This window comes from Chiloscyllium plagiosum, unplaced genomic scaffold (genome assembly GCF_037043375.1).
Source record: "Chiloscyllium plagiosum isolate Xiang-an unplaced genomic scaffold, Cpla_swu_hap1 HiC_scaffold_4, whole genome shotgun sequence".
NCBI lineage: Eukaryota > Metazoa > Chordata > Chondrichthyes > Orectolobiformes > Hemiscylliidae > Chiloscyllium > Chiloscyllium plagiosum.
In genome coordinates this window covers 79,953,454-80,097,632 of record NW_028270142.1, presented here as the reverse complement: position 1 = coordinate 80,097,632, position 144,179 = coordinate 79,953,454, and the positions used below count along the sequence as shown (strand labels likewise).

Below are 144,179 nucleotides of genomic sequence, written 5' to 3'. Positions count from 1 at the left end.
TGCTGCCCCAAGTGACAGCAGTGTTCTTGTTAAACCTATTGCATTTGCAACAAGAAGTTGGCCAAGTCTCAATCACTTAGAGGAGTACACCTTTGTGAAGCTCGTGTGAACATCCATTAGTTAGGGTCGCCCATCAGTGTTAGTCAAGAACAATTTCCCAAACCAGTGCAGGGGTCCATGCCCCTGCATTCCAAGTATGAGTTACAGTCAGTCCATTGTACCCATAGCAGTTAGTCCAGGAAGGGGTGATGGTAGGAGGAGTTGGATGATTTGGTGTGGGGAGCACAGTGGAAGAACTGTCAAACTGGTGGACAGATGGTTAGCACCGACTAGTCAGGTCACTTGAGGAAGTGTACTATGGTGTCTATCCATCGAAAATAATGAGGAAGACGAGAGGAGGGGGGTTAGTTGTGGGGGGCATGGTAGAAGGGATTCTTGTATGTTGGTGGCTTGGGTGAGGTTTTGAGAGAGGAGTGTGAAACCTGCAAGGTTGAAGAGATGGGTACCTAAAGATGGGAATGTGATATTTGTTAGTTTACTGGCACAGTGAGGCTAAGGCTACCGGCCACTGGCAGATACCACTTGTTGTCACCTTCTATTATGAAGCAAGGGGCAGAAAATGGTGGAGCAAATTACAGCAGATGCTGGAATCTGTACTGAAAACAACAAATGCTGGCGATCACAGTGGATCAGGCAGCATCCATGGAAAGAGAAGCAAGCTAATGTTTCGAGTCTAAATGACACTTCATCAGAGCTGATGTGAAGTGTGGAGGAGGCAGCATTTGTGCTATATTTGGGGGAGCACTGCAGCATGCTTAGGACAGATAAGCAGACATGTGAGGTGGAAGGTTGAGTCCTGCTTGCATACAGACTGGAGGTGTTCTGCAAAGCAGTCACCCAGTCTATATTTGGTTTCTTCAATGTAGAATAAGGTACATTGGATACAGTGAATACAGCAAATCAGGTAGCATCCAAGGAGCAGGACAATCAACGTTTTGGGAATGAGCCCTTCATCAGTAATATTGTGGGGGGGGAAATGGACTGAGAGGGTGGGGGTGGTCGTGGGAGTGAGGTAGCTGGGAAGGCAATAGGTAGATACACATGGGGGTTAATGGCGATAGGTCGGAGAGGAGGGTGGAGCAGATAGATGGGAAGGAAGATGGACAGGTGGGACAGGTCAAGAGGGTAGTGCCGAGTTGGATCTGGGATGAGGTGAAGGGAGGGGAGATGAGGAAACTGCTGATGTCAATGTTGATGCCGCATGGTTGGAGGGTCCCAAGACGGAAGGTGAGATGTTCTTCCGCCAGGCATTGGGAGGCTTAGATTTGGCAATGGAGGAGGCCCAGTACTTGCATGTCCTTGACAGAGTGGGAGGGGAAGTTGAAGTGGTCGGCCACAGGGAAGTGGAGGTGTAGCATGTGTATGTCCCAGAGATTTCCCTGAAACTCCAGAGACAGTCTGCGCCCCCTACTTCAGCTTGACACCATATCCTAGCCCCCAGCCCTGCTGAGTTTTTACCACCCCACCCAGACCTCCCCATCACTGAGGAGGAACGATTAGTCCTCAGTAAAGATCTCACCTTCATCCCGCTATGCTCCCAGGTCAATGAATTCTATATGCATTGCAACATCGAACTTTTCTTCCACAGCCTCCAACTCTGCTCTTACCTTTTCAATCAGGACTCCCACCCACCCTCCGAGGACCCCTTCTCCTGCCTCCTGCATACTCCATCCTCTTGGACACCTCTTGATGGTCTGTTACCCACCCTGAACTTCTTCATCTCCTACTGCTGCTGTGACATTGACTGCCTCAACCCATCCATCCCTCTCACCCACTCCAACCTCTCACCCTCACAAAGCGCAGCCCTCCACTTCCTCCACTCCAACCCCAACCTCACCATTAAACCAGTGGACAAGGCAGGGTGGGGACGCAGTGGTAGTTTGGCGCACTGACCTCTAAACTGCTGAAGCCAGGTGCCAACTCACAGACACCTCCTCCTATTGCCTCCTCAACCATGACCTCACCTCCCATCACCAAACCATTATCTCCCAGACCATCCACAATCTCATCACCTCAGGGGATTCCAATCCACAGCCTCCAAACTCACAGTCCCGGAACCCCACACCACTTGGTTCTACTTCTTACTCAAGATTCACAAACCTGACTGCACGGATCAACAATTTGTCTCTACTTGATCCTGTCCCATCGAACTTATCTCCTCATATCTTGTTAATGTCCTGTCCCTCTTGGTTCAGGAACTCCCCATTTACATTCAGGATACCACCCACATCCTCCACCTCCTCCATGGCTTTTGTTTCTCTGGCTCCCAACGCCTCATCGTCACCATGGACATCCAGTCCCGGTACACATTGATCTGCCATCCCTCTGTTTCTTCCTCTTCCGCTGAACCAACCAGTTCAACAACTTCTTCTTCGAATCCTCCCACTTCCTTTAGACCAAGGGAGTAGCCATGTGCACATGCAAGAGCCCCAATATGCCTGCTTCCTTGTTGGATATGTGTGGAATAGGCCATCCTCCACAGTTACACGAGCAGCATCCCCCACCTTTTCCTCCACTACATTGATGACTATAACGGCACTACCTCGTGCTTCCACAAGGAGGTTGAACAGTTGATCAGCTTCACAAACACCTTCCCCCCTGATCTCAAGTTCACCTGGACTATCTCAGACACCTCTCTGTCTCCTTCCTGGACCTCTTCGTCTTCATCTCCGGCGACTGACTTAACACCGACATTTACTTCAAATCCACCGACTCCCACAGCTGCCTGGACTACATCTCCTCCCATTCCCCCCTCCTGTAAAAATGCTCTCCCTTACTCCCAATTCCTCCAACTCTGCCATATCTGCTCCCAGGAAAAGCAATTCAACTCCAGGACATCCCAGATGGCCTCCTATTTTAAGGACCACAATTACCCCTCCAGTGCATCTCCTCCACTTCCCACACCTCTGCCCTTGAACCGCACCCTTTCAACTGCAACAAAGATAGAACCCCGTGGTCCTCACCGTCCGCCTCTCTAATTTCAGATACAGTGCATTTTACTCTGCCATTTCCTACACCTACAATCAGACCCCACCACCAGAGATATATTTCCTTCCCCACCTCTATTGGCATTCCGCAGAGACCATTCCTTTCAAATCAAGGGAGGCAAAAATGTGCTTGCATTGGGTCAGTCCAAAACTTTAGGTACTCCCTGATCAACATTCTCGAGTGTTCAGCTGGCAGGAGATGTAAAACTTGCACCCACATCTCCCCCCTCATTTCTGTCCAAGACCCCAAAGGAACCTTCTTCATCTGGTAGAGATTTTCCTGCACATTCAAACACCTCAGCTACTGTGTCTGTTGTTCTTGATGTGGTCTCCTCTACATTGAGGAGACAGGACGCCTACTCATGGAACGCTTCAAGGAACATCTCTGGTACACGCGCACCGACTTATCCCACCACCCTATAGCTGACACTTGAAATCTCCCTCCCATTCTGCCAAGAACGTGCAAGTCCTGGGCCTCCTCCACTGCCAGATCCATGCCACCTGATGCCTCATCTTCGGCCTTGGGAATCCTCCAACCTCACAGCATCAACATTGACTTCACCAGTTTCCACACCTCCCCTCCCCCCACCACATCCCAGATTCAACCTCCCAACTTGGCACTGCCCTCTTGAACTGCCCTACCTGTCCGTCTTCCTTCCCACCTATCCGCTTCACCCTCCCCTCCAATTTATCACCACCAATCCCACCTGTATCTACCTATTGCCTTCCCAGCTACCTCACCCCCACCTTCCTATGTATCTCCCAGACTCCTCCTCCCCTCCCTCACCCACATTCCTGATGAAGGGCTTAGACATTTCTCCTGTTCCTTGGACGCTGCCTGACTGACTGTGTTTCTCTGAAAAGTGTCACACTTTTCAACTGTGATCGCCAGCATTTGCAGTCCTCCCTTTCTCCTACAGCAAATAAAGTACAAAAGATTGGAGGAAGTTCAGGTGAAATGCAGCTTCACCTGGAATGACAGTTTAGTGTCTTGGATGGTGAGCAGGGAGGAGGTGAAGGGTGTTGGAGAGAAAGGATTTTGATAGTTAAGATTAAATAATTGGAATGTGAGAATGGCAGAGCAATGGTGTGTCTAATGCCAGACTTGAAAGAATAGGAAGTCCCATTAAGGTGGGGAGAGGAAAGGGAAGAAATGGGAGTTAGTTCACAATCTGAAGGTGTTGAACTCAATATTAAGTCCAGAACATTGTAAAGTGCTAAGTCTGAAGATGAAATGTTTACCTTCAGTTTGCACTGTGATTCAACACCTTCAGATTGTGAACTAACTCCCATTTCTTCCTTTTCCTCTCCCCACCTTAATGGGACTTCCTATTCTTTCAAATCTGGCATTAGACACACCATTGCTCTGCCATTCTCACATTCCAATTATTTAATCTGAACTATCAACATCCTTTCTTCCCAGCACTCTACACTTCGCCACCCCAGTGCCCAACTATAGCATGAATGCTGATCCCTCCACAATTTACGTTAGCTCTGATGAAGAGTCATCTAGACTTAAATGTTACATTGTGTTCTCTCCCTGGATGCTGCCTGACTGGCTATGATGTCCAGCATTTGTTGTCTTCCGGGAAGAAAATGGCTGTGGCCAAACGAAAAAGGGCAGGGCTGTAAGTTGATGTGTCAGTGAGGAGGCTGCATTTGTTGCTGATGATTACGCTCATACAGGAAAGGAACATTGACCAGAACTCCATGCACTGGTCATGACACAGGCACAAAGGGTGCCTGCTCCCTGACCATCCTGCAACATGGATCGTCTCTGGGTGTGACACAGTCGGTGCTGGTGAGCCCATTAAGAGTTCTCCTGTGGACATGGCCAGCTGAACACTCAGGAATGTTGATCAGGGAGTACCTAAAGTGTTGGACTGACCCAATGCAAGCACATTTTTGCCTCCCTTGATTTGAAATGATGTATTAGGTGCACAGCATAGTCCCACATCCATTGCAGCTCACTAGTGCCCATGAAATGAGGGCAGAGTGTGTAATGAAGCATCTGGGCTCTATACAGACACACAGATATCACATTTTTCAGGTCCCTGTTGGTTCACCCCAATGCATTATTATTGTAGTAGTCTGGAAGTATCTCACAACATTTTGGGGGAGAACTACTGAACCAGCAAGTGACACTGAGGCCAGAGGAAATTAGTGAAAAGGATGTAATGGGGAACTGTGAGAGCAGAGATGGGGTGGAGGGAAATCTATGGGAATGGCCAGGTGAAGGAGCTGTCAGAGAGGCTGCATACACAGCAAAAGCTCAAGCTCACAACTTGACTTGGGATCTTGCCCCATCACCATCACCACCCCCTCCCCTACCCCCTCCACACCCTTTTCAACTCTGATTTAAAGAGACTCAGCAACACTAAATGCAAAATTTGCAGGCCTCATGGAAATGAATAAGTGAATTCCTACCTGGGTTGATAAAAGTACATGTGTAATCATACAAGCAGGGGTAATACAATATCAGTAAGACGATCAAATTATATATGGAAATGAACAATATTTCCAAACATAGAATCACCAGATTCAAATTTGTAATAATAATCTAGCTCATTAACAACAGAAACATTTTAGTAGAAAACAATTTCTATGCATTCCAGTTAATTTTCAATCATTTCATTCTTCTACATTTTTGCATCCTTTTTGAATTTGAAAAGCACTTGTGTGTGGTTTGGTTCCACGTCTAAATATTGCTTAGATGTCTTTGGGTAACTTCTAGCGTATTCCTGGGCTCGGCTTTTGCCTTCACCAGGTAATTTTACCTGGTATGACAATGGTTCTGTTCTCTTTCAGGATGTCCCTTGGTGCTACATGCTTTATAGACATTAGGAAATGCAGAGAAATCAGCTTCTGGATAGGTGGGACAAACTGTATGTGTTACAAAGTTTGTTGGTGGGTTTTGTTAATTGTACAGTAATGTTGGCTGTACATTAAGCTTTAAATGTTGTTGATCTGCTACTAAGATTTCATACTATGGTAGAGTTTTTTTTCTTGCTCAATATATACTTCTAAAGACTTTAACTAGTGTATCATATATTGGCCTGAGCTGCACTGTATCCTTCAGTTTTAGTTATAATTGTAACTTCAGCCTTTTATTTGGTTGGTCCTTGTGAAACAGGAAGAGTATTCTGACATTCAGCTATGCAGGAAGTGAAATGCAAAATACTCATTGCCAAAACCAGCTTCTCTTCTAAGGGCGCTGTATTGCATTTTTCATGGACTTTCTTTTCATGTATAAGAAGCAAATATCTTTTGGGAGCTCTGATAATTGTTGTCTTCAAATCTATTCTTCACTAGGGATACTGACAATGGGCAGTGCTGTTTGTTGGAGCCAAATTTGTAACCTGTCTAGTGTATGGTCACCTTCACATACTGTCGTCAAAATCGCCATTGCAGTTAATTTTTTTGCCATCTGTTAATTTACTTGTTGACAGTTGGCAGATCAGTGTCATATTAATATGCTTCTGGTTCAAAAATTAAACTGGACACTTATTTGTTGGGTTAAGACTTCAATCATGTTCTTTGTGAAACAACATGTAATAATCACAAAAATGTTCATTCAATCAAAATTCAGTTGCTCGCAAATGCAGATACTCCTTGATGCTTTAATGGTGTGTCTTGAGACAGTTCACAATGTCCAAAGTAATGGAGGATTAAACAAAAGGGATAGATAGCTTTTTGAGTACTAGATTACTTCTATCATTATCAGGATTGAGGTGGAACTCTGTTACTAGAATTAAAAAAAACCTCTCAGTCAAGTACAGAAGTGCAGGAATACAGTGGAAAGTTTACAACGTCGTCTCTCATGGCTCGACCTTAGGTATAAAGTACCTAGGTACAACTCTTAGATATCAAAAGAGGAATAAAAAGAAAAGTTGCATTACCTTACATTGATTCATATTATAAGTTAGAAATAAGACAGAGTTAAAAGGATGAACATTACAGTTAGATAAATAAATCACAGATGAAAATTATATTGCAGTAGCTCAGCATAGCAGCTTCCACGTATGGTCTGATAGGTCTTGCAAGCAGCTGACCACCCATGTCAGACCCCAACAACTGTCCCTGTTCCACTCCAGGCCACAAGCCCACTTTGTTCTGGCTCTCGCTCCTCCAATGTAAGTTTTTTTAAAATCAGAAAACAAAACCTTAAAGTCTTAGAAAAAGAAAGAGAGGAAGAAGAAGGGGGGAGAACAAAAGCTGATGGATCAGTTAACTCTGGGCTATGGAGCCAGAATGCTGCCTACTCCACCATCACCATCTTGAAAATGCAAGGGCAAAAGGGCACAGATACAGACTGTCTAAAACTTCTAGTAAATTCTAACAAAAATAAGAGAAAGTTAAATCAGCATCTTTGATGACTGGACAGATCTGTAGGAGTCTAATTTTTAGCCTTGAGAGGATATTGTAGTTTATCAGAATCTGACGAGCATTTTCAGGGATGGCTGTTGTAACAAAGGAATCTATTTAGCAAGAAGGCTAGAGAATTAAGCCTACAGCAATGGCTGCAGAGGGGAAGGAAGACATAGTCAATTCCGATGTGTAGCCAGGCAGACTGATACTTCAAACAATGACACTTAGGACTTTCGGTTCAAAGCAGAAGTTTGAACTTTCATGAACTGCACTTGAGCTCTCTCTACAGGTTCTTAGCAACATGATAGCCCAAATCCCATTCATACATATTTCTCCATAACACTACTTTCAGTTCATCATAGAAATTTGAACCTTTCATTAACTGCTTTAGTTTGGGAAACTTGGTTGGCATTGTTGAGTTGGTCCGAAGGGTCTGTTTCTGTGTTGTATAACTCTATGAGGCTATCTGTAAGATAAAAGTCTGTAAAGGGAAACCTTTACTGAACTAGTTGTACAAATCAAACCCAATAAATTACTACTCAATTAGTTTATCCTTCATCAGCAAATGTAATGGAAGATGTCATTGACATAGGAAATAAGTAACTAGAGTAGGCCATTGAATCCATCAAGACTGCACTGCCACTCAATATGATTATGGCTGATCAAATGCTTTTACCCCATTCCCATAACACTGTATACAATTGATAGTCAAAAATGTATTGATTTTTACATTAAATAAACTGAAAGACTGAGTTTCTACAGCTCTTGGTGGTACAGAATTCCAATAGTTTACAACTCTTTGAATAAAAAAAACTCTTTATCTGAGATCTAAGTGGCAACCCCTATTTTTGAAAAGTTGTTTCCTCTCGTTCTTTCCCAAGTAGGGGAAACATCTTACCTGCTTCCACCCTGTCTATTCTTTAACAATTTTGTAAGTTGTAATGATAATACTTCTCATTCTTTGAAACTCTAGAGAACATAGCCCAGTTTTCCCAATCTCTTTTCAGGGAGGAATTCCACCGTCACAGGAACAAATCTGGTGAAACTTTGTGGTATTAATTACTCTGAAAATACATTTACTCAGCAATAAACTGTCCATTGGTGATCATTTGGGATTCCATAATGTAACTCATCTCCTTATTACAGCCTTGATACAAACATGAAGGATTGGTGAGAGTGCCTATCATTGACATCAAAGTGGCATTTGACCAATTATGATAACAATGAATCCTAGTAAAAATGAACTCAATGGAAAAACCCTCCACCCCAGTCACAGGTAGAGTGAACATGATAATTTTAGATACTGGAGGCTTTTATTTGAACTGCAAGACATCACTGCAAGAATTTCTCAGTAATGTAACAAACCCAACCATCTTCAAATAACACATCAATGATCAGATAAGGTCTATCATAAGGTCAGAAGTAAAGATATTTGTTGTTGATTGCAATTTCAGTTCCTTTGGGATACTAAAGCAATCTTTACCTGTTTTTAACAAGACCTGGACAATATTCAGGTTTGGGAAATTAAGTGAGAAATAAGATTCAAGGTGAGGCATTGGGTCTGGGTGGGATGCTCTTTGGAAAGTCAGTGTAGACCTGGTCGGCCAAATGGCATCTTTCTGCACTGAGGGGATTCTATGATGATTAGTGGCTTTGCTGGTGAGTTTCACTGACTGGAATCTTGCATTCACTTTGTTTTGTACTTGGAGTCTGGAGGGCTATATAATTAGGTCAAATAATGGTATAGAGGAATCTCAATATCATAGAATTCCTACAGTGTGAAAGCAGGCCATTCAGCCCGTACAGACCCGCCAAAGAGCAGCGCAGCCCACTGGAACCCTGCATTCCCCATGGCTAATTCACATAAGCCTGCAATCTCTGGGGACTATGGGGCATTTTACCACAGCCATCTACCTAACCTGCACATCTCTGGACCATGGAATGAAACCTGCATGGGCAAAAAGGCAAATTTTCAAACCCCACACAGGTAGTCACCTGAGGCTGGAGTTGAACCTGGGTCTTTGGTACTGTGAGGCAGCAGTGCTAACCATTGAACCACCCATCTTTAGGTCAAGAGGGCCCATGCCTGATCTTCCAACCTACCAACAATCAAAGCCTTTAAATGGCCAATTATTGAGCACTTAAATACTTAGGGAACTATTTCGATTTGTCATCCAAGAATGAATAAGAACTTTAATAGTTTTCTGGTTTAACTTATATAATACTCTGAACAACAGGTTACAAAATTTAGGGCCTTAAATGATGATAAATTAATTTGTTAATGGGCTTGAGAAATTAGAATAGATTCTTCCTGAATGTAGAATTAAACATTCGAACAAATCCACATGTTTGTCAAGGTTTCATATTTTCTTTAGTTCTTAATTATAGGTCCTGCATCAACTTTAAATCAAGAGGCAACAGAATCATAGCCCCAGAAGTTTGACCTACTCAGCCTGTAATATTGTCAGCAAGTTGAATGTGTTAATTTCCAACATAATGGGAAAGTTAAAGTATAGTTCTGGTTTTGAGATTTGTGAGTGTTAGTGCAGTCATATCCTGGAAGCAAATGGAGAACGTGCCATCATACTCTTCATTACATTGAATTAGATAGAACATAAAGAGCAGAAACAAGTCAGTGGGCTTACTTAATGCATGCAAACAGCTCATTTGGCACCATCCCCCTTTCCTCATCTAATTTAAACAGTGTAGATCTCCAGTCCATCTGTTTTCTGTGCCATCTACCTTACTCTAAAATGCATCTATACTCTTTACCTTGCCAATTTAACCACCTGCTGGGTGGTGGAAAGGCTTTAGAAGCTAAGAAACAAGTTACTCATTGCAGAATTCTCAAGTTCTGCCTCGCTCTGATAGCCATATCATCATTTTGCCTTCAACACTATAATTCCAAGCAAATTCACCTCTACATTCTGATACCTCGGTCTTGGCACTTCCCTCCGTAACTAGATCCTTAAACTTCCTGATTCACAGACCATAATCAGTGAGAATAGGCGACAACACCTTATCCACCATAATCCTTGACATTGGTGCCCCACAAGATCACATACTCAATTCTCTACTAAGCTCCTTATACATTCACGAGCATGTGACTAAATTCCCCCCCACATTCCATTTACAGGTTTGCTGACAACACCACCATTGTCGAGCGGATCTCAAACTACACTGAGACAGAACACAGGAAAGAGATTGAATTCTCAGCATCATGGTATAAAGACAAAAATGTCTCCATCAAAGTCAGTGAACGAAGGAGCTGGTCATTGACTTCAGGAATTGGAGTGGAGGACAAGTCTGCATCAATGTGCTGTGGCAGAGATGGTTGAGAGCATCAAGTTCCTGGGAGTGATGATCACCAACAATGAGTCCTGGTCCAACCATGTCAGCACAACGGACAAGAAAGCACAACAACAGTTTCTATAAGTATAAAATGAAAAACAGTGGATAAGGTAAACATTTCTCCTTTAGAGGATGAGAAGAGAAATTTAATAATGAGAAATGAGGGATTTGAGGCATTGAACTGGTATTTTGTGTCAGTCTTCACAGTGGAACACACAAATAACATGCCAATAATTGAAGACAAGAACGCTGTGTCAGGTGAAAACTTAGAAACAATCATTATCATTCAAGAGGTAGTGTTGGGCAAGTTAATGGTTCTAAAGATAGACAAGTCTCCTGGTCATGACTGAATGCATCCCAGGATTCTGGGTTGGTTCTACAATTAAAAAACAGCAAATGGGATGCCACTGTTTCAAAAGAGAAGTGGACAAAAGGCAGGTAACATAGGCCTGTTAGTTTAGCTTCTGTAGTGGGAACGATGCTTGAATCTATCATAAAGGAAGAAAGAACTAGACATCTGAATGGAAATGTCTAGTAGATGTAGCATGTGTTCATGAAAAGCAGATCATTAGATTAGATTACTTACAGTGTGGAAACAGGCCCTTTGGTCCAACAAGTCCACACCGAGCCACTGAAGCGCAACCCACCCAGACCCATTCCCCTACATTTACCCCTTCACCTAACATTACGGGCAATTTAGCATGGCCAATTCACCTAACCTGCACATTTTGGACTGTGGGAGGAAACCAGAGCACCCGGAAGAAACCCATACAGGCACGGGAAGATTGTGCAAACTCCTCAGTCGCCTGAGGCAGGAATTGAACCTGGGTCTCTGGCGCTGTGAGGCAACAGTGCTAACCACTGTGCCACCGTGCCGCCCATCATGTTTAACTAATTTACAGAAGTTATTTGAGGACATTATGAACATGATGGACAATGGGGAACCAGTGGATGTGGTGTATCTGGATTTCAAGAGGTATTTGACAAGGTGCAGAATGTACAAAAGGCTGCTGCATAAGATAAAGTTACATGGTATTACGAGTAATATATTAGCATGGATAGAAGATTGGTTCACTAACAGAAAGCAAACATAATTGGGGATAAATAAGTGTTTTTCTGGTTAGCAATCAATGGCTACTAGTGTGCCTCAGGGATCGGTGTTGGGACCATAATTGTTTACAATTTATGTAGATGATATGGAGTTGGAGACCACGTGCAGTGTGTCAATATTCTCAGATGACATCAATATGAGTGGTAGAACAAAGTGTGCAGAGGACACTGAAAGTTTGCAGAAGGATATAGATAGGTTGAGTGAGTGGGCAAGGGTCCTACCTATGGTGTACAATATTGGTAAATGTGAGGTAATCCATTTTGGTAGGACAACAAAATCGACTATTATTTAAGTGATAAAAAATTGCAGCTTGCTGATGTACAGGGGGACCTGAGTGTCATTGTGTGTAAAACACAAGTTGGCCTGCAGGTGGAACAGCTAATTAAGAAGGCAAATTGAATATTGTCTTTGATTGCTAGAGGGATGGAGTTTAAAAATAGGGAGGTTTTGCTGCAGCTGTAAAGGGCCCAGGTGAGGCCACACCTGGGGTACTGTGGACAGTTTTGGTATCCTTACTCGAGAAAGGATATTTCAGCACTGGAGAAGTGCGGAGAAGGTTCATTAGGTTGATTCTGGAGATGAGAGGGATGGCTTGTGGGGAGACTGGGTAGAAGTGTGGCTATACTAATTCAAATTCAGAAGAATGAGGGGGCATCTTATAGAAACATATAAAATTATGCAGGGAATATGTAAGAAAGAAGCAAAGAGATTGTTTCCACAAGGGGGTGAAATTAGAACAAGGGGGCATAGCTTCAAAATAAAGGGGAACAGATTTAGGACTATGTTGAGAAGGAACTTCTTCACCCAAATGGTTATGAGTTTGTGGAAGTCCCTGTCCAGTAAAGAGTTGAGGCTACCTTGTTGAATATTTTCAAGGCAAAGATAGATTGATTTTTGAACAGTAAAGGAATTAAAAGTTATGATGAGTGGGTGGGAAAGTGGACCTGAGTCCATGAAAAGATCAGCCAGGATCATATTGAATGGCAGAGGAAGCTTCATGGACCAGATGACCTACTCCTGCTTCTAGTTGTTATGTAACAACATTGCTGCATCCTCAGGAGAGTAAGAAAATTCAGCATGTTCACAATGACATTTACCAATTTTTATAGCTGCACCATGGAAAACATTTTATCCGGATGCATCACTGTGTGATTTGGCAATTGCTCTTCCCAAGACTAGATGAAACTACAGAGAGTCAAGAACACAGCCTAGTCTATCTCGCAAACCAGCTTTCCATCCATTGACTCCAACCATATTTGCCATTACCTCGGGAAAGCAACCAACATAACCAAAGGCTCCTCCCACACCGGTTACACTCTTCCGTCAGGCAGAAGATATAAATTTTGTATACACGTCCAAATAGATTCAAAAATGGCTTCTTCCCCACTGTTATTAGACTTCCGAATAGACTTCTCAAATTTTAAATTTAATATTGATCATGGTCCTTATGGCACCTTCTCTGCAGCTATTATGTTGTATTCTCTGCTCTTTTCTACTAAAACAAAACTCTTCACATGGATAAATATGGATATGTACATGGATATGTACATGGATAATAAATAATAATAAATCAATAATAAATCAATAATTTATAATAAATCAAATAGCATCATCTGTTCTGATGTATTTGAGTTTGTTGTCAATAGTAAGCCTTGAAAACATCCCTTTTGTGCTACTTAAGATTTGTGTTCCAGAACTAGACACACACAAATTAAAGTGCTTCTGTACGTTCACAACATAGGCAACCATTCCCAAAAAAGTGAAAGATAGTATGTCCTATGCATACAAAAAAAATCTACCATGGACAGTTATCCCACCAGTAGACCCAGTTTAAGTTCCATCAGGACCATAAGCTTCTGAGATCATTAGAGCTTTGGTCAAAACATTGTCAAAGACCTAAACTCAAAAAAATGAGAGTGAATAGCTGTGTGATCAAAGAATTTGACCAAATGTGGTATCAAGGAACTTAGGTGAAACTGGCAAAACACTGTCCAAGAACCACGTGGGTAGGTTATTTAATAAAGTGTTTACTCCACTAATTAGGATCAGGCAAGCACAGAAGGAATGGTGAGTGTTCAGAAGTTTAAAGAGATTGGGCAGATAATGTAGGAAACCGCTGAGGCAATCTTGCTTACTAAGCAGTTTTGATTTTGGTTACTTGGGAAAGGATTAGTTCCTCTGCGGCATGTAGCAGGAATTTACTATGGGGAGGTTTGTTAGGGGTTATTTAAACTAGCTTTCCAGGAGCATGCAAACTGAAGACAGAATCCAGGAAGAATAAAAACAATTTGGTTATGGGAAGTAGAAAATCTGTAAATGAAAGAGGAATTCATTAGAAACAAATCTGAGAATGAATCATGTGATGCATGCAATCTGAATGAATGCAGCATTTGCAATAATGTAGGTGTATTGATGGTACTTGGAGATGTCAGAAGGAATGGCTTAATTGCCATTTTGGAGATAACGTTTAAGGATGACCAAAACATGAACTGAGTATTAGAAGTATTGGACAAACAGATAAAGGAGGTGAGGCAGTGCTGACATTAAAGTACAGGATCAATGTATTGGCAAGAAAGGCTCTTTGATCTGAAGTACAAAATGTTAGAATCTGAATGGATATATCTGAGAAACAGCAAAGGGCAGCAAATATTAGTGGAATTGGCTTTTAAGTGACCAAAGAGTGGTGGTAATGCAGAGCATGGTACATATCAGGAAATTGGAAATGTATGCTACAAGGAGAATGCAGCAACCATTGGTGGCTTTGATCTATTTATGGTCTAGGTAAATGCATTGAGTATAAGTGCTGTGAATGATGAGTCCCTGGAAAGTGATCAAGACAGTTTTCTGTAGAAATGTGGTGAAGAACCAACAAAGGCTATTTTGAATCTAGTGTTATGGCATAAGAAAGGGTTAATTATTAATCTTGTTCAATAGGAACTTGTATGGGATAATGCACATTGTATGACAGAATTTTCTATTAAGTTTGAAAAATGATGTAGGGTTCATGTTCACCTGAAACTGACATTTTAAATCTGAGCAGAATCACAGAATTGCTACAGCACAAATAAAAACCATTTAGCTCACAAGTGTTCCAATGAGCATTAATTCTTAATGTTATTCCCCTGCCTTTTCTCTGTACTCTCAAACATTGTTTCTATGAAAATTATCGTCAGACAGGGATGTTCCCTCCCAGTCAGGGAACACTTCAGTGGTCATGGACATTCAGCCTCAGATCTTCGGGTGAACATTCTCCAAATTGGACTTCGGGATACACAATAACACAGATTGGCTGAGCAGAGGCTATTAGGTAAGTTTGGTACCCATGAGGATGGCCTCAACTGGGATCTTTGTTATGAAGGTGTAGATGTGTACTGTACCTTTAAGAGAGCTGAAAAGCTAGCAAGGACTGACTGAAAGCAGAGACAGTCTTGAACAAAGGAAAAATGTAACACTTGTTTGAAACAAATAGCTGGAGTTGTGTTGGTATGGAACAAAAATAAATTCAAATTTGGCCAATCCATTTAAATTATACCCCAGAAATCAAAATCGATTCAAATTTGAATTTTACTGTTTTGGATGACATGAAACCAATGAAATGATCTGATGTTTTGGCATCAGACAATTAGACATTTTGAACAGTTAAAGGGAGAACTGCCAAAGAGATCCATACTTATAGACTGCGAGCTGAAGAGCTCTCTGAAAGGTACCTGTGTATAAGAAGTTTGTGCAGCAAAATATCAAAACTGACCTAGAGAAAAATCTACAGAGGAAAATCTACAAAGGAGAATCAACAAAGCTGACTGGTTTCAAAACATGATTTTTTTTTTGTAAATCTTATTTGGCATTGTTATTGTACCAGCATTGTAGAGTGGGTGGTAAAAGATAGGTTTAAGAGAAAGGTGTTGTAAACAGTTGTTAGTTTTCATGTTGTCTATTGGACTTAAAGAATAAAATTGTCAGTTTTTAGTTTAAGTAGTGACCTCTGGGATAATTCTTTGCCTCTCAAAATTTAACGAGGTGAGCTTCTCTCTGTGTCGGGTTTAAATTAGCAGAGGGATTTACAATGTGTCAGAACACCTTGGATTCATGTCACACTACAGATGACCCCACTACACTATACACTATCACACAAATACGAACATGCACACTCTTATATACTCACACACTCACGCAGACCCTCTCTATTACACATGCTCTCTGTCAGACACACAGATACACACCCCAAGGGACGCACACATGCAAACACACACTTTCACAAGCACTCGCTTTCTCTCGCTCACACATGCACATGCGCACATATAAGTCTATGTGGTAAATTTGCATTTGCAGAATTGTAATTACAGATACATTCTATTTTGTTCAAAAGCACAGAATTTGCAGGCAGTCAATGCATGTGACATTTTATAAACTCCTGTCTTGGAAATAGAACCAGTCTGACTCAAGATTGGGATACAGACAGATCCTAACCTCACACCTTTAATGCATTGTCCAAGCTGAGATGTCACTTTTTTAAATAAAACCTTGTTATCTCAAGAATGTTATTTGAAAGAGGCTCTGGGATTTATATATTAATGAAATCTAATGCAACCCACTCTAAAAAATGAAAGACTTGAAATATCGCATGCAATTCTGGTCTCCTTCCTATCAGAAAGATGTTGTGAAACTTGAAAGGGTTCAGATTTTCCTTTTAGAGATTCATGCTGACTCTTCAAAAACCACCTATTTTTTTCCATGCGACTACTATTTCTATCCCCCACAGTTCTTTCTAGAAGCTTTCACACCATTGAAGCTAAAATGACTAATCTGCAATCGGCTAGCTATTGTTACAGGCTTTTGTTTTAAAACAAGAACATAATGTCTGCACTTTTCTGACCTCTTGCATTTCACCCTTCCTACTTAAGTCTTTTGGCTGTCCACCATGCCCACGAAGAATGTCCTACAATAACTTCACGATCTCCTTGATATTGATACCAGGGAAGCAACATGCTATCCTGAAATCATGGCTGTGGATCCAGAAACATCTCACATCATCGTTGCTGTTCCTTCATACTTCCTCTCCTCAAATACATAAGCTATTCTTTGTGCCAGAATCTTGGTATGAGTACATTTCTATGAGGATCCAATACCCTCATCAACTTCTAAAATTCCTACATAACCTGCCTGCTTCTATTGAACTGTCGAGAGGAAATCCATTTCCTTTTTGCCTCCAGGCCTTTAAGTTGTGCAATAACCACTTCACTGAGTGTGTGATCCATTAACTCTCAACCTCATGTTTATACCACAGTGATGCCAACTACTGCCTGAGCTCTGAAATTTGGAGACCAAGTTTTTGCAGCTGGCAGCAGTTCTTGAACATGGGGTTTTCTAGGATTTTGCTAGGATCCATGACTTCTATTACACACATTAAAGGCCATACATTCTAACAAACAAGCAGAATTTCCATATCCTAAAATCATTTCTCTTACATTAACTTTCCTCAGCCTTAGATTACTTGTGTTACTGTTGGTTGCAGGTGTGCCCACTTGGACCAGTCTGCTTTTCCAGGGTATAGTATAAGTGCACTGAAGGTTGCCAGGATTGTGGTGATGCCTTCTTGAAAGTGCTGAAGTCTGACGTGTGAATGTGCGTGCAGTTATTACTCTGATCTCCACTTTGTCTGTGGTCAACATTGATCTCATGGAGAAAGTGATGAGTTGAACCCTCCAAGAGCGATTCTGCTTTCCCTGTCATTTTCCCAATGGCTAGTTTTTATGGCAGATTTTGGAAGCTCATAGCCCATAGTGAGTTGGGCTATTAACATGGTGTTCTAAGAAAAATAAACAGTGTCAGTTGGGAACTTGTTACTCCCTGGCAAGAATCTCACTTCAGAAAATGGGCAAAATGATCTCAATGTTCAGACTAAGATCTTATCTGGTCCTACCACTTACCTCACCATAGTTCTCGCTCTTCAGAAATGGTAAGATTTCACCCACCAAATTTTTCTGCTATAATTAAGGTCCTGCACTAATTAATTAAGGACTGATGAAAATATGGAACTGAAAAAAACATTAGTTTTAATTTTAAAAAATGAATGGAAAGAAGAATGGAACTGAAAATTGACAACTTACCCAACACGTAGAAAGAGATGGCGAGAGTTGCTGAATGAATTGATGATCAGTTTTAACAATTCTAGTAATGCTATAAAATCCATGCAGATTAGAAGGTGTAAACATGACCTGATTATTTAACAAAGGGGGAACAGAGACATCAGGGAACTACTGACTAGTTATTCTGATGTCACTAGCATGGAAATTATCAGAATTTTTGTAAAAGATGCGATTACTAGATATTTAGAAAATAATAGTCCAATTAGAAAGATACAAAATGGATATATGAAAGGGAAATCATGTTGATGAACCTGATAATTTTTTGTGAGTGTCATTAGCAGAATGATAGTGGGGAAGACAGTGAATATGGTGTATTTACCTTTTCAGAAGGTTTTTCATAATCTTCCACCCAAGAAGTTAGTAAATTAAATGAAAGATGCAGGATTGGGGATAATACACTAACATGGACTGATTATCTGTTGGCAGGCAAAAAAAAGAGGAAGCAGGAATAAATGGGTCATTCTCAGTTTGATAGGCTGTGACAAACACGTTGCTGAGGAGTGCTTCCACCTGAGATGTTCAAAGTCTGTATAAATGATTTAAATGTGGAAACCAATTCTTCATATTTCCAAGCTTGCAGAGGTCACTTGGTGAGAATTATGCAAAAATCATTCAGTGAAAGTTAGAAAGCTAAATTAATAGACAAAAACATAGTAGATGCAATACAATGTCAAAAAGTGAGACTTTGGTCAGAGAAATAAAGGCGTACAGTATTACTTAAATGTTGAAATGTTGGCCAACGGAGCTTAGCTGTCCTTATTCAGAAATCATTGAAAGCTAGCACTCAGATGTAGCAAACATCAAAAGGCAAATTGTCTGTCTACTCTTACAGGAAAAAGCATTTGAGTAAAGGAGCAAAGAAATCTGATTTGATTTGATTTGATTTATTTTTGTCATATGTATTTAAGTACAATAAAAGTTTTGTTTTGTGAGCAGTACAGCCAGATCATAACAATTAAGGACATACAGATCATAGGGTGCTCAGACAGAGGAAGGCATATAAGGTTAAGACTGCACAGAAGGTGAACAATAGCAAGGTTAGATTACATTTGAAATTAGAGAGGTCTATTCAGCAGCCTAATAACAGCAGAGAGGAACCTGTTGGTAAATGTATTCAAGATTCTATTCTTTTGCCTGGTGGAAATGGTTGGTAGAGAGCATTACCAGGTTGTAAGGGTCTTTGATGATGTTGGAAGCCTTTCTGTGGCTAAGGAGAAGTGTAAATTGAGTCCATGGATGGGGGTGGTGGGGTGGGGTTTGGCTTCCATGCTGGTCTGGGCTGTGCACACAACCTTCTGTAGTTTCTTATGGTGCTGGGCAGAGCAGTTGCTGTACCATGCCATTATGCATCCAAATATAACGTTTTCCAGGGTGCATCTGTAAAGTTGGTGAGGATTCTTATAAACATGCTGAATTTTCTCAGCCTCTTGAGGAATTATTGACGAATCAAGAAGGGACATTACTGTCCTTTTTGACCATTGCATCTATGTGGGACGTCCAGGGTAGATTGTTGGTTATCACCACTCCTAGAAACTTGGCACATCTGACCCTCTCCACCCATGCTCCATTTATGTAGACAGAGGCGTGTCCTCCTCCTTCCAGAAGTCAAGGATCAGTTCTTTTGATTTGCTGACATTAAGACAGAGATTGTTATCATTGCATCATGACACCCAGCACTCTATCTCCTTTATGTATTTTGACTCATCATTGTCTAATATCTGGAATACAATGGCAGTGCCGTCAGCAAACGTGTAGATGATGTTCGTATGGAATTTGGCCACACAGTTGCAAGTGTGCAGAGAGTACAGTAGGGGGCTGAGAATGCATCCTTGCAGGGCACCAGTGTTGAGGATTATCATGTAGGAGATCCTGTTGTCTATCTTAACTGATTGCAGTCTGTGGGTCATGACGCTAAGGATCCAGTTGCAGACCTAGAACCAGGACCTAGTTCTCGGAGTTTTGACATTAGTTTGGTGGGGATTATAGTGTTGAAGGTGGAGCTGTGGTTGCTAAGTAGGAGCCTGACATAAGTATCCATATTATCCAGATTTCCACAAATAAGTGGAGGGCTGAGGAAATGGCATCCGCTATGATTCGTTTTCGCTGATAAACAAATTGCACGTGATCAAGGCAGGCTGTGAGGCTAGAGTTAATGTGGGCCATGACTAACTCCTTGAAGCACTTCATGATCATAGAGGTCAGAGTCACTGGGCAGTAGTCATTGAGGCATGTTGTATGTGTTTTCTTTGGTGCTGGGATGATGGCAGTCTTCTTGAAGAGAGTGGGGACTTCAGATTGTAGCAAGCAGCGGGTGAAGATGTCAGGGAATACTTCCGCCAGCTGGTCCACACAGAATCTGTGTGCCCAGCTGGGGACTCCACATGGCCAGTCAGGTTTACTTCAAGAAGACCCAATCTGATATCTGCAGCTGTGACGGAGGGAACAGAGCTGTTGGGGCAGGTGACACTGGCATTGTGCTCGAACCAGGCTTAGAAGGTATTGAGCATATCAGGGAGGGAGGTATTTTTGTTCGGTATTTTGTTCTGCTTCATTTTATAACCTGTTACGTTGTGTAGGCTTTGCCACAGGCTGTGGGTGTCCATGTGGGTAATTTGGGTTTCCAACTTGGTTGGTACTGCCTCTTGGCATCTCTAATGCCCATGTGGTGGTCTTATCTGGATTTCCTGTAAAGGTCTGGGTCTTGTTTCATTTTGCTTCAGTTGGAAAGAGTACTGGTTAGATTATGTATTGTATAGATTATTCTCCTACAATGCACATTTGTCAACGCAGTTTGGCTGTAATGTGATTGGGGAATTGGGGAATGATTTTTTTAAAAAACATGGACTCCCATTGGCTATTGCGTGATTCCATCCCTGGTTACCTTATGTCCACTCTAGGTGTTTACTTTAGGTCAAGTAAAAGAGGTTGGATGATGGGAAAAAACTTACATTCAGGAAACAGATTGCAGCTACTGAGGGGGATATTGGAAGGCTTTAATATTAAAAATGCTATTGACATCACTGTGGAGGCCTAGGGTGCTGTCAGTAAGGACTGCTTCCTTGCAGTTTGGCGGAAGCTTAGCCCAGATTTTCTTCATAATTTTAAAGGCTTTGAATCATCAGAGGTGCTTCCAAAAATCAAAGAGTATTGTGTCACTCTTGCAAATCAAGTTGCATTTGAAGAAGTTGAGACTGATCTACAACAACTTGTTGCTTTGAAGGAATTGAAGCTCAAGTTGAAGACATTATGATGAGACAGTTGACGAACAGTGGAGGACTTTCAAAGTACTCAACAAAAGTATACCAGTGAAAAGAAAGGACTGTAGGAAAAGAGGTAATCTGCCATGGATGTCTAAGGCAATAAGGGAGGCTATCAAACTGAAAGAGAATGCATACGTAGTGGCCAAGATCAGTGGGAACGAAGTTTGGGAAAGCTATAAAGGTCAACAGATCCATGAGAAAAGCTGTAAAGAAAAGTAAGTTAGATAATGAGAATAAACTAGCTCAGAATATAAGGACAGATAGCAATAGTTTCTCGAAATATATAAAATGAAAAAGAGTGGCTGAAGTAAACATTGGTCCTTTAGAGGATGAGTAGGGGGATTTAGTAATGGGATATGAGGAAATGGGTGAGGCATTTTGTGTCAGTCTCTGCAGTGGAGGACACAAATAGCGTGCCAGTAATTGACAAAGAGATGAAGGTAGGTGAGGTCCTGGAATCAACCATTATTATGAAAGTGGTAGTGTTGGCAAGTAATAGAGCTAAGAGTAGACAAGTCTCTTGGTCCTGATGGAATGCATCCAGGCTACTAAAGGAGATGGCAGGAGAAATAGCAAATACACTCATGGTAATTTTCCAAAATTCATAGGACCATGAAACAGTTCCAGCAGATTGGAAAACAGCAAATGTAATGCCACTGTTTAAAACAGGTGGTAGACAAAAGATGGGTAGTTATAGACCAATTATAGTTTAACTTCTGTGGTGGGTAAAATGCTTGAGGTGATTATCAAAGAAGAAATAACATAGCATCGGGATAGAAATTGGCCTGTTGGGCAGATGCAGCATGGGTTCATGAAGGACAGATCATGCTCAACCAATCTACTGGAATTCTATGAAGACATTGCTAGCACGGTGGTAGCGGAGACCCAGTAAATGTAGCATACCTCGACTTCCAAAAGCATTCAACAAGGTGCCACACAAAAGGCTGCTGCTCACGATAAAGATGCAAGGTATTAAGGGCAATGTCTTAGCATGGATAGAGGATTGGTTAAGTAATAGGAAGCAAAGAGTGGGATAAATTAGTGCTTTTCTGCTTGGCAATCAGTGACTAGTGGTGTGCCTCAGGGACTGTAATTATTCACCATTTACAGAGATGATTTGGAGTGAGGAACGACGTGTAGTGTGTCAAGGTTTGTGGATGACACTAAGATAAGTGGCAGAGCAAAGTGTACAGAGGACTGTGAAACTTTGCAAAAGGACAAAGATAGTGTAAGTGAGTGGGCAAAGGTCTGGCAGATGAAGTACAATGTTAATAAATGTGAAGTTATCCATTTTGGTAGGAATAACAGTAAAAAGGACTATTACTTGAGGGTAAAAATTTACAGCATGCTGCTGTGCAGAGCGACCTGGGTATCTTTGCATGAATCATGGAAGGTTGGTCTGCAGATGCAACAGATAATTAAGAAGGCAAATGGAATTTTGTCCTTCATTGCTAAAGGGACTGAGTTTAAAAGCAGGGAGGTTATCTTGCAGCTGTACAGGGTCCTAGTGAGGCCACACCTGGAGTACTGCATGCAGTTTTGGTCTCCTTACTTGAGAAAGGATGTATTGGCACTGGAAGTGTGCAGAGGAAGTTCACTGGGTTGATTCCAGCGTTGAGGGGGGGGGTTGGTTTATGAGGAGAGACTGACTAGACTGGGATTATATTCATTGGAATTTAGAAAAATGAGGGGGGCATCTTACAGAAACATATAAAATATAAGATAGAACCACTGGCAGGTGAAACTAGAACAAGAGGGCACAGCCACAAAATTAGAGGGAGCAAATTTAGGACTGAATTGAGAAGGAACTTCTTCACCCAGAGGGTTGTGAATCTATGGAATTCCCTGCCCAGTGAAGTAGTTGAGGCTTCGTCAGTTAATGCTTTCAAAGTTAAGATTGATAATGTTTTGAACAATAAAATAATTAAGGTTTATAGTGAGAGGGCAGGTAAGTGGAGCTGAAGCCACAAAAAGATCAGCCACGGTCTTAATAAATGGTGGAGCAGGCTCAAAGGGCCAGATGGACTACACCTGCTCCGAGTTGTATGTTCTTATGATGAAGCACAGTTTAGCAGCACCACAAGAACATTCCACTTCTCTTTGGCCTTCTATCCTGAGGGAAGTTGAGAAGCAGTTGCAGTTTTTAGAAGACAATGACTGCAATGCAGAATGCAGCAAGACAGCAGTTTATGGTATAAAGTCTCATCTGGCACCTTGTGAGTAGCTTATTCATGAAAGAAGAAAGATGGCAAAGCAGCAAAAACTAAATGCCAATTTTAAGTCAACCCCCAATAAATAGTCTGAGGACAATGAACCACAGCCATTCACTTCTGGACTAGATATTTTCTTTTGTCATAACCCTGCACCCAGAATTGCACCTGAAAGTAACGCTGATGCTAATGATGACCCTCAGCCCCGGTCTTAATACAGTACTATAACTCAGCAAACTCAGAAACCCCTTAAAATGTTAAATATTTTGTATTGTTTCATTAAAATATATGATTTTAACATTTGCTTAGACTGTGCTATTGTTTGTGTTAAGTTGACTACTATTTTTGTTTTGATCATTGCTGATATCTTTGGTGGTTCGTCCCTAACCCTATTTTTCCCAAAGCTCCCATTATTTCTATTGCGCGATTTTCTATAACATAAGGTCGCATGAGAACACAACTACCGCGTTATAGCAGAATGGACTGTATGCAGTTTTTGACTCATTGCCTGAGGAAGAATATACTTGCAATAGAGGGAACGCAGCAGAAATTTTCTGTACAGGATTAGTCATTAGGTAAGTTCAAGGTGGAGATTCAAGACGGAGCAGACTCAAATGACTGAATGGTCTACTTCTGCTCCTATATTCCCATGAAGGCAATGTAAATCAGAGGAAATGTTGGAATCATACCTAGCACAAAGGAAGATGGTATTTTTGGAGGCTAATCATTTTAGATCCTCGACACTATTATAAGAATTCTTCAGAGTAGTGGAAACATCTCCAATTACTTCATCAATAACTTTCCTTTTGTCATAAAGCCAGAAGTGGGAATGTTCACTGATGATTGTACGGTATTCAGTATTGTTCACAATTCATTAGATGCAGAGGTGACCTAACCTATGTATTGCAAGAGGATTGTCCTGTTAAGTGTAAGACAATAGTTATGTTGTATGTATGCCAGGGGATGACAACTTCCTTTGATATTTAATGGCATTAGTGATGCTGGATCGACAAACACCATCAACATCCAAAAGAAGCTGAATAATCGGACAAAGCAGTTACTATCCACCATCTTCAACAGTCACTCCCTCCACCACTGGCAAGGACAATATGCATGGCACCAACTCATGAGGCCTCCTTCCATGACACCTTCGAAACCCATGGCCCTATGCAACCAAGAAGGACAAAAGTGTGGGGGCAGATGCTTGGCAATGCACCACCACCTGCAATTTCCCCTCCAAATCCCACATTATTCTGACTTGCAACTGTACTGCCATTCTTTGCACTTCTGCTGGGTGAAAATCCTGCCACACTCTTCCCATCAGCACTGTGGGTGTACCTACGCCATGCAGACTATAGCACCATCTTCTCTCAGACAATTGAATATGGACAATATATTTTGACCCTGTAATCAATAGTGATATATTTCAATATTCAGGGATAAATAATTACGCAGTTGTTGTTAGAGATAGCTACTTTTGGATATCTGTGTGACATGAATATTACTTGGCGTTTACCAGATTTAAGTTTGATGCTGCCCATGGATTGTGATATTTAAATTGTTGCACAGTGACAATGACTAATATCAAACTTTAAAATGTTTTAACTTACAAAACTTCTAGATTCAGTGGAGTCTTCTTACAGAAATTTGTTTTCCAATGCTGAATGTAGTAAGGTATTTTGTACTGGTTAATCAGAATCAATTGTATCCACTGTCATGTGAAAGTAGAAGATAAAAATATTGGATTAAGTTTTTTTTATAGCTTTAGCTGAATCATATTCCAAGAATCTGGATAGCATTAAGAATGCTGATTTTGAGGCTGAAAATCTTGAAAGAACTGGTCACAGAGAGAAATGCACTCGAGCACAAATTGTATTGTAGAGGCCAGACCATCTGTAAAAGATCTAAGGCAAACAGAATGCCAATACCCTGTCAAAGAAACATTCCAAATAACCTATTGTGTGACAAAGGATCACGGCATCTTGTCATGATTATGTTATATAATTTCTTTAGTTTGAAACTGCAGACACCATACTCCATTGTGATTTGATTAAGTTACTTCATGTGATAATTACTTTCCTTTATAACCGAGCAGCTCAGAAACATTTCCACTTACAAAAGCCATTTAGTTTGATGAGAAACTTACAGAAGCACATCAATACAATTGACAATCCAGTTTAGTTTTGAAAGTAATGCTTAAAGAAATAAAATCAAGAAGATTACATTGGGCAGAGTGTGCGGGAAGTCATCCTCACCATGATGCAGCCTAGGAGCAGTGTGCAACAATCTCCATTACTGTAATGCAGACTGGGAGAGCTGACTTGTATGGGAATGGCACTCATGATGGGAGATAAAAATCAACAACTGAGAGCTCCTTCAAACTGTTTCCATCTGTTAGAGACACAGTGTGAAGTCACAGGAAAGCACTTAGGTGATTGGATTAGATGGGTATTTCTCCAATACTGTTATGGAATACAAAGCCATTCAAATGGAAGGAGATAAGTGAAGTGTACAGGTAATAAGCGATGATATAATTAGATGGATACTGTTCTCTGCAGTAAAAATAGTCATGAAAACTGTGTTGTCTACCTAGCATTTTCTGTATCTCAGCTAAACTTTGAAATTGGCTAAAGGCTGCCACTTTCAGATCTGTAAAGTGCTCAATGTACCTCTTGGAAAGTCTTAGAAACACTAAGTATCTTCATAATTTTAACAGATTAAACAAACATGCAATGACTACAAGATTATTGTCACCAACAAGATAATATCATCAAGCCATAAGATTCCTATCTGCTACATAAATGTACAACTTTGCGCATGAACTTCAGTGCCAAGTATGTAGGTTGTCTTTTCCATTATTGGCTGATTGAATTAAATAACATATAGCTCTGATTATTCATAACAGTAAGAGAACAGGCCATATTCAACCGGACTGAACTTGCAAAGACAAGATGCCAACTGTTGGTTATGAATCTGCAATTGAGCAACATGTTAAAATACATTGATAGTTACACTAACAATTGATGTAAGATAATCAGTTGCGCTCATTTGGAGACTCATTTGTACTCACTAGAAGCAATGTAATTACATGGATGCTCAACTCTGCAGACAAAAAGAATATTATCAAAACTTGCACAAGTTTTGAATTATCCAGAAGCATAGTGAACCTTTTTGCTCATTGCTTTCTCTGTGATCAACATCTTGATCAATCAGAGTTGATTGGCAACAAATCAGCACCATCCTTCTGTAATATGAATTGGTATGACTGTTTGAAATTTGGTATTCATATTATAATATTGATGAGTGGAGATGAAAGTTATCAGCAATCAATCTCTCTCTCCACAGAAATCTTACAAATATTTATCTTTTTAGGGTGGCACGGTGGCTCAGTGGTTAGCACTGCCACCTCATAGCGCCAGGGACCTGGGCTAAATTCCAGCTTTGGGCGACTGTCTGTGTGGAGTTTGCACATTCTCCCCGTGTCTACGTGGGTTTCCTCCAGATGCTCCGGTTTCCTCCCACAGTCTAAAGATGTGCAGGTCAGGTGGATTGGTTGTGCTAAATTGCCCATCATGTTAGGTGCATTAGTCAGAGGGAAATGGGTCTGGGTGGGTTACTCTTCAAAGGGTCGGTATGCACTTGTTGGGCCAAATGTTTCCACACTGTAGAGAATCTAATCTAATCTAATCACAAGCACACTTTCAGCTTTATTAATAAAACTGCACTATTTAAATTCATTAATATTTTTGACTAAATTAAAAAATATATAAACCATTATGTAATGTCAAATAAATAAGATTTTTTGAAAAAGGAGTACAACAGGAATATGATTACCCTATATAATCTACTCCTGTAAGGTACATTTTATCAAGCATGAACATTAAACACCCTAAGGACCCATGTTAGCAGTAATGACTGGGCAGGAACCCTGAACACTTTAAAGCCTGTATCAGCCTCAGGAGCAGACTAGAGATTATAAACAGATTATTATGCACAGAATAAAAGAAAGACCTAAGGGGAAAGATTTATGTTTATTGTACAAGAATGAAATGGAAGCAATATATGTGTAAGTGATCATGGATGGTTCAAAGTTGTTGGGTGTCTGAATGTATCATATAAAAAGACAGCAGTGTTGATCAGCAACAGACAGACTATCAGATAGACTTCTGTTTAGCCAGCCTTTGACACACTGTCTCTCTCTGAGATTATTTGGATAACACAAAGTTAATTTGTATCATTGTGTCCTCTTGTGTTCTGTGTAAGAGATTAGCCAGAACAGATATGAGTTGTTTGCAGCCCGACATCCACTGGTTTATGCAAGATTTTGCATTTATGAGTGGACAAATGCCTTTGAACAGAAAGTTGGTTCATACCTTTGCATCAGAAAACCAATGCAGCTTCAAGAACAAGTTACATTGCTCAAGAACAAGTTACAACCACACTGCTCATTGTGGTTAAAGTGCAAAATTGACTGCAATACTTACAGCTTATTAACTGATCTGTGTAAACATACACTATTTGCATAATATAAATTAGACTTTGTGAACTTAAAAAAAAATTATGTTTACCTTATCTCTCAAAGACTATTTTGAAAGATAGCTTTCTGAATGTTTTTCCTAGCATTTCTTCCACTTTTCAGTTTTAACTTTTAACTTTAACTTGTCTCTCTGATAAAGCCTCAGCTTAATAATGATCACTTTATTTTTAAAACTTGGTTATTACTAACTGGAACTTTCCATATTGGCTGCCCTGGCAATATAGGAGATAAGGAAATTGAATTTCCTTGAATCCTGTTCTATCATCAAAACATGGTGCAATGTTTGATGCTAGCTCTGGTTGTGCACAGAAACTGGTTTTCCACAAAATGACCGTTGAATTTATGGTGGTGAATCAGGAGCAAGCTGTAAGACAATACCTGATCAAGTTTTGTATTTTTTTTTGCTGCAATATTTCCAATGTCGTATTATCACTGTGTTCATTTAATTTAGAGGATAATTGGCTTTCCTACTATTTTTATCAGTGAGAATTAATAGAATAAATTTTTGAGGGGCAATTCTTATTCGTGGGCGGCACAGTGGGCGGCACAGTGGCAGGTGGGTGGCACAGTGGTTAGCACTGCTGCCTCACAGCGCCAGAGACCAGGGTTCAATTCCCGCCTCAGGCGATTGACTGTGTGGAGTTTGCACATTCTCCTCCATGGGTTTCCTCCAGGTGCTCCGGTTTCCTCCTACAGTCCAAAAATGTGCAGGTTAGGTGAATTGGCCATGCTAAATTGCCTGTAGTGTTAGGTGAAGGGATCAATGTAGGGGAATGGGTCTGGGTGGGTTGCGCTTTGGCGGGTCAGTGTGGACTTGTTGAGCCGAAGGGCCTATTTCCACACTGTCAGCAATCTAATCTTATTCATGTCTTTTTTCTCAAGATGAATGACTCCAAATACATAAACAATATTATCTGGCACAGGCTGAGTAAATATTGAAATTACTTAAACATCTTTCATAAAGCTGTGAATATTTTTCTTTCCATTCTTTTTGTATCCACTTTAGTTTAAGTCACTGCAGGTCTTTAAGTTTGGTCTGCAGTGATACTGTTAAGTATTTGCGTTTAGGATAGCCATCTGTATAATTTTATTGCTTCAAATCCAAAGGGGTTCTTGTAGCAGAGTGGTAAGGTCCCTATCCCTGAGCCAGGAAGCCCAGGTTCAAGTCCCACTACTCCAGAGGTGTGTAATCACATCTCTGAGTGGGTTGTTCAGAAGTTATTTGAGGCTATAGTGGTATTGGGCAAAAGTCTCTATTGTAGAAACCCCAAACTAATGCTCTCTGGGATAGGTTCAAGTTGTACTTATCCAATGGTGAAATTTAATTTTATTAAGAGAACAGTGGCATTGTCCCTAACAGGTCAGAAGGCCTGGGTTTGAGTCCCACCTACTCTAAAGGTGTGTCATGACATCTTTCAGCAGGTTGATTAGAAAATATCTAAAGCTTCAAATCAAGATTTTTGGATAATTGTATCTCAGGACAATTGGGTAAAATCACCAGCAATCAAGATGTTAAGTATTGTTTAGATGGAGAAATAGAATGGAAAACCAAATGAATTAATATTTGATTCTCAATCCGCACTAATGTGATTTCATATTTCCCATCTGCCCAAATTCTATTTATTAACCTCCTGCATGTAATGTTAAGAAAATTTCTGAAGATCCAAAAAAATCACATCAATTGATTTTTCCTTGTCAATGCTACAAGTACCATCCTCAATAAACTCAACAAGTTTGTCTTTTCATAAATCCATGTTGACTATCCCTCAATTTCACCATTCTCCTCTATATGTCCAATTAACTCATTCTTTATAATGGATTTATAATAAATCTATAGTAATAGATTGTGAAGTTATCAGGTCTGTAGTTATTCATTATCCCTCTTGTAATAGTTGCTACTTTTCAGTCTGCAGGAATCTTTCCATAAGTCATGAAATTTTGAAAGATAACCACTAAGGCATTCACTGTCTCTTTGGCTAGTTCCTTAAAAATGCTGGAATTATCTGATCTAAGCTGCAATCCAGCTAACGTTTCAAGTACTATCTCTGATCATTTCTAATTTCTCCTTCGTAAGTCCTTTGGTAACCTACACTTTCTGGAAGATTTTCTGTACCTTCTGTGAGGACAGATGCAAAGGAACAGTTTAGTTTATCTGCCGTATCCCAGTTTTCCATTATAAATTTCACTTTCCCTACTGCTTTCCCTGTTAATTTTTGATAGGATTTGATTTCATTTTTTTGTCACATGTATTGAGATACAATGAAAAGTATTGTATTGCATGCTAACCGAACAAATGATACCTTACTTAAGTACATCAGGGTAATAGAAGAGAATGCAGAATAGAGAATTACAGCTATAGAAAAGGTGCAGAGAATGATCAAATCTAATATATGAGAGGTCCATTCATATGTCTGATAATAGCATGGAAGAACTGTTTTTAAGATCTGGCAGTAAATATTTTCAAACTTTTGCATCTTCTGCCCGATGGAAGAAGGTGGAAGAGAGCATAGCCAGGGTGGGAGGAGTCTTTAATCATGTGAGCTACTTTCCAACAGTGTAGATGGAAACAATGAAAGCAAGGTTGGTTTTCTTGGTGGACTGGACTGTGTTTACGATGCTCTGTAATTTCTTGCGGTCTTGGGCAGACCAGTTGCCATATCAAGTTGGGATGCATTTTGTATGGTGCATCTGCAAAACCTTGTAACAATCTCCATAGACATATTAAATTTCCTTAACCTTGTGAGGAATTAGATGTGCTGGTGTGCTTTCTAGACTGTATCAGGATAGATTGTTGGTGATATTTACTCCTCAGAACCTGAAGCTCTCAACCATCTCCACCTTTGCACTACAGGGGCATGTCCTCCACCAAGCTTCCTGTGGTTGATGACCAGCCTCTTCATTTTGCTGACACTGAGAGAGAGATTGCTGTCTTTACACCTTGCCACTAAGCCTTCTTTCTCCTTTCTATACTCTTGTCATTGTGATATATAGGTGTGTGATATATAAGTGTGTGATATATAGGTGTGTGATTTATAGATGGTCAATATCACCTATTTTAGCATTTGATGTTAATCTAATGACTTTTGGATGTTGGTCAATTTTTGTGAAACAATCTTAAAAATTACTCGGCCAGTCTTTCCAGTATTCTACTTTTGAACTAGTATCTGTCAGACTGCATGGAGTCCTGTCGTGTTAATGGAAGTTTGTTTATGCTGTAGAGATTTGTGATGAGAGAAAACAAACTTTAAGCCATAAGCTTAGCAGAAGCTAGGATGAGCAAGTTTTTCTTTTACCTTAGTTTAAAAATTTGTGAGTGCAATTCAAAGGAGACAAAGGAAAATGAGTTTGTTCGGAACAGTAAAGGAAATAAGTTACCAAAGTGAAAGTGTGTAGTTTATAAAAATTTCAGACCAGGAGTGTTTGGTTAGGGTGTATTGGTTATTCAAAGCTGCGAAAGTCTCGGATCTCAATTAGACCATATAAAACCATAAGATATAGGAGCAGAAGTAGGCCATTTGGCCCATTGAGTCTGCTCCACGATTCTATCATGGCTGATATATTTCTCAACCTCATCTTCCTGCCTTCTCCCTGTAATCTGTGATTGCCTTACCAATTTGTGGACGGCACAGTGGCACAGTGGTTAGCACTGCTGCCTCACAGCACCTGAGACCCGGGTTCAATTCCCGCCTCAGGCGACTGACTGTGTGGAGTTTGCACGTTCTCCCCGTGTCTGCGTGGGTTTCCTCCGGGTGCTCCGGTTTCCTCCCACAGTCCAAAGATGTGCAGGTCAGGTGAATTGGCCATGCTAAATTGCCCATAGTGTTAGGTCAGGAGTAAATGTAGGGGTATGGGTGGGTTGCGCTTTGGCGGGTCGGTGTGGACTTGTTGGGCCGAACTGTAATGTAATCTAATGTAATCTAATCTAATCAATCAAGAACCTATGTATTTCTGTCTTAAGTACATTAAAAAAACCTTAGCCTCCATAGTCCTCTGCAGCAATGAGTTCTAGAGGTTCACCACCCTCTGGCTGAAGAAAGTCCTCCACATCTCATTTCTCAAGATTGTACTTTCATTTTGAGGCTGTGTCCTCTGATCCTAGTCTCACCTACTAGTGAAAACACCTTCTCCACATCCGCCCTATCTAGGCTTCTCAGTATTTTGCAGGCTTTAATGAGATTCTACACCCCCCACCCCCCTTCAATCCTTCTATACTCGACTGAATTCAGATCCAGAGTTCTGAACCACTCCTCATATGACAAGCCCTTCATCCCTTGAATCATTCTTGTCAACCTCCTCTGGACCCCCCAATGTCAACACACCCTTCCTTAGATGTGGGGCCCAAATGTAGTATGACTGCATTTATTGTGTGTCAATTGAGACAGGTACCCACTTATTCTCCTTTACTGTTTACATATAACTGGTGTGGGGATTTCTGATAGCTTTTTAGTATTTACATTATTCGAACAGAGTTACACTCTTGACAAAGCATTGGCAATTACATTGTTTCCTGATAATATGAAGAAACTTTGAGTGCTATGGTACTAATATCAAACTGCATTGAAACTTGTTGTTTTTGTTTATTATATTTTTTCCCAAATGTATAAAGGGTTATGGTGAACCTACACCAGTGTTTCTCTGTAGCCAGGGAATATTTACTTCAAAATATATCAGCCAGTAACAATCCCAGGGTTTCCTTTTCTCACTGTCAAGTATCTCTTTTGGCATTGATTTAACGTTTTGGAAAATGATCCCACTGGCTTCTCTATGGCTGCTTATCTTCTTGTACATTGTACCCATCCCACATCACGAAGGTCAATAGCCACCTTGAAAAGTTTATTGAATAAAAATTGTCCACAATTTCTCAAAAGCTGTCTGGCATTCCCTTGTCTACATTACCTTGGCTCTGCTTTACAGGAAACCTGTCAGTAGAGCAGCAAAGAAGCTGAAGTTTGTTAAAGACAAATAATAAAACCAACACGTTCTTTGAAAAGTCATTGTTTCCCATTTAGTTGTAGGGAATTCCACTAATTAATGTACTTATTCTGATCTTTGTACCACTTCTGTTTGCCCTACTATTTGAACCTTTACAAATTCAATTTTGACAAGGTACATTACCAAATTAGTCATGGAGTCATAAGGTCATAGAATTATATAGCACAGAATCAGATCCTTCAAACCAACCCGTCCATGCTGACCAGCTATCCTAAACATATCTAGTCCCATTTGCCAACATTTGGCCCATATCCCTTGAAAGGCTTCACATACCTGTCCAGATGCCATTTAAATGTTATAGTTGTACCAGCCTCATTCCATATACACACCATCCTCTGGTAAAAAAATACCTTTTTTAAATCTTTCCCCTCTGATCTTAAACCTATGCTGTCTGGGGAAAAGACCATGTCTATTTACCCAATCCATATCCTTCATGATTTTATGAACCTCCAAAAGATCACCCCTCAGCCTCTGACACTCCAGAGAAAATAGTTGAGATTGTGGTGCTGGAAAAGCACAGCAGGTCAGGCAGCATCCGAGGAGCAGGAGAATCTTCATCAGGAATCGGGCTTATGCCTGAAACCTCAATTCTCCAGCTCCTCGGATGCTGCCTGACTTGCTGTGCTTTTCCAGCATCACACTCTCGACTCTGCATCTGCAGTCCTCACTTTCTCCCATTGCAGAGAAAATAGCCTCAGTCTATTCAGCCTCTCCCTATACCTCAAACCCTTGAACCTTGGCAAACTTTCAAGCTTCCTATAAGAGACCAGACTTGCATTCAGTATTCCAACAGTTACCCAACCAATGTCCTGTACAGCCACAACATGACCTCCTAACTCCTATGCTCAATTCACTGACCAATAAAGGCAAGCATACCAAATACCTTCTTCACTATCCTGTCCACGTGTGACTCCACTTTCAAGAAACTATGAATCTGCACTCCAAGATCTCTTTGTTCAGCAACACTCTCCAGAACCTTGTCATTAAGTGTATAAGTCCTTCCCCGATTTGCCTTTCCAAAATACAGAACCTCACAGTTATCTAAATTAAACTGCATCTGCTAAACCATGGCCCATTGGCCATTCTGTTCAAGATCCCATTGTGCTCTAAGATCATCTTCTCTGTTATCCACTGCACCTTAAATTTTGGTGTCATCTGCAAACATACTAACCATACCTCCTATGTTCACATCCAAATTATTTATATAAATGATGAAAAGCAATGGACCCTGTAAGATCATGTTCAAATAATGACCAAAATCGGTAAGTGGTGAAAATAGCCTCTTTATTCAGCAACTGCAGTAGCACAAGTTCGAGGTGGCAATAGAATCCCAAAATATAGTTTTTACAGTAGCCTCTTTATACACAGTTTTTACAGATATTAAAATTCCATTACTGTGGTGTTGCATAGTTTTATCTATTGTACACAAAGCTTTGAGACAGGAGATGGGTTAAACATCTGTGAAATGGGGCTGTTACTTCTGATGAGATTAAGAGTGTCTATCCGGTCTGCTTGCATAACAAAGAGGTATTAGTCCTTTTGCCTTCTAAGTTAGTAAATGTTAGAAAAGTATATAACCTCATCACCTTGGGTGAGACCGTCCATAACCTCATCACCTCGGGTGATCTCCCATCCACCGCCTCCAACCTCATAGTCCCACAACCCCGCACCTCCCGCTTCTACCTCCTGCCCAAAATCCACAAACCTGACTGCCCCGGCTGACCCATTGTCTCCGCCTGCTCCTGCCCCACCGAACTCATCTCTGCGTACCTTGACACCGTCCTGTCCCCCTTAGTCCAAGAACTCTCCACCTACGTTCGGGACACCACCCATGCCCTCCACCTGCTCCATGATTTTCGCTTCCCCGGTCCCCAACGCCTTATTTTCACCATGGACATCCAGTCCCTGTACACCTCCATCCCCCATCACGAAGGACTCAAAGCCCTCCGCTTCTTTCTTTCCCGCCGTACCGACCAGTACCCTTCCACTGACACCCTCCTTCGACTGACTGAACTGGTCCTCACCCTGAACAACTTCTCTTTCCAATCCTCCCACTTCCTCCAAACGAAAGGAGTAGCCATGGGCACCCGCATGGGCCCCAGCTATGCCTGCCTCTTCATAGGATATGTGGAACAATCCATCTTCCGCAACTACACTGGCCCCACCCCCCACCTTTTCCTCCGCTACATCGATGACTGTATCGGCGCCGCCTCGTGCTCCCACGAGGAAGTTGAACAGTTCATCCACTTCACCAACACCTTCCACCCCGACCTCAAATTCACCTGGACAGTCTCAGATTCCTCCCTCCTCTTCCTCGACCTTTCTATTTCTATCTCAGGCGACCGAATCAACACGGACATTTACTACAAACCGACCGACTCCCACAGCTACCTGGACTACACCTCCTCCCATCCTGTCCCCTGTAAAAACGCCATCCCATTCTCCCAATTCCTTCAACTCCGCCGCATCTGCTCCCAGGAGGACCAGTTCCAAAAACGCACATCCCAGATGGCCTCCTTCTTCAAGGACCGCAATTTCCCCCCCGACGTGGTCGACGATGCCCTCCACCGCATCTCTTCCACTTCCCGCTCCTCCGCCTTGAACCCCGCCCCTCCAACCGCCACCAGGACAGAACCCCACTGGTCCTCACCTACCACCCCACCAATCTCCATGTACAGCGCATCATCCGCCGTCATTTCCGCTACCTCCAAACGGACCCCATCACCAAGGATATATTTCCCTCCCCTCCCCTATCAGCATTCCGTAAAGACCACTCCCTCCGTGACTCCCTCGTCAGATCCACACCCCCCCCCAACCCAACCTCCACTCCCGGCACCTTCCCCTGCAACCGCAGGAGGTGCAAGACTTGCGCCCACACCTCCCCCCTCACCTCCCTCCAAGGCCCCAAAGGAAACTTCCATATCCGCCACAGATTCACCTGCACCTCCACACATATCATCTATTGCATCCTCTGCACCTGATGTGGCCTCCTCTATATTGGGGAGACAGGCCGGCTACTTGCGGAGCGTTTCAGAGAACACCTCTGGGACACCCGGACCAACCAACCCAACCACCCTGTAGCTCAACATTTCAATTCCCCCTCCCACTCCACCAAGGATATGCAGGTCTTTGGACTCCTCCATCGTCAGACCACAACAAAACGACGGTTGGAGGAAGAATACCTCATCTTCCGGCTAGGAACCCTCCAACCACAAGGGATGAACTCGGATTTCACCAGTTTCCTCATTTCCCCTCCCCCCACCCTGTCTCAGTCAAATACATCAAATTCAGCACCGCCTTCCTAACCTGAGATCTTCTTCCCGACCTCTCCGATCCCACCCCAGTCTGACCTATCACCCTCACCTTGATCTCTTTCCACCTATCACATTTCTGACGCCCCTCCCCCAAGTCCCTCCTCCCTACCTTTTATCTTAGCCTGCTGGACAAACTTTCCCCATTCCTGAAGAAGGGCTTATGCCTGAACCGTCGATTCTCCTGTTCCCTGGATGCTGCCTGACCTGCTGCGCTTTTCCAGCAACACATTTCCAGTTAGAAAAGTACAGGCTTATATACACTAAATAAGTTAGAAATTATATCTGTACTTAATAAGTGAATAAAGGATATTAAACATAACTGATTTGTGAGATTTGTTTACTATTTGCCAGTGTGAGTTTCATTCATTCATGCAATTTTACATAAGTGCTGTTTTGTCAATTAAGGGGATAGTGGCTCTCTTAAAAAGTCTTCAACAATTACATACTAATTGGGATTTGGAGGAGTCGTTGTTTGTCTGGGGTGGACAAAGTTAAAAATCATACAACACCAAAATTTGTCCAAAAGGGTTATTTGGAGATACTAGCTTTTGAAGCGCTGCTTCTTCATTAGGTGGTTGTCGTAATTAGGGAAACTGTTTGATGCTTTGTAATCTATTCAGGTCCAAGAGAAAGTTGGTAAGGGCTGATTAATATTATAATATTTAGTGGAGACTTGATGGGGATGGTATTGTTTACGATACTGACACCTATTCTGGGGTAGCTTTTGATGTAGAAATAAACCTGGTAAGGGTTAAAGGTGAATGGGTTGAAAGGGATGTCTTAATTTTAGTTTTATTGTAATAATAAAATATACTACAGAACCCCAGTTTTATGAATGAATGAATTAAACCATGTTATGGTCAGGAGTTATGAATGAATGAAATGGGAATGCAGTGTTATTAAATATAGGCGCTTATGAGTGGGTTACTAAAGAGTTATGAATGAATAAATGTAAAATGCTTGTAAGTAAGTTAGTAACGAGACCTATAATACAATATCTCACAATCCAGTAGTGCTCCTTATGGCACATTGCTGGTCACAGGCCTCCAATCTGAAAAGCAAGCCTCCATTATTGCCGTCTGTCTTCTCCCTTCGAGCCAGTTCTGTATCGAGTCTAAAGTGGTCACATTCCTTGAAGTCTAGCACTCCAATGGAACTCAATCAACAGACACATTGAACTGGACCCCACGTACAAACCACTCAGCTCCAGAACCGGAAGTACCAAAAGACAGAGATATATAAATACCAAGCGGGACAGACCTCCAATACCTTATCAAAGATGCAAAGATGATATCACCTGGCAAGATGACTAAACACTTGCAGAAAAACACACTAGCTCAACTGATGAATCCATGACTTCAATTTTGTAATCGTACTAGCCTCCACCACTTCCTCTGGCAACTCTTTCCATACACACACCATGCTCTGAGCGAGATGGTTGCTCCTTCAGTCCCTTTTATATCTTTCCCCTCTCACCCTAAACCTATGCCCTCTAGTTCCCCAACCCCAGGGAAAAGACCTTGTCTGTTTATCCTATCCATGCCCCTCATGATTTTTTAAATGTCCCTCAGCCTCCGACACTCCAGGAAAAGCAGCCCCAGCCTATTCAGCCTCTCCTTACACTCAAAACCTCCAATTCTGGCAACATTCCAATAGAATTATTCCAAAAGTAATCTAACCACTGTCCTGTACAGCCACAATGTGACCTCCAAACTGTGATACTTTCAAGGAACTATGAACATGCACTCCAAGGTATCTTTGTTCAGTAGCACTCTCCAGGACCTTACCATTGCATTTGTAAGTCCTGCCCTGATTTGCCTTTCGAAAATTCTGCACCTCACATTATCTAAATTAAACTCCATCTGCCACTCCTCGGCCCATTGGCCGATCTGATCAAGATCCTGTTGTACTCTGAGGTAACCTTCTTCACTATCCACTACACCTCTAATTGTAGTGTGATCTGCAAAACGTACTAACTATACCTCCTATGTTAACATCCAAATCATTTATATCAATGACAAAAAGCAGTGGAACAAGCACCAATCCTTGTGACACACTATTGGTCACAGGTCTCCAGTCTGAAAAGCAACTCTCCACCATCAACGTCTGTTTTCTACCTTCGAGCCAGTTCTGTATCCAAATGGCTAGTTCTTCCTGTATTCCATGTGATCTAACCTTGCTAACCAGTCTATCATGAGGAAACTTGTCAAAAGCCTTACTGAAGCCCTCATTGATCATGTCCACCGCTCTGCCTTCATCAATCTTCTTTGTTACATCTTCAAAAAACTCAATCAAGTTTGCTAGACATGATTTCCCACCCATGAAGCCATGCTGACTATTCTTAATCAGACCTTGCCTTTCCAAATAAATGTAAATCCTGTCCTTCAGGATTTCCTCCAATGGCTTGCCTACCACTGTTGTCAGGCTCACTAGTCTAAAGATCCCTGGCTTTTCATTACCACCTTTCTTAAATAATGGCACCATATTAGCCAACCTCCAGACTTCAACTATAATTTCCTAAACTAAGCTACTAGTTGATCTTCCTAAATGTTGACATATACCAATATATCAACAGGGTAAACTGCTCATTTCAAAACACTGCTTACCACTTTATTAATCAATGTCTGGGAAGTTACTGAAGAATATTTTAACTGGAATGGCTTCATTTAGCACTGGAAAAGTGCTCTGGTGTGACAAAGGCTGATATTTCTTCAGTCATGATTTTAAAGAAATTGTAAGTATCTCTTTACCAAATCTGCTTTAGTAAGAAATATAGCACAACAGCTTTATCAACAAGGAGACAGTGAGGTCTGTAGATGCTGAAGATCAGAGTTGAGAGTGTGTTGATGGAAAAGCACAGCAGGTCAGGCAGCATCCGAGGAGCAGGAAGGGTTGCAGTCCAAAACATTGATTTTCCTGCTCCTCGGATGCTGCCTGACCTGCTGTGCTTTTCCAGCAACACACTCAAATTTATCAACAAGTAATCCAAATGTTGAACTGGGCAGGAGTCTGCCTTTGTTAGTGCATTGAACTTTCTGTAGTCTAAGCTGAATTGGATTGAACCATTAAGTTGAGATACTAACATGACTACCATGTTATGTTGGGTTCAATTAAATGGTTTTCTCGTGTGTGTAAGATTTCTGCTTTCATCTGGGCCTAATTTGCTGGACCTAAACAATAAGCAACACAGACGCACTCACACACACATGCACACATACACGTATACGTTTATGGGGTGAATTTGTACTTGCAGAGTTACATTGTATTTTGCTCAAAAACTGCATGAATCCATCAGTCTAAACATTATGGCACAGACAACAGCAAACAGGGGGCTAACACCTTCAATAGATTATCTGGGCTGACACTAATTGTTAAAGTTCACCTGAGAATGTAACTTTTTAAAATGATTTTGTGATTTAGATATGAAAGAAGTGAAACTAACATGGGCATTTGAACAGATGAGAGACTTAACAAACAATCAAGGTATTTTTCAATGTATAATTTCAGTTACATCACACTGTAAACTTTTGTTACAAATTCTGTGTTTTACAACTGTGTCCTCCACAACCACCTGATGGAGAAGCAGCGCTCCGAAAGCTAGTGCTTCCAATTAAACCTGTTGGCCTATAACCTAGTGTTGTGTGATTTTTAACTTTGTACACCCCAGTCCAACACCGGCATCTCCAAATCATGATACCCAACTTGCGCCTTGTGGATGATGGACAGACTTTGAAGAGTCAGAGGTGAGTTACATGTTACAGAATTCCCTGAACTCATTATTGCAGCCACACTATTAACTAGTGTGTTACAGTTCAATTTTTGGTCAATGGTAATCCTGCAGATTATTGATCATTGAATATTCTGTGATAGTAATGTCAATAGATATTAGGGAGAGATAGTTAGAGCCTCGCTTGTTGGAGATATAATTGCTTGGTACTTGTGTGGAGCAGGACTACTCTATGAGGAAAGCTTGATTCGACTTAATCTGTACTCATTAGAATTTGGACGAATAAGATGGGATCTGATTGAAATACATAAAAATTCTAACTGCAGTGGACAGACTGGATTCGGGCAGGTTATTTTCCCTCATTAGGAATGGACCAGGGGACACAGTCTCAGGAGACATGGTAAACCATTTAAGACTGAGATGAAGAAAAATGTCTTCTCTCACAATGTGTTCTCCTCTACATTGGGGAAAGGAAGCATAGGCTGGGCGATTGGTTTGCAGAACATCTACATTCTTCCCTCTAAGATACCCTGAGCTTCCAGTTGTCTGCCACTTTAACATACTGTTCCTTGGCCAATACCTCTGTCTCACTCTTGTTGCAGTGCTCCAGTGAAGCTCAGCGCAAGCTGGGAGAACAATACCATATTTTCTGCTTGGGGACCCTGCTGCCCTCCAGATTCAATTTCGAGTTCTACAACTTTAGGGCCTGAACTCTCCCATTTCCTTGCCCCCTACCGCACATACAAAGCCTTGTTATCATATAGTCTGCCATTACATGTTGCCTATTGTTAGCCACCAACAGTCTCGGTTAACAGCTATTCACCCTCATAGCCAGATCGTTATCCACTCATTTGTCAATCCAACTGTTCTTCTCTCTGTTTGGGCTTTATGCCCACCTATCATGTACTCCTTACTCACTCTCTCCACCTTGTCTTTTTCTGTAAACCAACATTTTCTTAGCTACCATCAGTTCTGAGGAAGGGTCACCGACCCAAAAGTTAACTCCGATTTCTCTTCACAGATGCTGCCAGACCTGCTGATCTTTTCTAGTAACTTCTGTTTTTGTTTCTGATAAATCCCTGGGCCCAGATCATGTGGGAACTTTGTGGGAAGATAGGGAATGATTGCTGGGCCCTTTCCTGAGATGTCTCTATGATCAATAGCCACGTGAGGTACCAGAGGACAGGATGGTGTCTGATGAGGTGCCGTTATTTAAGGAAGCTGGTGAGGAAAAGCAATGGAACAGTAGATTGGTGAGCCCAATGTCAATGTCGTTGAAAGTGATTCTGAGGGACAGGACTTACATATATCTGGAAAAGCAAAGACTTATTACAGACCAGCAACATGGCTTGGTGTATGGAAAATCAGTCCCACTAATTGAATAGTTTTTTTGAAGAAATGACAAGGAAGATTGATGAAGGCAGAGTGGTGGACATGATCTATATGGACTTCAGCAAGGCTTTCAACAGAGTTCTGCATTGTTGACTGGTTATCAAGGTTATTTCAAATGGAATCCAGAGAAAGTTAGCTATTTGGATATAAAGTTGGCTTGAAAGTAGGAGATGCAAGGTCGTCGTGGAGTGTTGTTTTTTGGACCGTATGCCTGTGACAAGCAGTGGGCTGCAAAGATCAGTGCTGAATTCACTGCTTTTTGTCATTTATGTCAATAATTTGTATTTTTAAAAAATATTTATTCGTTTTGTGGGATGTGGGTGTCGCTGGCTGGCCTGTATTTATTGCCTGAGAAGGTGATGGCGAACTGCCTTCTTGAACTGCTGCAGTCCATCTGTTGAAGGTTGACCCACAATGCTGGGAGGAAATTCCAGGATTTTGAACCAGTGACAGTGAAGGAACCATGATATATTTCCAAGTCAGGATGGTGAATGACTTGGAGTAGAACTTGCAGGTGGTGGTGTTCTCATATATCTGCTACCCTTGTTCTTCTAGATGGAAGTGTTAATGAATTTGGAAGGTACTGTCTGAGCATCTTTGGTGAATTTCTGCAGTGCATCTTGTAGATAGTATACACTGCTGTTACTGAGCATCAGTGGTTGAGGGAGTGGATGCTTGTGGATATGATGTCAATCAAACAGGTTGCTTTGCCCTAGGAGAAAGTGATGACTGCAGATGCTGGTTATCAGAGTCAAGAGTCTGGTACTGGAAAAGTACAGCATGTCAGGCAGCATTCTAAGAGCAGATAAATCGACGTTTCGGGAAGGGCTTATGCCCAAAACCTCGATTCTCCTGCTCCTTAGATGCTGCCTGACCTGCGGTGCTTTTCCAGCACCACATTCACGGGCTGCTTTGTCCTGGATGGTGTCAAGCTTTTTGAGTGTCAGTGTGCCTTTAGATAGTGGACAGGCTTTCAGGAGTCTGGAAGTGAGTTACTCGCTGCAGTATTCCTAGCCTCTGAACTGCTCTTGTAATGCATCTGTAATGCTGGGGACCACTGGAGAAGCCAAGATGGGTCATCCACTCAGCACTTCTAGCTAAAGTGGTTTCTGGTCAATGATAATGCCTAGGAGGTTGATCATGGGAGATTCAGTGATGTAACACCATTGAATGTCAAGGGGCATTAGTTAGATTATCTCTTATTAGTGATGGTCATAGCCCGGTATTTGTGTGTTGCGAATGTTGCTTGCCAAGCCTGTCAGAATGTTACTCATCAGCCAAGCCTGGATATTGTCCAAACCTTGTAGTATTTGGACATGGAATGGTTCAGTGTCTGAAGAGTCATGAATGGTGCTAAACATTATGCTATCATTGGCAAACATCCCCATTCTGACCTTACAATGGAGGGCAGGCCATTGATGAATCAGCAGTAGATGATTGAGACTAAGACTCTACACTGAGGAACACTTGTAGAGATGTCCTGAAGCTGAGATGACTGACCTCCAACATCCATGACCATCTTTCTATGTGTCAGATATGACTCTATTCACTGGAGAGTTGCCTCCTAATACCCATTGATTCCAATTTTGCTCGGGCTCCTTGAAGCCAACTCAGTTGAATGCAGTCTTGATGTCAAGGGCTGTGACTCTCATCTCACCTCTGGAATTCAGCTCTTTTGTCCATGTTTGAACCAAGGTTGTACTGAGGTCAGGAGCTAAGTGACCCTGGCAGAACCCAAACTGGGCATCACTGAGCAGTAATATGTGATAGCACTGTAGATGACATCTTCCATCACTTTACTGATGATCGACAGCATGTTGCTGGGATGGTAACTGGCTGGGTTGGATTTGTCTTTCTTTTTATGTATAGGGCATACTTGAGCAATTTTCCACATTGTTAGGTAAATGCCAGGACTGTAACTGTACTGGAGCGGCTTGGCTAGGGGAGCAATAAGTTCTGGAGCACAAGTCTTTAGTACTATTTGCGGGATGTTGTCAGGGCTGATAGCCATTGCAGTATCCAGTGCCTCCAACCCTTTCTTGATAGCATATGGAGTGAGTTGAATTGGCTAAAGACTATAATCTGTAATGCTGGGAATGACTGGAAGAGGGCCAAGATGGATCATCGACTCGGCATTTCTGGCTGAACATTGCTGTGAAAGTTTCACCCTTATCTTTTGCAATAAAATGCTGGACTCCTCCATCATTGAGGATGGGGATATATGAATATAAGAAGAATGGTTATAAGTTTGCAGATGACACCAAAACTGGTGGTGTCGTGGAGGGTGAAAAAAGGTTATTTCAGATTACAACAGGGCCTTATTTTAAAGGCAGAAATGAAGTGGATATTCCAGGTGTGATGCAGCTGGTCAAAGCACTCGGCTTTAAGCAAAACAGAATTTATTTAAACACAACAGTTGAAACATGAACAAAAGAAAATGGAATTTAGAATAACTTAACTATTGGAAAACCAAATCAACCTGATACAGCAATTTAACTAAGGAACTGTTCCAATCCAGTAACATCCTATAAGTAACATCCCTTAGCAAAAATGTAAATTGAAGCACAGATTCTTACAAGCAAGAGGAAACAATATCTAAAGAGATTTCAGAGAGAAAGTCAGTTAGGAATCATTCACTGAAGCTGCAAACTTTCATGGACTTCAGCACCTTGTGACTGTCACAGCTGAACCAAACTAGAAAAAAACCTGAACTGGGAGAACTGGCCACTGCCCTGCCATTGTTAAGCTAGGCCCTTTTAGACTCCCCAGCACCTCTGCCTTTATGACCTCTCAAAAAAAACAAGGATAAAATAACCTTGTTAAAGTGACAGTAGCTCAATCTTTGAGTATGTTTAAGCTAGAGATTGATAGATTTCTGATTATCAGTAACATACAGAGTTATGGGGCTGATAGATAAAAGACATTGAAGTGTTTGATCAGCCAATATATTAAACGGTAGGGCAGGCTGAGTTAACTGAATGGCTTGCTCCTATTTCAATGTGACAATTTTCCCTGCTTGCTCTCTGCAATATCAGTTTAGCTAGTCCTGCTGTCTGGTCCGTTCATTATAGCCCTGCAATGTGTTTCCCTTAGGTACTTGTTCAATTTCTTTCTGAAAGCTACAATTGATTCTGCTTTCAACATCCTTTCACGCAGTGCATTCTGATTGTAACCGCTTATTGTGTAAATGAACTCATCCTGCAATGAGCAGTGGTTCTTTTGCCAATAGCTTTAAATCTTTGTCCTCTTGTCCTTGTCCATTTCTCTCGCTCTTCTCTGTTTAGCCCTTACATCAATTTGAACAGCTCTATTTATCCTGGAGGTAACATAAATACATTTTTCAACATAGCTGCTGACAGAATGACCATGCTGTCAGTTCGTTTTTTGATGTGGTGTGCAACAGAAAGATGACAATGAGGCTAGATTGTGATATATATTTCATAACAGCAGTGAATTAAAACTTCAAAAGTAGATTGTAACACTTTTTTAAAATTTGGAATGAAATCTTAAATTTGGCCATCACAATGGAAACAGCAGAAAGAAAAAATTGCAAATTGCATGGGAATTCTTTTCCTTAGGCAACAGAGGTGGTGCACCAGATTTCAGGAAACTTGAGACCATAGCAATGAAGTTCACAGATTGAGAAACTGAAATTTAGATGTTACCATTGAAATGATTTCCATCAATGCATCTTCGCTCCTGGTTAAAGTGGTACATCTCTTGGAAAGTCAATCATATTGAAATGGCTTGAAGTGAAATACAACCTCAAATTACAGTCAATCTCCAGATTAAGGTTGTGGTAGATTTAAAGCCGGTTTAAAAACCTGGAGGTTGTTATTATCAAGCAGGAAAATGCAGAGTTGCACTTAATCAAAAGGAGAGAAAACAAAGTGTTAATAATTTTGAAGATATAATCCCAGCATCCACATCAGAAATGAAAAGGTTAGGATTCATAACTTACTTTCACCATTGATCCAGCTGCAATTGTATTTGTTATCTTGGAAACAAAATACAAGAAATTCCTCAGTCACATTCTCTGATAAAAATTGACTAGTTAAACAGCATTAAATCCAGTTTTCCCAGTATTGAATCAACTTATTGTTACGGTGATATAACTAGTTAGTTGTGGTAAGTAGGAAGTGCCTTCCCAGGGGAAGTAATTGGCTAAAGAAGCCAGGACTAAATTGGGCTGAGTTATTTTCAATGGAGATCACTAATAGTGAGTAAGTTCTAAATGAATATAAAATGTTCCTTAAGAAAATTACAAAATCATGTATTTAAATGCTGAAGTTAGGATAAAGGCAATGCACAACTAATATTTCATAAGACTAGGCAAATGTCTGCCAGAGAAATTAGTAAAACACCCACATGGATGTGATTTTCCATAAAGTGGTTAATTATGTTGTGAATAACAGGCCTCAAGACAAGCTGTTGAGAAATGATCAACCAAAAATTTCTTTTCAATTTAGCATCAAGTAGAAGAAATCTATGACAATGAGTATACATTGAGTACCTTGAAGTGGAAGAGGAAATGTGTGTCGTTTGTTCAATAGCTATCTCAAGAGGGTAAATGTTGAAATTATGCCACAGAACAAAAATTATTGAGGTGTTGAAATGTCGTTTTGAAATTTATGGGTAGAGGTATTCGTATTAGGCAGTGACCTAGCATTTAGCCATAAAATATTGAATATTTTTGGGGAAAAAAAAGACAATACAGTTCAAAATTCATAAATTGCCACATTAAATGACAGTTTAGAAATATGCATACAGAATGTGAAGAGATCTTTGCAGATGTGTTTGCTAATTACTATGGGTGGATTCTTCTGTCTTGCTGGTGGGAGTTGGAGGTGGGAAATGCATATGTGAGGAGATGACATTGCTGAACTCCATTGCTTTTAGCTCCACTAAACCTATGTTCTAGATGGGAAGGTTCATGGTTGACCAACCCATTGCCAATTGAGACACTTAAATGGCCAATTAATGAACATTTTTAGTCCAGCTGCAGCTGGTAGAGAAATTCTAAAGACTCATAACTCTCCAAGTAATAACATTTTTCCTAATCTTGGACCTAAGTGGTATCCTCCCTATCTTTACATCGTGTCCTCTGCTTCCCCAACCATTGAAAGAGTAGTCACCTACGTGGAACATTAGAAGCAACTGGAAATCAAGTGTAAACTAGTCTCACTTGCAGCCTGCCTATGATGAATAATAACTCATTAAGGATGAAGAAATATTTTGCTGTGACCATTTAATATGTCACTGAGATGCAAGAAAGTGTTCTGTAGTTTTTGCAAGGAGTGAAAACTGGATGTAGCATGAGAAAAAATGAAGAAAGGAGACATTGAAGTGAGACTGTTCAAAACACATTCATTTCTCACCTTCAAACATCTCCCCATCTGCCCCTCAGTCCTTCAAAATCGCACTTTAATGTTGTATGTTATAATATTCATGACCAGTTTGTGGTTCTGGTCGAACGTTGCCACCAATCTTCCTTTCTATACTATTTAAGAGCCCATTTGTTTAGTAGTATTAAAGAAAAGATAAGTCTGAACAAGTCTGATAAGTCTGAACAAGATGAGATTCTTGTCTTAACAGATAGCAACAGGTACAAGTTACATGGTTTGTTAGTAATTATCATTAAGACAATTAAATCCAAAGATAACACCTCTAATACCATTGAGATCTGGAGATAGATTCCACAATACTCTACATAAAACTGTATAATCTCATGAGACTAGATGGATCCTAATACATTCTTCAGCAGTAACCATTTCTAAACAATTTCCTTATGCAACAGTTCTGTTGCTGCAGAAGGATATTATATGATGAAGTCTTCTTAAATCTTCAACTTCATCCCCAAACATCTGAGCAGTCACAGCAGAGTAGCCACTCTAGATAATGGTGTTATCCTTTCAGTTTTCAAACTCATTTTTATGCAACATAAGCATTATTTTAAAGTTCAATTCTCCATTTTTATAAATTTTATATGCTGGTTGTCAAATGAACTTCGGGTTTTCAACGACTGGCAGAATAAACATTAAATATGAACAATGGGTGCTAGTAAAAGGGATGAATTATTGAATATAAAAGTGTTTTATACAGTGGTCTGGTCGTGTGGTTTAGATTCTGTGCACTGGATACTGTTCTGCCTCTGTTTGGCTTGGATCATTCCCACATTGACAGGCAATAGGGTCTCTGCTGTTGACCATATATATTTTGGAATTGGGAACCAATTGTAATAGCTACACATTTGAGGATAATACAAAATTATGTGGAAGTGTGTGTGAAGGGAAGACATAAAATGATTTCAAGAGTATTTGGGCAGGCTTAGTGAATGAGCAAGTATATGGCAGATATAGTATGTGGAAAAATGTGAGGCCATCCACTTTGATAGGAGAAATAGATGTGCAAATTATTTCATAAATGGTGATTAGTTGGAAGCTTTGGATATACAAAGCAACCTAAGTGTCCTTGTCAATAAAACAATGAAGGCAAAGACGTCAGCACAGCCAACTATTAAGAAGGTTGGTGAAATGTTAGCCCTTATCACAAAAGGATTTAAGTATTCAAGTACTCAGTTGCTTCAATTGTAAAAGATTTTAGTTAGATTGCAGCTGGAGTACTGTGCGCAGTTTTGGTCTCCTCATGTCAGAGAAAATATTATTGCCACAGAGAGAGTGCAGTTAAGTATCATCAGATTTGTTCCCGTGATATAGAACACAACATCAGCACAAAAACCTGAGGAATCTTTTATCATCTCCACAAATACAAGGAGGGTGGAGGTAGCAGACTGAAATGAAAGCAAGTAGCTAAAGATGAGAAGGGACAATTGGAAATGCTCTAGGATGTCCTCCTTAGGGTAGAAAGCAAGGTACTGTGGGTGAAAGTAATGCCCAAAGAACTAATGCTTTCTTTGTCTCAAGGTGATGCAGATTGCAGGAGAATTTGTATAGGCAGTCACCTCAAAGATACAAACCCTGACTGAAAGGGGAACAGGCCAAATTGGAATTCTAACTGCAGCTGTGAGTTTAAGTATAAACACTGCTGTGAGTATGGAGGAGTTAAATATGATCCATGAGATTTATAAGCAATTCTTCCAAAAGGAAAAATAATTCCTTATTTCTCAAAGTAAGTAACTTAAATTGTTAGTTTTACTAATGGATATAGGAGTCACTCAAATTCTTTTGCTGGTTAAAGGCACACCTTTTCCCACTGGAGAATGTGTTGAAAGCCAAGATTTTAATGGATGGGTTAACTCTCACCTAACTCTATCACAGGGAAAATAACTGTACATTTTTTTCTCCTGTTCCTTGGATGCTGCCTGACCTGCTGCGCTTTTCCAGCAACACATTTTCAGCTCTGATCTCCAGCATCTGCAGTCCTCACTTTCTCCTGTACATTTGTATACACTTGTAGTGTAACCTAATGTCTAAAATGCTTCTTAGAGGGGGGTGTCTGCAGTTTGCCTGCTGACAGAATCAATCTATTCCCAGACAAAGTTTTGGCAAATGTTAAGTTAGAAACTTGTCTAGCCGACACAGAAATGTCAAGTGAGGTCAAGGACACATAACACTGTAGAAAATGTTTCCAAGAATTTTTGCTTCATGTGCAAGTAGTGGAACAATGGCTAAACATGTTCTGTCATTGGAGGTCAAATTGGAACCACAGGCAGATATTTGGTTATCTGAAACTTTTGGATTTGAATAAACCATAGGAAATGTTCAGCAAGTCTTTTCTGATTGCTGCTCAGCAAGCTGATCCAGAAATAAACCAAGTAGCATTGTTGATTCAAATTAAAGCTGAAGACAAAAGGGTTTTGGTATGGAATAGATAGAGTCAGTAGCCAGAGACTTTTCCCCAGGGCAGGATTGACTGGTACGAGGAGTCATAGTTTGAAGATATTAGGAGGAAGGTATAAAGGAGACATCAGAGGTAGGTTCTTTACGCAGAGAGTTGTGAATGCATGGAATGTGTTTCCAGCTGTGGTGGTGGAAGCAGAGTCACTAGGGACATTTAAGTGACTGCTGGACATGCACATGCATAGCAGTGAGTTGAGGGGTGCGTACGTTAAGTTATTATATTTTACATTAGGATTAAACCTCGGCACTGGACTTTAATATGTTCTATGTTCTATGCAAATGTATTAAAAATTGGGATTCTGATGAGGAACTAGAGGATCCCCTGTAGTTCTATGGGTAAGAGTTGGTTCTGATAACAATGTCACCAAAAGTCATCAGGAAACATCAAGAATAATCAAATAAATTATGTCATGACATCGGGAAGTCCAGCAGGCCTAAGCACACAGAAGTTGATATTTTACTGAGTGTTTGAAAAAGGATGTGGCACAGTTTTGTAAAACATGCCTATGTTTTTGTAAAACAGGCTATGAATATGCCATACATCTTTTTCTTTACCTTCAAGGTGAAGGTGACCATGTTTATCATCTGGAGTATTTGGGAGCCTTTCAGTGGCTATGCAATGGTTTTCTGAGGCTGATCGATGGCTGGAAGAATCTGCTATATTAGGACAGAATGTCACAGTGATTGATGTTTTAAAATGAATTGCTGGTATGGGGCCTCCCCTCTCTGCAGTTTTGATATGGATATTTTTTTAAATATCCTATTCAGAGATCTTGTGATACATCTCTGGAGCAGTTGGGACTTGAATCCAAACCTCTGGCCCTCAGAGTCTCTGATGTATGCTTGTTTCCGAAAGTGGCTTGCTCAGTTGTATCAGATGCAAGATCCTGGGCAAACTCCTCCCAGGACTCAAAGTTGATATCAAAACTCGCAAGTTAGGCATTCAGAGTACCTTTTGATCACCATATGTGTGCAGACTTAAATACTACATAGAAAACATGGCACAAGTATAGAATACCAGAAAGCATTTTTCATTATTTCTATAATTTATTCCATAAATTGCTCTGTAGTATTCCAGTCTTTGCATTATCTACATTATTTGCAACATTTTACATGAGTGCCAGAACCATTGGTAATTCATAATAGCTACAGGATATGACTCCAAAGCATAGTTTGAGCTTAAATTCTCAATGTGCAGTACATTGCAAAAGAACTTTAGAACTAAAATAACATACCAATATTGTTTGTTACTTTTTGTAAGGAATAATGATTATTTTACACTCCTATTGAAGGTGAATTGCATTGCATTCAAGATCAGTGCAAATAATGAAAACAAGTCTAAGCAAAATTGTAGAGTTAAATACAATGACATAAATTGTCGTAAAACAAAATCAGCACAACATCTTAGCTGATTCAAAATTGCAAAAAAATTTAAAATACAATAATCAAACACTGACTACCAGCTGTGAGGAATGTTTTAAATTAGCAGCATGAAGACAAGTCACTGAAAAGGGATAAACCATTGACATCAACTGGGGAGTGTATAAAGAGAACATGTCTTCATGCATTAAACTTTTACTATGGTAACTACTGTGCCTTCATTTCAGTTGATCTAAAGAAGCTTTGAGAATCTCATAAATCTCTTTACTACACAAGGAAGAATGGAAGAATGATTTATATCTCCATAATTTTACCACTCTCTCTAATTCGAATACTGCTGTTTATTTGGCACTTCTGTTAAAATAACTGCTGACACTGGAACTTCACAGCCTTGATCTACTGCTGGCATGTTTTAAGCCACAACAATAAAATGAGAACCTATAAAGGCTACCACTTCATATCACAGAGATTTTCTGTAATTGATTACAATAGCTCATCAGTGCAGATCATTAAATACAAAGTATTTCAATAAATAATTGGTTTATTTGAATTCTATGTGATAATATTATAAATCAAGATATGTTTAATTAACATGAAAAGTGGAATGTTTTTGCACAAATATGAAAATAAAAAGCATTTAGTACTTTAATAAACAATGCTGTAAACCAAAACAACATCAGCGATAATTCAAATCCATCTTGGGAAATTCTCAAGGCACTTCCTAGGCAAATCACATTTCCATCTTCAATGATTTCGTCTGCAAGAAAATGAAAATCAACAATTTAGGGTGTAACACTAGTTACATATTTTTAATTTGCGTAACCTGTGCATGCATTTATTGCACTGCCTTTTTTTATAAAGTAGCACCAAATTGTTAACTTAGTTGGGATCTCTGAACACAGTGCTGGTGGGATTTCTGAGCTAGCCATCTTGCTATTCAGAGTTGGAAACCAATTGGAGATGAAACTGGATCATCTAGTAACTAATATATTTTGCCAATATTTCCTATGCTATAATTCCATCTGTTTTTCTTTTTTCTATTCACATGCCCTTTTTTTAATGTTTCCTCTGCCATGTTTTTTCATCATCTACAATACTTGCAAATTCTTTTGTTTGTTTTATTTCTTTCCATCATCTTCCCCTCGAGCTTCTGTATTATCTAAGAGCTTTATTGGAGAACAATTTATTGGTCAATTAATTCATAAACCTTCTGTGACAAGAGTACTGACTATTCTCTTTTCATCGAATTCATGGAGTCAGAGAGATGCACAGCATGGAAACAGACCCTTCAATAAACTCGGCAGAAGTGGGTACTGCAGATGCTGGAGATCAGAGTGATGAAGGGCTTTTGCCCGAAACGTCAATTTTACCTGCTCCTCAGATGCTGCCCGACCTGCTGTGCATTTCTAGCACCACTCTAATCTTGACCCTTCAATAAACTCATCCATGATGACCAGATATCCTAAATTAATCCAAACCCATTTGTCAGCACTTGACCAATATCCTTCTAAACCCTTCCTATTCATGTACCCATCCAGATGCCTATTAAATGCAGTAATTACACCAGCCTCCACCACTTTCTCTGGCAGCTCATTCTGTACATGCACCACCCTCTTTGTGAAAAAGTTGCCCCTTTGGTCCCCTTTTAAATCTTTCTCCTCTCATTCTTCCTTTCCATACTATATTCCAACTAACTGTTCTGGTAAGGAGCTTAAGTGGGTAGATAGAATTGAGATACTGATCAAACAGATTATATCAATCAACTAATCCAATGGCCTTCATTAAAGTAGAGACTTATATCTGATATAATAGAAGTATTGAAAATTATGAAGGATGGACCAGAGTAGAAAGGGACTAATGAATATAAACTGGATTTGCACAGGAAGGCAGCAAAGATTGGGTCACAAGCCAATAACGACACCCAAGTCTGAATGTCTGAGGGTTACTGGATATTAGAAATGTAAGAATAGAAGTAGGTCATTCAGGACCTGAGCCTGCATTGCCATTCAATGAGACCTTGGTTGATCTGTGGCATAACTCCATTTGGGCCCATATCCCTTGTTTTGATTGCTTAATAAAAGTTTTGTCAATTTCAAATTTAAACTTAACTGTTGATTTAGTATTGGCTGCTGTTTAAGGAAGAGATTTCCAAATCTCCACTACTCTTTGCATGTAGAAGTGTTTTCTAACATCTCTTTTGAATGGCCTGGTCCTAATTCCCAGACTATGCCCCCAGGTTCTACAATTTTCAACTAGTGAAAATAATTCGTCTTTATCTGCCCTGTTTTTTTCCCTGTTTATATCCTTAAAAACCTTAATGAGATCACCAAATGACTTTCTAAATTCTTGATAATAAAAGCTTGATTTGTCTAATCTCTCTTCATAACTTAACTCCTGAAGTCCAGGTATAATCCTTTTAAACCTGCGCCAAGCTCTTCCCTGGGCCAAAAGACATTCTTCCTAAGGTATGTTATACAGATCTGCTCACAGAACTCGAAATGGGTCTAATTATGGTTTTGTATAACTGCAGCATAATGTCTGCATTCTTATATTCCAGCCTTTAAATATGAATGCCAGCATTCTTTTAACTTTCATGACTATTTTCACATCTGTTCGTGGCATTTTAAAGAGATATGCATCTGAACCCTCAAATCTCATTTGCGATCCACTGAATTTAACTTTGTGCCTTCTAAAAATACCCCGATCTATCCTTATCTAAAGGCTTCTAGAAGTACATATAAATTTACCTCTGTCCACCACCTCTGTTACCACTTCAAAAAATTCAATGAGACTTTTTAGGCATGACCTACCCTTCATGAATCCATGCTGACTCTCCCTAATTAACTGAAATTTTATGAGGTTCCTTATCTTTGATTATGGACTCCAACAATTTCACCAACCAGAGATGTCAGGCTAACTGGTCTGTATTCCCTGGTTTCATGCTGTCAACATTCTTAAAGAGAAAAATGAAATGAACAAATTTCTAATCCCCTGAGGTGCAACTCCTAAATCCAGGGAACTCTGAAAGATTATAGTTCGGACATATTTGTCTTTAGGTCTCAAAAGTGTAAAACAAATGAGCTGCATATTGTTCTCAGGATCACCATTCACGGTCATCACAAAATCTGCGAGCTTTGATATTAGGTGAGTTCATAGATAAGCTCTGAGTAAACAGAAAAAAGTGAGAGAAGAGAGATATTGGCTGTCAGTTCTTTGAATGGTCATAAATTTGCCTTTGAGAAAAATATATTTAAAATTGGTCGTAACTTTGAAATCATTGACATGCTGTTTGCAGTCCTGTGTTTATTCCTCAAGATTTAATTTCTGTAAACTTTTTCAGTTCTACTATTGTTTGCTCAGTAACACCATAGACAGAAACGTCTCAATTCAGGGCCAGGGGATAAAACATTAGAGAAACTCATACTACTAATATAACCATGCTTATTGCAGCATCATTTTTAGGGTGTGGTCTTTTTTCTATTACACTACTATACATTATTTTTGCAATATTATCATAGACATTTTTTTGTAATCTGGAAAATCATAGTTACATCATTGTAATTCTGTGAGAACACAGGAAGATAACATTTATTCATGTAAAACCTTGGCCAGAATATTCCTCAGAGCTGTAATCACCACGGTAGCCTTCCCAGGGGTGGTGTGGAAACCTTATTTTCAAGCATGTCTTTCCTAATCCCTGCCAAGAAAAGACACATCCAAAGCAAATGTGTAACATAATGGTCTGATAGCCTCTGTTGTGCAGCTACTAGAAATTCTTTGGAAAATACCTTCAAAAGATGGCAGAGAGTTAACGACACAGAAATAAGACTGTTCAGTCCATCTGATTTATGTTACACACATACTTCTTTCCACTCTGCCTCAGGTAAGCCTTCATTAAATCAATCAACTGCCAAATGTTGTAAATGTGCTAAATATTGTTAACTTTTAAAATTACCAGCAATAACTCATTGCTTCCAATTAAAACAAGATAATAGAGGGAAAATCCTTAAAGCAATCCTTAAATCATAATGCTGCACTAACTGAGGATCATTGTTTATGTTGCTGACAGTAGGCCAAAGTTATGCATTGGCAGCTGCAATGGTGATATCTTTTAGCATGGTCGTACTGAGTAAAGCTGAAATTACTAACATATTATTCATCACTGAGGTTCAGGGCAGAGAGATGCTCTCAAAACACCTCCTGCTCTCAAAATACCTCCTGCTTTGCATTTCCTCTGTTCTTGTACCCCACCATTGAGAAGTCAAAAAGGAATGAATACCATTGTCTGGGACCAACCACTTTGTGCACTAAACCTACTTCAGATCTATTGTCATGTAGTATCTTAAGTATGCTAATAACTTGTTCAATCACCCATCCAATAGGAACATGATACTGCTGCAATTCATTGGTCAGATTTATCATGGGTGTTTTTCTTCAAGTTTGAAGCAACATAATGTATCCCTGGTTTCCTTACAGCCAATTCTATTAACATGTGCAGGTTCAGGATGCCAGTGGGATTGATCTGCCTAAGCATAAAAGCATCATGGCAGCTTCCCAGGAATTTTGTATCTACCTGCATAAAGGAAAAGGCACTTTTTTTCCCAAAATTGAAAGCTCTTATTGAAAGCTAGTCAGACACAAACCAGTGCATTTGAACTGGTGCTATCACAAAGTTCAAATAATGGGATATGTGGGATAATAAACTTTTAAGTACTGTGGGTGCTTTCACGAGACCTGGATGTGTCTCCAGCATACCTTGGAAGGGTCCAGAGGTTAAAAAGTTGGAGATGTTGTAGATTTTGACAAACATTGGTAATGTGTAGTCAAGTCCAGCAGGGAGTAGGTCTTTTTCTATATAGCTGCTCACCAGCTAACATTGTGCCTTTGGAAGCACTGTTGTTTTAACAAATCAAAAGAACTTAAGCCTTGACTTTTGAACTGTTGGTTGTGAATATGGATAGTGCCTCTTGTGAGCTTCAGCTCTCTGTTCTTTACTGCTGCAAACTTCTCAAGAGCAACTGATGCTGTTGCTGCTGTGTCTAGTGTTGATCCGATTGCTCTTCGCTGAGGGTCCAAATTAGGCTCTTAAGTAGCCGAAGAAGTACACCCACTTTGCTGTGATTCAGAAAACCTCATGAACTACAGAAAGTAAGCTCTCCAAAAATATTGAATAAACTGTTAACACCTATTGGCAATGAAAGCAATTGCAAGTACTGAAATATTTAGTGCACTATGAAAATGCATTCAAATCAATCCCTCATTTGCTGCTACATTCTCACCTTGCTTTCAACAATGCGTTTTAAGAAAGTTGGGATGCCATGTGAAATTTACATTGATGTTAAAATGTCATTCCAATTAAGCAACTCCCTTGTTAATAAATAATTTTACTTGCGATTTTTGTGAAGACTTGTTGCTCAAGTTGATGATCTGGTATAAGTTAGCTTGCAGAGCTTGAAGACGTTTTGTCACCATACTAGGTAACATCATCAGTGAGAGTCTCCAGTGAAGAGCTGGTGGAACTTCCTGCCTCTCTATTTATAGGTCCTGGTTTCTTAAGGTGGGTGACGTCATTTCCAGTTCTTTTTTTTTCAAGGTAAAGTAAATGGGGTCTAAATCGATGTGTTTATTGATGGAGTTCCAGTCAGAATGCCAGGCCTCTATGAATTCTTGTGCATGTCTTTGTTCGCTTGTCCTATGATGTGTTCATTGTCCCAGGCAAAGTGGTGTCCTTCTTTGTCTGTATGTATGGAAACTAGTGATAGTGGGTTGTGTCTTTTGATGGCTAGTTGGTGTTTTTGTATCCTTTTCTTGCATGGTATTTTGTAAATGATGCTAGTTTTGCTGGTAGTATTTTATTCTTCCAAGGTGATTACAAACAGCCTGACACAATCAAGTCAAGAGTGTAACTTGGGGTGTTGAAACCTGATTCCCAGTGTTTTCTTTGGACTTAACTTCCCACCATACCCAAACCAATTACTTCAAAGTTAACACTCTGCAATGCCTACAGAATTCTGCTCACAGTGTTCTGCCTACAGTGTTCTGATATAGGGAGAAGTAGTATATCAAAATCTTCTATGTTGTCACATATTTTTCTCTCATGGTTCCCTGCTCAGTGATTTGTCTGCTTGATGCTCTTCTGCTCAGTAACTCCTGGAATATTAGATTGCAGAGTGAATTTGGATATGAGCACATTACAGAATGTGTGCACTGCAATTTATGCCTTCTAAATGTGTAGGTTCTTTTGGGAGTTTACATGGTCCAGTTTGTAGCCATGTTCTGGTCAAATGAAAAGAGTCATACAGAGTAAACAAGATGTAGTGTATTGGATCCATGCAATTACTTACTTGTTGCAAAAGTATGCTACATGGAGAGGGGAGGGATGGCATTTTCTATTTTGTGTGAGTGTAGGAATGAGCATGTTGGATGGTCACTAACACAGTGTTCACGCTGATGAGGTAACTCACCAAACAAAGACAAAGAAAACAATACAGCACAGGAAAAAAGCCCTTCAGCCCACCAAGCCTGCTCCAATTTCTAATCCTTACTTAGACCCACTACTTATTGCCTATGCACTGTATCTATCCCTCGGTTCACCTCACATGTATGGGTCAATCAGGATACACATTAAGCATTGCTAATGTGCCTGCTTCCACCACCTCTACTAGCAGTGAATTCCAGGCACTCACCACTCTGTGTGTGAAAACTTCTCCCTGCACCTCTCCCTTAAATATTCCCCTTCTCACCTTGAATCTTTGCACTGTTGTAGTTGACCTTTCCAACCTTGGAAAAAAAAGACTGACTATCCATCCTATCTGCACCTCTCACAATTTTGTTAAGTTCTATCAGGTCGGTCCTCAGCCTTCATTTTTCCAGTCATTCAAGTTTATCCAACCTTTCTCCATAACTGTAACCCTCCAGGACCAGGCAACATCCTGATAAACCTTCTCTGCGCCCTCTCCAAGGCATCCATGAACTTCAGGTAGTGTGGCGACCAGAACTGCACACAATATTTCTAATGTAAACTGTGGATGTTTCAGGTGGCTCACCATGTCACCTGCTAATCTGCTCATGAAGAGCTAACAAATGAACTAAGGTTGCTGAGTCATAAGCATTGACACTATGATCAGATCTCAGAAATTGTCAACTAATCAGAGCTAACAGATTCTTAGTCCTAATGACTGCTATTCATGGTTGACTTTTCTTATGGTCTATTAACGCACTGCTTAGTTTGAAGGGTGAGGGCTGTGGACAGGATGGAAGGGGTGGGGGGAAGTCAAAGAAGTCAAAGGTTTTCAAAGGTCAACCATTTTCCTTGCATTGTGCCTTGAATTGCCTTTCACCTGCTGTCATTCACCCCCAACTCTGACATCACTATCCTTGTATGCCCTCTGCACTGCCCAATCAATACTGAGCTATTTACATTCATGTCTTGAAATACCTGCCACCTTCTCATTCTAGGTGGAAAAAAGAAAATTGGATGTAAGAACTGCTAAGAGTGCTAGTGAGGCGAGTAGGGTAGATGAGAGATATGAAGAGTATTTTTTATCAAAAGGGAGAGCACGTCCTTCTTGTTCAAATGACACTACTAAGCTCATACAATTTTAAGGGTCGTGGGAGCTACTCAAACTCTTCTGTGGAGAAATATATAATCTTTTCTCCAGAGAATGTATTGTAGTGGCAGTAGATGGAAGTGGAAAGTATATATCAGTTCCATTGTATAAATTAAAATTAGAATGTGACTTGCTGTGCAGAATAGTGACAACACAATGGTTGTTAAGAAGTCACCCATGGATGGAGTTGACTGATTTGGCTGGAGTGAAGGTTATAGCTTAATCTGTATCCATGGTAAGTTTGAATGATAAGAGATGGCATAGTTACAGGAATGCATTCCAAGTATATTTCCATGGCTCGTGTTGACCCCAGTAATGGCCTAATCGTATTATTGTTGGACTATTAATCCAGAGACCCAGGTAATGGTCTCGAAACCTGGGTTTGAATCTCACCATGGTAGATGATGAAATTTGAATTTAATAAATATCTGGAATTAAGAATTTAATGATGGCATGAATATATTGTTAATTGTTAAAAAAAACCCATTTGGTTCACTCATGTCCTTAAGGGAAGGAAACTGCCATCCTTAACTGGTCTGACCTACATTTAACTCCAGACACACAGCAATGTGGGTTGACTCTTAACTGCCCTCTGGGCAATTAGGAATGGGCAATAAATGCTGGCCAGGCCAGCAAAGTCCTCATCCATGAATAAATTTTAAAAATCAGAGATTGAAACAATGCCATAAGCAGATACTAGAATTAGGTTTTGAGGTTGTTGACTTGCCTGCTGAGCTGGTCAGCTGTTCACAGACAATTTGTCACTATTCAAGGTAACATCATCAGTGAACCTCCGGTGAAGCCATATACTAGAATTGTTGAAACTATTTTTAGGGATGGGGATAATTTGCAAAAAAATGTTTCGTCTGTCTTTGTTAACTGGGGTTTAGAAAGCAGATCCAGAGTTAGCAGGTTAACATAGTCAGCTTACATCAAGACGGAGACTGGAAGAGATCCAGAGTGTTAATTTATGAAAAACAGACTTCTACTGAGGAAGTGGGACACCCTTACTGACCTGATGAGGAATGGATAGTTGTTTATCTGATAGTGGTACTGCCCAAATATCCTAGGAAGACATTTCAAAGAGCACATAAAATTCCTATGGCAGACCAATTTGGAATACAATCATTTTACATGGCCAAACGTTCCTAAGTGCACTTTTGGAAAACATGCCATTCATAGCAGGTAGTGGTATGACATTATGACTGGATCTCAGAAACTGTTAACTAATCAGAACCAGCAGTTTCTTAGTCCTAATGTCTGCCATTTGTGGTTTACTTTTCTTATGGTCTATTAACCCACTGCTTAATTTGAAGGGTAGGGTTTGTGGATAGGGTGAAGAAAGCATTTAGTATGCTTAACATATGATCAAATTAACATCTTTAATATCCATGCCATACTTGAAAAACTGTTCAGTCAAATGTTAGTGGATTGTATAGGACCATTACAAAATGAAACATAACATTAGTCTATCCTAACAGTTATGGTTGACAATTTGATTCCCAGAAGCTATTCTGATAACAGCAACTACAGCTAATGTAATAATGGTAGGATTAATTCCATTTTTAAAATATATACCAATTCATTACAACTGTATTAGAAAATTTACTTTAGGTCTAAATTTTTTCAGGACAAAAGCGGCAATCTGAATCTGAATCAGTTGAACTATACTGTCTGTCATCTGCAAACACGGAACTTTACTGCGTTACAATTAGTCTCTGAATAAGGTATGTTGTCACAAATACATGATTAGGCAAAAGAGTAGATTTCTGGTTCTTTGTTACCAGAGATTCCCTGATTGAATCTGCTAGACTTAGTCCATTTAATTTGATCTATGGTCATAAGTGATTTGTTAGAATTGATTCATGAGAAATTCTCAAGGCAAAGAGATGACTCTTCCATGTTGAAAGATCTGTCTACGTATCTAGAGAGTCATTCTACAGTGACACTAGTGCTTATCCTTCAGGGAGAATACTGATCTAGTCCGTATCCAAAATAAAATATAGTAAATTTACAACCTTTCAGAGTTTTTCAAATTAACACCCCCAATATCTCTGAATATTCCAGCAGCTTTGCCCATCATTAGGATTCCAGGTTTACTGGGTTTACATGACAGAATCAGGGAATTTCAACACTTATAGCTAAGATCATAGTATACATATATACTTACGTGGCAATATTCAGTGTTGTGCACACAATGGGCTCATAGCTAATCTTGTTAGCAACCTTGCACATCTTTTATAGTCTGAAACAAAACACAGCATGAAATTTTAATTACTTAGACAGCAATTACTTCTATGAACAATTTTATTCAAAATCTAGTGGAATTCTTGAACATTTTTAATCAGTTGCTAAAATTTAATGTAAAACTGAGCCTGGTCCAGAAAGCTAAGAAGTTATGAATAATCTTCAATATTGGTTTTTTGTCATCTAATATTTTGCGTCCAATTCCAGACACCACATTTTAGGAAGAGAATAAAGAAGAAAGGGTGTAGAAAAATTTCCAAGAATGTTCCAGATATGAGGGATGTCAGTTACAAGTATGGATTGAATAAACTGTGGTCATATTCTGTTGAGAACTGAAAGTTGTGAGGAAATTTAAACAAAATGTTCAAACTCATGAGGAATTTAGATAAAATACATGAGGAGATACTTTTCCTATTTGCAGAGTGTTTAAGCACCAGAGAATGGACATCAATTTGTAGTGCTTTACAAAGAACCGTAAACAACATGAAGAAAAACATTTTTATATAACAAATGGTTATAGTCTGAAATGCTGTATCAGAAAGGGTTGTGGAGTCAAAGTAAATGGGGCTTTTCAAAGGGTATTGAATAAATAATTAAGCACGTGAAAGAAAAAAATGCATGTTAATGGGAAGAGACTGAGAATTTTTAGTTGAATAAACTATCTTAAACATAAAGTCACCATAGTCTTACTAGACCACAGGGCTGCTCTCTAAGGTCACTACACCTCAGGTGAGGGGAAAAGTTGAAGATAATCCTTCATAGTAATTTCAGCCAGTCTGGGAATTGAATCCATGCTATTGGCAGCATTCTACCTTGCAAACTAGTTGTCCAGCCAACTAAGAGAAAGTGAGGACTACAGATGCTAAAGATCAGAGTCGAGAGAGTAGTGCTGGAAATACACAGCTGGTCAGGCAGCATCTGACGAGGAGAATTGACCTTTCGGGCAACAGCCCTTCATCAGGAATGAGGCTAAGCTAACCGACCCTCTAAATTAATGAACAGAATGCAAAACAGAATATTTTTAAAAATTAATGTCAATGGATTAAGGCCTTTTAAATTTGAAAACAAGATATTTATGTAATAACTTTCATACGCTCAGAATGTCCCAGATTGTTTTTTAAATGAAGTAATTTTTAAGTGTGGTTACTATTATAATATTAAATCGGCAAAAGTTCTTTTTCAACGATCATGAAGGAAATGCAACTTACACCTTATTTCCAGCAGAAATTATATGATGCACACAAAGGTGTCAGCCTGAAGTCCAATCTAAAATCATGAAACTTGAGAATTTTGTCATTTATATAAATGATTTGGACATGGACATAGGAGGCAGATGACACTAAAATTGCTGGTGTAGTGGACAGTGAAGAAGATTCCTCATATCACAATGAGACCTTGATCAGATGGACCTATGGGCATCTGGATGGGATATATGAATGAGAAGGGTTTAGAAGGATATGGGCCAAATGCTGGCAAATGGGACTAGATTAATTCAGGTTATCTGGTCAGCATGGGTGAGTGGACAGAAGGGTCTGTTTCCATGCTGTATATCTCTATGACTCAATAACTGTAAACACTCATGTGTAGTGTAACTTGTTATTGAAACTGGCAAATTCCAGCCAATTCTGTCTTCATCTGTCTGGTAGATCTTCAGATGGGAGGAAAAGAATTGGCAAAGGGAGTCTGGCGTTGGTTAAAGTATTTTGAAATGCCAGATGGAGCACTCTTACTCTTTCTGGCTCCACACAAAAGAAAGCATAAGTATGATCCAAACATTTTGAAATGACCTTCTCAGTCACTTTAAGGTTAGTGGGTTAGGATACTGAAAATCTGCGCTGCCCGAGAGTTAACTAATTTCAATTAGAGTCAAAGAGATGTACAGCATGGGAATAGACCCTTCGGTCCAACCCAATCTAGTCCCATCTGCCAGCACCCGGCCCATATTCCTCCAAACTCTTCCTATTCATGTACCCATCCAAATGTTCCAATTGTACAGCCTCCACCACTTCCCCTGGCAGCTCATTCCATACACATACCACCCTCTGTGTGAAAAAGTTGCCCCGTAGTTCTCTTTTATATCTTTTCCCTCTCACCCTAAACCTATGTCCTCTAGTTCTGTATTCCCCGAACCCAGGGAAAAGACTTTGTCTATTTACCCTATCCATGCCCCTCATAATTTTGTAAACCTCTATAAGGTCATCCCTCAGCCTCCGACGCTCTAGGGAAAACAGCCCCAACCTGTTCAGCCTCTCCCTACAACTCAATCCTCCAATCCTGGCAACATCCTTGTAAATCTTTTCTGAACCCTTTCAAGTTTCACAACATCTTTCCAATAGGAATGGGACCAGAATTGCATGCAATATTCCAACAGTGGCCTAACCAATGCCTTGTACAGCTGCAACATGACCTCCCAACTACTGTACTCAATACTCTGACCAAAAGAAAGCATGCCAAATGCCTTCTTCACTATCCTTTCTACCTGCGACTCCACTTTCAAAGAGTTATGACCCTGCACTCCAAGGTCTGTTTGTTCAGCAACACTCCCTAGGACCTTACCATTAAATGTATAAGTCCTGCTAAGATTTGTTTTCCTGAAATGCAGCACCTCAGATTTATCTGAATTAAACTCCATCTGCCACTTCTCAGCCCATTGGCCCATCTGGTCAAGATCCTGTTGTAATCTGAGGTAACCCTCTTCGCTGTCCACTACACCTCCAATTTTGGTGTCATCTGCAAACTTACTAACTGTACCTCTTACGCTCACATCCAAATTATTTATGTAAATGACAAAAAGTAGATGACCCAGCAGCGATCTTTGTGGCACTCCACTGGTCACAGGCTTCCAGTCTGAAAAACTACCCTCCGTCTTCTACCTTTGAGCCAGTTCTGTATGCAAATGGTTAGTTCTCCCTGTATTCCATGAGATCTAACCTTACTAATCAGTCTCCCATGGGGAACCTTGTCGAACGCCTTACTGAAGTCCATATAGATCACATCTACCACTCTGCCCTCATCAATCCTCTTTGTTACTTCCTCAAAAAACTGAAATCATGTTTGTGAGACACAAAGCCATGTTGACTATCCCAAATCAGTCCTTGCCTTTCCAACTCCATGTATATCCTGTCCCTCAGGATTCCTTCCAACAACTTGCCCACCACCGACATCAGGCTCACTGGTCTATAGTTCCCTGGCTTGTCTTTCAACCCTTCTTAAACAGTGGCACCACGTTAGCCAACTCCAGTCTTCCAGTACCTCACCTGTGACTATCAATGATACAGATATCTCAGCAAGAGTTCCAGCAATTACTTCTCTAGCTTCCCAGAGTTCTAGGGTACAACTGATCAGGTCCTGGGGATTTATCCACCTTTACCCATTTCAAGACATCCAGCACTTCCTCCTCTGTAATATGGACATTTTGCAAGATGTCACCATCTATTTCCCTACTGTCTATATCTTCCATATCCTTTTCCAGAGTAAATACTGATGCAAAATACTCATTTAGTATCTCCCCCATATTCTGCGGCTCAACACAAAGGCCGCCTTGCCGATCTTTGAGGGGCCCTATTCTCTCCCTATTTACCCTTTTGTCCTTAATGTATTTGTAAAAACTCTTTGGATTCTCCTTAATTCTATTTGCCAAAGCTATCTCATGTCCCCTTTTTGCCCTCCTGATTTCTCTCTTAAGTATCCTCCTACTTCCTTTATACTCTTCTAAGGATTCACTCGATCTATCCTGTCCTTACATATGCTTCCTTCTTTTTCTTAACCAAACCCTCAGTTTCTTTAGTCATCCAGCTTTCCCTATACCTACCAGCCTTCCCTTTTACCCTGACAGGAATATACTTTCTCTGGATTCTTGTTATCGCATTTCTAAAGGCTTCCCATTTTCCAGTCGTCCCTTTACCTGCGAACATCTGCCTTCAATCAGTTTTCAAAAGTTCTTGCCTTCTACCGTCAAAATTGGCCTTTCTCCAATTTTAGATTAGATTACTTAGTGTGGAAACAGGCCCTTCGGCCCAACAAGTTCACACCGACCCTCCGAAGAGCAACCCAACCAGACACATTCCTCTACATTTACCCCTTCACCTAACACTACGGGCAATTTGGCATGGCCAATTCACCTAACCTGCACATCTTTGGTTTAGAACTTCAACTTTTAGATCTGGTCTTGGGTCCTACATTCTCATTTTTTGGATCCCAAATGCCTAGTTCAAACAAACACCCTGCAGCCTCAAAGGTTGTCAGCTCCCAATTTGCTACCTAATGTATTTCTAGAAGTGAGTGAGCAAGGATGAACAATGACCAGAACTTAAAGAACCAAGAAAGTATCACACAGAGCCTCCAACCAACATTAACAGATTATAAGTTAGAACTCATTCAGTTGTTTAGACTTTTTTTTAAATTGCAAACTCTTACTGCAAAACAGATAAAATGCCAATGACACAAGTTGAGGAAAATACGCAACTCCACACCCTGAAGCATTATTACTTAATGAGTTGGATTGTATGATGGACCAATAAATCTGGATTTTGACATTATGTGGCAGAATCCATATGAAAAAAAGCATTCACCATGGTAAATTTAGCAAAGCACAAGACAATTTAAAGGTTCTGCCCCATATCTGCAGACACATAAGGAAGGAGAACCAAGTAGCATCATCAGGCAGTGAAAGACTCTGGATTAAGGCTAGGTCTCTTCACAGCAGTGGGTTCAAATAAAAATCCAAATCACATCTGTCCCAGAATCATGTCATAACATGCCTGAAAAGTAATTTAAAAGGCAGGAGATGAATTCCGTATGGGGTTTTCAGTTTGTTGATCAGATTTTTCTTATCAACATGTTCAAGTATGTCAGGAGTAGGATGAGATTTGGACCCTAGTTTTCGAGCCCAAAGGTAGAAACCACTACTACACCATGGAGGCCCAGAATGTTTTGTATTCTGTTACATTGCAAGAAAAGTTTTTTTTTAATTGCATTTACCGGAACTGTTTCACATTGACAATGGCACCCAGATGTTATGTTGCTGTTATGCTATAGTACTGCTTGACAACCAGCATTTAGTCATTACAGCAGACTGAAACAAGTTATAGTGCCTGTTTGTTTCAGTTTATCGTGGGAAAAGCAGGCATAAGATCCTTGTATGATCCTTCCATTTGTATTTGAATCATAAAAAGCTCCAGAACAAGAGACTAATTGGTACATCATGTGCAGTCCATTCCTGCAAAAACTATCCAACTGTTCATACTATCCAAAGCATTGTTTGTTTCCCCTTATACCAGGTAAAAAAAACTGTGCACTGACTAAAATAAACCTAAGAACTGCAAATGCTGGAAATCTGAAACAAAACAGAAATTACTTGAGAAATTCAGCTGATCTGAAGAAGTGCCCCTGGACTTGAAACATTAAGTTTTCTCTCGAAAGATACTGCAAGACATGATGAGCTTCTCCAGTGATTTCTGCATTTGCTTCTGCTCTCTGACTTCTGACTGTTGCAGGGATTTCTAATGTTAGAAATCAGCACATTCCGAAGATTAGAAGCAAAAATGATTCCAAACATAGCCAGTACTCTTTTGAAACTATTTGGTTTAAACCATTCCTTTCAAAGTGTAATGATATTGTAACTATTTGAAACTGGAATAATGTGACAGCATGTCCTACTTTATACAATAATTTTGACCAAACCATAATTACAATACAAAGGAGAACTCATTTGCAATGTACAACTTTGCATGTAAAGTGGGAGGAGGACATATCAATTTTTAAAAATTATACAAGGACATTGTCCCTTCACAAAATGGAATCTAATAGGTCAAATGAGTTCCTTTGTGATTTCTATTCAGACAGGGACAATATACCAAGGACATTACTTAAAAATGCAAACAGAATTCTGAGGTACTGACTGCCCCTCACCATTTCAATGAGAAGGATTTTGAAAATAATGACTTTTGAGACTTGCTGACCCCATGAAGCTGAAACTTCAATGAAGTCATTCTGCGAGGATGATTCTAACTGCAAAGCTAATTGAATGTCAAGCATTCAATCATTGTGTTTCAATAACATTGATTCCAAACAACCGTACGGACTAAGGCCTGTGCCAGAGTGGAACTTTAACAGCCTTGAGTATCCTATTCATTGCTGATAAGGGCCGGGTGGAAAATCTCTCAGGCTGAAGCAATGTTCCCTCGAGTATATAATGGAGAGAAGGTCAATAGTGAATCACACAGGCGTGTCTTCTATCTCCCAGGTGGTCGCTCTAGCCCTTGTATACATGGCTGTATGAATGAGGGGCAAACATGTTGTAGCTCTTTGGGAGGGTTTGCATGATAGAAGACAGAAGATAGAACATAGAACAGCACAGCACAGATCAAGTCCTTCAGTCCACGATGTTGTGCCAAGCATTTATCTTAATCTAAGATCAACCAACCCTAAACACCCCTCAATTTACTGCTGGGTCCATGTGCTTTTTTAGCAGTTGCTTAAATGTCCCTAATGTCTCTGACTCTATTGCCACCACTAAAAGTGCACTCCACGTACCCACCACTCTCTGCGTAAAGAACCTGCATCTGACATCTCCCCATACCTTCCTCCAGTCACCTTAAAATTATGACTCCTAGTGACAGCCATTCCTGTCCTGGGAAAAATCTCTGGCTATCTACTCTACCTATGTCTCTCATTACCTTGTACATCTCTATCAAATCACCTCTCTTCTTTCTTCTCTCCAGTGTGAAAAGCCCCAGCTCACTCAAACTCTCTGCATAAGACAAGCCTTCCAAACCAGAGAGCATCCTGGTAAATCTCCTCTGCACCATCTCTAAAGCATCTACATCCTTTCTATAATGAGGCAACCAGAACTGGACACAATATTCCAAGTGTAGTCTAACCAGTGTTTTATAGAGCTGCAGCAAAACCTCATGGTTCTCAAACTAAATCCCCCTGTTAATGAAAGCCAAACCACCATATGCCATCTTAACAACCCCATCAACTTGGGTGGCAACTTTGAGGGATCTATGTAAGTGGACCCCATGATCCCACTGTTTCTCCACACTACCAAGAATTCTGTCTTTAACCCTGTATTCAGCATTCAAATTTGACCTTTCAAAATGAATCACTTTGCATTTATCCAGGTTGAACTCTCTCTGCCACTTCTCAGCCCAGCTCTGCATCCAGTCAATGTCTTGTTGTAGCCTGTAACAGCCCACAACACTATCTACAACACCAGCGACCTTTGTGTCATCGGCAAACTTACTAACCTACCCTTCTACTTCTTCATCCAAGTTATTTATAAGAACTACAAAGAGCAGAGGCCCAAGAACAGATCCCTGCAGGACACCATTGGTCACCGACCTCCAAGCAGAATGCTTTCCACCCACTACCATTCACTGTCTTCTTTTGGCCAGCCAATTCTGTATCCAGACAGCCAAATTTCCCTGTATCCCATACCTCCGAACTTTCTGAATGAGCCTACTATGGGGAACCTTATCAAATGCTTTATTGAAATCCATATACACCATATCCATCGCTCGATCTTCGTCATCTCATCTCATCATGTCCTCAAAGAACTCAATAAGACTTGTGAGGCGTGACCTACCACTCACAAAGTCATGCTGACTATTTTTCATCAAACTATATTTTTCCAATCTTCATAAATCATATCTCTCAGAATCCTTTCCAGTACCTTGCTTACCACGGATGTAAGACTGACTGGTCTGTAATTCCCAGGGATTTCCCTATTCCATTCCTTGAACATAAGAACAACATTCACCTCTTTCCAATCAGTCATTACTACTCCTGTGGAGAGTGTAGATGCAATGATCATCACCAAAGGTGCAGTAATCTCATTCCTCACCACCCTTAGTAACCTTGTATATATCGATCTGGCCTTGGGGACTTATCTATCTTGATGCTTCCCAAAGTTTCCAGCACATCCTTTCTTACTATCAATCTGTTCAAACCTATTAACTTGGTCCACATTGAAATATGTGAAATTCAAGATTTGACCAGATGTCCCATTGACAAAAGTGTTCAGGGTTGGACAGGGAGCTGCAAAGTATATGCTAAACGAATTAATCCCTGCAATTTATTCACAGCTCACCTCATGCATTTTTGAGGGTCAGTCACATCAACTCAGCACATTTACTGCTGGGGGCATCTGAGTACTAGACAAAGGTGGCCCAGTGTTACATGTAGCAAAAGCCACAGCATCAAGATGCATCAGCCTCAGAGAAATGATAACAGCATGGACACTACCTGATGGGTTGGCATTTACAAGCCAGAAATTCACAACTTATGCCCAAAATACATTTCTGCACAAGGTACGGTGGTCAGAAATGCCATTGTTGATGATCTGGCACCATAAATCTGGCACCAATTTTACAACAATGTGTCAAGCATTGGTCTTGAATGTTTATTAAGCAACAGATAACAATGGTATCCTCACTGGATAGCTACAACTCTCAGGTCTCCACATCAACCACACTGCCCTGTGGCCCAACATTTCAACTCTCCCTCCTACTCTGCCGAGGACATGGAGGTCCTGGGCCTCCTTCACCGCCGTTCCCTCACCACCAGACGCCTGGAGGAAGAACGCCTCATCTTCCGCCTCGGAACACTTCAACCCCAGGGCATCAATGTGGACTTCAACAGCTTCCTCATTTCCCCTTCTCCCACCTCACCGCAGTTCCCAACTTCAAGCTCAGCACTGTCCCCATGACTTGTTCTACCTGCCTATCTTCTTTTCCACCTATCCACTCCACCCTCCCCCCCCGACCTATCACCTTCATCCCCTCCCCCACCTCACCTATTGTACTCTATGCTACTTTCTCCCCACCCCCACCCTCCTCTCACTTATCTCTCCACGCTTCAGGCTCTCTCCCTGTATTCCTGGTGAAGGGCTTTTGCCCGAAACGTCAATTTTACTGCTCCTCGGTTGCTGCCTGAACTGCTGTGCTCTTCCAGCATCACTCTAATCCAGAATCTCCACATCACTGCAGACTCTGCCTCAGACCTGCATGGCAATTCTTCTGCCTCTCCTCAAAGAAGTGGAGATTTGTATGACAGGTTAACTCCCTCCTGTTGTGACTGTTCTTCTCCATCGTCTGAGCTGAGATGTGTCACCTTTTTCTATAAAACCTTAAGTTAACTTGAGGACGTAACTTGAAAGAAGTTCTGGGATTTACAAACTTTACTTATTAATCACTCGAAACCTGCAGCACTATTCTAAGTGATTAAAGGCTTAACAGAAATTTAGGTTTGCTCAATATTTCGCATCAGTTGTATGACACTTTGATCCTTTACCATAAATTCTGTGTCCTATGATCCTGCCCCACTAGCTATTTGTTGAAGGTGCAGCGCTCCGAAAGCTTGTCCTTCCAAGTAAACCTGTTGGATTATAACCTGGTGTTGAGTGATTTTTAACATGAAGTACAAATAGTCTATCCAATACCTCCTTTTTTCTGCCTCACTAGGACTCAGTTAGTAATTCCCTCCATGATAAAAGCAGATGCAAAGTATTCCTTTTGCGTTAGCAATGCCTTCTGCTTCCATGTTTTAAAAGCTGTTTTTGAACCCTAATAACGCCACTTCTTTTGCCACTGTTTTGCTATTTATACGTGAATGAAAGACTTTGAAATTCATTTTTACATTAGTTGCTACTTTATTTTCATATACATTCTTTGCTTCTCTTATTGGCTTTTCCAATACATCACTGTACCTTCTATTTTGAGCCTAATCATTGACTGTATCTTTTTAAGCACATTGTATAAAATTATGATAAGGAAGAAACTTTTTTATTATCCAAATGGCTCTGGATTTATTTGCCCTACCTTTACCATGTAAGGAATTATGTCTTCAAGCTGCCAGAGAAATATCCATTGGCTGATTGAGGCTATCATGGCTGATCTACCTCAAATGAATTTTTTCTGTACTTTCTCGGTGTGCCTTAATGGTCTTTGGCTTCAGAAATCTATTAATTTCTATCTTGAACATGCTTGAGTCGGGAATGCCAAAGATTCATCACTTAAGCTCTACGCAATTGCAGCAAGACATCTTTACTCTTGTACTCAAGTCCCCATGAAATGGATGCCAATATGTTGCTTCCCTTCTTAATTGCTTGCTTGCAGCTGCCTACTAGGAATACGTACAAGTGACACATCGACAAGGATACCTAAACCCTGATATTACATACAACTCCCAAACTCTTAACATTTAAGAAATATTCTGATTTTCTGTTTTATGTGGGCAAATAATTGACTTTACACTCATTCACATTGTATTCCATTTTTCATTTTCTAATCCATTTACATACCCTCCTTGCATGCTTCTCGCAATTTAGGTTTCCACTCAGTTTGGTATTATCAGCAAATTTGAAAACATTAAAATTGGCCTTATAATGATTATGTTATTAATAGACAAATCTGACCTTAGAATGAAATCTAGCTCCATACATAACCTTCTTTTTGATTTGTGGTCATTCATTGAAACACAAATACACTGTGTTGTTGAGTCTGTTTTAGCAATGATACATATGTTTATTATGCAAAAGAAATGAAGATTAAATGGAATAAACCAACGTATTTACATATATCACACAGTTTTAAACATTTTGAAACACTTTGTGAAATGCAATTACATTCATCCCAAAAAATTCTGTTATAGTATTCAAACACCAAAACGAATTCTCTTCTTTATCACACAAAGGGTTTAATTTTGCTATGACTGCAATTCCCAGTTTGGTGTGTATGATTGCCTCTTCCTTGAGTCTTCATGCAATTGAGCTGAAGTTTCTCAGCTTCAAATAATGCTTCATAGTTTTAACCAAACACTTTTAATCTGGAACTTTCAAACTAAATTGCATACACACAGGTAGCCCATTTCTTAACAATTCTAAGTCAGCTCCTTTTTCAGGAGCAATTGCTTTACAAATGCAGCTTCAGCAAAGATTTTTGAGAAATCTCCAAACTGAAAGCCAAAAACCTTTTTCAAGCTATATGTCTATTTCCTGATCAAATTTTTTTAAAAATCACTGATCTCCTAAATTGAAAGCTTAATGCACAACCATTTACTTTGTTTGATGGCAAAACCTCTCCCATTGACAACAAAACCCAATAACTCACCAGAAACTCTTTCTCATTGTTAAAAAGAAATCACTATAGCTACAATTAGTCATGAGATCCCTTCAAGCAAACAGAACATCCAGATGCCAACATCACAAATCCAAACTAGATAAATTATGTTAAAATATATATAAATTGCATACCTTACCTCAAATTCCCCACATTGAAATGCAGTCACAGAGTCAAAGAGCTATACAATTCATCTGTGCTGACCAGTTAAATCTAGTCCCATTTGCCAGTATTTGGCCCATATCCCTCTAGACCTTTCCTATTCAAATATCTATCCAGATGCCTTTTAAATAATGTAATTGTACCAGCCTCCATCATTTCTTCTGGCAGCTCATTCCATACATATACTACCCTCTGCATGAAAAATGTTGCTACCTTAAATCCTTTTTAAGTCTTTCCCCCTTAAACCTAAGCCCTCTAGTTTTGCATTCCCCCAGCCAGGGAAAAAGACCTTGTCTATTCAACCCATCCAAGCCCTTCATGATTTTATAAACCTCTAAAAAGTAATCCCACAGCCTCTGCTGCTCCAGAGAAAATACTCACAGCCTAATCAGGCTCTCCCTATGGCTCAAACCCTCCAGCCTTGGCAACATCTCTAAATCTTTCCTGTACCATTTCAAGTTTCACACCATCCTTCCTATAGCAGGGAGACCAGAATTACACGCAGTAATCCAAAAGTGGCCTAACCAATGTCATACAGCCACAACATGACCTCCCAACTTCTTTATTCAATACACTGACAATGAAGACAAGCATACTAAACAGCTTCTTCACTATCCTATTTATGTGGGACTTCACTTTCAAGGAACTATGAGCCTGCACTCTAAGCTCTCTTTGTTCAGTAACACTCCACAGGAGCTTACCATTAAGTATAAGTCCTGCTCTAATTTGCCTTTCCAAAATGCAGAACCTCACATTTATCTAAATTAATCGCCATCTGCCATTCTTCAGCCCATTGGCCCATCTGATCAAGGTCCCATTGTTCTCTGAAATAACATTCTTCGCTGTCCACTACACTCCAATTTTGGTGTCATTTGCAAACTTGCTAAGCATATCTCAAATGTTCATGTCCAAATCATTTACATACCTAATGAAAAGCAGTGCACTCAGCACCGATCTTTGATGCACACAGGCCTCTATTCTGAAAAGCACCCCTCCAACACCACCCTCTGACTTCTACCTTTGAGCCAGTTCTGTATCCAAATGGCCAATTCTCTCTGTATTCCATGTGATCTAACCATGCCAATCAGTCTACCATGAGGAACCTTATAGAATGCTTTGATGAAGTCCATGTAAATCATATTCAGTGCTCTGCCCTCATCAATCCTCTTCGGTACTTCTTCAAAACACTCAATCAGGATAGTGAGACACGATTTCCCACCCACAAAGCCATGCTGACTATCCCTAATCAGTCCTTGCCTTTCTGAATACATGTAAATCCTGTCCCTTAGGATTCACTCCAACAACTTGCCCAATGATGTCAGGCTCACCCATCTATAGATCCCTGGCTTTTCCTTAGTACCTTTTTAAAATAGTGGCACGTTTGCCAACCTCCAGTCTTCTAGCACTTCATCTGTGGCTATTGAGGATATGAATATCTCAGCAAAGGTCCTTGCAATCACTCCCCTAGCTTCCCACAGAGTTCTAGGGTACACCTGATCAGATTCAAGGGATTTACCACTTTGATACATTTTAAGATGTCCAGCACCCCTTCCTCAGTAATACGGACATTTTTCAAGATGTCACTATTTATTTTCCCACATTCTCTACCTTCTATATCCTTCTCCACTGATGCAAAATAGTCGCTTAGTATCTCTCCATTTCCTGCAGTTCCACACATAGACCTTGTAGATCTTTAAGGGGCACAATTCTCTCCCATGTTACTGTTTTGTCCTTAAATATTTGTAGAATCCCTTTGGAATCTCTTTAATCCTACTTGCCAAAGCTATCTCATGTTCCCTTTTTGCCATCCTGATTTTCCTCTTATGCATAGTCCTGCTGCCTTTACACTCTAGGGATTCACTCGATCCCTGCTATCTATACCTGGCATATGCTTCCTTCTTATTCTTGACCAAAACCTCAACTTCTCTCATCATATCGCATTCACTAAATCGTGTATATAGATTGAGAACAGTTGTGAACAAAGTATTGACGCTTGCAATCCCCTTAAGTGCTTACCATTATGAGAATGATCTATTTATTACCACTTTCTGTTTTCTGTTAGCCAATTCTCAATTATATTGGTGTACTTCCCCCATCCTATATGCTCACTAACCTTATGAAAAGCCTTCTGAAAATCCAAAAGTGGTGCATCCACTGATTCTCCATTGTCTATGCTAAAAGTAGCACCCTCAAAAGGTTCAGCAAGTCGATCAATATAATTTCCTTTGCATATATTCATGCTAACTATGCACAATTTTGGCATTTTCTTTCTAAAATATTCTATTTTGAATACTTTCCCTATGACTGTTATCAAGTTAACAGGTTTGATGTTCTCCACTCATCCTCTTCCTCCCTTCTTAAATAATGAGGTTACATTCGCTAGCTTCTACTGTTAGAATCTATAGAATTATGAATGATTATTATCAACCCATTCTTTATCCCTCTAGCGACTTTCATCAACTCTTTTGGATGAACCTCATTTGGTCCTGGAGATATATTAACACATAATTCAGCTAATTCTTCAAGTAAAGCTTCTTTGCTAAAACTAATTTCCAATTAAACAAATCTGTATATAATGGTAATTAAATCATACGCATTTATCTAAAACCATGAATTAAAAATCAACTTTGTCACAAACGGTTTAAGCAATTAGATTGGGTACCTTTAATTCAGTCTTGTTATGTTTTTCTCTATTGTGATTCTTTTTGATGCTTACTTTTGTTTCATGCATTTTTTTCTGCCTACAATCCTTTGACTTCCTTTGAATAGTTTATCTTTCCTTGAATCTGAGCTGTCTTTTACATTCACAACTCCCTGCCAAACTGTTTAAATGCTCCCCAGCACCACTAGCAAATCTCCTGGTGAGGATATTAGTTCTGATCCTAGTAAGATGCAGCTGATTGTACAGCCCACAGTTATCCCAAACCAGTGCCAATGCCAAAGGAATCTGATGCTATCCCTTATGCACTAATTCACCAGCCACACATTCAAGCACAACGTTCTGCTTCGATGCTCACTAGCATGTGACAAAGAATAATTCTGATGTTATTGCTTTGGAGATCTTGCTTTTCAATGTACTTTTCAGAGCCTCATTCTCTTCCTACCCAAGTCGTTGGTCCCAACTAGACCAACCTCTGGCTACTCACATTTCACAGAAGAATGTCCTGCAGCCAGGACTTGTGTTTTCCTTAAAATGAAAGCAATGTTGTCTTTTTCTTAACTTTTGTCCTTGTATCTTTGCTGCCTTTGTTACATTTTGCTGGTGAGTCTTCCAATACTTTGTTTTGTTCCCTTTTCATAGTTTATATTGGTTTTGACTGTATAACATGTGCAATTTACATCAAGTTTACATTAATGCAAATCATCTTATTTAAATATATAAAAAGATATGTTCATTCATCCACAAAGTAAAATGTACATTTCACAAATATATTCATTTTGTCAGAAATCAGACCTCACTATTGTAATACATCAGGGTAAAAACATTTGACATTGATTTGAGTGCATGAACAGTGAGTAAGTTCATATCATATTCACCTCTCTGCAATTAAGTGCAATTTTTTGAAAGTGCTTCACTTATGAAAGTAGGTCAAATATTGTTACTCCATCTGGAGGACATCTTCTTTAAGGTACCACAGCTGCCAAAGAAAACAATGTGCCAAATGTGTACTATTAATATTGGCAATAGTGTCTACCCTTAAGGTGTGGTGTTTGAATGTCTGGGCTAATCAGAAATAAAGTGAGCAATTATGGGATCTCAAAACCTGAGACTTCAAAAAATGTTGGCATCCCCCAAAAGCTCACAAACCATTGAAAACAAAACAATGGAAGAAAATAGTGCCAAAACGGAGTTATATTCCAGTTAATCAGAAACCACTGCAAATGGAATAAATATTTAATCAACACGCCAAAAAGAACTGAAGGCAGTTTTGTAAAAGTTGAAGCTTCTGAAGCTAATTGTGATCAAAGCTTAAATACAATTCCAAATATTTAAGTTTCACCCTGAAAGTAACCATTTCATTCAATTGAATTTTCTTTAAAAACACATCTGTTGGAACCACCCATGTTTATTGTTTATGCTTTAATGTTTATTTGCTCCTGTAGGTTTTGGAATATTTCAGTTTTATACATCAGCATGCCCTTATGTTTTACAATAAATAATGATGTGCAGATTATAGAAGTTAACCTCTTGGATATTTAGTAAGACCACCTGCTGTAGCATCCATGTACAGCAAAATGATACTTCGCCACAAAAAACTTACTCAATAAAGGTTGACATTCCTATCTACTAAAACTGGTGAATGATCCTCTTCCTGTGAATGCAAGCAACCTACCCAGTCAAATATTTTACAATTAATGTAATCAGTCATAGTTATTTAGGTTTTTTCCATTAGTGTTTTGCACTTTCGCAGAATCCTACATTGATTCTTGGATAATTGCAAAAATGTCAAATGGTTTAAATCAAGAGAGAGCTCGGGCCAAGGAAAAGGATCTCGTGTAGAGGGCCACAGCAATAAGTAAATATAAAGAGTATAAAAACTATGTACTTCAAATGCTGGAGACCTAAAATAAAAGCAGAACGTGTTAGATAAACTCAGCATCTACACTTTAAGTCCAATCATGTTTGGAACTCTGAGGAACAGCCATACTGAACTCGAAAGGTTAACTCTGTTTCTCTCTCCTGCCAGTTCTGCTGAATTTCTCCACAACTTTCTGTATAATTGTAAAGGGCTTTATTTCAATCATTTATAGATCAAATAGTGACAATACTGCGTGGCTCTCACAGTATTCAGATTCAGAGGCCACACCATATAAGAAGTTTTAGACCTTCGTGTCTATCAATAATTAATATCCCATTGAGCTGTAGAACTTTGTCTCAACCCCAAATGGTTTTCTTCAAACTGGCAAGTTACCTTTTTTATGCCTAATGTATGCTGAGGCTCTAGGATGAATTTCAGTTAGTAGAAGGTAGAGTAAGGGAGGTGCCCTGGTAAATAGTATTGACTTAATCCAAAACAGATTATCTGGTTGTCAACAAATTGTTTGCAAAGCCTGGCTGTGAATAAATTAGTTTTTGTTCATTGACAATTAAGAATAACAATGCGCCAACAGTAGTCAATTGATTAGATTAGATTAGATTCCCTACATATGGGAACAGGCCTTTCGGCCCAACAAGTCCACACCGACCTTCTGAAGAGTAACCCACCCAGACTCATTCCTCTACCCTATATTTACCCCTGACTAATGCACCTAACACTATTGGGCAATTTAGCATGGCCAATTCACCTGACCTGTACATCTTTTTATTGGCCCTGACATTTGGTCCGGCCTCAGGACATTGGCTCTTGATGTTTTTTTCCAAAAATTGCTTCCAAACCAATTTCCTGCAAACTTTCTTCAACAGAGGTCTTATTTCATAAGTATGCCTGATTACAAATATAAAGTTTAATTGGGGTACTGTGTATGATGGGAGTAATAGTGGGTTCTAATTCTAATTTTTGCCCAAAACATCTATTTTCCTGCTCTTTGGATACTACCTGACCTGTTGTGCTTATCCAGTACCACACTCTCGACTCTAATTCCAGTTAATTGAGTTTCTGATGATGCTGAATATTTTTCTAACAAAAATATAATCAGGCTTCTGAATCAAATCTAAAAATCAAGAAGGCTTAGATCTTTATTTCAAAGTTGTATATTAGAATGTAACAAGTGCGAGTAGATTCCAGATCCCACTCTTGTTTCTGTCAGTATAAAGTACCTCAAGTTTACTTTTCAAGGTTCACTGTTCACCACTTGTAAATACATAAGCCATACTTGCAAACAAGGACTCTTTTAAAGTAAATTTGTTGTTTGTCAGTTATATAAATGATTTGGGTGAAAATATAGGAAGCATGGTTAGTAAGTCTACAGATGACATCAAAGTTGGTGGTATAGTGGACAGAGAAGAAGGTTATCTAAAAGTACAATGAGATCTTGATTAGCTGGGCCAATGGAATGGAGTTTAGTTTAGATAAATGTGAGGTGCTACATTTTGATAAGACAAACCAAGGCAGGACTTAACACAGTTAATGGTAGCAGTCTGTGGAATGGTATCGAACAGAGAAACTTAGGGATTTGGGTACATAGTTCCTTGAAAGCGGTATCACAAATGGACAGAGTGGTCAAGAAAGCATTTGGCATGATTGCCTTCATTGGTTGGAGCACTGAGTATAGAAGTTGGGCTGTTAGGTTGCAGCCATACAGGACATTGGTGAGGCCATTTTTGAAATACTGCATACAGTTTTGGATACCCTAGCATACGAAGAATATTGTTGAATTGGTGAGGGTGCAGAAAAGATATGCAAGGATATTACCAGGACCAGCGAGTTTGAGTTAAAAGGATAAGCTGGGACTTTTTTCCATCGATCTTAGGAGATTGAAGCATGACCTTATACAGGTTTATAAAATCATGAGGTGTATAGCTAAGATGAAGAGCAAGGGTCTTTTCCCTAGTCATAGAGTCATGTAGTCATACAGCACAGAAACAGATCTTTGGTCCAACTATACTGAACATAATTCCAGACTAAACTATTACCACCTGTCTGTACCTGGCCTATATTACTTCAAGCTTTTCATATTCATGTATTTATCCAAATGTCTTTTAAATGTTGTAATTGTGCCCACATCCATTGCTTCTTCAGGAAGTTCATTTCACATGCGAACCATCCTTGTGTAAATCATTTGTCACTCATGACTTCTTAAAAAATCTCTCCTCTCACCTTAAAAATTTACTCCCTAGTCTTGAAATTCCACATCCTAGGGAAAAAAAAACAACTACCATTAACTCTGTCTATACCTCTCATTATTTTATAAACTTCTATAAGGTTGCCTCCCAACCTCCTACGCTCCAGTGAAAAAAGTCCCAGCCTATCCAGCCTTTCTTCATAACTCAAACATTCCATACCCTGCAACATCCTGGTAAATCTCTTCTGAAGTCTTTTCAGCTTGATGATATCATTCCATAACTGGGTGACCAGAACTGCACACAGTATTGCAGAAGAGGCCTCACTAATGTTCTGTTCAACCTCAATATGACTTTCTAACTCCTATAAGTGATAAATGCAAGCATTCCAAATGCCGCTTTAACCAACCCATCTATATGTGACGCAAACTTCAAAGATTTATATACCTGAACCATGGTGGGGGAATTCAAAACTCAAAGGCATAGTTTTAAGGTGAGAGGGAATGGTTTAAAAGGAACCTGAAGAGCAACATTTTCTCATAGAGGGTGTACATACAGAGAATGAACTGCCAGAGGAAGTGGCAGATGTGGGTACAGTTAAAACATTTATAAGACATTTGATAGATACATGAAGAGGAAAGGTTTAGAGGAATGTGGGCTAAACATAGGCAAAGAGCACTAGTTTAGCTTGGGAAACCTAGTCAGCGTGGGCAAGTTAGGCAGAGGGGTCTGTTTCTGTATTGTATGACCCTATGGCTCAATAACCTCAATAAAAAAACTCATGTTTTCCATCTGTTCAGATTAACACAAATGAGACAAAATAAAGTATAGTGACTGGTGTAAGTTCAAACTAAAAGTTCGAAGGACCAACAGAAATAGGTTGTTAGATTGAGGGTAAGCTGCTAGATCAAAGAGAAAACAACATTTAGAACCACTACCAGCAGTTGTTTCTGGGACAGGGGTTACAACAGACACAGTTGAGATGAATGTCACACTCTTAGAGTCAGGGATCACAGGGTGTTTGAGGATGAGAGCAATATTGCTTTACCTGATTTCACAAAAAAATTTAATCATCTCTTCATCAGCCATATGAAGAATTTTTAGTCCTGTCTTTGATCATCAAGTCATTGTTGTAAAGGAGTCCTTTAAATAGTCTTTACAACACTCATTAGTATCTTAGAGGTTTAACGCTGATGTTAGACATACACTAAAGAGGCCTTAAGAAGGGACATATGAATTTAGTAGTGGAACCAACACATGTGGAGAGTCAATGCAGACTCTCATTGTTAAATTAAAAAGGGAAGCAATGGCCTAGTGGTATTATCACTAGATTATTCATCCAGAAGCTTAGCTAAGGCCCCAGGGACTTGAGTTCAAATCCTGCATGGTAGAATTTGCACTCAATAAAGAATCTGGAATTAATGATGATTGTGAAACCATTGCCAATTATTAGGGAAACGCCATCTGGAATACTAATGTCCTTTAGGGAGAGAAATCTACCATCCTTACAAGGTCCAGCCTACGTATGACTCCAGATCCACAGCAATGTGGTTGACTCTTAAATGCCGTCTGGGTAATTAGGGGTGGGCAATAAATGCTGGTCTAGCCAGAGATACCCATATCCCATGAGTGAATGTAAAAAAAAATTGGCAAGCTCTACAGACACTTAACACTCGACAAGTAAATACAATGCTTATCAACAGCTACAAATCTCTGCTGGTACATTATATTTTGTTCAGTCTTTTCTTCCTAGTAACTATATATTTATGCAAGAATGATAGATCATGTTTTTAGATGTATTTTCCTTTATGCCTTATATTTCGCAGTGGAGCATGTTCCTTCTCAGCTGTATTCAATAATACAAGATGCAGAAGGACAGATGCAGCTGGCACTCCAGCTTATACTAATCTCATTATTGACTCAGACTAAGCCATTGGGATGCATTTAGTGAATTCTTCAGTATAAAACGGCTGAATTACAGCAACTGAATATGTAGTAGGATGCACGATATCTTCTATTAGATCTTATATTCAAATTAACTCAAACAGTGCTCACAGTTTCAGAGACCTGTTGCCATACATAGCTGCAGATACACTGAGGCTGCTACTTTTCAGTGTGATGCAAGAATGATTCCAATGTAAGGTAGAAGGGGATGGGGAGAAAGTCAGGGTTTGCAATTCTTTTTCCAAATTCATTTCCGCGATGCGGGTAGTGTTGGCAAGGCCAGCATTTATTTCCCTATTTGTAATTAGCCTTGGGAATGTGATAGCTTCTTGAACTACTGCAGTCCTTCTGGTGTATATATATATATATATGACTACAGAAACACAAGTGAGGGAGGTCCAATGTTTGGAAACAGCAGTAGTGATAGAAGTGTGATAAAGATCCAAGTCAAGAAGGTGTAGATAAACCCAAGGATACACCTCACCAAGGATAATGTTTCAGCTACCATCATTATTAATGAGATCTACAGGGTATATTTGATCTAGTGTGGTTTAAAAAAAACTTGCTGGGAAAATTAACAAAAGGTTCTTGCATTGGACAGAAGTAGTTTATCATAACAGTTTATTGTCGATGATGTTAACAATTAGTTGAAGGTTATATTTGTACGGTGGATTCCATATGAGGCAGCTAAGTTAAAACTGCACCACAGCTCACCATATTGCATGTACAATTAAACTGAGTCTGGGTCTCACTATGGATTAGGTTTGCTGCCCCATCCCACCTTAAGTGTAGAGATCTACAAGGCCTGCTTTATCTAGTCTAGGTAAAGAATAAACAGTTACTGGTATAACTAGACAAGGCTCTTGAAATGAGCATATTAATGAATGCTAGTAATGAGTTACAGGCCAAACTGATGATAAACATTGCTACAGAGCCTAGGATGAACGCTCACTTGTTAGTTCTTACCCCTCTGAGATCCTAAGCTATTCTGCTCACAAGTCCATTTGACATCATCATTATGGTGCTTAAGATGTTCCATATGGTAAACTCTTTCAGACTCTTACATCCATATACAACAGTGTCTACTCTGAGAGGAACTTGTAGTCAGTGATGTTCCCATAAATCTCTAGTCATCGCCCTTCTATTTGATAGAGTTGCAATTTTGGAATGTATTAGTTGCTCAATTACATCTTGCAGATATTTAGGTGCTGGATCCAGTGAATGTTTGATGTGGTCAGTGGGATGCCAATTAAACAGGCTGCATTATCCTAGAGGATTTTGAATTTCTTGAAGTATCTGAAGCTGCACTCACCCAAAATGTGGTGAATATTCCATCACACTCCTGACATGAGTCTTATAGGTAGTTTTTGGTAGACCAACAAGTGAGTCACTCACCACAGATTTCCCAGCCTCTGATGTACTCTTGTAGCTGTAGTATTTTTACAACTGATCCAGTTCAGTGTCTGGTCCCTGTTAATTCCCGGTTGTTGATGGAGGCATTCAACTTTGGTATTGGTAATGATAATGATAAACATACCTGCCTGATTCCCATAATCCTTGACTCCTTCGATGACCTAACCTCCATGGTTTTCTGGGAGGAGAATTCAACACCCTTTGGATAGGAAAAGGTGAAGTCACTATAGTCTTATCGCCTATGGGGTGACTCTTTCATTGAGGAGAGATGACTGGTGGCAGTTTAACCTGAGGGTCACTACATCTCAGGCAAGCTGCTTCGGTTGAGAAGGAACGTCATTCATGGTAACCTCAGCCAGTGCAGAATCTGAACCTAACTTGTTGGCAATAATCTGTAATGCAACCAGTCATCCAGCCAACTGAGTTAACTGACTCCACACATCCTAATGATCCTCTGAGAGAAAAAAATACTTTCGTCAGCTCCACCTTAAAAGGGAGATTTCTTATTTTTAAACATTTTCTTTAGTTTCAATCTCCCTCACATCACTCACACAGTTTTTGACTCTCATTCTTTTACACTCCAACAAATATAGACTCAAGCTGTTCAACTTGTCTTCACAAGTTAAATCCTTATAACAGGACTGAGTAGAGTAAACAATCTAATGTGTTCAAAACTGTACACAGCATTTCAGATATGGTCTCAATAATGCCCGCTATAACTGCAGAAGCACTTCCATATTTTGATACTCCAATCCAGTTGCAATAAACACCAACATTTCATTAATCTTCCTCATCCCTTGCAGTACATGCTTACCAACATTTTGTGATTCACATATCAGGGCACCCAGACATCCCTGTACTACAATTTTTTTGTAAACTTTCTCCATTTAAATAATACACTACTTTTCCAATGCTCCTGCCAAAATCAAAAAGTTCACTTTTCTCACATCAGACTCCATGTGCCAAATATTTGCCCACACATTAACAAAACAATGCTTCTGACCTTTACTGCCTCTTGTCAACTTACTTTTCTGCATGTCTTGGTGTTAATCGAAATGTTAGCAAACATACAATTGGTTCCTTCACCTACGTTAATGGTATAGATAGTAAATAGTTGATACCACTGCAGTAATTTCTTTGACACTCCATAGTTACAGCTTGTCAGTCCAAAAAAGACCAATTTATTCCCACTCTCTGATTCCAGTTAACTAAGTTATCCTTAATCCATGCTATATGAAACCCTTGTTATTTTGTTCAGTAACTTCTTTATGACATCATATTAGGTGCCCTTTGGAAATCCAAGTACTCAAGATCTATATATAAATATTATCCTTTATCACATTGCTTGTTAATTCCTCAAAGAATAATATTGATTCTTAATACTGATTCTTATGATTTCTCCACTCTTTGGTTAACTGGCCTATAATTTCTTGCTTTCTTCTCTCTCCAGTTTTGGATAATGATGTTACATTTGCTATTTTCCAATCTTTCAGAATCTAAACACTTTTGAAATATCATAACCAATTTCTCTATTATCTCTGCATATACCTCCTTTAAGACCCTGGGACACAGACCATCAGGTCCTAAGGACTTATTTCATTTTACATCAAATAGTTTTCTCTGTACTTTGTCTCTGCCAATGGTGATTGTTTTAACTTCCTCCCCATGCTTTGCCATTTGATTTTTTAGAGTATTTTCGGAAGCTTTCTAATCTTTGTAGTGTAGATAGATACAAAATACTTATTCAATGTTTCTGCCATTTCCTTGCTTTTCAGTATCAATTTCCCAGATTCTCTAAAGGACCAATACCAAATATAGTTATTCTTTACTTTTAAAAATATTTATGCAAACTAAGAAGCAGCTCCCACTCTTGCTGCTCAAGGCAGAGTGCTTAATATGGAAATATTCCAGCATGCACGGATCCACAGCATGTTTTTTTTCTCAAGTCAGTGGCAACTGTGTTGAATGGGTCATGTGAGCTAAACAGATGACTACTACTTCACCAAGAAACAGGTTCAACGGCGAACTTGATATTGGCATGAGATAAACAGGTAGCCATGTCTTCACTACAAGGATCTCTGCAAGCAAAACCTCAAGTTGATTTTCTAACTGAATTCTGATTTAGATACAGTATTCCATTTGATGTCTAACTAGTGTCCTGTGCTTCACACAACGTCTTTGCTTGTCAGTTCTATGCTGCCTTTAATTAAAGGGCTGTTGTGGGTTTTCTTTCAAACAGCCTTCAAAAGGTTGCATGCATAATGATTCCGATCTTTGATTAGATTCCCTACAGTGTGCAAACAGGCCCTTTGGCCCAACAAGTCCACACCGACCCTCCGAAGAGTAATCCACCCAGACCCATTTCCGTCTGACTGATGCACCTAACACTATGGGCACTTTAGCATGGCCAATTCACCTGACCTGCACAGCTTTGGACTGTGGGAGGAAACCAGAGCACACCCACGCAGACACGGGGAGGATGTGCAAAATCCACACAGTCACCCGAGGCTAGAATCGAACCTAGGACCTGGGTGCTGTGAGGCAGCAGTGCTAACCACTGAGCCACCGTGCCACCCAAAAGAGATCCCTCCATAAAAACATTGTATCATCTAGTTTATTATTCTTATTCTTCCCACCAAAATTTTCAGTCTGTATTAAATTGAATTCATTGTCAGTCTTCCCATTGCACCAGTCAGTCTATGTCCTGAAATCCATTGCTGCCCTTCTTTGTATTTACATCATTTCTATATCCTGTGTCATCTGTAAACTTTGAAATTAAATTTTGTATTCCCAAGACTATGTTATTAATATATATTAAAGAGTAGCACCCCTAGGAACACCACTGTATGCTTTCCTCCAATCTGAAAGCTTATTGTTCACTGCTAAACTCTACTTTCCATCCTTTCATCAATTTTGTGCAATAAGGGGTTTTAGTTTTGTTCACACCATTCTGTACTTTAAATACCTTTTAAAACTTCATATACACAACTGCACTATCCACTGACACTTTTCAAAGAATTCAATCAAAATACATTTCCAAATGTTCGTAAATTTTCACACAGATAAATGATGAGAAATGTTTCTCCAATACTGTGTTTGGCTGATGAGCCTACAGTTGCCAGATTTATCCTTCTCCCCTTTTTGAAATAGGATATAATGTTTGCAATCTTGCAATCAGCTGGAATTACTCTGTGTTTGGGAAGATTGGAGGATTATGGCAGAGGCCATAATCTTCTTCTACTCCCCTTTTCACTTGAAGCATCTCCAATTGTCCTTCTTCTCGCTTGATGCTTGCTATTTTGTCTCAACATAAACCTTTTATCTTTACTGTCAATGTCACATTCAGTAAGATGTTTATTAACTTTTAGTGTAAGACACAATCAAATAGATTCTTATATGTAATAAAACAGACGCTACTGCTTGGTTTACTCTTAAACATTCATTGAAGTTTTCTTGTACATTGTGATCCAACTCCAGGTTTAAATACAGAATGAATTGGACTAATTCAGCTTCAAAATGTCATTATTTACCAATTTTTATAGATGCACCGTAGAAAACATTCTATTCAGATGCTCACATCTTGCCATGGCAATGGGTCTGCCCAAGAACACAAGAAATTATGGAGAGTTGTGAATGCAGCCCAGTCCACCATGAAAACCAGCCTTCTTCCATTGACTCCATCTACATTTCCTGCTGCAGTGATTGTAACAAGGTTAGCCAGGTGGACCTCATAGAATATGAGTTTCCTGATTAGGAATGTTAACCCGAGCACTGGCTGACAGGTATAAACAGGAATATCATAAGTTCTGTTCACTCTGAGAGATGGCTCTGAGGAAACTGGACCAGTGTCAAGAACTGTGCACCTATAAATAAAGGGTGTCTTAGTGACAGGATATCAACCTGCATAGAGTTATTTCAATGGTGAGGAGAGAAAAAAAATGCTCTTGAAGAAATTTGCTCACAACAGTCACTGGCTGAGTGGCAGTAGGCATTTCAGACATCATGGCATTATTCGGGAAGCTTGACTTGTCTGATCCTGCCATCAAAGACTTGTATGTGTAAAGAATGCATTATTTTTTCTGGGTAAATGACATTGGGGCAGATGAAAACAAACAAGTAATTCTCCAAACAGCATGTGAACCTGCAGCTTTTTCAGTTATTAGGAACTTAATTTCACTGAGGCACCAGATACTAAACACTTTCAAGGGTTGGTGGATTTAGTTAAGGAATATTATGACCCCAAGCATCCTCCAATTCTGAGACTCTACCGGGTTTACTCAGCAGTTCAAGAACCAGAGGAATCCACGTCAGGATATTTGACGAGGTTAAGAATGCCTGGCAGAGGCATGCGACTTTGGTTTAACCCTTAATGTGAAGCTGAGAGACCATTTGGTATGTGGGATTAATAATGTAACCATGTAAAAGTGCCTACTACCTGAAACCCAACTGGACTTTAAACAAACACTTCAACTGGCTTTGTCATTAGAAAATGCAGCTAGTGGAGCAAATGAGTTACAGGGTATGCTGGTGGAAGTAAATACCTTCGCTGGGCCAACTAAGCTTTGGGGACACCACTTGAGTGAAGGCAATGCATAGCCTCATTTTGGACACATCCTGAACCAAGGGATCTCAGAGATCCTCAGCTCATTGCAACACCCCAAAACAAAGCCAAGCCTCGGCCAAACAGCTAACAGTTTCTTCACGATTCAGGCCGGCAAGCCATTGGACTTGCTGCCAGGATGTGGACTAAAGACAGCCGAAGAGTTCCACTAGACTTGAATTGAGTGTGAGAACTCATAGACCAATATCCAGGCAAGTGCACACCCTAGAAAGCCCATCTACATTTGGTTGTAATAGTTAAATTAATTAACGACAACCATGGAGATGCACAGCACGGAAACAGACCCTTCGGTCCAACCCGTCCATGCTGCCCAGATATCCTGACCTAATGTAGTCCCATTTGCCAGCAATTGGCCCATATCCCTTTAAATCCTTCTTATTCATATATCCATCCAAATGCCTTTTAAATGCTGCAATTGTACCAGCTGCCACCACTTCCTCTGGCAACTCATTCCATACATAATCAGAACCAATCAAAATAAACACCTAGTTAAATGGTCACCCAGTTCTAATGGAGGTTGGTATTAGCACAGCTGTATCAGTGATTGTGGAACCAGTCTTTAACTATACCGGAGAACCTTTACAAATTAAGGGTACAACTTTGGTCCCGATCTCGTATCAGATGTAGCTGGTTCAGTTACCACTGATTGTAGTAAATGACTCGGGCCTAATCTGATGGCAAGAAATTTGTTGAGAAACGTTTAGCTTGATTGGCTGAACATATTTCAATCGGAAAATGGCTACCTGAGTGAAGCCCTTATTAAATACTCAAAGGTTTTTCAGGAAAGTCGAGGGATTATCAAAGGAGCCAAGGCCATCTTGCATGTTGACCAAAAATAAATTCCACAATTCTGCAAGGCAAAAGTATAGGCAGAAATCAGGAATCTGGAAAGCGAAGGAATCATACAACCAGTAACAGTTTGCAGAATGGGTAGCACCGGTCATATGGATTGGGAAGCCCAAAGCCTTTGTGGAGATTTTAAACAAACAATAAACTGCTTCTCGCAGCTGTATAAATACCCAACCACTTGCATAATGGATTTAAAAGCAAAATTGGTGGGGAGCTGTCCTTCAATAAGCTAGGCATTAACCTTGCATACCTGCAATTGTGGTTAGATGAGGATTCCCAGAAGTATGCTCTAATTACCCACAATGGTTTGTACCAATATATGAGGCTGTCATTTTGGGTATCATCAACCTGTGCCATTTTTCAGTTGACGATGGAAAACATTTAACAAGATCTACCCCAGGTTCCCATTGATCTGGATGACGTGTTAACAACAGGGAAGACAAATAAAGAGCACTTACAGAACATGGACTTGGTCCTTACACATTTCTTAAAGGTGGGTGTACACCTTGAATGAAAAAATATATGTTCCATTTACACCAAGTGACGCACTTGGGGTTTGGAGTTGACAAGACTGGGTCACACACATTAGAAGAAAAAGTGAAGGTGATCAAAGGTGCCCCAGCTCCCACGTTTATACCAGAGGTTAGGTCTTTCCTTAAGTTGGTGAATTGTTAGAGAAAGTTCATACGTAACCTGGCCTCCATCCTGGCACCCTTACATCTGCTATTGAAAAAGGGTTAACTTTGAAAATAGACTCGAAACCAAAGTGTAGAATTTAGCGAAGTGAAGAAGCAGCTAACAATGTTTACGGTGTTGGCACACTATGGTCTTAAGTGAGATCTAGCCCTGATATGCGATGCCTCCCCATAAGGTATTGGGGTAGTGTTGGCTCATAGCTAATAAAGGAAAGGAATGCCCAGTAGTGTGTGCTTACTGGACTTTGGTTGATGCAGAGTACAAATACATGCAGATAGAGAAGGATGTTTAACGATCATCTTTGGTGTGAGTAAGCTCCACTAATATCTTTACAAATGTAATAGTAACAGACCACAACCCTTGCTAGAGCTTCTCAAAACGGAAAAGGTCATGCTGCCCATAGCTTCAGGTTGAATTCAGTACTGGGCTCTCTTTCTAAGTGCATACAATAACAAGTTTGAACACCATCCCGGAGCCCAAGTGGAAAAAGTGGATGCCTTCCACATCCAGATGCATCATTGGTGTGCCACCACTGGAAGAGTCCATAATGGTTTTAAACTTTCTGGACACCCTCCAGTCACTGCTGACAATATCAGACTGTGGACACAAACAGATCCAGTCCTGGAAAAACTAAAACAACTGGTGGTGATGGAGGAAACAAAAGGACCATCACAACTAGAATTGGAACCTTTCTGGATCTGGTGAGACCAGAAGACTGGTCACAACAGAAGACTGCATTTTATTATGGGGGGCAAGAGTGATTGTCCCAAGCAAAGGTTGCTGACAGATACTGGCTAAATTCCACCAGTGTCAGCCAGGGGTGTCCAACATGAAGATGTTGATGATTAAAAATTATGTCTGGCAGCCAGGATTGAATACAGACATAGCCACACTGGTGGGGCAGTGTCTAGAGTGCTAACAAAATCAAAACTTACCACTACCAACTCACCCACATTCATGGGAATTGACTAGTAAACTCTCAACTTGGTTACATGTCAGCCATGTCAGCCCTTTCTTCGGCTCAATGTTCTTAGTCATTGTGAATGACCATTCAAAGCCATTGAACACATTAAAAAAATTCATTAACCAAACATGGGGACAATGATAGAAAAGCTGCAAGTATCTTCTGCAATACATGGACTGCCAGAAGCGTTGGTCAGAGATAACGGGCCATCATTCCCCAGCAGAGAATTTGTGTATTTCCTAAAGTCGAATGGCATTTGGCAAACAAGGACAGTTCCACACTATCCATCATCCAAAGGTCTGGCAGAAAAAGCAATCCAATCTTTCATGATAGACTTAAAGACACAGCGTAAACCTAAAGACACCTCTAAGCGAGAGCGACTGTTTACTTCAGTGGATGTAAGTTTCCAAAACCATGGAACTGTAGGGAAATGGTATGGAAGACGTAAGGTCAGGTCCCATGATGTACAAATTTCAGGTAGGGGAGGCTGTCCTGAACAAGCATGTGGACCACATGAAAGCTGCAAACTCACAAACGGGGCAGGAGGAAAACATACCCAGCCACTCAGAACAGCTGGTAAGGCTTTTGAAACCGATCAGTATTCCCCTGTCTATTGTCAAAGAAACCTTGGAGTCTAAGATGGACACTACAGATGTCAAAGCCTAAAGAATTTTTTTTTATATTTGTTCTGGGTGCAGGAGGCTGGCTACATTCTAGAATACAGCATCTATGTCAGACACTAAGTCATAGGAACCAGATCCGGTGCAAAAACTCTCCAGGAGAGGCTATAAAAAAAGCAACAGGCCTATGTTCCCACACCTGGTGGGGGTGGGATGTAGTGATTGTAAAGAAGAAAGCCAAGTTGACCTCATAGAATAAAAGTTCTCTGATTGGGGCTGTTAATCAGAGAGCCCCGGCTGACAAAAATGAACAGGAGAGTGAGAAGCCAGCCATGTGTAAATAAAGTATGATTGGTGACATAATACCAGCCTCTGTGGAGCTATTTCATCCATTGTCTTGGGAAAGCAGCCAACATAATCAAAGTTACCTCCCACCCTGGTTATACTCTCTTCCACCTTCTTCCATCATGCAGAAGATACAAACGTTTGAAAACACATTTCACCAGATTCAAGAACAGTTTCTTTCCTGCTGTGTCAGACTTATGAACCAACCTCTCATATATTAAAGTTGATCTTTCTCTGCACCTTTTCCGTAGCTGTAACATTATATTCTGCATTCTGTTCTATTACTATGATGTACTTATGTAAGGTATGCTTTGTCTGGATAGCACACAAAACAATACTTTTCACTGTATATCAAAACATGTGACAGTAATAAATCAAATCAAATTTGTTCCAATTAAGATTGTTAGAACCACTTCAATGATATAATTATTTGTCTGAAGAATATATAAGTATTAAAAAAAATGTGGGATGGATTTAATGCTATTTGCACTAAGTGTGGGGGCCGGTACCTTCAGTGATGACAAAACACCGGTATCTACCAACAGAGAACCCAGAAGATCAAGTCCTGATTGAATATTTGTGCGCTGTCAGATTGGCTTCTCAGCCTATCAGGTGCTTTACTACTGAGTTCTCATCACCACCTGAAGCTGTTGGCCAATCAGAGGCTAGTATCCACTAAGAGCTGGCATCACTGGGGACGCAGGCAGTGGGTCTTGAAGAGCTACACTGGAATAAAGATGCTTTCTCATTTGATTTGAGTTGATTTGATTTATTGTAGTCACCTGGAATTAACAATGAAAACCTTTGTTTGCAAGCAGTACATAGTAAGTAAGGGCATACAGATCATAGGGTGCTTAGACAGAGTGAGGTATACAGGCTAGACTGTACAGAAGGTGTGTGAAGCAAGATCAACATTATAAAGAACATGATTAGTGACTTTTACAGACTTAGAATTTAGGTTTTAAAGTATGGAACAGTTATAAGAAATTTTAGAATAAGATCTGCTGTAGGGAGCTCGCAAGGAGTCGCTCAGTATCAGTGCCATCTGCTCCCAGATGTCATTTTATTTTGATGGGGTTTGCAGGATGGACATTTCCAAAGGGACAAAATAAATTGCCCAATGTTTGTTTTAAATAGGTGAATCCTCATATTTATGCAATGAACTCTAGTTCTTGATCCTCCCACAAAAGGAAGTGTTTGTTTCCCCATCTACCCTGTCAAGATCCCCACAGGATCTTATACATTACTATCAAGTCACCTCTTATTCTTGGAAACTTCAGCAGATACAAGTTTGGTCTGTCTGACTTCCAAATAGACAACCCCCTATTCCATATATCAGTCTTGCAAGATTTCTCTGAACTGCGTGCAATGCACTTACATACTTCATTTCACCCCACCAACTTCCATGTACAACGTATCATCCGCCGTCATTTCCGCCACCTCCAAACGGACCCCACCACCAGGGATATATTTCCCTCCCCTCCCCTATCAGCGTTCCGAAAAGACCACTCCCTCTGTGACTCCCTCGTCAGGTCCACAACCCCCACCAACCCAACCTCCACTCCCAGCACCTTCCCCTGCAACCGCAAGAAATGCAAAACTTGCGCCCCCACCTCACCACTTACTTCCCTCCAAGGCCCCAAGGGACACTTCCATATCCGCCACAAATTCACCTGCACCTCCACACACATCATTTATTGCATCCGCTGCACCCGATGTGGCCTCCTCTATATTGGGGAGACAGGCCGCCTACTTGCGGAACGTTTCAGAGAACACCTCTGGGACACCCAGACCAACCAACCCAACCACCCCGTAGCCCAACACTTTAACTCCCCCTCCCACTCCACCAAGGACATGCAGGTCCTTGGACTCCTCCATCTCCAGACCATGGCAACACAACGGTTGGAGGAAGAGCGCCTCATCTTCTGCCTGGGAACCCTCCAACCACAAGGGATGAACTCCGATTTCTCCAGTTTCCTCATTTCCCCTCCCCCCACCTTGTCTCAGTCAAATCCCTCAAACTCAGCACCGCCTTCCTAACCTGCAATCTTCTTCTTGACCTCTCCGCCCCCATCCCACTCCGGCCTATCACCCTCACCTTGACCTTCCTCCACCTATCGCAATTCCAACGCCCCTCCCCCAAGTCCCTCCTCCCTACCTTTTATCTTAGCCTGCTGGACACACTTTCCTCATTCCTGAAGAAGGGCTTATGCCCAAAACATCGATTCTCCTGTTCCTTGGATGCTGCCTGACCTGCTGCGCTTTTCCAGCAACACATTTTCAGCTCATTAAAAAGGTGGTCAATCCTGCACACCTGACTCCAAATACATTCCCAGCAGCATCCTACATAATAGAAGCAAAACCTCTCTACTTCTATATTTAATCCCTTTCTTAATAAATCATAACATTCTATTGGTTTTCTTCATGACTTGCTATACCTGGACACTAACCTTCTGCAATCCATGGATGAGGATATTTGTATTCTTCTGCGTGCTAGAGGTCTGCAATTTCTCACTATTTAGGTACCATGCTTATTCTTTATTTTTCCAGCAAAAATGGATAAGTTCACATTTTCCCACATTGTACTGAGTTTGAAAGATTTTTGCCTTATTCATTTTCAATATATTTTTATAATTTCCTTATTTTACTTTTAAATCTACTTTCCTGCTTATCTTTATGTCATTGTTTCTGTCCCAACATCTAAGTCATTGAGATCAATTTTAAATGATTGAGATTCCAGCACCAATCCTTGTAGAACACTATTTGCTACATCTTGTCAATATGAAAAAGGCCCATTTATGCCAATTACTGCTTCCTGTTAGCTAGCCATCTTCCACCCATGCCACAATGATACTCCCTATACCATGAGCTTTTATTTTCTTTTGATCTGACACCTAATCAAATTCTTTCTGGAACAGTACAATACATTCACCAATTCCCTTTTATCCATTTCATGTGTTACCTCCTCAAATGCATCCTATAGATTGCTGGCAGCTTCACAAAATCATTTTGAGTAACTTGAACTTATCCAAGTACCTTGTTATAATAAGGGTGAGAGAGAAGAGTTGAACACGCAGCTACAGGGATGGTGCAGGAGGGAGGGTTTGGAATACCTGGATAATTAGGGCAAATTCTGGGGTAGGTGGAACCTCTACAAACAGGATGGTCTTCACCTGAACCAGAGGGATATCAATATCCTGGGGGGAGGGAAATTTGCTAATGATATTCAGGAGGGTTTAAAGTAATTCAGCAGGGGGATGGGAACCTAAATTATAGTTCCAGTGTTCAGGAGATTGAGAGTAAGGAGGTCAGAAATATGGTTTCAAGGCTGCAAGAGTTCACCAGCAAACAGGAAGGTGGTTTGAAGTGTGTCTATTTCAATGACAGATGCATCCGGAATAAGGTGGGTGAACTTGCAGCATGGATTGACACCTGGGACTTTGATGTTTTGGCCATTTCGGAGACATGGATAGAGCACGTACAGGAATAGTTGTTGCAGGTTCCAGGATTTAGATGTTTCAGTAAGAATAGAGAAGATGGTAAAAGAGAGGGAAGTGTGGCATTGTTAGTCAAGGATAGAATTACGGTAGCAGAAAGGATGTTTGAGGACTCGTCTACTTAGGTAGTCTGCACTGAGGTGAGCAACAGGAAAGGAAAGGTCACCCTGTTGGGAATTTTCTATAGGCCTCAAAATAGTTTCAGAGATGTAGAGGAAAGGATAACAAAGATAATTCTGGATAGGAGTGAGAGTAGCAGGTTAGTCATTATGAGGGATTTAAACTTTCCAAATATTGCCTGGAAATACTCTGGTTTGAGTACTTTAGATGGGTCAGTTTTTGTCCAATCTGTGCAGGAGGATTTCCTGACACAGTATGTAGACAAGCCAACAAGTGGAGAGGCCACATTCGATTTGGTACTGGGTAATGAACCTGGCCAAGTGTTAGATTTGGAGGTAGGTGAGCACTTTGGTGATAGTGTCCACAATTTGGTTATGTTTACTTTATTGATTGAAAGGGGTAGGTATATACCACAGGGCAAGAGTTATTGCTGGGGGAAAGGCAATGATGATGCAATTAGGCAAGAGTTAGGATGCATAGGATGGGGAAGGAAACTGCAGAGGGATGGGCACAATTGAAATGTGGACTTATTCAAGGAACAGTTACTGCATGAGTTTGACAAGTATGTACCTGTCAGGCAGGGAGAAAGTGGTCGAGTGAGGAAGCTGTGGTTTGCTAAAGGAGTTGGATCTCTTCTCAAGAGGAAGAAGGCGGCTTATGATAGGCTGAGACATGAAGGCTCAGTTGGGGCACTTGAGAGTTACAAGTTAGCCAGGAAAGACCTAAAGAGAGAGCTAAGAAAAGCAAGGAGGGACATGAGAAGTCATTGGCAGGTAAGGTCAAGGAAAAACTCTAAGACTTTCTATAAGTATATCAGGAATAAAATAATGACTAGAGAAAGATTCGGGCCATTCAAGGATAGTAGTGGGAAGTTGTTACATGCAACTGCATGTTAGAAATGTAACATAAAATTGCAAGTCTAGACAACTTATTACCACGCTGCTTCTGAAGTCACCATTTCCATGTATAAAGAGGTATTAAAAGGGAGTCAAAAAGTGCAATGCTGCAAAAACACAGCCAGTCAAGCGCCATCCAAGGAGCAGTAGAGTCAATGTTTTGAGCATAAGTTCTACATCAGGAAGAGCTTATGCTCGAAACATCAACATTCCTGCTCCTTTATGCTGCCTGACCAGCTGTGCTTTTCCAGCACCATATTTTTTACTCTGTTCTCCAGTATCTGCTGTCCTCTCTTTCTGCCTATTAAAAGGAAGTGCTGAGTGCCATCTTTCAATTCTCAAGGAAATCAATCAATCCCAAAAAGGGTGACTTGGTAGCTGTAGCAAGACAATTATTTTTGCTTTGATATCACTGGACCCCACTCATTCATTAAATAGAATGATAAGTTTTCTTACCATGCACCATGGTCAAAAATCTCACCACACTTCCAACTGTTTAGACTTTGCCCCTTCTAGCATGAAACCTCTTGAAACTCCAAGCTCCCATGTTACAGTATCCCTCCTGTTCTTGTATGTCACCTGCTGGATGCATCACTTGATTGCTGCCAACTTAGAAATTTCCGGCAGCTGCTCACTGCCATCAATAGATTTTTATGTTGTTATAATAAAAATTGACCTATATTGCCCTGGAAAGACTGATCCCAATAGAAGTTTCCAGAAGTTTCCAGGCGTCAGGCGGTGAAGGAATGGCAGTGGAGGCGGCCCAGGACCTGCATGTCCTCGGCAGAGTGTGAGGGGGAGTTGAAATGTTGGGCCATGGGGCGGTTGGATTGATTGGTCCGGGTGTCCCGGAGATGTTCCCTGAAGCGCTCTGCGAGAAGGCATCCAGTAGCCCCAATGCAGAGGAGTAACGGATACAATAAATTACATTGGTGGATGTGCAGGTGAAACTTTGATGGATGTGGAAGGCTCTTTTGGGGCCTTGGATGGAGGTGAGGGAGGTGGTGTGGGCACAGGTTTTGCAATTCCTGCAGTGGCAGGGGAAGGTGGCAGGAGAAGGTGGCAGGAGGGGAAGGTGGGTGGGGGAGGGGAGGGGGGGGGGGTTGGGGGCATGGACCTGACCAGGTAGTCACGGAGGGAACGGTCTTTGCGGAAAGCAGAAAGAGGTGGGGAGTGAAATATATTCCCTGGTGGTGGGGTCCGTTTGGAGGTGACAGAAATGTCGGCGGATGATACGGTTTATGCGAAGGTTGGAAGGTGAGGACCAGGAGGATTCTGTCCTTGTTATGGTTGGAGGGGTGGGGTTTGAGGGCGGAGGTGTGGGATGTGGATGAGATGCATTAGAGGGCATCTTCAACCACATGGGAAGGAAACTTGCGGTCTTTAAAGAAGGAGGCCATCTGGTGTGTTCTGTGGTTGTAAGTGCCATGTCATTCAGGGAAAGAGGCAAAAGAACACAAAGGTGATGTGGAGGATCATGATGATGACGACATTTGTTTTCTGCTAGGTAAAGGGATGAAGGGACAAAAAAGGGTGAAAATGTACACAGCTATGATTTATACAAAATCAAAATATTACTCATGCTGAAAATTTGAAATAAAAACAGAAACGGTTGAAAAACTCGGCAAGTCTTAACAGTATCTGAGGTGACAGAAACAGAGTTAGCACCTTGAATCCAATGTACTCTTCTTTGGAGTTGAAGAGAGGTCAGAGCTGGGCTACCTCCATTCGGTTCCAATGTGGTGCCATTTTAGTTTCAAAATCTTTCTCTCAACCATGATGCAATTGAATAATACAGCAGCCTTGATGGGCTAAATTGCCTACGCCTGCTCCTATGATGTTGAGGAGATAAAATCCTTATATCTTGTTAGTTGATGATGAAAATAATGATGATGAAGAGAAGGATGAGGATGAACATTGAATTTCATGTTCCTCTGTTGTTCCTATCCTGCATTAATTTACATTTTTGCAATCCTTATTTCTTTCTTGAATTAACTTGAGAGGAATTAAATAACAGGAATAAAGAAATATCAACTAACTCACTGGGTTTGAAAGAGATTGTAAAACAAGGTGTGGATTTGAAAGGGGCCATTTCTCAGCAAAGGTTATAAAAGTAGTTTCCCTAAGCTGAGAACGTAGCAGGTTCAAATCTTTGAAACATCCCTGAAGAGATGTATTGTTCATATGCATCTAGATCTGCTCAGTCACCAAATAGTGTGACTCATGTCAACTCATCTTCTATGCATCCACGTTAGGGAAATGTTTTCCTTATGGGGTAAAAACAATGACTGCAGATGCTGGAAACCAGATTCTGGATTAGTGGTGCTGGAAGAGCACAGCAGTTCAGGCAGCATTTTCCTTATGCCAGACAACTGTATTCTCCAATCCTGCCCTCCAAATCCCTCACTGCAGCAGTATCCAAAACAAGACTATACCTCATCTTTTTACAACTGTACAAGGTATTGCTGAGGCTGCACTTGAAGTACTGTGTACTGTTTTGGTCCCCATATGTAAGAAAGGGTATGCTGACATTAGAGACAGTTCAAAAGGGATTTACTAGGTTAATTCCTGGGATGAAGGGGTTGACTTCTCAATGATGGTTAACAGGGTAAGCATATATGTATTCAGTTTAGAAAAATGAGGATTGATCTTATTGAAACATATAAGATTCTGAAGGTGTTGACAGGATAGATGTTGAGAAGATGCTTCCACCAGTGAAGGAATCTCAAACTAGGGGACATAGTGACAGAATGAGGAGACATTTATTTAAAATGGAGACTAGATTACTTACAGTGTGGAAACAGGCCCTTTAGCCCAACAAGTCTACACCAACCCTCCAAAGAGCAACCCACCCATACCCAACGCCAATTCAACTAACCTGCACATTTTTGGACTGTGGGAGGAAACCCACACAGACATGGGGAGAATGTGCCAACTCCACATAGGCAGTTGCCTGAGGTGGGAATTGAACCCGGGTCTCTGGCAATATGAGGCAGCAGCGCTAACCACTGTGCCACCATGCTGCCCATGCAAAAGAATTGCATCTCCCAGAGGATAGTAAATGTCTGGTAATCTCGATCCCAGAGAGTTGTGAAGGCGACATCACTGGAAGTATACAAAGAAAAGATAGATTTTTGAAATATCTTTGAGTTGAGGGCAATGATAAGTTCACATGAAAGAAAAGGTCGACCTGGAACAGATCATCCATGATCTTGTTGAATGGCAGGACAGGCTTGAAAGCTTCAATTGCTTACTTCTGTTTCCGTTCGTATATTCTTACTCTCATTATAAGTACAAACCTCGGCACTTAGGAACTGGGTGATCCATTCTTATAACTTCCTTTGTATATTGTTTTATGATACATTACACATATTGGTCATCATCATTTAACCAATGTGTGGTTTGTTAGTGTCTCCTACTACCAATGATTGGATGAAATATCCTGAATACAATATAGTACTGCTGTCAGAATACTTCTGATATATAATGAGTGTTCTTTACATTTTGAGCATCAATTACACCTGATAGTTTTCACCATCCTCTTTCATTGTATGCTGAAGACTGTTTTTCCTTAGCAACTGACCATTTTCTAATTTTACACACTTAAATCCCAGGCAGTCATGAGATTACAAATCCAGGTCCAAATTTCCAACATATCCTCCCAAAGTGGAGCAAAGGTTTACAAAATATGTCTGTATATTTAATATTCTTTGGATTAAAGTTGTTTTCTATTTAAAATATGGAAGCGTTGTACTTGAACAACTTTGGTTGACTCTAGTACACAAAATGACAATTAGCTCAACACGTCAGTACTAAAAATGAACATATGATTCTCAATAGACTATCACCAGACAATTTTGACCATCATTTGAGAATATAATTGAACGCACATAAATCTTGAAAGCAGATGAAGTAAATACAGGTTAAGTCTCTGTCCAACTTTTGATCAGTAACCAAATAGTGTTATAATATCCAAAGTTATTGATCAAAGTTATTACTAACATTGCAGTTGAATCCTCTGACATTTAAAGTCAGAAGCTCAACTTTAATTCAGTATATAAGGAAGGAACAGCAGAATATCAGAGTTCCTGAAAAGTGAGGTCTTGGATATTTTTCCAACATTAAAAACACTCTCAAAGAAAATTCACTGAAAGATCACTGGGACCCACAAGAAGTACCCAACAAAATAAGTTCGGAATGGGAACTTGGGAGGAGGAACAGAAATGTTCATTTTCATGAGTACAAGAGAAACGTAAGAGATGAGACACCCATTGTAATCTTTTGAGACAAGAATGGGCTCTCTTTTTAGTGGTTGTAAAATCATATAATTATTTCTGTGGGCTTCATGTGGCCTTGTTTTCAATGTTACCATTTTTGACTGGCAGGTTTGAGACTTTGTGGCATTTAGTCAATTCAGCTGATAAAATAGTATACATGCCAGATGACACTACTGAATCATGACTTTGCTACTTAAATTGGGATCCTGCCCACCAAAGCCAATGGTATTTCCATGCCTAATGTCAGGCTGGTTAACATGCTGGAGAATATCATAGAATTGCAGCAGCAGGGGTTTAACATTTCCAAATAGTTCTGAAGGCAGTTGAAAACAGCAGTCAATATTATCTTTAAAAAGTTAAGTTGGAACAAATTAGTTATTTAGGAGCAGACTATAACACGCATTCTGTGACATCTGCAAATAATATTCTGTTGCCTACTAATCATTAGTTGTTGATTAATATCCAAATGTATCAGGTTTTCATTGACATTTAGTTACTCTTTAGCCAAATACAATTTTTCATCAAATTAGTATTTCAATATAAGTTCATAATGGTACTTTACAAAGCTTTAAAATAAAGAAGACAATCCATTCATACGCTTTCGATAAATAAAGAGTTTAGTACTCACAAGCTGGTGTAGAGCAGTCCCTTGTGTTATAATAGAGGCGGAGAAACTGCTTACTGCATTCGGATGAGAATGAGATTGGTCCTGCTTGATAATTAGGAAAAGGTTTATAATACTAGCTCAGTCACAGGAAAGTGTGTTATTTTAATGCATCATGTTTAATTTAGCACAATATATTGACTATATTCCTACCTGCAAAATGCTTTATGAACTTTTCTTTTGCATCGGGGACTCTATGGACAACCTCTGTGAAAGAAAATTAAAAGATGATCACATTGCTAATCCTTATACTCTTATCTGGATGATAATTATAATATATTTTGTACAAGTATACATTGATGTAAAAAATGCATGACACATATTTTCATTATCTCAAATATCAAAAGTACAATTTTGAAAACAAAAGTAATTGTATTTTACACAGACCTTCTTACCTTGAGACTGCTATCCCAGACCTATTATTTAAATTGACACCATTCAAATAAGGAGCCTGATTTACAAAATAGAAACTTTAAATGCTGGAAATCTAAAGTGAAAAGTATTTTAAAAAATATATTTGTACTGACAGACGGTTTCACCAAAAATGTTAACTTGTCTTCTTATTAAAAGATAGTTACAACATTTTCTATATTTTATTCTTCATTATTTGTCGTATCTTTAAATATTCACTGTATGCCTGAGATTTTCCTCCTGGCTATGGACATATGAATAAGGGTGCTGTTAATTTACTGAATATTTTATTTTGGTTACCCAATCTATCCCTAATGTTGGAGCAAGTTCATTGAGATACACTCTCTATCTTACTGATGAAAACAAAGAAATTCTAATGAACTCTAGAGTACATGAAAACCATAAACAGTAATTGCCTTCTCCAACGATTCCTTTCCATGAACTCTCACATCCAATGGAAAGAAGTTAACAAATAGATATGACATTTCACTAGGTTTTTGAGATCAGCAATATTTTATTGATCTTCATATCAGAAACAAATATATAAAAATAAATAATTTTTAACTAGGTGGGATTTGAATGCCATTGTGTGCATTTCATTGTATTGAAGAGGGGAAGGTGTTATTAGTTCATAAAATGCAAAGGAAAAAAAGTTGATATTCAATTAAGCTAAAGTTTTTTTAAGTACTCTGCAAAGTTATACTTGTAGCATGATTGCATACATATAGGAAATAGTCAATAACTACCATTGTCATTTTCACAATTGATGCAGTATCATTTCTGTTCATTTGCATGTCTCCTGATCCAAAGTACAATTATGACAGTTGCATAGAACATTCATAAATATTTAGTTTGCCAATACTGATGCAAAGTTGCAAAATTTTAAAGGTATAGATTTTGAAATCATCACAACCATCCAGATGTTGGCATCATCTGTAGAAGCCTTTAGTAAATAACTTCAGAAGCGAATGGAATAGAGATTAATGATTGCCTACTGGACTTAAAATGTTACATAGTCTTGGACCATTTTTGCTTGATTTTTAGTTTTTGTTTCTACAGGTCATACAGAAGACAAAATCTTAGAAGCAATTACTGCAGATGCTGAAATCTGTACTGAAAACAAAAAATGCTGATGATCACAGCAGGTCAGGCAGTATCCATCAAGTGACAGCAAACTAACTTTTGAGTCTACATGACTCTTCAACAGAGTCTTCATCAGTCATCAAAACATTTGCTCTCTCTCTCTCTGTGGATGCTGCCTGATTCATTGTGATCGTCACCTTCTGTTCTCAAAAAAGCCAACTTACTATTCTTAATTGAGTCAATAGAGGGCAGTATTGTTGCAAATTTCAAGCTATTGATAAATATGATCATCAGTTCAAGTATAGTGTATTTGGAAAAATTGATTAATTTGGAATATTGTTTTTTTTTAAATCCAAAGATGTCAAGGTTAGATGGATTGGCCACGTTAAATTGCCCCTACTGTCTAGGTGGATTAGCCATGGGAAATAGAGGATTACAGTGTTAGGGCAGTGGGGCTTGGGTTTGGGTGGGATGCTCTTCGGATAGTTAGTGTGGACTCAATGGACTGAATGGCCTGCGACTATGATCCTGTGCAATGTAGAACTTCTCTTGTAGTACAGCCCCAGCCTGGTTGTGTCAGAGCGGGCAAATGGGACTATTTTAGTTTGGAATTATGTTTGGCATGGACCAGTTGTACTGAAGGGTCTTTTTCATGCAGTATGACTCAATGACTCTATGTGGTGCTCATACCCAATTCAATATCTTCAATTCAAAATATTTTATGTGGGCACAAGTAGAAAGGGAATAACTAGGTTTTCAACAGGCAACTTTATCTTCATCTGCCTCCTCTTTGTATCCTGAATAAAAGGCAACAGAACAAAAGTGCCAGTATTGCTGTTTCACTATGAGAAAAGAGGACAATTTTATGCATTACAGACCCCACTAATCATCCCTTGCAGCCTCCACCCAAGTCCAAGAATTTCATATTTAAACACTTGTTGAGACCAAATTATTTAATACATACCACCCAATTTTCTTAAATATGCATCGTTTCCATTAAAATAATAGATCAAATATAACAATACAATATAATTTCTTTTGTTGCAACTAAGCTTGATGTTAGTTTGCACAATTAATCTGTGAGTTCAAATTACGGTGCTAGCATTCAACAAGATCTCTACTTTGTGGCATTTGTGAATTCTACACTGTCCACTACAGGAAAGTCCTATTCTTAAGTTAGTAAAACTGATAGGAAAATTTGTTTGCTGAGGGACAAACAGAATTCCCACATTTCTGAATCAGGGCTGCAAAATGGGGTAAAATCTGGTTCTGCCACTATTCCACATTTTTATTATTTTTCAAGAATTCAGCAAAACATGCTAAAATGCCTCTGTCGGATATACTGGAGTCCCTTTGGGGTGTTTTGATACAAAGAATAATTGAAAACAGGACATTTGTGAAGTTTCAGTAACTGTGAATTTGAAAATTAAATTTAACCCAAGTTCCCATTTAACATATGATGTTGAAGCAATAATAACAAATCCAAGCTCAAAATGTGACACTTGTTTGATTGTTGTTTTGCTTTACTATAAGCTTGAATTTATTACTAATGTATGTTGTTAGTAATTTTATTTTCCAGATTGTATTGTATGAATGATAAACTGTACCAACTGTTAAATGCCCAATCACAACATGCCCATTTGAAACAGGGCAATTCCTACTTTGTAACTGTTCAGAATTTACATTGTCTGACTTTCAAATCATCTCCTGTCATGATCACAAGCAGACCACTGAGGTGCACCCAGATGAAATAATTTGTCCTGTAGACATGGAGCACATGACCCTGCCGTGGATCTACTCTGCTTCACATGCTAAACAAGGACAGCTTTCATTACATTTGTTTTGTTTTGACAAAGGAGCGCACATACTTTTACAATACATTTGACCTGTTTTAAGATGCACAAAAACATGGACATCAAAACTAACAAAAAAGCGGGTTGTTTTGTTAAGTCGGTTGTTTGTAAGTTACTACTTTTAGCGAAATGTATTAATACATATTGGCACTGATGTATGAATTGTACAGACGAAAAACATCATCTGATTTCAGATCAGTCACGACCTGACGGATAGAACCGTAAGGCATAAGTTGTGCTCTTACAGTACAACTACAATTATTTATTTCAGATTGCCGAAACAATAACTGACTCATCCTGTCGTGTTTTAATACCATTCCTAATGCGCAGAGTGCCTGCGGTTAAATGTTTGACCCTATTATAAATGGAATGGTCCAAACACCTCCACGCACTCAAACATGATAACCCGGGATTAAAGTCTTAGTGTTGAGAGGAGAACACCGCGTCTAACCGACATACGAACAATCACTCACCTACCCTTTCAGCTCTTACCTATTGGTTTGTCCAACCTCGGGACAAAAGCGGCTTTTTCTTTCGTGAAGTGCTTGTAGTCTTGGTCCAAGGCATATAAAGTGCTGTATCGTTTGGCTATTTGTCTGTCCCCGTGATTGCTGTCTCTCCCGCCTTGTAAAATGAGAGCTAGAGGTGATTCTCTCGGTTTCTGCCTCGGTTCTGCTCTGGTTTCACAGTGACCCACACTGACCAACAAAAACAAGATGCCTAGCGAGGTGTGCCATTTCCTTTGGCCCATCTCTAGATAAAAGAGAGGTCGAGAGAAGATTAACATTTGTTTTAGAAGCTTTCTGGAATGAAAGGACAATCAGGAATTCTCTCCTAATCCTGTCAGGCAGCCTGCTGACCGAGACAGTGTTCAGCCTTGCCCAGGGGTGGCTTAAGTCAGAGTGGGAGTACCAGAGCACAAAGTGAACGCTTTTTTTTTACATAAGACTGCTTAAACCAAATCTAACCCTTCTCATCACGGGATGAGGTGGTGTCACAAGGACAACTCAATCTCCACATTCCTGAGTTTTTATCCGGTTCTACATCATGCGAGCTGTTGCTCTGACCCTCCCCGTAACACTTGTTTCGTTCCAGATTTAATATCTGGTGAGCTCACATTTATAGACATGGATTAAGAAAGGTACTGCCAAAGCAGCACATTGAAATCCAGGCTTTAGTTCAGGTCTACTTTGCACGCATCATGGATCGATCCATTTAACTAACTGTTCACGCGAAATTTATACGGGAAATCAGAGTGTAACTTTCAATATTTACGCGTTGACTAAGGTGAGTGTGCATCCCTGTGTTTAACTGTTCTTATGCCAATAGAACATTTCTTTCCAAAATCATACGTTACATGAGCCGGCGCAAAGTATGATAAACATTTAAATTGAAAGACAAAGTTTTTCTAATCCGTGTTTTTTTTTAAAAAGTCAACTAGCCGAGCATTTCAATCTTTCTTGCTATAAAATACATATCGCAAGCTCACCTGAATATCAAAGAAACTGTCTTGGGCTTTAGTCAACTTTCTTCCGAAGAAGAATAAAATGACCCCAAAAGGTGTCCCAGTATTTTCAAATAACTCGATTGCGCTAAGTAGATCAAACTGAAATGCACAATGTTCTGCATTCATCCATCCACAGACCAGGCTTATATACACGAAGCAAGTGTTAGTTCAATATGATACTATCGACCTTAGGTGGGTGGCAGGCAATGAAAACATCTCCTGGTAATCTCCCTTCAGAAGTTCCCGCTGGCGCACATCCTTTTTCTCCCGGTAGGCTGGCATTGAGGGTCATCAATTAGGATCGATCTGAAGTCTTCTGCAAATTGAGATTTCCCCAAGAGCAGGAAATGCCTGTCGAGTTACTTGCAAATCTGATCAAGCGCGGCTGTGCCGTGTTGTGCAAGGATTATGTTCACAATTTTGGGATTCCCTTAAAGCTGCTGACGTCAGAGCTGTCTGGTGGAGCCTGCAGTGCTTTCAGCAATTTTAAACATGAGACAAATCTGCAAATAACAAAAGAAGGGTTCACTAAATAAGTCATGGAATTATGAACTAGGTCTGTACTTAATTTAAAACGGTCTGGGGAATCCTTGTTAAATTACAATTAACTTCAAGTTTACAACTTTATTAGAAGAAATTCCTCCATTAATGTCAGTCTCCCAACAGTGTGTGCTAATGTAAATAAAAACATTCAGCCCAATGAATGATATCAGTCAGCTTCTGAGATTCTACGTCTTCTGTAAATTTGTCTTGCAAGCATTTATAAATGTTACTGGTGGAAATTAGTTTGTTAATGGTTTGAAAAAAAAAACAATAGTGAGTCACTGCTCCTCAACTGCACGGTTTTCAGTTCCACTGAATAACAATTTCATCTCAAGGAATATAATTAGGGAGCATTCCTGCAAACCTGAAAAAAAGGTGCTGGTAGTACTCTGCATTTTTGGAGGGACAAAGATAGAAATGTAATGGGTCCAATTTGTGATGCTGGCAGGGTCAGGACCTCAGTCTAAGTGGGTATTGAAATATCACCCTCCTGGAAATTTGGCTAGATTTTCATCTTTGAGGCTGGTAGCTTGAGGCAGGATATTCCGCATCTCCCACACCTAGCTCTGGAAAATTTGCCCTAAATGCCATAGCTTTCATTCTGGGGTAAGGCATGTTGGGATTGAGTTCGGTGTCTTCTGCTACTTCTGCTGAAGTTGAACCAGCTCAAAGACTGGTATTTGGTTTTTACACCATTTCTATGGCCCTGAGCTGTTGAAATGATAGTCCTCCTTACGAAAAACCCTGGTAACCATTCAATGGTAGAGATGGGCCTAAATAAAGAGAATGGTATTTCACACCTAGACCTAAACTAGAGCGCTGCCATGCACACCATTCTTTATGAGGGTCTGGAAGTTGCAAGAGTCCCAGGGTTTTGTGGGAGAAGAATTAGGATGTTTTATGTGAGTACAACTTGTAAATGTTAGCCAACGATAATTCATGCTGCAAGAGACAGCTCATCATGGGCCTCCCATTGGAAAGTTCAGACTATTAAGTCTGCTTGTTGTGCATGAGTAAAGAGTATCTGCACAGCAGTCAACCACTGTTAGCAAAGATTCACCACGTCCAGCCATATCGGTGACTGAATCTTAGTAGTGTCAGTGGGTAACAATATGCTACAATGTATAATATGAGGTGGATGTTAGCAGAACTAAACTGCACCCTTATCATCCATTGTCACCTGAGCCACATTGCTAAAGCCCTTATCAATGCTGCATGGTTCAGTGACTATGGCTGCCCTTGCAAAATTGTAGGACCAGTACCCTTAGGCATGTCCACATTGGGGCCCAGACTCGAGACGCTGTCAGCCATACTCCTGAACACCTTGCAGTCAGGCAGGTCAGCAGCCTGTGTCCCATTCCATCAAGAGAACGCAAAAAACACAATGTAAGTATGTGTGCAAGTGCATGGTGGCACAGCGAGGCAAGTAATGATAGGTTCACATTAACGTCTCACAGTGCATATATACATATATCTTCATACCTCAACAATGCATTTAATAATTTAAAGAATTCATGTATTGTTCTATAATTACTGAGTCACATGTAAATTTACCAGGTGAACATAAAACTGCATGTTCTTACAAGTGGCAATGAAGATTGCAACCTGATGTCCACCTCTCAGTCATGTAACACTACTGAACACTGTGACCAGACATAATCATCAAAGGAAGGTCAGGTCCTCATTAGTATTCCGGTTCTATTAGTAGTCTGCTCTCATATGTGCTGAAAATATGTTGCTGGAAAAGCGCAGCAGGTCAGGCAGCATCCAAGAAACAGGAGAATCGACGTTTCGGGCATGAGCCCTTCTTCAGGAATGAGGAGAGTGTGCCAAGCAGGCTAAGATAAAAGGTAGGGAGGAGGGACTTGGGGGAGAGGTGTTGGAAATGCGATAGGTGGAAGGAGATCAAGGTGAGGGTGATAGGCCGGAGTGGGGGTGGGGGCGGAGAGATCAGGAAGAAGATTGCAGGTTAGGAAGGCGGTGCTGAGTTAGAGGGATTTGACTGAGACAAGATGGAGGGAGGGGAAATGAGGAAAATGAAGAAATCTGAGTTCATCCCTTGTGGTTGGAGGGTTCCTAGAAGGAAGATGAGGCGTTCTTCCTCCAACCATTGTGTTGCTATGGTCTGGCGATGGAGGAGTCCAAGGACCTGCATGTCCTTGGTGGAGTGGGAGGGGGAGTTGAAGTGTTGAGCCACGGGGTGGTTGAGTTGGTTGGTCCGGGTGTCCCAGAGGTGTTCTCTGAAACGTTCCGCAAGTAGGCAGCCTGTCTCCCCAATATAGAGGAGGCCACATCGGGTGCAGCGGAAGCAATAAATGATGTGTGTGGAGGTGCAGGTGAATTTGTGGTGGATATGGAAGAATCCCTTGGGGCCTTGGAGGGAAGTAAGGGGTGAGGTGTGGGCGCAAGTTTTGCATTTCTTGCGGTTGCAGGGGAAGGTGCCGGGAGTGGAGGTTGGGTTGGTGGGGGGTGTGGACCTGACGAGGGAGTCACGGAGGGAGTGGTCTTTTCGGAACGCTGATAGGGGAGGGGAGGGAAATCATATGGTCTCATATGTGGACTTTTTAAGCTCTTCGACCATTTAATTTCCATCCATAAAAGTCTTTGAGGAGGTTGTGCTGTGGCCTTGTGAACAATCTACCTTGAAGCACCTTTCAGGCTTGGCCCTCAGTAGATAACCCATTGATCAGCAGCATCATCATCATCAACTGTGCCTCAGTCTGCAAATTATGTCCAATCAGGCTTATTAGTTTAGGGTGTAGGTTTGCTCGCTGAGCTGTAGGTTTGATATCCAGACGTTTAATTATCTGGCGAGGTAACATCATCAGTGGTGACCTCCAAGTGAAGCGAAGCTGTTGTCTCCTGCTTTCTATTTATATCTTTCTCCTGGATGGGGTTCCTAGGGTTTGTGGTGATGTCATTTCCTGTTCGTTTTCTGAAGGGTTGATAGATGGTACCTAGATCTATGTGTTTGTTTATGGCATTGTGGTTGGAGTACCAGGCCTCTAGGAATTCTCTGGCATGTCTTTGCTTAGCCTGTCCCAGGATAGATGTGTTGTCCCAGTCGAAATGGTGGTTTTTTCATCCTTGTGTAGGGCTACAAGGGAGAGAGGGTCGTTTCTTTTTGTGGCTAGCTGGTGTTCGTGTATCCTGGTAGCTAACGTTCTTCCTGTTTGTCCTATGTAGTGTTTATGGCAGTCCTTGCATGGAATTTTGTAGATGACATTGGTTTTGTTTCTGGATTGTACTGGGTCTTTTAAGTTTGTTAGTTTTTGTTTGAGAGTGTTGGTGGGTTTGTGTGCTTCTAGGACTCTGAGGGGTCTTAGTAGTCTGGCTGTCATTTCTGAGACTTCTTTGATGTATGGTAAGGTGGTTGGGGTTTCTGGCTGTGTTAGGTCTGCTTGCCGTGGTTGGTTCCTGAGGAATCTGCGGACTGTATTTTTTGAGTATCCGTTCTTCTTGAATACGTTGTATAGGTGGTTCGCAGATTCCTCAAGAACAAACCACGACAAGCAGACCTAACACAGCCAGAAACCCTAACCACCTTACCATACATCAAAGAAGTCTCAGAAATGACAGCCAGACTACTAAGACCCCTCGGAGTCCTAGAATCACACAAACCCACCAACACTCTCAAACAAAAACTAACAAACTTAAAAGACCCAGTACAACCCATGGACAAAACCAATGTCATCTACAAAATTCCATGCAAGGACTGCCACAAACACTATGTAGGACAAACAGGAAGAAAGTTAGCCACCAGGATACACGAACACCAGCTAGCCACAAAAAGACACGATCCTCTCGCCCTCGTAGCCCGACACACGGATGAAAAAAACCACCATTTCGACTGGGACAACACATCTATCCTGGGACAGGCTAAGCAAAGACATGCCAGAGAATTCCTAGAGGCCTGGTACTCCAACCACAACGCCATAAACAAACACATAGATCTAGATACCCATCTATCAACCCCTCATAAAATGAACAGGAAATGACATCACCACAAACCCCAGGAACCCCATCCAGGAGAAAGATATAAATAGAAAGCAGGAGACAATAGCTTCGCTTCACTTGGAGGTCGCCACTGATGATGTTACTTAGCCAGGTAATTAAATGTCTGGATATCAAACCTACAGCTCAGCGAGCAAACCTACACCCTAAACCTCACCCTGAGCTACAAGCCTTCACAAACCTTGCAGGCTTATTAGTTTCTGCCTTGGTTCGTCGTTTGACTGAGGAAGGCAGTTCTCAATGTGAACATGTTTGGACATATGTGTCAAGATGAGGAGGTGATGGGATTCAGTGTACAATATTTACTTCTTTTCCTTTTCTTTTCTGTTGTCATTCTGCCTCATCTTTTATTATTTTATAGCTAAGTTTTAGTTTTCTATTATCCAAGGATAGATGGAACAAAGGTGAGTAAATGGAGTTGAATCACAGATCAGGCATGATATCACTGGGTGATGATGGAAAAGTCTGTAGGAAGTATCTGGCCTATTCCTGTTTCCATACATTAAAATGAGGCAGAAGTAATTTTTCACCTTGTTTCATTTTACTGGCAATATTAAAGGTACAAAGGATGCAAATTACTGTTGGAGTAGGCCTGAAATCAAAGTTAGGTAATAAATATCAATTTGTAGCAATACTTTTTGTCCCACATAACTTTGTACTTGACAGCAAGGTGTGGATGTTAGGTATGGGCAAGGTTGGTATGATGACTTTTTTTTCTCAGTTATTTGCCTTTGCATAACTAGACTCACTTTCTTTTAAATCCCTGTGTTATTTAGTAGAAATAAGAAGGATGAGAAAGAACTTCCGGTTGCCAGGGAAGTCGGACAACATCATATGAGCAGCTTCCTTATCCAGCATTGTACACATCCAGTATAACCATCTGGAACTTACTGCAAACTGACCATCTCATTCATAAGGAGAGGTAGTGATAGAATTGTCCAGTGTGTTGCAGGATGACCATTGCCAAAGCAAGAATGGTACAGGATGTGACAATTTCCTTTAACGTTTTTGTCTCAGGCTGTTTTCAGATGGAACATCAATAATATCACTCATACTGCAATAGATCATACTGTAAAACACATAGCTAATGCCTGATTCCTGAAAGTAAGCAAGTGCATGATTTTCCCTACCGATAAAAGTAAACAACAGAGGAGACCATGGACTAAATTTTCCCATATTTTGGTTAAATAATTCACCACTGCTCACTTTATTTAGTATGTAGCCCACCTCACAATACTGTTCCAGCTCAATCTTGCATTGAGCAGAGGCAGAAGAATGGGTGCTGGGATCTATCAACATTCATATTTTATATATATCTCAGCTGTGCAACAGTTCAAATCTTGCAAATCATAAATTGCCTTTCTCTGGGTGTTGCTGAACATTTGGAATGGTCATGTCTGTGAGAGTCAAATTGGCACTCTGCTCAGTCAACAGAGACCTGGAGCTTTCAGTGGATAGGGTAGAACAGAGGTGGGCAATCTATTTTCTGACAGAGGAGACAACGATGCCAGAACCAAAGTAACCATGAGGTGTCTATGGTCCTGACGAATACGAAACAAAACTGCAAGAAGTTTAATGACCTGCTGTGCTCCACAAGCGCAAATGCCACCATCTTGCTTCTGCTACCTCATTTTTAATCCATCTCTGCTACTGCACCCACATTCCACCTAGACTCATGGTCCACCACCCTCACTATGCATGAAGCATTTTCCCTCAATGACTCTCACCCACCAAATTCCCCCCATACTATGAATCATACATGTCCTCTGCACTTTCAACTAACTCATCCAGGACATTTCGTCACCTTTCCTACAAGTGGCCCATACTAAGAGCTCTTCCAGCCACTTTCATCTCACTCAATTGCTTCCTTTGTCTAAATATAGGATAAAATGGGCCACAATAGGGGTGAGTAAGCAAAAACAGTTCACAGGCGACTGACATTCATTTCATCACTCTATGTAAGGAGAAGATCCTTGAATTAGAGGGAGGTAATTGAGACTGCTCACATGAGTGTTCAAGCAACCAAGTAAACTTTATTGTGCTGTGCTTCACTACCTTGTTTCCCATTACCAACACAGAGAATACATTCTTAAGCTGCTCAAGATTCCACCTTATTGTATAGTCATTCCCTCTTGTCTTCTATAACCAGAAACGACATCCACACAGCCTCCACATACCAGAGACCAGCTCCTTGGTAATCAACTCCTCCTCTACCTCTGAAGAAGACTCAGATCCTTTAGAGGAAGTGCTAGCAAAGCTGTCAATGCATCTTCCTTTAGCTCAGGTACTGTTGCCATAGTGGGTGCTGCAGTAGGCTTGGAAAAGCATTCTGCTAAGCACATCACTGCCACTTTCCCACAGCTTGCCAAGGAAGAGAAGCCCTAGCACCTCAGAGGACTACTGGAATTTAGGCCTCTGCTCAGCCCCAAGCAGGGGATGACTCTGTGGTTTGACCATTAATAACTGCACTCAAAAGCATGAACAGACACACGACCAAGAGGCAGGATTGTCGAAGACACTCACTAAATTGGATCAATTTACTGTCTGGAGGAGTGCTACACTCTCCATGTAGCATCATGGCATGACGTATTGCAATTGTTGAATGCAGAAACATCAGATGTTGTGGAACCTTCCATCAATTGCTAATATTAATTTTTATTAAACACAGGAAAAGCAAAGAGAGAAAAGCAAACAAAAAGTTACATTTGCTTTTGGGACTAAGAAGGGATTGCTTGCCTTTGGAGTAACTACAAATAGAAACATTGATAATTGCAAGCAGGAATAGGCCATTCCAGTTTTGAAGTCTGCTCTGCCATTTAATATAATCATAACCGATCATCCAACTCAGTAGCCTGCTCCTGCTTTCTCCCATACCCTTTGATCCCTCTAACCCTATGAACTATATCAGACTTCAACTTGTAAACATTCAATATTTTGTTTTTGTAGCTTAGAATTCCAAAGCTTTCTGGTTGAAAAAAGTCTTATCTCTATGCAAAAGTGGCCCACCCTGTACCCTTAGACTGTGACCCAGAGATCAAGAACATCCTTCCCCAATGTACCCTCATGAGCTTTCAGAGTGCTGCTCCTTCATCAGGTGACAGCGTCAGGCCCACTTCACCTGATGAGGGAGCAGTGCTTTGATAGTTGATGATTGTTAATAAAACTGTTGGATTGTAACCTGATGTCATGTGACTCTGATTTTGCCAATCCCAGTCCTACACCAGCAACTCCACACCATTTACCCTGTCTACTCCTGTTAGAACTTGCCAGGCTTCTATGAGACCCCTGCATTCCTTTAAATTCTGGTGAATACAGCTTCTCTTCATACACAAGGCCTTCCATTCCAAGAGTCAGTCTGATAAGTCTCTATTGTATTTCCTACATGGATGGAACACCCTTCTTCAGATAAGGAAACCAAAATTGCACTCAATACTCCCAGGTGTGGTCTCACCAATGTCTGTACAATTGCAGTTAGACATTGCTGCTCCTGTTCTTGAGTTCCCAATTTACCAAAGGCCAACATATCATTTACTTTCTTCACATCTGCTCCATATGCATACTTATTTTCAGCAACTGGTGTACAAGGGAATCCAGGTCACATTGCACCTCTCCCTTTCTCTCCATTCGGATAATAATTTTACTTTTATATTCACTGATGGAATGTGAACATCACTGGCTGGGCCAATGTTTATTGCCCATTCCTAGTTAACCTTGAGAAGATGGTAATGACCTGCCTTCTTGAAATGTTGCTGTTGGTAGATCCATGTAACCGTTAATAAGGGAATTCCAGGATTTTGGCATGATGATATTGAAAGAATGGCAATATATTTCAAAGTCAGGATGGTGAGTGATTTTGAGGGGAACTTATAGGTGGTGTTGTTCTTATTGATCAGCTGCACTTGTTTTAGGTGGTAGTGGTCAGGGGTTTGGAATCTTTGGTGAATTTCTGTAGTGCACCTTGTAGATAGTACACACTGTGTCAGTGGGTGAATGACTGCATGTTTATGTGGATGTGGAGCCAATCATGCCATAATTGGAGCCCAATTCCACAGAGAGAATAAAACAAATGGCGGCACGGTGGCTCAGTAGTTAGCACTGCTGCCTCACAGCACCAGGATCCCAGGTTCAATTGCAGCCTCTGGTGAATGTCTGTGTGGAGTTTGCATGTTCTCCCCTTGTCTGCATGGGTTTCTTCTGGGTGCTCTGGTTTCCTCCCATGGTCCAACGATGTGCAGGTCAAGTGAGTTAGCCAAGCTAAATTGCCCCATAGTGTTAGGCCAATTAGTCAGAGGGAAATGGGTCTGGGTGGGTTACTCTTCGGAGGGTCGGTGTGGACTGGTTGGGCCGAAGGGCCTGTTTCCACACTGTAGGGAATCTAATCTAAACTTATTTAAAAAAGAGTGACTTGGTAACAGGTTATCTGATTCTGTGGAGGCATGGGAGGAAATTGCTGGGACTTTGACATTTAATTTTCAAATCCTCTCTGGCCACAGAAAGAAGACTTGAGTATAACTAATATGGTACAATGAAAAAAAAAGCTTATTCCACAAACTCTGAGTGTGTTTACAGCCATTTTTCAATTTCGTTGTGTTGTTAATAATTGGATGGAGATGGAAGGCTTTCAAGAGAATGAACTGCAGATGCTGGCTGCTAATTCTAGGTACCCCACCCCATCTTGCTCGTTCCATTCTGCAGTACAGTCCCAGTCAATCACATTAAATTTTCGGCCTCGCCACATCATATTCTCATCTAACCCATTTTTGTAATTATTCTTTTCTCCAAAATACCCATGAACCCTAGGCTTACGGCTCACGAAGCCCAGCATCATGATACACTGTCTCCTCATCAAAGCCAGGATGGTGGTGAATATCAATGGCAACTCCCTCCAAAATATTCTGTATGCATTCATGCTGTATCATCTCCCATCCTTATATGCAGAATTGCTCCCTTCTACAGCGATTGTCCCTTCTGCACCTCAGCATGCTGCCTCTACACTTGACTTCCCCAATTTCTCCAACAAAGTAATATGCTGAATAACCTCTTTAACATTCAGTGCACAAATCCCAGGACTGACTGTGGTCCTGGCCGGGGACTGAGTTTGGAGAACAATCCCAACCTGAGAGTGAACCAGACCCCTGCCCAATGTCCATGTAATTCCTAAACAGACCACCTATTGGTAATCCTTGGATGAGCTGGTCTGATGAGCTCATGTCACTTTCCTGAACTTTCCTAACAACCCTTGATTCTCTTACTGATCAAGAATCTATACATCTCAACCTAAAGTATAGTTGAAGAAACAAACCCCACAACTCTCTATGGCAAGCAGTCCCAAAGATTCATAACCATCTGAGAGAAGAAATTTCTCCTCAGCTGATTCTTAAACTGCTGTCTTTTAATTCTGCGACTATACCCTCTGGTCCTAGACTTTCCTAAATGAGGAATTATGCTCTCAGCATTTACTCTGTCAATCCCTGAAAAATCCTATAGTTTTCAATGAGATCACTCTCATTCTTCTAAATTCCAGTGAGAAGACGCCCAACTTGTTTCACCTCAGCTCATAAGACAATCCCTCCACGCCAGGAAATATCCTCATGGACTTCCTCCGAACTAAAACTGCCTACAGTACTTTAGATGTGGTCTTACCAGTACTTCATACAGTTGCAGTAAGACTTCCCTATTCTTATACTCCAACCCCCTGGAAACAAAGGGGAATATTCTATTTGCCTTCCTAATTACATTCTACAGCTGTATGCTAACTTTTTATGTTTCATGCACAAGTGCCTCCAAGTTCCTTTGTGGTTGTAGGTTCCTGCAGCTTGTCTATATTTAAATAATACTCCTTTCTTTCATTCTCCCTTTGAAAATGAACAACTTCACATTTTCCCACATTATACTTAATTTGCCAATATTTTGCCCACTTATGTAACCTATCAATGTCTCTAGAACATAGAACAGTACAGCACAGTACAGGCCCTTTGGCCCACGATGTTGTGCCAAACATTTGTCTTAATCTAAGATCAACCTAACCTGTATACCTTCAATTTACTGCCATCCATGTGCTTGTCCAGCAGTCGCTTAAATGTCCCTAATGTCTCTGACTGTACTACCACTGCTGGCAGTGCATTTCATCCACTCACTAATCTCTGCTTAAAGAACATCTCCCTGGCATCTCCCCTATACCTTCCTCCAATTACCTTTAAAATTATGAGCCCCCGTGACAGCCATTCCTACCCTGGGGAGAAGTCTCTGGTTATCTACTCTATCTACTCCTCTCATTACCTTGTACACCTCTATCAAGTCACCTCTCTTCCTCCTTCTCTCCAGTGTGAAAAGCCCTAGCTCACTCAACCTCTCTTCATAAGACATGCCCTCCATCCAGGCAGCATCCTTGTAAATCTCTCTGCACCCTCTCTAAAACATCTACATCCTTCCTATAATGAGGTGGCAGAACTGGTCACAATATGCCAAGTGTGGTCTAAGCAGGGTTTTACAGAACTGCAGCAAAACCTCGCTACTCTTAAACACAATCCCCTGTTAATGAAAGCCTTCTTAACAATGCTATCAACCTTATCTCTGTGTAAACAGTTTGTATCACTCTTGCAACCTGCCTTTCCATCTATTTTACAGTGCAGTCACTTCCTTCTTTCAAGTCGTTAATATATATGTTGTAAACAATTGTATTCCCAGTACTGCTCATTGTGGAACCCCACTGATCATGGGTTACCAATCAGAAAAAAGAACCCCTTTACCCCATTTGCTGTTTCCTGCCCTTTAGCTAACTTTCTATCCATGCCAATATGCTACCTTAAACAACCTGGGCTTTTAGGAGCTAACATTTTGTGAGCTACTTGTTGAATGCCTTCTGGAAGACCAAATACAACATGTCTACTGGTTCCCTTCTATCCATTCTGAATAGGGATGTCACATATGCAGTTTTCCAAACCTCTAGTACTTCTCCAGAATCCAAGTATTTTAGGAAAATGACAAACAATGCACCTACAATCTCTGTAGTTAATTCTTTTCAGCTACTAGGATGCCAGCCATCTAGACTGGAGGACTTATCTGCCTTTAACCTCATTAATTTGTCTAATATAATATTTCTAGTGATGGCAAGGGTACTTAATTCCTTCCTTGTACCCTTTGACATTAATGTAATGTTCGAAGTATCTACCATTGTAAAGGCAGATGCAAAATATCTGTTTAAGTCCTCTGCCATTTCCTTGTTCCCATAACTGTCTCCTCAGATTCATTTTCTAAGGGGCTATTTTCACTTTGACCTGTTTCTTTCTTTTCATATATTTAAAGAAGCTGTTATTGTCTATTTTTAAATTCCTTGGTAGCTTTCCCTCATAGTTTATTTTCTCTGTCTTTATTGTCCTTTTAGTCCTCATTTGCTGGATTCTGAATTTATTCCTGTCTTTGGGATTATCACTGAATTTTGCATCCTCAGGTGTTTATTCTTTCAACTTAACACTCTCCTTAACCTCGTTGGTTAGCCATGGTTGGTTTATCCTTCACTGAGGATCTTTCCTACCTGGGATCTATTTTTGCTGTGAATCATGGATTACCTTCTTAAATGTCTGCTACTACTTAACATACTGTCATTTCTGTTAAGCTATCTGTTCAGTTGACTTTAGCTAACTCTATCCCCATTATATTGTAATTCACTTTATTTAAGTTAAACACAGATATTTCTGATCCAAGATCTTTATTCTCAAAACGAATATTAAATTTGATTATGTTATGATCACTACATCCTAGGGGATCTTTTTCAGTGAGGTCATTTATCAGACCTGCCTTATTATCCAAAGTGCTCTATGAAAATATCCCAAATGCACGCTATGAATTTGTTGCCATTGTTACCCTTCCCAATTTGATTAAGCCTATCAACACAGAAATTGAAGTTACTCTATTATTTTGCATGCTCCTATTATTTGTTGATTTATAGCTTTCCCCACAGAGTGGCTACAGTACTTCTACCAATGCCTCCTTTCCCTTGCTATTTCTTACCTCCAGCCAAATGAACTTTACATCATCTGAGCCACAAAAATGTTACAACATTTCAAATGACGTTGGCTATTCTGTCACCAGAAGGTTTTAGGAGGAGATGGGAATATAGAATTTGAAGCACAACATAATCAGTCGGAATCTCATTGATTGGCAGAGAAGACACAGATTTAGGGAGGTTAAAAAACAAACAAACTGTGGATGCTGGAAATCAAAAACAAAAACAGAAATTGCTGGAAAACCTGAACAGGTCTGGCACTATCTGTGTGTAGAAATCAGTTTTAACATTTTGGGTCCAATGGAAGGATGAATCTTGAGTTGGAATCATGTGGTCTGAGTCTGAGCTGGGGACAGTTACTGAGGAAATGATGTGGATGTGGAAATGAATTTAAGCAAATACCTTGACATGGACCAGGATCGACAACAAAATTAATGATGGCAAACAACAAAAAAGATGGGACAGAAATCCTATTGGAGAGAGTAGAACGTCTTCAAGATGGGCATGCCTGGAAGAGATGTGGTAGTGAACTAAATGCTAAATAAAAAACCGAAAGAACTAGAAATCAGAAATTTCTGGCAAACCTCAACAGGTTTGTCAGCACCTGTGCAGAGAAATCAAAGTTTTGCATTTATTTTCTTTTTGATCTCTCTTAAGACACTGGTACATGCCCATCAATCCCAAATTCTCTATTGCTCCTGTTCCCTGTGAATAACCAGTTCTCACGACATTTATTTAATTTTCCCTAGAATTGTCCCTACAGCTAGCTTCTTATTCTGAGGGACAATGTTGTAGACATTTTTAGAGGGTGGAAGTGTTTAGAAAGAAGCCTTCTAAATCAAAGTCAATTTTCCAAATTAAAATTTCACAATCTTGTCCAAACAGAAGTGTTATCCCTTCCATTAATCTAATCATTCTATTAATGCAAATTAAAACTTGCATTCCTGAAGAAGGGACAGCATGATGGCACAATAGCCAGTACTGTTGTTCACATCACCAGTGACCTGATGTATATAATCTATGACTCTATGGCTCTATAAACAGAAGTTGCTGGACAAACCGAGCAGGTCTAACAACATTTGTGAAGAGAAAAACAGAGTTAATGTTTTGAGTCCAGTGACCCTTTTTTAGAACTGATAATGGATAAGAATATATGGCATTTATGCTGGTTACAGGGGGTGGGGAGGAAAAGGAATAACTGAACTTGTAGAGAAGGAGCTAGGAGTGAGGAGAAAAATGGGAGGCAAACAAAGGGGTTTTTGATAGCAAGCTAGGAAAGAAGAGAAGCTAGATAGGTGAAAATGGAATAGGAGGTGAAAATGGATTAGCTGTACTGAAAACAACTCATTTCATCACAGGGCTTGGTGCATTCCCAATTGAAATGTTGCTAAGCTTGGTGTTAAGTTCTTGCAGCTAAGGTTCCCAAGTGGAGGGTGAGGTATTATTCATTCAGCTTGTGTTGAGCCTCACAGGAGCACTGCAGTAGGCCTGATACAGACATTTAGTGCTGAGAAGTGGGAAGTGAAATAATTTGTTAGGAAGGACAGGAATAGGTCGTATAAAATATATAATTCTAAAGTGACGGAAACAATTGGGGCAAATATATACAAATTGTTCATGATGCAGGACAGATTGTGAAAATAGTTGATAAGGCATACAGGATTCCAGGTTTTTTAAATAAAGTGCAAAAGTAAGGAAGTTAAGCCTCTTTGGAGCATTGTGTTTAGGAGGGATGTGAAGACATCAGTGATCACACATAAACAATTTATGAGAATTATTTCAGGGTGAGGAATATCAATTTTGTGTGCATAGATTAAAAAACAGCGGCTGTTCACTTTGGTAAAAAAGAATCCTGAGATGAGATTAGATACAAGTGTTTAGAATCATGATGTGCTTGGTCCAAATATATATAGAGAAACTGTTCCCACTGGTAGAAAGGTACTTAAAATATCCTTTATTGTCACAAGTACTCAACTACTGAAGTACAATATAGGAATACAGTAAAAAGTTTACAACGTTGCCCCATATGGTGCCATCTTAGGTACAAAGTACCTAGGTACAGATATTAGATACAATGTACAGAAATAAAGGGAAAAAAGGAAGGAAAAATGTTACATTACTTACAGTAGTTCATGGTATAACTAACTGATTTAAGAACAATGGCAAAAAAAAGGCGACATGAGGAAAGAAACATTCTATGCAGCAAGTGGTCTGGGAGTATTATGGATGCAAGGGTTCCAGTCATGGTTTTCAAAGGGAATTATATAATTATCTGAAGGGGAAAAAAGAATTGCAGGGCCCCAGCAAAGAGGCAGGAGAATGGAACTAACTGAGTTTCTTTTGTAGGGAGAAAATGGGGAGACAACAGAATGATTTTCTTCCATGCTGCAACCTTCCCATTCTTCCAAATTGTTGAGTAATTTGGTCTGAATGAATAAATCTTCCACCAAAATGCTATAAGGCGTATTCTTGAGAAAGGATCAGTATGTTAACAAAAATTATAGACATCTCTAGCTGACATTTGAAAGCTCTGAATAATATCCCATTTATGCTACAGTCTCAGACTGATGAAGCAAGTGTTGCAGCTACAAAGGTTACAGAAGTTATGGCAGAGAGACATGGAGCAGCATGAAGCAGGTGTATGGAAAATGCATCCCAAGTCTGATACTTCTCTTCTTCATTCTCATAGTCATATCTCAAAAATTGGAAGCAAAGAAAAACTAATAGATTATAAAAATGAATGTCTTTGGGATTAAAGACATTAAGAAAGAACATGTCTATGTGGCATTGCAGAAGGATGCCAGGATAATCAGAATAGGTGCCTAGTCATTAATTTAGCACTGTCAAGATTTTACCAACTTTATCATTTCTAAAGGTAACAGTTAATTGAATGCTTGGGGTTCTATGGTCTTGTCCTGAATAGAGGTAAGGGATTTCAAAAAGCTGTTTAAAACACCTTTATACATATTTTAAATGCTGTGGAAGAGCACTGGACAATAACTAATAAATGAAGTTTGTTTCAGAGAAATGCAATCTGCTATATGGATTTAAAATAGGACACATATATGTACTTCATTCAACCTGCCAAGGAATAAATCAAATAGCAAAATTGAATTGATTCCTTGTCCATTGTGTCTGAGTAGTGACAGACAATAATGAGCAATGTCAATACAGCCATGGTTTATAATGCCAAATCTGTTTACTTAAATCTCCAAAAGTCTTGCTGAAGATGTACAGTTCATAGATGGGTTATTCCTAAATGACTGTATTCTAGTTTGAATATTGTGACATAAGAGGGGTATGTAGGTCAGGAAAAGCAGTGCAGAGAAAAGCAATGAAGTGGTTCCATGTTTAGATTTAGATTAGATTAGATTTAGATTAGATTACAGTGTGGAAACAGGCCCTTCGGCCCAACAAGTCCACACCGACCCGCCGAAGCGAAACCCACCCATACCCCTACATTTACCCCTTACCTAACACTACAGGCAATTTAGTATGGCCAATTCACCCTGCACATCTTTGGATGGTGGGAGGAAACCGGAGCACCCGGAGGAAACCCACGCAGACACGGGGAGAACGTGCAAACTCCACACAGTCAGTCGCCCGGTAATTGAACCCGGGTCTCTGGCGCTGTGAGGCAGCAGTGCTAACCACTGTGCCACCGTGCCGCCGTGTTGTAAAAGAAATGAGCCCTGCAAAGTATTTGTTGAACCAGGAGTATTCAGCCTCAGATATTGGAATATTAGAGGTAAACCTAAAAGGTATATGAAGGGAATTTTTTCTAATTATCTTCCCCTAATGCGACACTTTATGTATTGGAAGTGTGCATCAAGCCTACATAATCGTAAATAGCCACCTATAAATTTTAATTAAATCCACTAAATTATATGACCTCTCCATTCAATTTGAGTTGCCAGAGTAGATGATCACAAAATAGTTTTTCATTACCATCAGGGCAGTAGGAGTAAGAAACATTTTGAAGTTTATGAAGGATAAAATTAGATCAATGAATATGTCATTACACAAGGAATACTCCATAGATTAGATTAGATTACTTTACAGTGTGGAAACAGGCCCTTCGGCCCAACGAGTCCACACCGACCCGCCGAAGCGCAAACCACCCAAACCCCTACATTTACCCCTTACCTAACACTATGGACAATTTAGCATGGCCAATTCACCTGACCTGAACATCTTTGGACTGTGGGAGGAAACCGGAGCACCCGGAGGAAACCCACGCAGTCACAGGGAGAATGTGCAAACTCCACACAGTCAGTCGCCTGAGGCGGGAATTGAACCCGGGTCTATGGCGCTGTGAGGCAGCAGTGCTAACCACTGTGCCACCATGCCGCCCATAGCTGGAATAAGTCACTGGGAAAAGTGATTGAAGACTCTGACCCCCAAAATTGTAAGCCAACGATCTGAGTACTAATGCTAATATTATGACAATGCTAAAACTCTGGTACTGATCTTGATGGTGTTTTTGGGATTAGAGTAATGTCCTCTAATTTGCTTAGATTTGCAAGATGGCCATCAGTTACATCTCCCAGACAGATCAAAGAAGAAATGTCAGACTATGGAAGAGTGCTTCATCAGCCCTGGAAGAATTTTCCAAAGACTCACTGCAGTCTTTTTTGTAAGATGTCCTCATAAAATCTAGCTGGAGGATATGTCGTCCTTGTGTCTGGCCACTTCTACCTACACAAACCGCAAGGCAAAGGAGCACTGATGTTTAGAGTTCCCACTCTACTCAACATCCCTCACAACAATAACCCCATACTGCTGGCTATATTTTGTGTAGATAAAGACTCCTCATTAGCAGATCACTTGAGTCACTTTAGTATTAGGCCATGTTCCACCATATAGCCTAATCTCTGGCTATACAAGCACCAAAGTTTTTGTAACTTGGATAATCCACTAAAATAGAAAACAAAGCAGGAATTCCAAACATTTCATAGCTTAAACAAAAGTTGGATAAGGCTATGAGCATCAAGTGGCTCAATCCTACTGGCTAAAACATTAATGTTCAACCAGGTAATGAAGGGAAAAAGAAAGTTGAATCCCATGGCTAAGTAGATGGATAAAAAAACATTAAATAGTTACCTTGATGTGGGAAGAAGATTCTTGCTTGGAAAATAGAGACAACTTCAGGGGAAAAGCCAAGAAAATCAGTTTTCAAAATAAGATTACAACTGTGAGATGATGGAGATAATTGTGAAAATAATGTCTAGCAAGATGTTGGTGGAATTTACTGACAAAATTGTTTAAGATCAAAATGTATTTCATTATTCTAGATTGCATAGAGGACATACAAAACTACCCTTGAACAATTTCAGGAAACCTACCCATTCTTGATCATTCCACAGTTTAATCTGAATTTCTTTCTAGTTCCTCACAAGATCCAGTCTAATATGTCAGTGAATTATACAGTTCATAAAATGATTAAATTCTGAATTTATGCCACTGCAGTAGCTGGAACCTCCTCAAGAACACATCTTAAAACATTCCATCACAATTTATGCTAGTTTCTTCACACTGGGACTATGAAGAATTTCTTCTTTCCCTGTAATGTGACAGCACTGCTTCCTTCAAATACTGAATCTGAAAAGTTAATATGAATATCAAAATGTGTTATCCCTTTTCACAAGGGGAACAATAGACAGTGTGATATAAAAGGGTCAAATAATTCTAATGGAACTATTCAAAAGTATCAATGTGAAGGGTGCCATCTGCTGGGCTCATTCACATAAAGGACCATGAACCGGAGGCCACATTCAGCAAGTTTCAGAAACAGTGGTGTCCTCACAGCCAAAAATACATCTATGATGAGAAATTTGAGGCTGCAAGCATGTGCTGACCATTTAGGTGATAGGATAGCATTTAATAATGGTCTCTTTCATTCATCTATGTAAACAGCTGGCAACGGGAGAAGATGGTACTAACAGTGGATGGCTTGCATCCAGAAGAAATTAAAGACATGAGCTATTTTTAAAAACATGAAAATAGAGAAGATTTTTAGAGTAAGAAGAGGTTATTTGACCCATCATGTTCATGAGAGCTAGAGAAGAGTTATACAGAGTTAGGACCATAAGACAATGAGACATAGGAGCAGATGTAGGCCATTTGACCTGTTGGGTCCCCTCCACCATTCAGTGAGATCATGACTGATCTGATAATTCTCAAGGGAGGAGAAAGTGAGGTCTGCAGATGCTGGAGATCAGAGCTGGAAATGTGTTGCTGGAAAAGCGCAACAGGTCAGGCAGCATCCAGGGAACAGGAGAATCGACGTTTCGGGCATAAGCCCTTCTTCAGGAATGAGGAAAGTTTGTCCAGCAGGCTAAGATAAAAGGTAGGGAGGAGGGACTTGGGGGAGGGGCGTCGGAAATGTGATAGGTGGAAAGAGGTCAAGGTGAGGGTGAAAGGTCAGACTGGGGTGGGGGCGGAGAGGTCGGGAAGAAGATTGCAGGTTAGGAAGGCGGTGCTGAATTCAATGGATTTGACTGAGACAGGGTGGGGGGAGGGGAAATGAGGAAACTGGTGAAATCCGAGTTCTGATAATTCTCAATTCCACTTCTCTGCCCTATTTCTATAACCCTTGATTTCCTCAATGATTAAAAATCTTGAATATATTTAATGACCCAGCATTGATAGTTCTCTGTTGTAATGAATTCCATAGACCCACCACCTTCTGATAGAAGATATTCCTCTTCACCGACTGTCTGTGCGGGTTTGCATGTTCTCCCTGCGTTTGTGTGGATTTCCTCTGGATGCTCCAGTTTCCTCCCATAGTCCAAAGATGTACAGGTTTGATAGATTAGCCATGGGAATGCAAGGTTACAGGAGTAGGATAAGGTGTGGATCTGGTAGGATCCTCTTCAGCGGATTGGTGTGCACTTGATGGATTGAATGGCCTGCTTAAACATTGTAGGTGCTCCATGATTCTATGATTCATTGGTGACCCTTTATTCTGATTCTTTTCCAGAAACTAAGGATTGCCTGATTAGAAAAACTGGTTCAGAGCTAATGGAAAGATTGCTGTGAGCAAGTCCAATGTGCCATTTTCTCTCAGTACCTGCATGGTGTCTGCTGGATAGATAGATTAAAATATGTTCTCCAAATTTTGTGTCAGGTTGCATCTCTTCCAAAAAGGCAAACAATCTCTCCACATTCACCTTGTCAAACTTCCTAAGAATCTTATATGTTTCAATCATGTTGTTTCTTATGTTTCTAAACTCCAATGGGTACAAGCTCAACCTACTCAATTGCTCCTACATAGAACATAGAACATGAAACAGTACAGCGCAATATAGGCTCATCAGAAAATTCCTCCATATCAAGGATGAACCCAGTGAACTGTCTCCAATGTCAGAATATGTTTTCTTAAATAACATTAAAAATCACACAACAACAGATTATTGTCCAGCAGGTTTATTTGGAAGCACTAGCCTTCAGAATGCTGTTCCTTCATAAGGTAGTTATGGAGTAGGACCATAAGACACAGAATTTATAGCAAAAGATTACAGTGTCATGCAACTGAAATGATTTATTGAACAAACCTAGTTTGTTGCAAAGCCTTTTAGAATGGGTTGCAGGTTTTGGTTTATTAATATGTAAATTGCAGAACTTCTTTTAAGTCACATTCTTGAGATAACTTAAGGTTTTATTAAAAAAAGGTGACATCTCCACTCAGACAAAGCATTAAAGGTGTAAGGTTAGAGTCTGACTGTATCCCGATCTTGAGTCAGACTGATTCTATTCCCAAAGTGCAATTTACAAAATATGACATGGATTGACTGCCTGCATTGACTGCCTGCAGATTGTGCATTTTTTAAGCAAAATAGAATGTATAATTCTGCAAATACAAATTCACCCCATAGATTTATATGTGGGTGTGTGCATGAGAGAGAGAGTGAGGGAGAGAGAGAGAAAGACAGAGAGAGAGAGAGAGAGTGCATATAAGTGTGAGTGCATGTGAGAGAGTATGTTTGCATGTGTGCAGGCTTGGTAAAGTGTGTGTGTGTGTAAGTGTGATGGAATATAAGTCTGTGAGTGTGTGGGTGTGTGGGTGTGAGTGTGGGTGTTATATGTATGTGTGTTTGAAATATATATATATGTGTGTGTGTCTAAGAGAGTATATAGTGTAGTAGGGCCATTTGTAGTGTGACATGAACCAAAGGTTCTGGCTAAGGCCACCATCATGGGTACTGAACTTAGCTATCAGCCTCTGCTCGGCCACTTTGTATTGTTGGCTTTTCCGAAGTCTGCCTTGGAGAATGGTCACCGAAGATCCCAGGCTGAATGTCCCTGACCACTGAAATGTTTCCCTGACTGGGAAGAAACACCCATGTTTGGTGATTGTTGCGCAGTGTCCATTCATCTGTTGTCGTAGTGTCGGCTTGGTCTAGCCAATGTGCAATGACTCGGGCATCCTTGCCTGCAGCGTATGAGATAGACAATGTTGGCCGCATCACATGAGTGCCCGCTGCATGCATGGTGGGTGGTGTCTTCATGTGTAACAGTAGTATCTGTGTTAACACTCTGATGCGTCTAGCGGTGGTTGCCATGACAGGGTTGAACAGTGATGTGGATGATGTTGTCTTGAAGGCTGGGCAGTTTGTTGCAAACAATAGTCTGTATAAGGTTTAGCGGTTGTTTAAAAGCGAGAAGTGGAGGCGTAGGAAAGGTCTTGGCAATGTGCTCACCCTCATCGATAATGTGCTGTACGCTGCAAAGAACATGGTGTAGTTTCTTGACTCCCAGGAAGTACTGGACAACAAAGGGTACCCTATTAGTTGGAACCCAAATCTGTCTCCTGAGGAGGTCATTACTGTTTCTCACTGTGGCACAACAGAACTGACTATCGATGAGTTGAGCATCATAACCTGTTCTTAGGAGGACATCCTTGAGTACCTTTAGGTATCTGTCACGTTCCTCCTCATCTGAACAGATCCTATGTGTGCATCGGACTTGTCCATAGGGAATGGCTATTTTAATATGTTCAGGTGGAAGCTAGAGAAGTGTAACATCGTGAGGTTATCCGTAGGTTTACGGTAGTGAGGTACTGAGGTTCCCATCCTTGGTGGAGATGCATATGTTCAAGAAAGAGACAGATACTAAAGAACAGTCTATAGTAAGTCTGATAGTGGGATGAAACTCATTAATATCACTGTGTAGTTGTTTCAGTGACTCCTCGCTATGGGTCCAGAGGAAGAAAATGTCGTCAATCTACCTGGTGTATGGTGTTGGCTGGAGGTCCTGTGCAGCACAGAAGTCTTTCTCGAAACTGTGCATGAAAAGTTTGGCATACTTGGGTGCAAATTTTGTCCCCATGGCTGTTCTGTGTGTCTGGATGAAGAACTGGTTGTCAAAGGTGAAAACATTGCGGTCAAGGATGAAGTGGATGAGTTGTAGGACGGTGTTCGGAGATTGGCAGTTGTTGGTTTTGAGTACTGAGGCTGTTGCCACGATGCTGTCATTGTGGGGAATGCTGATCTAGAGTACTGAAATGTCCATTTTGACAAGAAATGTTTCTGGTTCGGCTAGTCTGTTGGTGCTGAGTTTCTGTAAGAAATCTGTAGTATCATGACAGAAGCTGGGGATCCCCTGTACAATGGGTTTCAAGATGCCTTTGTTATAGCGAGAGAGGTTCTTACACAGAATGAGACATCCAGGTGTGTTGGCTTTGTTTATCTTCGGAAGGCAGTAGAAGTCCCCTTCACGAGAAGGGAATGAGAGTGTGTAGGGAACTCCGAAGGATTGGATCAAAAGACTTGATCAATGTGTTTAGTTCATGGGTGTGCTATTTAGTCAGATCGGCCGGAAGTTGTCTGGTTGTTCAGTTATTGGTACACTTCCTTGCAGTTGTCCATTCTATTCTGAATGAAGATGGTTCCTCCTTTATCTGCTGGTTTGATGACAATGTTGCAATTGGTTTTGAGAGAATGGGTGGCGTTGCATTGTGATCGGGTGATGTTTTCCTCTACCTTGTGGATGCAGCTGATGAATCTGGCATTTACACATTTCCTGACAGTTTGAGCATATGTGTCAAGCCCAGGGCAATAGCACTCCTAAAGGGATCCAAATCAACTCCTTCTTGGTCACTCCTCAATGGATTTCTCAGATGACTGTTCTGGTTTGACGGTTGGTTCATTGGGATCACTTCAGACATCTTGGAGAATTCCTCTGAAGAATTCTTCTGAAGAATTCCTCACACCTTTAATGCATTGTCTAAGCTGAGATGTCACATTTTTAAAAATAAAACCTTAAGTTATCTCGTGAATGTGACTTAAAAGAAGTTCTGGGATTTACATATTACTGAACTGAAACTTGCAACCCATTCTAAAAGATGAAAGACTTAATGACAATCAAGGTTTGTTCACTATATCATTTCAGTTACATGACACTGTGATCTTTTGTTATAAATTCTGTGTCTTATGGTCCTGCTCCACAACTACCTGATGAAGGAACAGTGCTCTGATAGCTAGTGCTTCCAAAAAGACCTGCTGGACTATAACCTGGTCTTGTGTGATTTTTAACTTTGTCCACCCCAGTCAAACACAGGCTCCTCCACATCATTCCTTAGACAAGGTAACCAAAACTGTTCACTATATTCCATCTGTGGTTTGACTAGTGACTTTTATAGTTTTAGCAAGACTTCCCTAATTTTAGAGTCAAAAAGTGTGGTGCTGGAAAAGCAGAGCCTATCAAGCATTCCCAGCTATCTTTCCCCCAGCTCCACCCCCCTACCATTTATCTCTCAGCTCTCTTCTGCCCCCAAATTCATGATGAAGAGCTTATGCTCGAAACATCAACTCTCCTGCTCCTTGGTCGCTGCCTGACTGGCTGTGAATTTCTAGCACCACACTTTTTGATCCTGATCTCCAGCATCTGCAGTCCTTGCTTTCTCCTCCCTATTTTTATACTTTTTGAAATAAGGGCCAAAATTTCAGTTGTTTTCTGACTGAACTTGAATGCTAGTTTTTGGAGATGTGTGCACAAGGACTCACAAAAACTGTAATAAAATATATTTATTCTAACTTAATTTGAATTGGAAATGATAGCTTCCCAATGTTAGCTTCCCAATTACCTCAAAATTAATATAGTCTGAGGAATTATTTAAAATTAAATATTTCTACTTTTTCTTGCCCAGTTTTAAACTTCCAATTCAATTGCAAATGTTTTACTTTTTTACATCAAATATGCATTTTCCTCTTTGTTGCCAACCAATGTGCTTATATAATTAATCCAGTGATGAAATGTGAATAAACACAATATAATATTCCTAGTGCAGGAAATGTTAATAAATAATAGAGAAGGATGTCTTTAAGGTATTTAACTATCTTTACTACTCTCACATGAAATCAAATGTGTGAAAAAATGCATGTATGTTGATAAAAGTGGTTTGTTTTCTCCACCCATCCCTGCCAAATGATACAAACTGGCTATGTACACCTAAACAACAATTTATATTTGTGTAGCTCCTGTAATATAATAAAGCATCCAAAGTTTCTTTATACGTGTATTATAAAATAAAGTATAACACTCATCCACATAAGGAAATATGAGATCAAATGACATAAAGTGTGGTCAGAAATGTAAGTTTTATGCAGTATCTTAATAGATGAAGTGAGGCGGAGAAATGGAGAGATGGGAATTGAAGGCAACTGAAGCCTTTGCAATAAATGAAGTCATAGAGCCAGAGAGTCATTTCACTTAGAAATGATCCACCATGTCTATATTGACCAACAAACACCAAACTATACTAATCTCATTTATCTGCACTTGGTCCATAACATACTATGACCTGGCATTTTAAGTTCTTGTCAAACAGCAATGAGAATTGTGGAAACACCACAGTCTAGAATTAGAATAATAGAAAATTGTTGGCTGGAGGAAATTACCGAGAGAGGGAAGGGCAACCCATGGAGTGATTTGAGAACAAGAGTAAGAATTTTATCACCAAAATGTTCCTTGATCAGACTGGTTATAGGTCAATAAGCACAGTGTAGAGGACAGTGAAGAGGTTTACCTCAGAATACAACAAGACCTTGATCAGATGGGAAAATGGGCTGGGGAGTGGCAGATGGAGTTTAATTTAGATAAGTGTGAGATGCTGCATTTTGATAGGGCAAATCAAGGCAGGATTTGTACATTTAATGGTAAGATCCTGGGAAGCGTTGCCGAACAAAGAGACCTTAGGTCATAGTTGTTTGAAAGAGGAGTCCCAGATAGGTTGGATAGTGAAAAAGGCATTTGGTACGCTTACTTTTATTGGTCAGTGCATTGAGTATAGGAATTCGACTGTCATGTTGGTGCGGTACAGGGCATTGGTAAGGTCACTTTGGAATACTGCATTCAGTTCTGGTCTCCCTGCTATAGGAAAGATGCTGTGAAATTTACAAGTGTTGGAGAAAGTGAGCTCTGCAGATGCTGGAGATCAGAGCTTAAAAATGTGTTGCTGGAAAAGTGCAGCAGGTCAGGCAGCATCAAAAGAGGAGAATCGACATTTCGGGCATAAGTGTTGCCAGGGTTGGAGGGTTTAAGCTATATGGAGAGGCTGAATAGGCTGGGGCTATTTTTCCTGGAACAATGGACATTGAAGCGTGACATTATAGAAGTTTATAAAACCATGACAGAGCATGGAAAGGCTTAATAGCCAAGATCTTTTCCCCAGGGTAGGGGTGTCCAAATCAAGACTGCATAGGTTTAAAGGGACCAAAAAGGGTAAGTTTTTCATGCAGAGGGTGTTACGTGTATGGAATGAATTGCCAGAGCAAATAGTGAAGGCTGGTACAATTACAACATTTAAAAGTCATCTGGATGGGTATATGAATAGGAAGAGCTTAGAGGGAAATGGGTCAAATGCTGAAAGATGGAAATAGATTAATTTAGGATGTCTGATCAGCATGGACGAGTTGGACTGAACAGTTTGTTTTGTTGCTGTACATCTCTATCATTCTATGACAGGGATAAGGGAAATAGGATTTGATATGAATTAAACCAAATGTAGCAAAGTTTTAGATGGCCTCAAGTTTATAGTGGGTATAGTGTGGGAGACCAGCCAGATGATTGTTCACACAATCAAGTCTAATGGTAACCAAAGGATGTGTGCTGCAATAGGAGTAAAGTCAGGGACATTACAGAGATGGTCTTAATAGTGGCACAAGTATGAGGTCAGGAGCTTATATGGGTGTCAAATGTGCAAGCAAGTTGTGAACTAATTGATTCAATCTCAAATTGTTGTATAGACAACGAAAATGGAGTTTGGAGTAGGGACTGAAAATAATTCTTAATTCTTCTGAATATTTAAGTGGAGGAAGTTGCAACTCATCCAGTACTGGATATCAGGCATGTAGTCTGATGATTTAGCAACAGTAGAGGGCTTCAGAGTGGTACTGGAGAGGTAGAACTGTGTGGCATTAATCTACTTGTAAAGATTAACCCTGTGCTTTCAGAAGATGTGACCAAAGGGCAGTATGTGGATAAGAAGTAGGAAGACTGGTGATAGGTCCTTGGGGGATACAAACTTTGAATACCAGGAAAGGTAAAAATGGTACATTGTCATTGACTGTTTGTCCAGGAGTGTTAATCCCATGTCACTTGTTGCTGCAGTAACTGTTTTTGTTCCATTTCTGTTCATGAGATAATAGAAAGGTTTGGGACTGAAAGGTCATCTGCTGTCTGTGAAGATATGAGTTATATCTTCCTGATTGGGCATCTACAATACAGGAACAGTATCTCCAATTGATTGTATGTGACAGTGCTTGTGGCAGTATATCTGTTCATTTATTTCTTTGTATGATTAAGATGAAATCTGCTCTGTACAGGTCTCAAGTTGCTATTTGGGCTGTCTCTTGTTGAGAGCATTGAAGGTTTGGACCCTGATTGGCTCTCCAATGCTCAACTTTGATAATGGTTTGATAGTTTTGTCATAATTAAATTTGACTTGTTGCATTTTGTCATGTAGACATATCACTACTTCTGGCTTGGAAGATTAGTCTGAATGTAGTGTGACATTAACTGTAGAATACTTTGCATGCCTTCCAAAGTTGTGTTTCTCCTCTCAAGGATTGCCTCTTTATATACATCTATGTCAGATTTACTTAATCTTTTCATGATTCCTTTGGCAATTTTCTCTGCTGCCTCAGCCTCTCTATTTGGAGGATAACGTAAAGATGATGTAAACTGTTTGTAAAAGAAACCACATAGTCTTTTTTTTGGGACTGAAAATGAAACAGCTGTTAATGTTATAATTGAAATAGTAGGTGAGTTTTGTCACTTGAGGCTGAGTGACACCAAGCTTCTTTTGAATAAGGTAATTCTACCTGACAACAACTATCTTGTTAAGCATCAAAGTGTTGACAAATTGTAAACGTCAAGAGCTACAAAGGAGAAGAAACATTCAGAGACTGCAAACACGGAGAATCCACTTCTCCCTCTTCCTGTCTACCTCTCTTCATATGAGAAAAAATAAAAAACCAAGAAAGCATAAAAGAAAGAATTTTAACAAGAAAAGACATAAATCAACCCGATTAATGATTGAGTTGAAGAACACCTGTCATTCTTTTGTTAACAGAATGTCATTCTTTTTATTCAACCATGGAATGGGCCTTGAGAAAGTGATGATAGACTGCAGAAAACAGTTCATGTGATGTGGGTAGACCCATAATGACATTAGGGAGGGAATTCCAGGATTTTGACCTAAGTCCAGTGAAGGAACAGTGATATATTTCCAATGCTGGATATTGAGTTGGTTGGGGGGTGGGCTTGTAGGTGTGCCCATATCTTTCTAGATAGCAGTGGGTGTGGGTTTGGAAGGTGCTATCTGAGGATCTTTGGTGAATTTCTGCAGAATATCTTGTAGATAATGCCCACTGCTGCTATTATGCATCAATGGAGGAATGGCTGAATGTTTATTGATGTGTGCCAATCATTCAGACTTTGTCTTGGATAGTGTCATGCATCTTCAATTCTTTTGGAGCTGCCCTCTTTCAGACAAGTGAGAACTATTCCATCACACTCCTGGATTATTTCTTGTAGCTGGTAGAAAGCTCTGTGGAAGAGATGAGTTACTGATTGCAGAAATGTTCTGGAGCTGCAATGGCTGAACTCCAACAATCAGGACCATCTTCCTATGTACTAGATATGAATCTAGCCATGAGAAAGATTTCCTTCTGATTTCCATTTTGCAAATTTTGCTAAGGCTTTGATGTCACACTGAGTCAAATGCGGCCTTGATGTCAATAGCTGTCACTCTCACCTCTGGAATTCAGCTCTTTGGTCCATCATTGTACAAACCAAAAGGAATGCAACAAAATAACTTTCCACTTTGTTGATTGGACTTCTAATCTTCAAAATTTTGTCCAGCCTATATATATTCTTTTTCCATCTGTAGTATATAACTTTATTATTCTATAATGTGCTAAATTGTTTACCTTTTGTCTGTCTTAATCATGATTTTGTGTATGTGTGTGTGTCTGTGTGTATCTATCTGCGTATTTGCAGTTTTTGAAGAGTATAATTTAAGTCCCATAAATTAAATATACTTTGTTTTTGCTGCTCTTGTTAAAGGGAAGTGTCTTGCAGCAAATGGAGCTATTGACAATACCTTGCATGAATTGTCTTACAGTCAGAACAATTGGTCAGTTTTGGTACCTCAGTGAGGTTTCATAAATATATTCTAATCATCCTGTTCAGAGATGCTATTATGCAACTCTGGAGCAGGATGGGACTCCAACTCAGGTGTCCTGATTCAAAGTTATGGACAATATCACTGTGCCACAACATGCCCACAGTGGGCTTTTATGTCTTTGTATGTTCTGTGTTAAATTCTTGAATAGTAGGGCACAATTTTCAGTGCAAATGGTCAGGCAGCGACTGAATTCTTCTGTGAACTGAGGGCCATTGTCACTCATCACAATGTCTGAAATGCCAGAACAACTGAAATGGCTTTCAGGCATTTTACTGTTTCAAAACAGTTTGACTGGCAGTGTGTAAAGTTCTAGGGCAAAAGCCATCCGTAATATTGTCAGAACATTGTCAGGTCCCATAAATGTTGCAATATTCAGTCCACTCAGCCATTTCATAATATCAAATGGAATGAATTGAATTGGCTGAAGACAGGCATCTCTGAATGGGGAATCTCTGAAGGAGGCTCCATCGATCATCCACTCAGCATTGTTGGCTAATGGTTGTTACAAATACTTTTGTCTTATGTTCTCACTGATGTATCTGATCCCCCATTATTTAAGTTGGGAATGTTTGTGGAGGCTCCTCTTCCAGTGTGTTTTTCACTTGCTCACCAGCATACATGATCAATGGTTGGTCCTGGTGTTCAATGAGAACTTACATCTTCAGTTATGAGAATAGATTAAAGAAATTGAGATTGTTCTCGATGGATAAAAGAAAGCTGAGAGTAGGTCTATTCTCAATATCATAGTTTGGCTGGATGTAGTAAATAGGGAAAAACTGTTCTGACTCACAAAAGGAACAAGAATGATAGGGCATGCTTTAAACAGACATGCTTTAAACAGATGTATAAAAGAATGAAGGGTGATGTGAGAAAAATACTTTAACACATCAAGGAGCTAAGGTGCAGTGTCTGGAAATGTGGTGGGAGCAGATTCAATTAGATTAGATTAGATTACTTTACAGTGTGGAAACAGGCCCTTCAGCCCAACAAGTCCACACCGACGCACTGAAGAGTAACCCACCCAGACCCATTCCCCTACATTTACCCCTGCACCTAACACTACGGGCAATTTAGCATGGCCAATTCACCTGACCTGCACATTTTTGGACTGTGGGAGGAAACCGGAGCACCCGGAGGAAACCCACGCAGACACGGGGAGAATGTGCAAACTCCAGACAGTCAGTCGCCTGAGGCGGGAATGAAAACCAGGTCTCTGGCGCTGTGAGGCAGCAGTGCTAACCACTGTGCCACCGTGCCGCCCAATTGAGGCAATCATGAGAGCATTGGCTGATTATTGAATAGAAATGCTATGCAGGGGGAGGGAAGAAAGGAAGAGGCTGGCACAAGGTAACACTGCTTCCTCGAAGACCTTGTGCTGATTCAAATAGCGTCGTTCTGCACCATAACAATTCTGTGAAGCTGAAATGCTTGATGCCTTGTCCTCTTTCTCAGAGCACAATCAGCCTACTCTTTCAAGAAATTGCAGAACAAAAACATTTTGAGTATAGCCAAAGGGAAATGTCTAATGGACCATATTTTGTGATTTTGAACTGAGGCAAAATCTGTCTCTATATTTTCAAATGTCAGAATCAATTTGGATTTGTCAATGTTTTGGAAACTGTGTCACATTCTTTCAATTCATATGGTTAGCTGACAAAAGAACAATATACTTTGATTAAAACAGTTCTTCAACAATTTGAGTTGTCTTGTTCATCTTTCAGTTCCTGGTTAATAATATTAAGAAATTAAAAATTTCTTGAGTATTGTCAATTAACAGGTAGTATTTATTTGCATTAGTCAAAAAGCATTGCAAGCATTCTGCAAGAATGACACTTTAAAAGGTGATACTTCGAGGTGTATTAGTCTTTTTTTATTTGTTTAATGCAGCAACTCACAATATATTTAAAAGGATTCTATGTATTATTTAATCTGTCCCCAGATATGAGCAAGTTCAGATCATTTCAAAATGAAAAACGCAGTGCAATGTGGACTAGAAAATATCCATTGCATGATTTTAAACACTTTGGATATGTGGGTGGCCTTTTGCTTGCATTAGATTTGTTTAAGTCTTTGATATTTAACAGATTAACCTCCTCTCATTTTTTTCATAAACCTGAATTATTTTTTCCAAACAAAAGCCATGAAGTGAATTATTATTATGCAGTGGGAAACGATAAGATGAATATAAAAGTTAGGGATCCTCTGAACACAATGATACATAGACTTCAGTTGTAGTTAGTTTCTACTGGTTGAGTTAAGATGCAGGTACAAACTGTCATTAGCTCTCTCACTAAGTGCTTACATTGGGCAAAATAGGATAAACAATAGATTAACCTTTTGGGCAATTCCTCAGAAATTATTAAATGTAGACTAAGCTTCTTACTTAATGATAGCATTTCTGAAGTGAATTGGAATGAAAAAAGCAGACAGCTTCCTGTATGATGGAAATAAGTTTGTCTTTTTTGGATTTGAAACAAGTGTGAAATTAATTTATTTATTCTACATGCTATTTAAATTGACATAACTGTAAGCTGATACCTCAGCTTTAAAATGTAATTCTTCATAACAGCAAACATCTTGTGCCAACAGAAGACTAGCTGATGGATGGTTCTGAGTTATGTTGCCTTTTATAGTCTGTGTGATATAATTCTTGAAATGCTTCTTTGGCTGGAGTTCACTTTCACATTTTCAACACATTGCAATGTACAGGATTTAACTGCAAGGTTAAAATTCTAAACTTCAACAGTCATTCAACCTTACATCATGGGAACCCTTTAGCTTTTGTACTAAAAATGGGATTAAAATGTTGAGGACTGATGTGTTTAGGAGCATAGCTACAAGAGTAGGCCATTCAACCTGCCAAGCTTACTCTGCCATTTAATAGCAGATTGAATATTTCAAAGTCTTTCCCAAACATTATCCCCACAATCCTTCATGCCATTGGTGTTGAGAAATCTATTGATCTCTACTTTAAAACTATTCCACTCTACAGAAAAACTGAACTGTCACAGCCCTCCAGGATAGAGATTCACAGTCCTCAGATAAAATTATTTCTCTGCGTCTCGGAGTAAAATCACATAGAGTCATAGAGTCGTAGAGATGTACAGCATGGAAACAGACCCTTCAGTCCAACCCATTCATGCTGACCAGATATCCCAACCCAATCTAGTCCCACCTGCCAGCGCCCGGCCCATATCCCTCCAAACCCTTCCTATTCATATACCCATCCAAATGCCTCTTAAATGTTGCAATTAAACCATCCCCCACCACATCCTCTGGGAGCTCATTCCATACATGTATCACCCTCTGCATGAAAAAGTTGCCCCATAGGTCTCTTTTATATCTTTCCCCTTTCACCCTAAACCTATGCCATCTAGTTCTGGACTCCCCAACCCCAGGGAAAAGACTTTGTCTATTTATCCCATCCATGCCCCTCATAATTTTGTAAATCTCTATAAGGTCACCCCTCAGCCTCCGACGCTCCAGGGAAAACAGCCACAGCCTGTTCCGGCTCTCCCTGTAGCTCAGATCCTCCAACACTGGCAACATCCTTGTAAATCTTTTCTGAACCCTTTCAAGTTTCACAACATCTTTCTGAAAGGAAGGAGACCAGAATTGCCTGCAATATTCCAACAGTGGCTTAACCAAATGTCCTGTATAGCCGCAACATGACCTCCCAACTCCTGTACTCAATCATCTGACCAATAAAGGAAAGCATACCAAACACCTTCTTCACTATCCTATCTACCTGCAACTCCACTTTCAAGGAGCTATGACCCTGCACTCCAAGGTCTCTTTGTTCAGCAACATTCCCAAGGACCTTACTATTAAGTGTCTAAGTCCTACTAAGATTTGCTTTCCCAAAATGCAGCACCTTGCATTTATCTGAATTAAACTCCATCTGCCACGTCTCAGCCCATTGGCCCATCTGGTCCAGATCCTGTTGTAATCTGAGGTAACCCTCTTCGCTGTCTACTACACCTCCAATTTTGTTCTCATCTGCAAACTTACTAACTGTACCTCTTATGCTCGTATCCAAATCACTTACGTAAATGACAAAAAGTAGAGGACCCACCACCAATCCTTGTAGCACTCCACTGGTCACAGGCCTCCAGTCTAAAAAACAACCCTCCACCACCATCCTCTGTCTTCTACCTTTGAGCCAGTTCTGTATCCAAATGGCTAGTTCTCCCTGTATTCCATGAGATCTAACCTTGCTAATCAGTCTCCCATGGGGAACCTTATCGAATGCCTTACTGAAGTCCATATAGATCACATCTACAGCTCTGCCCTCATCAATCTTCTTTGTTACTTCTTCAAATAACTCAATCAAGTTTGTGAGACATGATTTCCCATGCACAAAGCCATGTTAACTATCCTGAATCACTCCTTGCCTTTCCAAATACATGTACATCCTGTCCCTCGGGATTTCCTCCAACAACTTGCCCACCACCAAGGTCAGGCTCACCAGTCTATAGTTCCCTGGCTTGTCTTTACAGCCCTTCTTAAACAGTGGCACCACATTTGCCAACCTCCAGTCTTCCGGCACCTCACCTGTGACTATCGATGATACAAATATCTCAGCAAGAGGCCCAGCAATCACTTCTCTAGCTTCCCACAGAGTTCTCGGGTACACCTGATCAGGTCCTGGGGATTTATCCACCTTTAACCGTTTCAAGACATCCAGCACTTCCTCCTCTGTAATATGGACATTTTACAAGAGGTCACCATCTATTTCCCTACAGTCAATATCTTCCATTTCCTTTTCCACAGTAAATACTGATGCAAAATATTAATTTAATATCTCCCCCATTTTCTGTGGCTCCACACAGAGACCGCCTTGCTGATCTTTGAGGGGTTCTATTCTCTCCCTAGTTACCCTTTTGTCCTTAATATATTTGTAAAACCCCTTTGGATTCTTCTTAATTCTATTTGCAAAAGCTATCTCATGTCCCCGTTTTGCCCTCCTGATTTCCCTCTTAAGTATACTCCTACTTTCTTTATACGCTTCTAAAGATTCACTTGATCTATCCTGAGTGTACCTGACATAGGTTTCCTTCTTTTTCTTAACCAAATCCTCAATTTCTTTAGTCATCCAGCATTCACTATACCTACCAGCCTACCCTTTTACCCTGACAGGAATATACTTTCTCTGGATTCTTGTTATCGCATTTCTAAAGGCTTCCCATTTTCCAGCCGTCCCTTTACCTGTGAACATCTGCCTCCAGTCAGCTTTTGAAGGCTCTTGCCTAATACCGTCAAAATTGGCCTTTCTCCAATTTAGAACTTCAACTTTTAGATCTGGTCTATCCATTTCCATCACTATTTTAAAACAAATAGAATTATGGTCACTGGCCCCAAAGTGCTCCCCCACTGACACCTCAGTCACCTGCCCTGCCTTATTTCCCAAGAGTAGGTCAAGTTTTGCACCTTCTCTAGTAGGTACATCCACATACTGAATCAGAAAATTGTCTTGTACACACTTAACAAATTCCTCTCCATCTAAACCTTTAACACAATGGCAGTCCCAGTCTATGTTTGGAAAGTTAAAATCCCCTACCATAACTACCCTATTATTCTTACAGATAGCTGAGATCTCCTTACAAGTTTGTTTCTCAATTTCCCTCTGACTATTGGTGGGGTCTATAATACAATCCCAATAAGGCGATCATCCCTTTCTTATTTCTCAGTTCCACCCAAATAACTTCCCTGGATGTATTTCCGGGAATATCCTCCCTCAGCACAGCTGTAATGCTATCCCTTATCAAAAATGCTACTCCCCCTCCTCTTTTGCCTCCCTTTCTATCCTTCCTGTAGCATTTGTATCCTGGAACATTCAGCTGCCAGTCCTGCCCATCCCTGAGCCATGTTTCAGTAATTGCTATGATATCCCAGTCCCATGTTCCTAACCATGCCCTGAGTTCATCTGCCTTCCCTGTTAGGCCCCTTGCATTGAAATAAATAGTTTAATTTATTTGTCCTACCTTGTCCCTGCCTGCCCTGACTGTTTGACTCACTTCTGTTCTCAGCTGTACCCGTCTCAAATCGATCTCTTTCCTCACTATCTTCCTGGGTCGTCGTGTCCCCCCCCCCCCCCCCCCCTCCCCACCTTACTAGTTTAAATCCTCCCAAGCAGCTATAGCAAATTTGCCTGCCAGTATATTAGTCCCCTTCCAATTTAGGTGCAATCCATCCTTCTCGTACAGGCCACTACTACCCCAAAAGAGATTCCAATGATCCAAAAATGTGAATCCTTCTCCCATACACCAGCTCCTGAGCCATGCATTCATCTGCTCTATCCTCCTATTCCTGCCCTCACTAACTCGTAGCACTGGGAGTAATCCAGATATTACTACTCTCAAGGACCTCCTTTTTAAATTTCTACCAAAGTCTCTGTAATCTCCCTTCAGAGTCTCAACCTTTTCCCTTCCAATGTCATTGGTTCCAACGTGGATAATGACCTCCTGCTGGCCCCTCTCTCCTGTGAGAACATTCTGCACCCTCTCTGAGACATCCTTGATCCTGGCACCAGGGAAACAATACACCATTCTGCTTTTTCTCTGCTGGTCACAGAAATGTCTGCCTGTACCTCTGACTATAGAATCCCCTAACACAATTGATCTCTTGAAAGCCGACATACCCCTCGTTGCATTGGAGCCAGTCTCAATACCAGAAACTTGGCTGTTTGTGCTATGCTCCCTTGAGAATCCATCACCCCCTACATTTTCCAAAACAGCAAACCTGTTTGAAATGGGTATATCCACAAAAGACTCCTGCTCTAGCTGCCTACCTCTCTTACCCTTCCTGGAGTTAACCCATCTATGTGACTGTATCTGAGACTTTCCCCCCTTTCTATAACCGCCATCCATCACATACTGATGCTGTTGCAAATTTCTCGTCGCTTCTATCTGTCTCTCCAACCGATCCACTCGATCTAATAAGATTCGCATCCAACAGCATTTGTGGCAGATATAATCCGCAGTAACGTTAAACTCTCTTTAAACTCCCGCATCTGACAAGAAGTACATATCACTGCAAAGGCCATTTTTGCCACTTCACAATGTACAGACCCAGAAAATAACACCATCTTATTCCTCTACACACACTGCCCCAGGTTAAACTAATAGCTATGGCTTATATTTTAAGTGTAATCAAGAGACTTATCTCCAAAAACATATAATCAAGAAAGAATCCACTGGACCCACTAGTGCAGCCTTTCTCTTGGACAGACTTAAAACAACAATTAACTTATCTGATTCTGTGCTGTGAACTTTGCCCAACAGTTCCTCCAAAATTAGTTGTGAATTTCACTGTTTGTTAATTTTCCCATATGCACTCCGATTTGCCTTATTATTAAATCGTGTCTCCTGGTTCTGTGCTCCCCATCCAAGGAAAATATCTTACCTAGACCTATCTTGTCTATTCCTTTAAGTATTTTGTAAACGTCAATGAGACTACCTCTCATTTTTCAAAACTCAAGAAAATACAAACCCAATTTGCGCAATTTCTGTTTATAGGACAATCATGTCATGCTGAGAACAAGTCAAGCAAGCCTTGACTGCAATTCTTGTATTGCAATATTATCTTGCTTGAGGTGAGAAGATCAACATTGCACACATACACGAGGTTGGTCCAACTAAACTTTGATATAATTGAGCCAAGACTTCATTACATCTATACATCAGATCTTCCTGTGACAGAAGCCAACAGTCCATTAAACTTCCTTATAGTTTGCCTTCAATGTCTCATTGACAAGGATGCCCAGTTCCCTTTGCACATTTACATTTTCCAACTTCTCACTATTTAATAAATGCTCTGCAAATCTGTTTCTCTTATCCAGGTGAATAACTTCACATTTCTCCACATTGTATTCCATCTGCCATGTTGTTGCCCAGTCAACAAGCCTGTAGAAATCCTCCTGAAATTACTTTATATCTTTCTCACAACACACATTCCTGCTTAGCTACGTATCAACTGAAAATTTGGAATTAGTACATATTTACCCATGTCCAAATTATTGATATTTACTGTGAACAGCAGGGCCTATGTACTAATCCTTACTGATCCAGTAGTCACAGCCTACTGGTGGAAGAATGATTCACTTATTCCCATTCCTGAAGAAGGGCTTGTGCCCGAAATGTCGATTCTCCTGCTCCTTGGATGCTGCCTGACCTGCTGCGCTTTTCCAGCAACATATTTTCAGCTCTGATCTCCAGCATCTGCAGTCCTCACTTTCTCCTCACTTATTCCCATTCTCTATCTTCTATCCGTGAGCCAATACCAGTGCATTACTTCCTATCCCATGTGAATTAATATTTTCAAACAACCTTCTGTTGGGTACCATAGTCGTACAACTTGATAACTTGACAGAAGACTCAGGAAGCAAGAGAATTTAATTAAATTGGATTAGCTTTAATGTCACATGTACTCAAATGAGTACAGTCAAATCTTTATAATTTGCTACTTACAGGGCCATCTTAGGTACAACTGTACTTGAGTATTATTCTTAGTTACAGAAAAGAGAAATGGTGAAAAACATTTACATTCCAGCTACACAGCAATGCCTTGGGTCAGAAAGAATCAAGAAGCAAAGTTAAGGAAGCAAACATCACAGTCTCTCTCACTCCAAAGGCTGTCTGCAGCAGGCAAATGCAGAGGACCTCCACATGGTCTAACCACTGCCTGCTTCCATGCTTTGAGTTGGGCCTTTATCCCCAGGCCACATTGGACTGCTGTTGCTACACTCCCACACCGGGTCACTAGCCCGCTCTGCACTGTGCCATTGATTGCTGGCATCCCCACATCGGCTGCTGGCATCCCCGCTTCGGAGACTAGGTGTTGGAGGCTGGGGTCGGATATCCGAGGCTGAGAGGATGGAGGAGAGAGGAAGGGAGAAAATGAAAAAGAAGAAAAAGAATGGACAGAAGGGAGGAACACCGGCTGGAGAGTCCTACTCTACCATCATCTTACAATCATTTATCATCATGCATATGCAAGAAGAGCTAATCTTATTGCCACACAATGTAAAACCAACTTTCATAAGTTATAGACACCTCCAAGCTTTATTCAAACTATTACAACAAAATATATTCTTATTTTCATGTTGCTTCATCTGGTTGTTTTATATTATCTGCTGTTTTCTCCCAATTTACATGGGTATTTTACCCAAGGCAGCTGATAGTACAACTCATAAATTACCATCCTTGTATGTCTGTATAATTTTGTTGTTACCCAACCTTTGAACGTCTGTAATTTCCATTTGTTTTTAATGTTCTTAACAAAATGACTGAAAATGTTTCCCTTACCTAACTATAACTGATTTAACCATTAAAGGGGCCTTATCAGAAGTATTCTCAAAATGCAAGATATTACATCCATCAATTCTCTTTAACCAGTTTTGTTAGAACATCCAAAAACATTCCAACAAGTTCATCAAACATGATTTCCCATTCGCAAATCCATGCTGACTATGCCCAATCAGATCATTTTATCCAAGTGTCCATTCATCATGTCCTTTCAAACAGGTTACTGATGAATGTCTAACAAGTCTATAGTTGTCTGTTTTTTTCTCTAGCTCTTTTCTCAAATACTGGAGTGATACCACTTCCTTTCAATTCACAGGAATCATTCCAGAATCTATGGAATTTTGGAAAATGATCAGCAATGCATTGACTGTCTCTACAGTCACCCACTTCAACACACTGGAATGTAGAGGGTCAGCTCATGGGTACTTATTAACTTACAGTCCTACAATTTCTCCAGTATAACCTTCTTAATATTAATGCCTCAGTTCCTCGTTCTCCCTAGCCACTTGGATCTATAATTCTGTGGGAGCTCTTGTGTTTTCCACAGTAAAAATAGACAATAAGTAACCATTTAGCTTCTCTCCAATTTCTCTATGCCCCTTTATAAATTCTCCTGACTCTGCGCGTAATAGACTCATATTTGTCTTAGCCATATTTTTCCTTTTACATACCTCAGGAAGGTTTTATTGTCAATTTTAATGCTTTTTGTTAATTTACAGTTACATTTTATTGTTCGTTGTTTTATCTGGATTACTCTCTGGATTACTCTGCATGCTGTGGGTGGCATGGTGACTCAGTGGTTCGTAATACTGCCTCACAGTGCCATGGGACCTGGGTTCAATTCCAGACTCGGGTGCCTGTCTGTGTGGAGTTAGCACATTCTCCCCGTGTCTGCATGGGTTTCCTCCTAGTGCTCCAATTTCCTCCCAGATTCTAAAGATGTTCACCTTAGGTGAATTGGCCGTGATAGATTGCCCAGAGTATTCAGTGACATGTAGGTTAGGTGCATTAGCTAGGGGTAAATGTCGAGTAACAGAGTAGGGGAAATGGGTCTGGGTGGGTTACTCTTCAAGAGTCTGTGTGGACTTGTTGGGCCAAGTAGTCTGTTTCCACACTGATCCTATGACAACTGGAGCAAGGACTTATTTGACACAGGATCAGTAAATACTAGTACTGGGGAAGAAGGGACCTGTTCCAGTGGGGTGGTCTTCATCTGAATTGTGCTGGGACCAGAGTCCTAGTGAATCACATAACTAGGGCTGTAAACAGGGCTTTAAACTAAATGGGGGGGTGGGGGGGATAGTTGGAATCAGTTAGAGGGGAAATTAGAAAACCCAAATTAAAGGAGGAAATAAGAGTGCAGGTTAGCAATGTAGCGGATGGTGACTAGACAATAAAGGTGAGGGACAGGAAGGTGAACGTCTTTATGCACCAAGGAATTATAAAAAGTAGGGAAATTTACCAGTGGAACAAACTTAAAAGCTTTGTATCTAAATGCACAAAGCATTCCAAATAAAGTGGTTGAACTAATTGCATAGATAGATGTAAATGGGTATGATATAATTGGGTTACGGTGACTTGGCTGCAGGGATGGGGACTGAATGTCCTGGGTATGCAATATCTAGGGGGTACAGGCAAAAAGGAAAAGGTGGTAGAGTGGCATTGATGGCTAAAGAGGAAATTAACACAATAGTGACAAAAGATATTAGCTCTGACAAAATGGAGTCTGTATGGGTTGAATTGAGAAATTCCTGAAGAAGGGCCTGTGCCCGAAACGTCGAATCTCCTGTTCCCTGGATGCTGCCTGACCTGCTGTGCTGTTCCAGCAATAAAATTTCAACTTTGATCTCCAGCATCTGCAGACCTCACTTTCTCCTTGAATTGAGAAATACCAAGGATCAAAAAACATTAGTTGGTGTCATACATAGATCCCCAAAGTGGAGTGGCAATGTTGGGAATGGCATTGAACAGGAAATTAGAGATGCATGTGATACAGAAATATCAGTGATCATGGGTGATTTGAATCTGCACATAGATTGGGCAAATGAAATTAGTCGTGTTGCCTTAGAGGAAGAATTCCTGGAGTGTGGATGGGTTGGTTTTCTTGACCAAAATGCAGAGGAACCAACTGGAGAGCAGGCCATCTCAGACTGGATACTGTGTAATGAGAAGGGAATCATTGTCAAACTAGTGTGCAAGACCCCTTGGGGATGAGCAACCATAACATGGCAGAATTTCTTTTATCAAGTTAGAGAGTGACGGAGTTGATATGGAGACTACAGTGCTGAATCTTACTAAAGGAAATAC

General features: G+C 40.3%; 1 protein-coding gene across 3 annotated transcripts; it reads right to left on the bottom strand.

The window, feature by feature from the left end:
* Positions 1-50,347: 50,347 nt before the first annotated feature.
* alkal1 (ALK and LTK ligand 1) lies at positions 50,348-104,660 on the bottom strand. 3 transcript variants are annotated; one of them, XM_087985841.1, is made up of 6 exons: positions 104,297-104,660; positions 103,300-103,560; positions 99,614-99,667; positions 99,425-99,508; positions 60,475-60,549; positions 50,348-51,451 (listed from the first exon to the last, which is right to left on the bottom strand). In XM_087985841.1, the coding sequence occupies exons 2-5, from the start codon at positions 103,556-103,558 to the stop codon at positions 60,485-60,487; spliced, it is 462 nt and encodes a 153-aa protein (XP_087841967.1). In that variant the 5' UTR covers positions 103,559-103,560; positions 104,297-104,660; the 3' UTR covers positions 50,348-51,451; positions 60,475-60,484. The 3 variants fall into 3 exon arrangements, with proteins under 3 accessions (XP_087841967.1, XP_087841968.1, XP_043544255.1); XM_087985842.1 differs by lacking the exon at positions 104,297-104,660 and adding an exon at positions 103,776-103,827; XM_043688320.2 differs by lacking the exon at positions 104,297-104,660 and having other exon boundaries at positions 99,425-99,505; positions 103,300-103,759.
* Between the last annotated feature and the right edge of the window lie 39,519 nt (positions 104,661-144,179).

What these genes read in the sequence shown, in the direction of transcription:
- alkal1 (XM_087985842.1), bottom strand. Translation starts at nt 103,827, where the DNA reads ATGTGGAGATTGAGTTGTCCTTGTGACACCACCTCATCCCGTGATGAG. An exon ending in CTCATCCCGTGATGAGAAGG is followed by an intron (nt 103,561 to 103,775) that starts GTTAGATTTGGT and finishes TCTTTTATCTAG; the next exon opens with AGATGGGCCAAAGGAAATGG. An exon ending in GAGGTTGGACAAACCAATAG is followed by an intron (nt 99,668 to 103,299) that starts GTAAGAGCTGAA and finishes TTTCTTTCACAG; the next exon opens with AGGTTGTCCATAGAGTCCCC.